This window comes from Ranitomeya variabilis, chromosome 4 (genome assembly GCF_051348905.1).
Source record: "Ranitomeya variabilis isolate aRanVar5 chromosome 4, aRanVar5.hap1, whole genome shotgun sequence".
Taxonomy (NCBI): domain Eukaryota; kingdom Metazoa; phylum Chordata; class Amphibia; order Anura; family Dendrobatidae; genus Ranitomeya; species Ranitomeya variabilis.
In genome coordinates, this window is record NC_135235.1 from 701,251,223 (window position 1) to 701,362,354 (window position 111,132).

General features: G+C 46.5%; 1 protein-coding gene across 1 annotated transcript; it reads left to right on the top strand.

Annotated features, from left to right (window-relative positions):
• The first annotated feature begins 455 nt into the window (after nucleotides 1–455).
• On the top strand, nucleotides 456–52,768 carry LOC143768223 (uncharacterized). The gene is made up of 8 exons (XM_077256916.1): nucleotides 456–468; nucleotides 1,512–1,564; nucleotides 28,237–28,386; nucleotides 28,878–29,057; nucleotides 29,141–29,264; nucleotides 29,348–29,445; nucleotides 29,644–29,734; nucleotides 51,610–52,768. The coding sequence occupies exons 1-8, from the start codon at nucleotides 456–458 to the stop codon at nucleotides 52,713–52,715; spliced, it is 1,815 nt and encodes a 604-aa protein (XP_077113031.1). The 3' UTR covers nucleotides 52,716–52,768.
• Nucleotides 52,769–111,132: the final 58,364 nt, after the last annotated feature.

Consider the following 111,132-nt stretch of genomic DNA (forward strand, 5'->3'; position numbering starts at 1 on the left):
CAAGTTTAGTTGAGTGAGCTACTGGAAGAGATGCACACTGATTGCCATTGTTCAACAAAACACATTTCAAACTCCTTTTAGAACTATCTATGAAAAGCCTCCAGTCTTCAGGACGATATACTTGTAAACCCATTTGCAGCATCAGGCCAGGAATATCCTTACAATATACAAGTAGGTCATCTTCACAGAAAAATTGAAGAAGTGCTTCTTCTCTGGTCCTGTAAGATGTAATTTTAGTTCCAGGCGTCAGACAATTTTTTTCACTTAGCCTTGAAGCTAAAAGTTCGGATGCACTTTTTGAGAGGTTGAGGTCTCTTATTAGATCGTTGAGCTCTCCTTGGGTAAATTGCGTAGGTGTTCTGAAACTTCCTTCATATTCTAGTTCACTTCCAGAACTAATGTTTAGCTCCATACCCTGCATTTCATCATCATCAGGTGGGGGAAGGTCAGGTAACATGGTAAACACAGGTACAGGCACATCTTCACAATGAGGGACAGGCCTTCTTGCAGATTCCATGTTAGGATACTCCCATTTTCATTTCTTATGCTTATTGAATCCTTGCACTTGCACTGCACAGAAATAACAGTCATCATGATGATTTTTTTGCTCTATCCACACCATTGGAACACCAAATTTGAAGCTTTTTCTTTGTCCTTTGGTCCATTTTCGTAATAATTCGATACATGCTTTGCACACTATGTGTGGTGCCCAAAACTTGTCTTGGTCCCCAAGCATAACCCCAAAATAGGCAAAATACACTTTTTTTTACGAAGTCTGTTATGTTTCTTCTATGTTTTGGCAGTGTATATTCACCACAAATGTAACAGAATGAGTCTGGATCGTTAAGACAACTTCTTCTTGATGAGTTCATGCTTTTCACTGGAAAACAGACAACAACATAAAGTTAGTGCAAAAATCAAGCTATGAACAAACTTTTAGAACACTAATTAACACAAAACTATATTGAGAACTGCTCAGTTCAAGTACTAATCCAAAGAAATTAATGAGATGATGCGTTGCATTTACCAACAAGTGCTATAAATAAGATACCAAAAATCTCAAAAACTTGAGCCAATCTGGCAAAACTGATGACATATTCAGAATCAGCACCCAAAAAATACCCCAAATTCATTAAAATATTTTGGACACCAGAAAAAAAATTTTTTTTTGTTGACCTGTGTTATCAAAAGCACCCCTACAGCGAGATTTCGGCATTTTAGCTCCTGGTATGGAGTTGATAGCACAATCATATGCCGCCATATAGTAGACGTTCCGTAACTGGTGATAATTCCCTCATGTGTGGGGTCTATTTGTCTCCAGAGAAATCACACGTTACAGTCCACACATAACACTGTGTAGAAAAGGCGGCGCGAGGTAATTGTGCCAGTAGTGAGGGGGAATAATGGCGGGAATGTCACTGACTGAGGAGTTTCCATGTAACTGGATATCATTCCCTGAGGCCCCTGATCATGTGACCACTGACTCCTCCCCTCCTGTGACCTCATCACAGGTCCTGTGCGCACTGAGCAGCCATATATGTGGAGTGCGGCTCTGCAGGTGGAGGTAGGTGCTGGAAATTCCCCATTACTGAGCGCGGGGGACATTAACCCCTTCTGCACTAAGACTCTCTTGGGTTTTTGTTGCCACTTTATAAGAATCATAACGTTTTTGTTCTGTTTCCTGTAATACATACATACGACCCAACAATGGAGGACAGGAAGTGAGGGAACGGATTGTTCTCCTAGTACAGGGCCCCTTTCTTGGCCCCACACAGTGTAATGCCCCCATTATGCCCCTGTAAGGAGGGTTCTGCCCCACAACCAGCTGCCTCGGGCACTTTACCATGAGCTGGTACCTCAGATTCTTCCCCGCACCCCTTTCCTTTGTTTGGCGCCAAATCTGTTCTGCCTTTGGGGCTCTGGCCTTTATAATATCAGTAATCTGCGTCATCAGGGTCTCCTGACCAGGTACCATCTAGACTCTTCCATCCTGACACCCTCCCTCTTCCCATTGGTGTCACATGGTCCCGTCTGGACGGCAGATAGCAGTCTTCTTGTACAAATGCAGCACAGCCCTGAGGATTCTTTTTTATGACACTCCTTTTTACACCCCTTATGCAATATATATGATGCCGCTCACACAGTATAATGTTTCCACAGTACTGGCATGTCGTAAAAAAGGTATTTTCACACTACCGCCATACTCCCACACACAGTATAATGTTCCTACAGTACTTCCATCCCCCCACACACAGTATAATCTTCTCATAGTACCGCCATACCCCCACACACAGTATAATGCTCCTACAGTACCTCCATCCCACCACACACAGTATAATCTTCTCATAGTACCGCCATACCCCCACACAAAGTATAATCTTCTCATAGTACCGCCATACCCACACACAGTATAATGTTCCTACAGTACCGACATACCCCCACACACAGTATAATCTTCTCATAGTACCGCCATACCCCCACTCACAGTATAATCTTCTCTTAGTACCTCCATACCCCCACACACAGTATAATGTTCCTACAGTACCTCCATCCCACCACACACAGTATAATCTTCTCATAGTACCACCATACCCCCACTCACAGTATAATCTTCTCTTAGTACCGCCATACCCCCACACACAGTATAATGCTCCTACAGTACCTCCATCCCACCACACACAGTATAATCTTCTCATAGTACCACCATACCCCCACACACTGTATAATGTTCTCATAGTACCGCCATACCCCCAACAACAGTATAATGTTCTCACAGTACCGCCATACCCCCACACACTGTATAATGTTCCTACAGTACTTCCATCCCACCACACAGTGTAATCTTCTCATAGTACCGCTATACTCCCACGCTCACAGTATAATCTTCTCATAGTACCACCATACCCCCACACACAGTATAATCTTCTCATAGTACCGCCATACCCCCACTCACAGTATAATCTTCTCTTAGTACCGCCATACCCCCACACATAGTATAATGTTCCTACAGTACCTCCATCCCACCACACACAGTATAATCTTCTCATAGTATCGCCATACCCCCACACACAGTATAATCTTCTCATAGTACCGCTATACTCCCACACACACAGTATAATCTTCTCAGAGTACCACCATACCCCCACTCACAGTATAATCTTCTCTTAGTACCGCCATACCCCCACACACAGTATAATGCTCCTACAGTACCTCCATCCCACCACACACAGTATAATCTTCTCATAGTACCGCCATACCCCCAACAACAGTATAATGTTCTCACAGTACCGCCATACCTCCACACACTGTATAATGTTCCTACAGTACTTCCATCCCACCACACAGTGTAATCTTCTCATAGTACCGCTATACTCCCACACTCACAGTATAATCTTCTCATAGTACCACCATACCCCCACACACAGTATAATCTTCTCATAGTACCGCCATACTTCCACACAGAGTATAATGTTCCTACAGTACCGCCATACCCCCACACACAGTATAATGTTCCTACAGTACCTCCATCCCACCACACACAGTATAATCTTATAGTACTGCCATACCCCCCACACACAGTATAATGTTCCTACAGTGCCTCCATCCCACCACACACAGTATTGTGGAGGAAGGAAGGAAACTTCCGAAACGCGCATCGGGGAGGGCGGGAGATTGCGTGTGTCCCTGCTGCATATCACAAGATATGTTACGTCTATTATGATACTGATATATAAACTGCTGGTATTATCACCTGGAGATTTATAATTTGTACTATTGAATAGCTGTGGACATCATGCTGTCTTTCACCGCCTACAATTGTGCGGCATTGTCTGTCACTTTTTAGCCATGGTCTGTCAATTGATCTTTTTTGAACTAATAAATATATTTTTTGCAATGTATTTATAATGTATTCTGGACTTTTTTCCACTGAAATTTAGCTTGTGGTGTTCACCACACACAGTATTATATTCCTAAAGTACCCCCATACCCCCACACAGTATAATCTCATAGTACCGCCATACCCCCACACACAGTATAATGTTCCTACAGTACCTCCATCCCGCCACACACAATATTTTGTTCCCACAATAGTGGCTTCCCAAAGACACAGGATAATGTTTCCACAGGACTGGCATCCCTCTCACACACAGTATAATGTCCCCACAGTACTGCCATCCTCCCACTTTCTAATGTTCCCACAGTACAGTGCAGGACAGTGGAGCAGCAAGCTGGGTCACAGTTAGAAGGCGGGGTAGAGGGAAGAATGCCAGGGAGGCTAGTCCTGATCTGGCACACCCCAATAAGTTTGCTAAGTTGGCAGATGAGGGGGTGCCAGTACAGGTGTAGCACTGCTGCTGCCAGGCATGTCCTCTGAAAGCCGGAGGAGTGACTGCTCCAGTAAGGAGGGAAATAGGAGAGCAGGGCAGGCCAGACAGGTGCTGGTAGTGGGAGATTCAATTATTAGGGGAACAGATAGGGCAATCTGTCACAAAGGCAGGGATTGTCGAACGGTGTACTGCCTACCTGACGCTCGAGTCCGACACATCGCTGATCGGGGTGACAGATTACTGGGAGAGGCTGGTGAGGACCCAGCGGTCATGGTGCACATTGGCACAAATTACAAAGTTAGAAGTAGGTGGAAGGTTCTTACAGGGAGGTCCTTGCTTTCAGCTTGCAGCCTAATTCCCTGAAATCATTTTTAAAGGGAACCTGTCTCCCCCAAAATTGAGGGTGAGCTAAGCCCACCAGCATCAGGGGCTTATCTACAGCATTCTGTAAGCCCCCGATGTATCCTAAAAGATAAGAAAAAGAGATTAGATTATACTCACCCAGGGGGGCGGTCCCTGCTGCGGTCCTGTCCAATGGGTGTCGCAGTCCTGTCCGGCACCTCCCATCTTCATCAGATGACGTCCTCTTCTTGTCTTCACGCTGCTGCTCCAGCGCAGGCGTACTTTGTCTGCCCTGTTGAGGGCAGAGCAAAGCACTGCAGTGCTCAGACGCCGGGCCTCTCTGACCTTTCCCAGCGCCTGCACATTGCTGTACTTTGCTCTGCCCTCAACAGGGCAGACAAAGTACGCCGGAGCCGCAGCGTGCAGACCAGAAGAGGACATCATCCTATGTAGATGGGAGACCCCGGACCAGACCGCAACGCCCACCGGATCGGACCGCCCGCCCAGGTGAGTATAATCTAACCTCTTTTTCTCATCTTTTAGGATACACCGGGGGCTTATCTACAGCATTACAGAATGCTGTAGATAAGCCCCTGATGCCGGGGGTCTTAGCTCACCCTCGATTTTGGGGGTGACAGGTTCCATTTAAAAATGATTTCAGGGAATTAGGCTGCAAGCTGAAAGCAAGGACCTCCAATGTGGTATTTTCCTAAATACTGCCTGTACCACGTGCCACACCAGAGAGGCAACGGGAGATTGGGGAGGTTAATAAGTGGCTCAAGAATTGGTGTAGGAAGAAGGGGTTTGGGTTCTTGGAGAACTGGTCCGACTTCTCAGTTGGGTACAGGTTCTACTCTAGGGACAGGCTGCACCTCAATGGGGAAGGTGCAGCTGTGCTGGGGGAGAAAATGGCTAGAAGGTTGGAGGAGTGTTTAAACTAGGGAATGGGGGGGAGGGTATTCAATTTATAGGAGGGGAAGATAGTGCAGATAGAGACCTGAGCACAAATAAGGAAGTTGGGGGTGGCGGTGGCATGGGGGGTGGGGTTAGAACAATTAATAATTTAAGAAAGAATAGAGGTACAGAGAGATATATAAAGTGCATCTATACTAATGCCAGAAGCCTCGCCAACAAAATGGAGGAATTAGAATTAATGTTGTTGGAGCATAATTATGACATGGTGGGGATATCTGAGACATGGCTGGACGAGAGCCCTGACTGGACTGTTAACTTGCAGGGCTATAGTCTGTTCAGGAATGACTGAACGGATAAGCGAGGCAGAGGTGTGTGTCTATATGTAAAATCATCCTTAAAGGGAGTCTGTCAGCTCAAATTGGCGGGATATTAAAATGATTTCTTACCGGTCAGATGGGCGGCGTATCCTCTTTATTTCTCCACCCCGTCCGTCCCTGTTTTCTGCATTATTTTCGGGAATAAGAGTATACATGCGCCATAGTTGGCGCGTGCGCCATGCAGTCTTCGGTGGCGCGCGCGCAGTATGCTTTGCCCTACTGCGGGCAAAGCCGAAAAGCATTACTGCGCATGCGCCCGCGCACTATGTCCCGGAAGTGTTTCGCTGTGTTCCGGGACATAGTGCGAGGGCGCATGCGTAGTAATGCTTTTCGGCTTTGCCCGCAGTAGGGCAAAGCATACTGCGCGTGCGCCACCGAAGACTGCATGGCGCACGCGCCAACTATGGCGCACGCATACTTATTCCCGAAAATAATGCGGAAAACAGGGACGGACGGGGTGGAGAAATAAAGAGGATACGCCGCCCATCTGACCGGTAAGAAATCATTTTAATATCCCGCCAAGTTGAGCTGACAGAGTCCCTTTAAAACCCATCCTGCGTCATAATATAGGTGAATCTAATGAAAATGTAGAGTCCCTGTGGGTGGAGATAAGGGGAGGGGGAAAAAATAATAAATTACTGATAGGTGTTTGTTATAAGTCTAAAAAAATGTTGGAAGCAGCAGAGAATATCCTCATAAAGCAAATAGATGAAGCTGCGACTCAAGGAGAAGTCATTATTATGGGGGACTTCAACTACCCTGAAATAGATTGGGGAACAGAAACCTGCAGTTCCAGCAAAGGTAATCGGTGCCTGACAACTATGAGAGACAATTACCTCTGACAACTGGTTCAGGACCCAACAAGAAGGGGGGCTCTGCTAGACCGAATATTAACCAACAGGCCAGACCGCATATCAAATATAAGGGTTGGGGGTCACTTGGGGAATAGTGATCACAAAATAATAAGTTTTCGTGTATCCTTTAATAAGATGTGTAGTAGAGGGGTGACAAGGACACTAAACTTCAGGAGGGCAAATTTCCAACGGATGAGAGATGATCTTGGTGCAATTAACTGGGACGATATCCTGAGACATAAAAATACACAAAGAAATTGGGAAATGTTTATTAGCAACCTGGATAGGACCTGTGCACAGTATATACCGTATGGGAATAAACATACTAGAAATAGGAGGAAACCAATATAGCTAAATAGAGCTGTAAGGGGCGCAGTAAGTGACAAAAAGAAAGCATTTAGAGAATTAAAGGAAGTAGGTAGTGATGAGGCATTAAATCAGAAAATTAAATAAATTCTGTAAAAAGCCAATCAAGGCAGCAAAGATTGAGACTCATTGCCAGAGAGAGTAAAAATAATCCCAAAATATTCTTTAACTACGTAAATGGTAAGAAACTAAAACATGAGTGTTGGCCCCATTAAAAATAGTCTGTGTGAAAAGGTGGATGAGGATGAGGAAAAAGCCAATATGCTAAATGACTTTTTTTCATCAGTATTTACACAAGAAAATTCCATGGCAGACAATATGATCAGTGATAACAAAAATTCCCTATTAAATGTCACCTGCTTAACCCAGCAGGAAGTACGGTGGCTTCTAAAAATCACTGAAATTGACAAATCTCCGGGCCCGGTTTGGGAAACACCCCCGAGTACTGCAGAAATTAAAGGGGTTGTCCACTACTTTCAATTAACCCCCCCAATGTATCCCCCCGTGGCCCCTGATGAATTGTGCAAATACCTTCAGTTGCCGTTTTCGCCTGTGAGCGGCGCAATAGCGGCGGCTGAGTCCGGGTCACGTGATCCCCAGGCTGCAGCCGCCGCTTATTTCCGCCGACGTCACGTCAATTTCCACACTCTGGAAATTGACGTGACTTCAGCAGCAGGCGTGACCCAGCCGCACAGTCAGCAGTCACTCATCAAGAGTGACTGGGCTGGGGGCTGCCTGCGGGGCTGTGCTGGGGGCTGGCGGGGCTGTGCTGGGGGCGGGCGGGGCTAGGCAGGGATGATTGTGCCGGTGTCTGTGAGCCGGGGCTCTGCGTGCGGCGCCGGTGTGTGCGTGCCGGTGTGGGGGCTCTGTGTGCGTGCCGGCGCCGGTATGTGCGTGCCGGTGCCGGGGCTCTGCGTGCGGCGCCGGTGTCTGCGTGCCGGTGCTCTGTGCGCTGGTGTCTGCATGCCGGGGCTCTGTGTTCCGGCATGTGGGGTCCGGCGTGGGTATGCTGGGGGGGGGTGGTCTTTGGGGTATGTGTGTGTGTCTCTCTCTCTGTGTGCAGGCATTGTCCGATGGGACTACAAGTCCCATTGGGCTCTGCCTGCTACAGTGACAGTGAGTGACACATTAGCCAATGATGGGACAGTAGTGGTCCCATCATCCGGCTAATGTGTTGAATGTAAAAAAAAAAAAAAAAAGAAATGCACATATACAGTACATACATACAACACACACCATGTGACATGTAACAACATGCGACGTGACAACATGCAACATACGACCAGGGCCGCCATCAGGGCATGACAGGCATTACACCTGTATGGGGCCCGGTGATGAGGAGCAAAAAGGGGGGCCCGAGCACGCTGGCAGCCCGGTCCGTGCTCCGCTCAGGCCCCCCTGACATTTTATTCAGGCTGCGCCGGCGTCACCGTTAGCCTGTTTGCAGCGGCGCAGCACAGCAGCCTAAATGAGCGCTGCAGCTTTAAGGCCCGGTGCATCATGGGCCAGTGACGTCACACGCTGCCCTGCTCCACTTCCTCTTTCCGGAGCAGAGCAGCGTGCGGTGTGCCATGTGGGTGGCTGCGGACGGCGGAGGACCGGGAGGAGCAGATGGCGGAGGACCGGGAGGAGCAGCAGACAGCGGAGGACCGGGAGGAGCAGAGAAAGTCGGCAGTGGGGGACCACCGGACGACGAGGGACCGGACGAGGTGGGGGAGTGGGGACACTGGCAGGACGTGCAGGCTGCTGCAGCAGCTCTGCAGACCGGAGGAGCAGGTGGAGGCGGTGGGCCTGTCCAGATTCAAACAGGGCCCAGGGCTAGGGGGCTTTGTTGGCTGGCTGCACGCACCTGCACGGATTCAAACAGGGCCCAGTGGGGGAATTTGTTTGCTGCCTGCAGGGATTTCAACAGGGCCCAGGGCTGGGGGGCTTTGTTTGCTGCCTCTGCCTGCACGGATTCAAACAGGGCCCGGTGGGGGGGGTTGTTTGCTGCCTCTGCCTGCACGGATTTCAACAGGGCCCAGGGCTGGGGGGCTTTGTTTGCTGGCTGCACGCACCAGCACGGATTCAAACCGGGCCCGGGGCCCAGTGGGGGGATTTGTTTGCTGCCTGCACGGATTTCAACAGGGGCTGGGGGGCTTTGTTTGCTGGCTTCACGCACCTGCATGGATTCAAACAGGGCCCTGGGCCCGGTGGGGGGGGTTTGTTTGCTGCCTGCACGGATTTCAACAGGGCCCAGGGCTGGGGGGCTTTGTTTGCTGGCTGCACGCACCTGCACGGATTCAAACAGGGAGAGTTTTGGAATTAGTACTGCTATAAAAGTCAGTAAAATAAATAAATGGGGGGTGATCACTCCTTTACTCTTGACTCCTTTTTAATTTCTTTTCTTTTTTTTTTTTTATATATGTATATATATCTATCTATCTATATACATAATTGTCTAAGGGGTACTTCCGTCTGTCTGTCTGTCCTTCTGTCACGGTTATTCGTTCGCTGATTGATTTCGGCAGCTGCCTGTCATGGCTGCCGCGACCAATCAGCGACGGCCACAGTCCGATTAGTCCCTCCCCTACTCCCCTGCACTCACTGCCCGGCGCCCGCTCCGTAATCCCCTCCACTCACCGCTCACACAGGGTTAATGCCAGCGGTAACGGCCCGCGGTGTAACGCACTCCGTTACCGCTGCTATTAACCCTGTGTGTCCCCAACTATTTACTATTGATGCTGCCTAGGCAGCATCAATAGTAAAAAATATGTCATGTTAAAAATAATAAAAAAAACAAAAAACCTGCTTTACTCACCCTCCGCCACCTTTCCCGCTCCTCGCCACGCTCCCTGGATCGCTCCATTGCAAGCGGCAGCTTCCGGTCCCGTCCCAGGTCTGGTGTGCGACAAGGACCTGCCGTGACGTCACGGTCATGTGACCGCGACGTCATCATAGGTCCTGCTCACACCAGCCCTGGGACCGCAAGCTGCCGATTGCAATGGAGCGATCCAGGGAGCGTGGCGAGGAGCGGGAAAGGCGGCGGATGGTAAGTATAGCACGACTTCAACGGGCTATAGGTGAGTATATGTTTATTTTTTTTTTAAAGTCTCTATACTACGTGGCTCTGCTGGGCAATATACTACGTGGCTCTGCTATATACTATGTGGTTGGGCAATATACTACGTGGTTGGGCAATATACCGTACTACATGGCTCTGCTATATATTATGTGGCTGGGCAATATACTACATGACTGGGCAATATACTACGTGGCTGGGCAATATACTACGCGGCTGGGCAATATACTACGTCACTGGGCAATATACTACATGACTGGGCAATATACTACGTGGCTGGCAATATACTACATGACTGGGCAATATACTACGTGGCTGGGCAATACACTACGTGGACATGCATATTCTAGAATACCCGATGCGTTAGAATCGGGCCACCATCTAGTATATTATAATCAGTTAAGTTTAGAGGTATATTTTATTTCTATAATTTCTAGTAAATTTTTGTTAGTGTATAACCAGTGATTATATATGCAATAATATACACCTTCCATTTATTTATTTATTTGGTTTGCAGGCTGAGGCGGCAGAGGTGGGCAGTCGGAGATGACCATTATTCTTGACTGGGTAGTGGGCGCGGTGGCAACTTCAGCTGTGTGAGTAAATAACAAGTCCATGTATTCGTTTGTCCACCATATCAGTACGGGATTGTGTGGTAGTCATACCTTCCACCTTACCTTCCTCCTCCTCAACAGCAATGTGTAAGCTACTGGATGATCCTGACCTGCTGCAAAACCAAATGCCCAATTTATATCATCAGGTAGCAGCTCAGGATAATCCAGTAACTTATAAGTTTTGGTCGTGGTTTGGAAGGGGGGTGGGAAATTATTGTTGCAAGTGGGTACATATGATCAAGAAACATCTTTATTATTATTATTATGGCAGTTTAATTTTTGAAATGGGGCTATCGGTCTGTGCTCGCACAGCAGTGCATGGACGACGTGGTGCAGAAGTGGAGTGTTTCAAAGAAAGGGCGGAGGGACTGTGGAAAGTTTGCAAGGTGGAGGCGGAGCTAGGGTGGAGGCGGAACTGGGGCGGAGCCTGGGTGGAGTCTAAAGGGGGCCCCGAAAATTTTGTCAGTATGGTGCCCCGAAATTCCTAGGGGCAGCCCTGCATACGACATGCGACAACATGCACCATGCGGCGACATGCACCATGCGACGACATGCGACATGCGACGCCATGCACCATGCGACGACATGTACCATGCGACGACACGCGCCATGCACCATGCGACGCCATGCGACATGTACCATGCGACAACATGCAACATGCGATGACATGCTACATACGCCATGTGACGACATGCGCCATGCGACGCCATGCACCATGCGACGACATGCGACATGCACCATGCGACGCCATGCGAGGACATGCGCCATGCGACGCCATGCACCATGCGACAACATGCAACGTGCGACGACATGCGACATGCACCATGCGACGCCATGCGCCATGCGACGACATGCACCATGCGACGCCATGCGACATGTACCATGCGACAACATGCAACATGCGACGACATGCGCCATGCGACATGTACCATGCGACACCATGCGACGACATGTGACATGCACCATGCGACGACATGCACCATGCGACGACATGCGATAACATGCACCATGCGACGACATGCGCCATGCGACGACATGCACCATGCGACGACATGCGACATGTACCATGCGGCAACATGCGACGACCTGCACCATGCGACGACATGCACCATGCGACGACATGCACCATGCGACGACATGCACCATGCGACGACATGCAACATGCACCATGCGATGACATGCGCCATGCGACGACATGCGCCATGCGACATGTACCATGCGACAACATGCAACGACATGCGACGATATGCACCATGCGACGACATGCACCATGCGACGACATGCGCCATGCGACGAGATGCACCATGCGACGACATGCGACATGTACCGTGCGACAATATACGACATGCACCATGCGACGACATGCACCATGCGACGACATGCACCATGCGACGACATGCACCATGCGATCCCATGCGACGACATGCGCCATGCGACGACATGCGTCATGTGACGACATGTACCATGCAACAACATGCGACATGCAACATATGACATGCACCATGCGACGACATGCACCATGTGACGACATGCGACATGCACCATGCGATGACATGCAACATGTGACATGAAACATGCCACATACAGTACGTACATACATAAAACATACATACATACAGTACATATAACATGGAGTACATACTCACCATCACTTGTCACTTTGTTCCCCGAAGCCATTGTCATCTGTAAAAAATATTAAAATAATAAACAACCAGTATACTCCCTGATCCGCAGAAATCCAATTAAAACGAGTGTCCCTCAATGATCTCCCGTGGAGAGCAGGAGCATCTGCTGATGCGACTGCTCTTCAGGGGTTCCAGGAACACAATGAGGGGAGGAAGGTATCCTTCCACAATGTATTCCCCACAATGTATTCCTACGCCCCTGTGAGAAAATAGTCCCTAGTCTCACTTTATGCCATTGCTGTTGAGAAATTTTCACAGACAGCAATTGCCATAAAGTGAGATTTGTCCTAAGGTAACCTCCCTTTCCTAATGTGTGCGTGTTTTATTAACCCTTTATTAATATTGGATTAGTAATGGATAGGCGTCTTATTGACGCCTCTCCGTTATTAACCCGGCTTAATGTCACCTTACAATAGCAAGGTGACATTAACCCCTTATTACCCCATGTCCCACCGCTACACGGGAGTGGGAAGAGAGGGGCTAAGTGCCAGAATTGGCGCATCTTACAGATGTGCCATTTCCGGGGCGGCTGCGGACTGGTATTTGTAGCTGGGGGGGACCAATATCCATGGCCCCTCTCTAGGCTATGAATATCAGCCGGCAGCTGTCTGCGTAGCCTTTCTGGCTATAAAATATAGGGGGACCCTACGTCATTTTTTTTGGGGGGGTCCCCCTATTTTAATAGCCAGTAAAGGCTACGCAGACAGCTGCGGGCTGATATTCATAGCTGGCTACAAATATTGGCCCCCGGCCGTCGGCTTTCCCCCTCTGGCGCAGAAAATTTCGCGGGAGCCCACGTCGTGTTTTTTTTTTTTTTAACTGAAACCTATTGTTCATTAACCCCTTTCTGCCAGCTGACGGAATAATACGTCAGCTGGCAGTATCCCCCGCTTTGAGGTGGGCTTCGGCGGTGAGCCCACTTCAAAGCCGCAACATGTCAGCTGTTTTCAATGCAAAAAAAAATGTACATGATCGCTAAACGGCTTAGCGAGAAAAAAAATCAAAAGACAAAATTACGTTTTTTTGGTCGCCGTGACACAGCACTAAAATGCAATAATGGGCGATCAAAAGAACGTATCTGCACAAAAGTAGTGTCATTAAAAACGTCAGCTCGGCGCGCAAAAGATTAGCCCTCACCCGACCCGATATCTCAGAAAATATGGCGCAATTATTTCATTTCTTTTAAGCAAACTTTGGAATTTTTTTTCACCACTTAGATAAAAAATAACCTAGACATGTTTGGTGTCTATAAACTCGTAATGACCTGGAGAATCATAATAGCAGGTCAGTTTTAGGCTGTGTGCACATGTTCAGATTTGGGTGCAGAATTTTCTGCACAAAATCTGCATCTCCTTGCAGAAAACGCCGCTGCGTTTTGGATACATTTTTTTCACGGTTTTTTTCATGTTTTTTGGGCGGTTTTGATGCGGGTTTTTTGTGTGGTTTTGATGCAGTTCTTGGTGCGGGTTTTGTTGCGGTTTTTTTGTGCATTTTTGTATGCGTTTTTGAAAGCTAAATAAAGATGTATTATTGAACAAAAAAAAAAGATTTGTGATGTAATTCTTGTCCAACCCACACTCCATTACACACACAGCTAGACAGATAGATGATAGATGAGATGGATAGACAGATCTACATATAGATAGATCTATAGATGCATACATCTACCTATTCCTATATCTATCTATAGATATATCTGGATAGATATATCTATTGATAGATGTATGGATAGTGTAGGGTGTGTGTCTACTGTCCGGATTACATCTGAATGAGCTGCAGATTGGATGCTGCGTACTTGTAGTCCCATCGGATGATGCCTGCACACACACCCCAAAAGACCCCCTGCACAGCCCCGCACACACCCGAACAGTCCCACACACCCGAACAGTCCCGCACACACCCAAACAGTCCCACACACACCCGAACAGTCCGCAGACCCCGCACACACCTGAACAGTCCCGCACAGCACCGCTCACATCCGAACAGCCCGCAGACCCAGCACACACATACACGCACACAGTCACCGCACACACACTTCCCTCCTCCCGAACTGCAGCGTTTCTTGGACCCACATCCGCATCTAAACTGCAGATCTATTTTACATCTGCGGTTTTGCTGCGGATGTGCCCGACTCAATGAAAGTCTAAGGGTGCATAAACGCTGCAGTTCGGCACAAAAGAAATGACATGCTGCGGGAAAAAAAAGCTGCGTTTCGGTGCGGCCTTTTCTGCCGCATGTGCACAACAAGTCTGCGGCTCCCATAGGCTTACAATGGTTGTGCACTATACTGCGGATTTGATGCAATTCTGTGCGGCAAAAAATGCTGCGGATCTGCAATCAGATCCGCAATGCGTGCACACAGCCTTAGCATTTAGTGAACCTAGCAAAAAAGCCAAGCAAAGAACAAGTGTGGGATTGCACTTTTTTTGCAATTTCATCGCACTTTGACTTTTTTTTTCACATTTTCTGTTACACGACATGGTAAAACCAATGGTGTCGTTCAAAAGTAGAACTTGTCCCGCAAAAGATAAGCCCCCACATGGCCATATTGACGGAAAAATTATGGCCCTGGAAAGGGGAGCGATAAACGAAAAAAGCTCCAGGGGTGAAGGGGTTTAGAAACATGGATATGGACATATCTATGGAAATAGATATATAGATATATAGATATATCTGTATGTATCTATCCATCCCATATCTATCTATCTGTCTGTCTGTCTGTCTATCTGTCTATCCCATATCTATCTATCTATCTATCTATCTGTCTATCTATCCCATATCTATCTATCCATCCATCCATCCATCTATCTATCCATCTATCTGTGTGTAATGGAGTGTGGGTTGGACAAATGTAAAAGAGGAGGTTGCACAAGAAATCACAAATCTTTTTGAAGATCGAGGAGGGAGGGGTTTGGGTGTGTTTTGGAGTGGGTGTGCCAGGTGCAGAGTTACAGGCGAGTGCAATGCATCATGGAACTTGTAGTATTAGAGCACAATAAGTCAGGAGAAAGGAAGTTGTCGATTAACCCCATGAGAGCTGGATCCAGCACTGGAGATGTGCTGCTACAGCATGATAAAAGGTAATATTGCTAAAATAAACACAGTAAAGGTTTTCAGTGGCACATAATAGCAAGATTTATGAAAAAAAAAAAAAGTTTATTGTAGTGGACAACTTCTTTAATTTTTTGTTGAGCTTTACCGGAAGAACCGGAAAAAATAAATCCCTCGGTGGGTAGACCTTGACTTTGGCAATACCAAAATAATTTTTAATGAACCCAAATCCCTCATAGATAATATGAGGATGGCCTACAGGATATGTTTTAGTTTTGTTTACAAAGGGATACAGACTGGTGAAATCGTAGTAATGTAGGGTCTCACCAGATTTCAGGCTGTGATAGGGTTTAATGGCATTAGTACGACCTCCGTAAAGTGCATCGCGGGGGTCTAACTGCTTGGGGAATTCCATTTGGAGGAGAAATGTTTGAAGATTAGAGTCTTTTTCAACCATTTCCTTCCACTCATGTTCCCACATAACTCTCACTGTGTAACCGCACCATTGCAAGTAACGCTTTTTAGCTAAAAACATGTAATATAACTGTCCATAGGTAGTGTTTGTGACCTTATTTGCGTCATTTTCATTATAACATACAGGGCATCCGTTGTAAAAACATCCCTGAAATTCAAAGGCAATGTGTCTGTTGTTAACATAGGCATAACCATCTAAAAAATATTTCCCGACTTGTTTTTCACCACCTCTCAAAGAGTGTTGAATGACTATGTTCTCTGTGTGGGCTACATACATGAGCCACTGTATAGAGGGAGATGAGAAGCGTTTTTTTGTCTTGTGATAATTATCACCCGGTAAAATGCCGATGGTCATTTTTGGTAGAAATTTAAACCTATACATCGTCATGCAGACAGATGCCACGGTAACGAGTTGAAAAGGATCAATGCATCTGGACACTTTAATTTTTTTTCTTTTCTCGCTTACAGTATATTTTCACATTTTTCCGCGTCATCTCCATTACACGCTCCCTATAGAGTACACATGAGCGTCTCAGAATCTCAACATCTTGTTTACAATGAGCTTTTAGTTCAGACTTAGGGTACCGTCACACAGTGCAATTTTGATCGCTACGACGGTACGATTCGTGACGTTCTAGCGATATCGTTACGATCTCGCAGTGTCTGACACGCAGCAGCGATCAGGGATCCTGCTGAGAATCGTACGTCGTAGCAGATCGTTTGGAACTTTCTTTCGTCGCTTGATCACCCGCTGACATCGCTGGATCGTTGTGTGTGACAGCGATCCAGCGATGCGTTCGCTGGTAACCAGGGTAAACATCGGGTAACTAAGCGCAGGGCCGCGCTTAGTAACCCCATGTTTACCGTGGTTACCAGCGTAAAAGTAAAAAAAAACAAACCGTACATGCTCACCATCTGAAGTCCGTCCGGTCCCTTGCCGTCCGCTTCCCGCTCTGACTGTCTGCCGGCCGGAAAGTGAGAGCAGATCACAGCGGTGACGTCACCGCTGCACTCTGCTCTCACTGTACGGCCGGATCTGTCAGAGCAGGAAGCGGACGGCAAGGGACCGGACGGACATCAGATGGTGAGCATGTACGGTTTGTTTTTTTTTACTTTTACGCTGGTAACCACGGTAAACATCGGGTTACTAAGCGCAGCCCTGCGCTTAGTTACCCGATGTTTACCCTGGTTACCCGGGGACTTCGGCATCGCTCCAGCGCCGTGATTGCAACGTGTGACCGCAGTCTACGACGCTGGAGCGATAATCATACGATCGCTGCGACGTCACGGATCGTGCCATCGTAGCGATCAAAATTGCACTGTGTGACGGTACCCTTAAAGTCAAAAGTTGTATTTACCTGGGTCTCATACCATTCCATGAATTCTCCTTTCTCACTAGGCGACATGTACTCCACCCCATAATATTTTACAGCCGGTAGAGGACCCACATAGTTTTGATTTTCTTCAGTGTTAAAAAAGTGTGGAAAATGACCTTTTGAATCAGAAAAGCCCATAGCCTGCGGCAATTTACTAAGTTTCATGGGTATGAAATTAGCGAGTCTATAAATCTTATTTCCAAATCAGGCAGTGTCACACACGAGACGCCCACCTCGGGAAATCAATTTCTCGTTGAGTTTTTCAGAAATCAGTTCCTTAACAATAAAGTATGAGTCGTATCTTCCACCATTGTGGGCAATAAATGTAGGACCTGAAAATGTACCACTTGTAAAGAACTGTACAAAGTCATGTGTACATGATTCACCTTCAAATTCCCAGGAAGGTGTACCATACAACGTTGTAGCATAAATGTAATTTGGGATGTGCGTACCTGTCTCCTGCATACATTCAAAGTCGTAAAATATATATTGATCAGTTTCCTCCTTTGGTACTTACCGCCGCATGTAACAAAGATGCCCATCAAATTAATTTAGGCGTATGTGTCAAACAGGTCAACACATTCCTTTACGTTTATGTTCTGTTTCACCGTCTACGGTCACAAAATGATGACGTTTATCACAAAACATTTTATGTCTGCAGAATGATGGATTATCTGCAGCTAAATGTGTGTGGTGAACTAAGCATTCGCTCGAACGGCAATATACCCTGCAAATAGGACAGCGAGGGGTTTGCTGTACGTCCCTGCTCACCACACAACTCTCTTTGACAAGCTTTACAAAAATACTGACAGGAATGATTAAATTTGTGTTTGAACTTGGAATTGCACCTTTCACAAAAGTAATCAGCCCCGATAAATCCATTCATATTTTTGTTACCGTAGTAGTGACAATCATGATGCAAAATGAAAATGGTTTTAGAATAGGCACAATCAAATTCTGATTATCGGATCAATCCCACTTTGTTTCACTTTGGAATAATTATTGGTCCTATAAACTAATAGGCACAAGGAAACAATTCTCATTAACGTATCAATCGGCTTATAAAACAGCGCACTTTGTTATCAATTTGTAAGAATCGTGCCAGTATTCAATTTAATACACTTTCATACACTACGATTGACGTATAATATCTATTTTATTCCCTTTAATACACTACGATAGCCGTACGATACCTATATAATTCCCTATAAGATGGGACCGACGCTGCGTTAAAGTGGTCCTCTGGGGGATGTTGTTGCAGCACTGATGGTACACTTCCCATAGGTGAAGCGGGGTCCCCAGGAGTCCTAAGGTATATGGCGATGATGCCGGATGCCGGTAAATGAGTAAAGGACACAAGTTGTAAGTCTTTACCTGGTTTACTGTAGTTAGCAGGCCACAGTCCAGGGCACCGGCAACAGGTACGTAGAGGTCCAGGCAGCCCGGAAACAAGTAGAATCCCCTTGGAAAGTCAGGTTGGGAGCCTTCCACTTTGTGTTTGCTAAATTCCCTTGCTGCCTGAAGTGTTCCAACAAGCTCCTGGTCCTTATCTGTCCTGGGACAGTGCCTTTATGGTAGGCAGCTTGAGCTGTTCCTTCTGGAGTCTCCTCACAGTGACTCCAGGCTCCAGGATGCTGCTGTACCATAGGTGTGATTTGGGCAATGTCCATGTAATCCTATGCCCTCCGGTTCTGCTAAGTGTTCTACAGTTTCACTCTAGCCTCGGGCTCCTGGTACCCGGTCTCTGCGCTCTGACTCCTCGGAGGCCCACTCGCAGCCTCCTTGAGTCCTGAATCTCTCCTCTGCTCGTTTCCTGTATGTCTTCGCTCACAGACTATCTGCACCAGACTAAACTGACTCCTCCTCCAAACCAGGATCTTTATCTAGGGAAGCTGCCCTAAAACCGGGTTTTGAATTCTCCCTCCTGGCCTGGATTCAGAAGGTGTTGTGTGTGTGTGTGATTACCTGCCAAAGAGATCCCCCTTGTTTCCAGGCATAGCACTACCCTCCCCGAGAGGAAGGTAGCACTACTGTGGTACCCGAACTCCTGGGGTGCCACAATATCACTTAAAGTAAGCAAACTAACGATGTCAGACTGATACAGAGGGGTGAGGACCCTGCCATTGCGAGCTTACATTCTATAAGATGGTGGGGAAGGAGACAATAGGTTGAGGGTTGCAGGAGCTCCGGTGTTGGTGAGGCGGTAGCTCCGGTAGTGATGAGGAGGCGGCAGGGTCAGTGTAGGCTGTAGGCTTTCCTGAAGAGGTGGGTTTTCAGGTTCCTTCTGAAGGATCCGAATGTGCTTGATAGTCGAACGTGTTGGGGCAAAGAATTCCAGAGGATGTGGGATATTCGGGAGAAGTCTTGGAGGCGGTTGGGTGAGGAGCGAATAAGTGTGGAGGAGAGAAGGAGGTCTTGTGAGGACTGGAGATTACGTGTGGGAATATATCGGGAGATTGGTTCAGAGGAGGAGGAGATGGGTTATAGATGGCCTTGTAGGTCAGTATTAGCAATTTGAACTGGATACACCGAGGGAAAGGTAGCCAGTGAAGAGATCTGCAGAGGGGAGAAGTGGAGGAGTAGCGAGGAGAGAGATGAATTAGTCGGGCAGCAGAGATAAGGATGGACTGGAGAGGTGCAAGGGTTTTGGCAGGGAGGGCACAGAAAGGATGTTGAAGTAGTCGAAGCGGGAGATCATCACACATCCTGCTTCCTATAGTCCAGTGCCCATTTACCCATCATACATATCCTCCATCCCATAGCCAAGTGCCAATATACCCATCAAACATCATTCATCCCATAGTCCATTGCCCATATACCCATCACACATCCTCCATCCCATAGTCCCAAGCTGGGTGGCGCTGAGCAGGGAGTTCCTGGAGATGTGTTGTTATGTAACCTGGCAGTGCGGCTCTGTGTGCGGCCGCTGATGATGCAATTTTTTTTATGCCTGTAACAATAGAGCGCGGCAGTAATAGAGGAGGGGTGATTAATTTCTGTCATGTGCTCTCTGCTCCTTTCTGGGGGGCAGACAATGGCTGAGAACTTATGTTCCCAGGGATGCTTGATTTCTCCCACCAGGTCAGTGTTTGCTGAAGTGTTGTGGAGTGGGAAAACTGTTGCTCATAGCAACCAATCACAGCTCCGCTTTCATCTTTTAAACAGCTCTGGTGAAAAGTAACTTATTGGACGCTGCCTCTGGCCCGGCCTAATAGACCTTCATACATTGCAGCCCAGACACCATTATTAGGCAAGTAAGTATGGTAATAACTAGGCCGCCCCATACTATCAAGTACTTGGAGACGGGGGGCATTCAGCCGGACTCTGTACACCTTCTTAGATGCAATGTTTGCTTTTAACAGCAGCAAGTCGTTAAACTGCCGTGGTTTTTGTTGAAGCCTCATCTGTGCCGTCCCTGCGGTGCACATCTATGTTCTGGTGCACAAAAGATTACCGTATATACTCGAGTATAAGCCGAGATTTTCAGCCCAAATTTTTGGGCTGAAAGTGCCCCTCTCGGCTTATACTCGAGTCATGATCGGTGGTGGGGTTGGCGGGTGAGGACTGTCATATACTCACCTAGTTCCGGCGTTCCTGTCGCTCCCCCTGCCCGTCCCACGGTCTCCGGGTGCTGCAGCTCTTCCCCTGAGCGGACACGTGGGACCGCTCATTAGAGAAATGAATAGGCTGCTCCACCTCCCATAGGGGTGGAGCCGCCTATTCATTTCTCTAATGAAGCGGTGCCGGTGACCGCTGATAGAGGAAGAGGCTGCGGCACCGAAGACCAGCTGTCCGGGGGAAGGAGCGGGACGCCGGGAGCAGGTAAGTATGTCATATTTACCTTCCCTCGTTCCACACGCCGGGCGCCGCTCCGTCTTCCCGGCGTCTCTCCGCACTGACTGTGCAGGTCAGAGGGCGCGATGACGCATATAGTGTGCGCGCCGCCCTCTGCCTGATCAGTCAGTGCAGAGAGACGCCGGGACCGGACGTGAGGAGCTGCGGCAAGAGAGGTGAGTATGTGTTTTTTTTTTTTTATTGCAGCAGCAGCAATGGCACAGCTTTATGTGGAGTATCTATGGGGCAATGGTGCAGAGCACTATATGGCACAGCTATGGGGCAACGGTGCAGAGCACTATATATATGGCACAGCTATGGGGCAACGGTGCAGAGCACTATATGGCACAGCTATGGGGCAACGGTGCAGAGCACTATATGGCACAGCTATGGGGCAACGGTGCAGAGCATTATATGGCACAGCTATGGGGCAACGGTGCAGAGCACTGTATATATGGCACAGGTTTGGGGCAACGGTGCAGAGCACTATATGGCACAGCTATGGGGCAATGGTGCAGAGCACTGTATATATGGCACAGCTATGGGGCAACGGTGCAGAGCACTATATGGCACAGCTATGGGGCAACGGTGCAGAGCACTATATGGCACAGCTATGGGGCAACAGTGCAGAGCACTATATGGCACAGTTATGGGGCAATAATGAACGGTGCAGAGCACTATATATATGGCACAGCTATGGGGCACCGGTGCAGAGCACTATATGGCACAGCTATGGGGCAACGGTGCAGAGCACTATATGGCACAGCTATGGGGCAACAGTGCAGAGCACTATATGGCACAGTTATGGGGCAATAATGAACGGTGCAGAGCACTATATATATGGCACAGCTATGGGGCAACGGTGCAGAGCACTATATGGCACAGCTATGGGGCAACAGTGCAGAGCACTATATGGCACAGCTATGGGGCAACGGTGCAGAGCACTATATATATATGGCACAGCTATGGGGCAACGGTGCAGAGCACTATATGGCACAGCTATGGGGCAACGGTGCAGAGCACTATATGGCACAGCTATGGGGCAATGGTGCAGAGCACTATATGGCACAGCTATGGGGCAACGGTGCAGAGCACTATATATATGGCACAGCTATGGGGCAACGGTGCAGAGCATTATATGGCACAGCTATGGGGCAACGGTGCAGAGCACTATATATATGGCACAGCTATGGGGCAACGGTGCAGAGCACTATATGGCACAGCTATGGGGCAACGGTGCAGAGCACTATATGGCACAGCTATGGGGCAACGGTGCAGAGCACTATATGGCACAGCTATGGGGCAACAGTGCAGAGCACTATATGGCACAGCTATGGGGCAACGGTGCAGAGCACTATATGGCACAGCTATGGGGCAACAGTGCAGAGCACTATATGGCACAGCTATAGGGCAACGGTGCAGAGCACTATATATATGGCACAGCTATGGGGTAATGGTGCAGAGCACTATATGGCACAGCTATGGGGCAACGGTGCAGAGCACTATATGGCACAGCTATGGGGCAATGGTGCAGAGCACTATATATATGGCACAGCTATGGGGCAACGGTGCAGAGCACTATATGGCACAGCTATGGGGCAACGGTGCAGAGCACTATATGGCACAGCTATGGGGCAACGGTGCAGAGCACTATATATATGGCACAGCTATGGGGCAACGGTGCAGAGCACTATATGGCACAGCTATGGGGCAATGGTGCAGAGCACTATATATATATGGCACAGCTATGGGGCAACGGTGCAGAGCACTATATGGCACAGCTATGGGGCAACGGTGCAGAGCATTATATATATGGCACAGCTATGGGGCAACGGTGCAGAGCACTATATGGCACAGCTATGGGGCAACGGTGCAGAGCACTGTATGGCACAGCTATGGGGCAATGGTGCAGAGCACTTTATATATATGGCACAGCTATGGGGCAACAGTGCAGAGCACTATATGGCACAGCTATGGGGCAACGGTGCAGAGCATTATATATATGGCATAGCTATGGGGCAACGGTGCAGAGCACTATATATATATATGGCACAGCTATGGGGCAATGGTGCAGAGCACTATATATATGGCACAGCTATGGGGCAACGGTGCAGAGCACTATATGGCACAGCTATGGGGCAATGGTGCAGAGCATAATATATATGGCACAGCTATGGGGCAACGGTGCAGAGCACTATATACCGTATATACTCGAGTATAAGCCGACCCGAGTATAAGCCAACCCCCCTAATTTTGCCACAAAAAACTGGGAAAACTTATTGACTCGAGTATAAGCCTAGGGTGGAAAATGCAGCAGGTACCGGTGAATTTCAAAATTAGAAATAGATACTCCATACCGTTCATTATGGCCCCATAGATGCTCCACATAAAGCTGTGCCATATATAATGCTCTGCACCGTTCATTATGGCCCCATAGATGCTCCACATAAAGCTGTGCCATATATACAATGCTCTGCACCGTTGCCCCATAGATAGCTGTGCCATATATATAATGCTCTGCACCATTGCCCCATAGCTGTGCCATATAGTGCTCTGCACCATTGCCCCATAGCTGTGCCATATAGTGCTCTGCACCGTTGCCCCATAGCTGTGCCATATAGTGCTCTGCACCGCTGCCCCATAGCTGTGCCATATAGTGCTCTGCACAGTTGCCCCATAGCTGTGCCATATAGTGCTCTGCACCGTTGCCCCATAGCTGTGCCATATAGTGCTCTGCACCGTTGCCCCATAGCTGTGCCATATAGTGCTCTGCACCGTTGCCCCATAGCTGTGCCATATAGTGCTCTGCACCGTTGCCCCATAGCTGTGCCATATAGTGCTCTGCACCGTCGCCCCATAGCTGTGCCATATAGTGCTCTGCACCGTTGCCCCATAGCTGTGCCATATAGTGCTCTGCACCGTTGCCCCATAGCTGTGCCATATAGTGCTCTACACCGTTGCCCCATAGCTGTGCCATATAGTGCTCTGCACCGTTGCCCCATAGCTGTGCCATATAGTGCTCTGCACCGTTGCCCCATAGCTGTGCCATATAGTGCTCTGCACCGTTGCCCCATAGCTGTGCCATATAGTGCTCTGCACCGTTGCCCCATAGCTGTGCCATATAGTGCTCTGCACCGTTGCCCCATAGCTGTGCCATATAGTGCTCTGCACCGTTGCCCCATAGCTGTGCCATATAGTGCTCTGCACCGTTGCCCCATAGCTGTGCCATATAGTGCTCTGCACCGCTGCCCCATAGCTGTGCCATATAGTGCTCTGCACCGCTGCCCCATAGCTGTGCCATATAGTGCTCTGCACCGTTGCCCCATAGCTGTGCCATATAGTGCTCTGCACCGTTGCCCCATAGCTGTGCCATATAGTGCTCTGCACCGTTGCCCCATAGCTGTGCCATATAGTGCTCTGCACCGCTGCCCCATAGCTGTGCCATATAGTGCTCTGCACCATTGCCCCATAGCTGTGCCATATAGTGCTCTGCACCGTTGCCCCATAGCTGTGCCATATAGTGCTCTGCACCGTTGCCCCATAGCTGTGCCATATAGTGCTCTGCACCGTTGCCCCATAGCTGTGCCATATAGTGCTCTGCACCGTTGCCCCATAGCTGTGCCATATAGTGCTCTGCACCGTTGCCCCATAGCTGTGCCATATAGTGCTCTGCACCGTCGCCCCATAGCTGTGCCATATAGTGCTCTGCACCGTTGCCCCATAGCTGTGCCACATAGTGCTCTGCACCGTTGCCCCATAGCTGTGCCATATAGTGCTCTGCACCGTTGCCCCATAGCTCTGCCATATAGTGCTCTGCACCATTGCCCCATAGATGCTCTACATAAATCTGTGCTGCTGCTGCAATAAAAAAAAAAAAACACATACTCACCTCTCTTGCTTGCAGCTCCTCGGCGCCATCTTCCCGGCGTCTCTCTGCACTGACTGATCAGGCAGAGGGCGGCGCGCACACTATATGCGTCATCGCGCCCTCTGCCTGAACAGTCAGTGCGGAGAGACGCCGGGAAGATGGCGCGACGCCCGGCGTGTGGAACGAGGACAGGTGAATATGTCATACTTACCTGCTCCCGGCGTCCCGCTCCTTCCCCCTGCCTGTCTTCGGTGCCGCAGCCTCTTTCTCTATCAGCGGTCACCGGCACCGCTTCATTGGAGAAATGAATATGCGGCTCCGCCCCTATGGGAGGTGGAGCAGCCTATTAATTTCTCTAATGAGCGGTCCCATGTGACCGCTCAGGGGAAGAGGCTGCGGCACCCGGAGACAGTGGGACGTGCAGGGGGGGCGCCAGGAGCCCCGGAAGCAGGTGAGTATATTACAGTGCTCACCCGCCGACCCCACCACCGATCATGACTCGAGTATAAGCCGAGGGGGCACTTTCAGCCCAAAAATTTGGGCTGAAAATCTCGGCTTATACTCGAGTATATACGGTATATGGCACAGCTATCTATGGGGCAACGGTGCAGAGCACTATATATATGGCACAGCTTTATGTGGAGCATCTCTGGGGCCATAATGAACGGTGCAGAGCATTATATGTGGCACAGTTTTATGTGGAGCATCTATGGGGCCATAATGAACGGTGCAGAGCATTATATGTGGCACAGCTTTATGTGGAGCATCTATGAGGCCATAATGAACGGTATGGAGCATCTATTTTTAATTTTGAAATTCACCGGTAGCTGCTGCATTTTCCACCCTAGGCTTATACTCGAGTCAATAAGTTTTCCCACTTTTTTGTGGCAAAATTAGGGGGGTCGGCTTATACTCGGGTCAGCTTATACTCGAGTATATACGGTAATTTATTTTTAATAAATGTTTAACATGTTAAAAATTATAAAATATGTCTTCTACTTTTTCCATGTTTTTTTTCTTTTTACAAGAATTGTTGGAGCCAATTTTCTTTAGAAACATTTCAATATCTGTTTTTTTTCTGGAGTTTTCTTGTAATATAGGAAAGCCTAAGGCCAGAAATAATCCCCATAAATCACTGTACATGGAGACTTTGGGATCAGATCATTTCTGTCCGCGTTGATTGTGGAAAAAAAGCTTTTCTAAAAGCCTCAAACTTCTGTGTGTGAATCAGAGCTGAGATCTAACGTGATAGAAGATTACAGTGCGGGGAAGACGGGAAACCTTCATATAGACGGCCGGTGGGGATGGAGTCAGTGATGGACTCTGGTAAATTTGTTTCTAGAGCCGTAGTAGAAGATGAAGATGTCGTCCTCATCATGAAGTAGTTATTTCTCCTGTCACGTGTAATGAATATCTCCTGAAGTATTACTAATGCCGATTCCAGAGTCGGTAAATGAGACGAGAATTAGCGTTATGGAAGATGAGTCTATGAGAAACGTATTCAGCTGCCGACTCCGAGGGAGAAACTGCTTGTTGTCTGTGGCCTAAATATATAGGTTTTATTAGTAGATGTTGTGAAGCAGTGACCCCCGGTACAGCTAGGGGGCGCTGTATGTGCTCTGCAGAATGTGCATGGAAGTGTAGTGAGGCCATGAGGGCGTACTACAGACACAGGTGTGGCTGTAATTAGAATAGTGAAGCAGTGACTGATTAAAAAGCCCTGTAGTAGTGGGGGAGGTGTGTCAGTGTGTTCTTGGAAGCAGACAGGGCAGTTGTCTGCAGAGCTCTCTCTGTGTGGAGCAGCACAGAGGCTAAAGGAACCAGAGAGACTGACACCCTGCGTCTTGGGCTGTCTTAGGCTACGTTCACATTAGCGTTGTGCGACGCAGCGTCGGGCGCCGCTGCGGTGACGCATGCGTCATGCACCCCTATATTTAACATGGGGGCGCATGGACATGCGTTGCACTTGCGTTTTGTGACGCATGCGTCACTGCGGCGCACGCGTCAGGGCGCACAGGACGCAGCAAGTTGCATTTTTTGTGCGTCCAAAATCAAGCAAAAAAAGGACGCATGCGTCACAAAACAATGCGTTTTGCATGCGTTTTGCATGCGTTTTGCATGCGTTGTGCCTTGCGTCGCCGACGCAACACACAACAACGCAAATGTGAACGTAGCCTTATGTATACCCGGCTGCACTCCAGAGGATAAAGAGTGCAGTGCGCTGAGTGAGTACAGAGACTTGTTACCGGAGTGCGGTCACCCAGGGAAACTGTAGTAAAATAAATGTTTCACCGCACACAAAAAAACGGTGGACTCAAAAGAGGGTATTATAATGAGGAAAAAATAAAATTTGTGTTTTTTTTTTTTCTCCTTAACTTAGGTTTTGCAATGCCCACCTTTTAGCGGTTAGGTAGCTTTCACACCGCCCTCTACTGTAATACCCGGATGATTTTCTACGCCGATGTTTATGGGATATGTACATTTCGCTATTATTTACTATCATGTGTTTATTTATTTTTGTGTTTTATGTTTGTTTTGTTCACAGCGATCACATGACATAGGCTCTGGTTGAGGCGAAACGTTGTAAAAAGATCGCATGAGTTGTTTATTCTGTTCCGCTCCCAGATTTTCTTGAATAAATTCACACCAAATTTTGCTTCAAAAAAGAGTGTGCAGTGAAACATTTATTTTACTACAGTTTGAGACCTTTGGTCTATTACACCGGCACCTCGTTCTTCAAGGCTGAGTGCACACCATATTCTTTCCTTACCCAGGGAAACTGGACAGAGGGTAGTTCGGCCTGTGTATTGACTGCATCATATAGCCATGCATTATAAGTGGACTGTATGAAGAAGCCGTATACTATATTGACTGTGTGAAGTAACACAATAAAAGAAAGTTTTGTTTGAACTTGTTTGGGTCACTGCCGTTTCACTGTGTATGGTCATACCGCTGCATCACAATGTAAAGAAGGAAACTAAATACTGTAAAATAATAAATCTCCTCATAAGTTTCCCTTATTATCTCCAGTAATTGTATTATTACACAGGATTCTTATGATGTTACATCGGCTCATCTTCTTCTCATTCAGGTCTCTACAATATCGGATCCTCTCAGTGAAGATCTTCTACAAAAGAAACTTTTCCTGATTTACCCATCAAAGATGGATATGGACAGAGACAAGATGGCGGAGAGGATATTACACCTCACCCTAGAGATCCTCTTCCGGCTTACTGGAGAGGTGAGAGATTCTGATGACGTCACATTACATCACTCTTAGGCTATGTTCACACGCTGCGGTTTTTGCTGCGGATCCGCAGACGTTTTCCATGCAGGGTACAGTACAATGTTACCCTATGGAAAACAAAATCCGCTGTGCCCACTTTGCTTTTTTCCGCTAGAAAATCCGCGCTGATTTTCTGCGGAAAAAAAGAAGTAGCATGTCAATTCTTTCTGCGGATTCCGCAGCGGGTTTCCACCTGCACCAATAGGAAAGTGCAGCTGGAAACCCGCAGTGGAATCTGCAGTAGAAACGGCACAAAAAACCGCAGTGAAAACCACCGCGGTTTTGCGCTGCAGTTTTTACAAATCAGGACCTGAAAAATCCGCAGGAAAAAAAGGATAGTGTGAACAAGCCCTTACCTATTGGAATAACAGATGGACAGAATTGGAGAGGTGAGGACTCTGGAAATGTCTGTAGTGAGATTTATTAATGTGTCTCTCCATAACCAGGATTACACAGTGGTGAAGAAGACCTCTAGTGAGCGCTGTCAGGACCCTGTGTCTGAGGGATGGGAAAGACCCCTGAGCCCAATCACAGGACTTCCACCTCACCCCCTGATATATGAGGACATCAATCACCAGAAGATCCTAGAACTCACCTACAAGACGATTGAGCTGCTGTCTGGAGAGGTGACACTGCTGGGAATGCTGGGACATTATATAGTAATGCTATGAAGAGATCAGAGGGATGACGGTATCATTGTATGTGTCAGGTTCCTATAAGGTGTCAGGATGTCGCTGTCTATTTCTCCAAGGAGGAGTGGGAGTATTTAGAAGGACACAAAGATCTGTACAAGGACGTCATGATGGAGGTTTCCCAGCACCTCACATCACCAGGTAATGGACAGGACTAAATACACATGGCCTATAATTATCTGTATGTAAAGAATGAATTCAGTCCCTGTATGTGTTTCCTCCAGATCTATCCAGCAAGAGGACAACACCAAAGAGATGTCCCCATCATCTTCTTCCACAAGACTGCAAGCAAGAAGATCCCAATGTTCCTCAGGATCATCAGGTAGATGGAGAGAAGGTGTCATGAGATCTCCCCTATGATGTGTAGACGGCTGTGAAGGTCTTGTGCTCAGTCTTGTTTTATCCACCAGTATTATATGTTTTATACTTGTGTAATGAGAACGGTGGAGATGACAGGATTAGAGCTGATCATAGATGGGACTTCTCCATCTGTCTGTGACTTTTACAATATTTATTTCAGGGGGAAGATCTGACCCATATTAATACTACAGAGACATATGTGAGGGGTGATGATTGGTGTAAAAAGGAGATTCCTACATATGACTACCCAGGTGAGTAGTAACCACTAAATGTAGAGAAGTCACAGATTCTTCTCAGTCACCGGCTGTGGCTGCTTTATCGGTGTTGTAGTCCGGCCATATTTCCATGATCACCATTTTGCCTCTAGACCACAACATTCTCCTCCACCCAAAACTGTTCAAATGTATTTGGGCATTGAAAGCCCTTTTCTATTGAACTTACAACCTGGTAGATCCACCCACTCCCTGGGTTTAGGAGACGCTGTAAGGCTGGTTTCACACTTGCGTTTTGATCTGCAGCGTTTTTACCCCCAAAAAAAGCATGCGTTTTTTTTCCCCTATATTTAAAATTAAAAACGCATGCGTTTTGCTGCGTTTGACAATTCATGCGTTTTTTATCTGCTTGCGTTTTTTTGCGGAAATGCAACATGTAGTAATTTCTAGAGGCAGTTTTTTGCAGCAAAAAAATGTATTGCTGTCTATGTAAACGCATGCGTTTTTAAGCACATGCGTTTGCTTGCGTTAAAAACGCATGCGTTTTTATAGAAAAAAAACAAGAATACACACTGACAAGCCACCCCCCCACCATCAAGGTGATAAAGGGATCCTAACCCTACCCCTAACCCTAAAGCCGGTAATTCAATTGCCGGCTTTTCATTTCTCCTGCCTAAACCCGACATGATATGAGACATGGTTTACATACAGTAAACCATCTCATATCCCCTTTTTATTTGCATATTCCACACTACTAATGTTAGTAGTGTGTATGTGCAAAATTTTCGGCTCTGTAGCTGTTAAATTAAAGGGTTAAATCGTGGAAAAAATTGGCGTGGGGTCCCGCGCAATTTTCTGCACCAGAGTGGTAAAGCCAGTGACTGAGGGCAGATATTAATAGCCTGGAGAGGGTCCACGGTTATTGGCCCCCCCTGGTTAAAAACATCTGCCCCCAGCCACCCCAGAAAATGCACATCTGGAAGATGCGCCAATTCTGGCACTTGGCCACTCTCTTCCCACTCCCGTGTAGCGGTGGGATATGGGGTAATGAATAGTTAATGTCACCTTGCTATCCACGTCCCTCGCCGTCAGCTTCCCGCACTGACTGTGAGCGCCGGCCGTAAAGTAAAAGCAGAGCACAGCGGTGACGTCACCGCTGTGCTCTGCTTTACGGCCGGCTCTCAGTCAGTGCGGGAAGCTGACGGCGAGGGACGTGGACAGACAGCGGAATGTAAGTATGTAGTGTTTTTTTTTTTTTTACATTTACAATGGTAACCAAGGTAAACATCGGGTTACTAAGCGCGGCCCTGCGCTTAGTAACCCGATGTTTACCCTGGTTACCCGGGGACTTCGGCATCGTTGGTCACTGGAGAGCTGTCTGTGTGACAGCTCCCCAGCGACCACACAACGACTTACCAACGATCACGGCCAGGTCGTATCGCTGGTCGTGATCGTTGGTAAATCGTTAAGTGTAACGGTACCTTTAGTTTAGCCAAGTGACATCGTACGTAGAATGTGCTGACAAGATAGAAAATCATTTGAAGAAAAATATTATGATAGGCCTGTAAGAGAAAGCAGAGGGTAATGATGCTGTTGGCTTCCTAGAACCCTGAGATCTTATCGGATGAATCTCCCTTCTCTCCCTTCTGTGCTGCTGATCATATGGTCCCTACAAGACCAGGTCCAGTCTTTCTGGCCACAGTTCACTTTTATGATCAACAACATTAAATGTGCAGTGAAGCCAAGTGTGAATTTCTGTACAATAACAGAGTTTCCCTTTATCCTGACTTTTCAATTTGTATTAAAACCAGCTAACTTCAAGCAGGATCGTGAAAATATACATAAAACACATTACACCTGTGCCATGATATACAGTGCCTTGCAAAAGTATTCGGCCCCCTGCAACGTTTCAACCCTTTCCCACATATCATGCTTCAAACATAAAGATACCAAATGTAAATTTTTGGTGAAGAATCATCAACAAGTGGAACACAATTGTGAAGTTGAACGAAATGTTATTTTAAATTTTTGTGGAAATTCAAAAACTGAAAAGTGGGGCGTGCAATATTATTCCTGCCCCTTTAACTTAATACTTTGTTGCACCACCTTTTGCTGCGATTACAGCTGCAAGTCGCTTGTGGTATGTGTCTTATCAGTTTTGTTTTTTTGGACTTTGACTTGGCCATTCTAACACTTGGATACGTTTATTTGTGAACCATTCCATCGTAGATTTTGCCTTATGTTTGGGATCATTGTCTTGTTGGAAGACAAATCTTCGTCCCAGTCTCAGGTCTTTTGCAGACTCCAACAGGTTTTCTTCAAGAATGGTCCTGTATTTGGCTCCATCCATCTTCCCATCAATTTTAACCATCTTCCCTGTGCCTACTGAAGAAAACCATGATGCTGCTACCACCATGTCTGACAGTGGGGATGGTGTGTCCAGGGTGATGAGCTGTGTTGCCTTTACGCCAAACACATCGTTTGCCATTGTTGCCAAAAAGTTCGATATTGGTTTCATCTGACCAGAGCACCTTCTTCCACATGTTTGGTGTGTCTCCCAGGTGGCTTGTTGCAAACTTTAAATGACACGTTTTATGGATATCTTTGAGAAATGGCTTTCTTCTTGCCACTCTTCCATAAAGGCCAGATTTGTGCAGTGTACGACTGATTGTTGTCCTATGGACAGACTGTCCCACCTCAGCTGTAGATCTCTGCAGTTCATCCAGAGTGATCATGGGCCTCTTGGCTGCATCTCTGATCAGTCTTCTCCTTGTTTGAGATGAAAATTTAGAGGTACGGCCGAATCTTGGTAGATTTGCAGTCGTATGATACTCCTTCCATTTCAATATGATCGCTTGCACAGTGCTCCTTGGGATGTTTAAAGTTTTGGAAATCATTTTGTATCCAAATCCGGCTTTAAACTTCTCCACAACATTATCACGGACCTGACTGTTGTGTTCCTTGGTCTTCATGATGCTCTCTGTGCTTCAAACAGAACCCTGAGACTATCACAGAGAAGGTGCATTTATACGGAGACTTGATTGCACACAGGTGGATTATATTTATCATCATTAGGCATTTAGGACAACATTGGATCATTCAGAGATCCACAATGAACTTCTGGAGTACCGTATATACTAGAGTATAAGCCGAGATTTTCAGCCCAAATTTTTGGGCTGAAAGTGCCCCCTCGGCTTATACTCGAGTCATGATCGGTGGTGGGGTCGGCGGGTGAGCACTGTCATATACTCACCTGCTTCCGGGGCTCCTGGCGCCCCCCCTGCACGTCCCACTGTCTCCGGGTGCCGCAGCCTCTCCCCCTGAGCGGTCACATGGGACCGCTCATTAGAGAAATGAATAGGCTGCTCCACCTCCCATAGGGGCGGAGCCGCATATTCATTTCTCCAATGAAGCGGTGCCGGTGACCGCTGATAGAGAAAGAGGCTGCGGCACCGAAGACAGGCAGGGGGAAGGAGCGGGACGCCGGGAGCAGGTAAGTATGACATATTCACCTGTCCTCGTTCCACACGCCGGGCGTCGCGCCATCTTCCCGGCGTCTCTCTGCACTGACTGTTCAGGCAGAGGGCGCGATGACGCATATAGTGTGCGCGCCGCCCTCTGCCTGATCAGTCAGTGCAGAGAGACGCCGGGAAGATGGCGCCGAGGAGCTGCAAGCAAGAGAGGTGAGTATGTGTTTTTGTTTTTTTTTTTATTGCAGCAGCAGCACAGATTTATGTGGAGCATCTATGGGGCAATGGTGCAGAGCACTATATGGCAGAGCTATGGGGCAACGGTGCAGAGCACTATATGGCACAGCTATGGGGCAACGGTGCAGAGCACTATATGGCACAGCTATGGGGCAACGGTGCAGAGCACTATATGGCACAGCTATGGGGCAACGGTGCAGAGCACTATATGGCACAGCTATGGGGCAACGGTGCAGAGCACTATATGGCACAGCTATGGGGCAACGGCGCAGAGCACTATATGGCACAGCTATGGGGCAACGGCGCAGAGCACTATATGGCACAGCTATGGGGCAACGGCGCAGAGCACTATATGGCACAGCTATGGGGCAACGGCGCAGAGCACTATATGGCACAGCTATGGGGCAACCGCGCAGAGCACTATATGGCACAGCTATGGGGCAACGGCGCAGAGCACTATATGGCACAGCTATGGGGCAACGGCGCAGAGCACTATATGGCACAGCTATGGGGCAGCGGCGCAGAGCACTATATGGCACAGCTATGGGGCGACGGTGCAGAGCACTATATGGCACAGCTATGGGGCGACGGCGCAGAGCACTATATGGCACAGCTATGGGGCGACGGTGCAGAGCACTATATGGCACAGCTATGGGGCGACGGTGCAGAGCACTATATGGCACAGCTATGGGGCGACGGTGCAGAGCACTATATGGCACAGCTATGGGGCAACGGTGCAGAGCACTATATGGCACAGCTATGGGGCAGCGGTGCAGAGCACTATATGGCACAGCTATGGGGCAACGGTGCAGAGCACTATATGGCACAGCTATGGGGCAACGGTGCAGAGCACTATATGGCACAGCTATGGGGCAACGGTGCAGAGCACTATATGGCACAGCTATGGGGCAACGGTGCAGAGCACTATATGGCAGAGCTATGGGGCAACGGTGCAGAGCACTATATGGCACAGCTATGGGGCAACGGTGCAGAGCACTATATGGCACAGCTATGGGGCAACGGTGCAGAGCATTATATATATGGCACAGCTATCTATGGGGCAACGGTGCAGAGCATTGTATATATGGCACAGCTTTATGTGGAGTATCTATGGGGCCATAATGAACGGTGCAGAGCATTATATATGGCACAGCTTTATGTGGAGCATCTATGGGGCCATAATGAATGGTATGGAGTATCTATTTCTAATTTTGAAATTCACCGGTACCTGCTGCATTTTCCACCCTAGGCTTATACTCGAGTCAATAAGTTTTCCCAGTTTTTTGTGGCAAAATTAGGGGGGTCGGCTTATACTCGGGTCGGCTTAGACTCGAGTATATACGGTAACTGAAAGTAAAGGGGCTGAATAATATTGCATGCCCCACTTTTCAGTTTTTGAATTTCCACAAAAATTTTAAATAACCAATAAATTTCATTCAACTTCACAATTGTGTTCCACTTGTTGTTGATTCTTCACCAAAAATTTACATTTGGTATCTTTATGTTTGAAGCATGATATGTGGGAAAAGGTTGAAAAGTTCCTGGGGGCCGAATACTTTTGCAAGGCACTGTATCTCTGAGCTGTGCGTGGCTGATGGCTGTAATATACACTGCTCAAAAAAATAAAGGGAACACTATAATACCACATCCTAGATATCACTGAATGAAATATTTCAGTTGTAAATCTTTATTCATTACATAGTGGAATGTGTTGAGAACAATAAAACATAAAAATGATCAATGTAAATCAATATGAATATCCCACGGAGGTCTGGATTTGGAATGATACTCAAAATCAAAGTGGAAAATGAAGTTACAGGCTGATCCAACTTCAGTGGGAATGCCTCAAGACAAGGAAATGATGGTCAGTTGTGTGTGTGTTGCCTCCATGTGCCTGTGTGACCTCCCTACAATGCCTGGGCATGCTCCTGATGAGGCGGCGGATGGTCTCCTGAGGGATCTCCTCCCAGACCTGAAGTAAAGCATCTGCCAACTCCTGGACAGTCTGTGGTGCAACGTGACATTGGTGGATGGTGTGAGACATGATGTCCCAGATATGTTCAATCGGAATCAGGTCTGGGGAACAGGCGGGCCAGTCCATAGCTTCAATGCCTTCATCTTGCAAGAACTGCTGACACACTCCTGCCACATGAGTTTTGGCATTGTCCTGCATTAGTAAGAACCCAGGGCCAACCGCACCAGCATATGGTCTCACAAGGGGTCTGAGTATCTCATCTCGGTACCTAATGGCAGTCAGGCTACCTCTGGCGAGCACATGGAGGGCTGTGCGACCCTCCAAAGAAATGCCACCCCACACCATTACTGACCCACTGCCAAACCGGTCATGCTGAACGATGGTGCAGGCAGCAGATCGCTCTCCACGGCGTCTCCAGACTCTGTTATGGCTGTCACATGTGCTCAGTGTGAACCTGCTTTCATCTGTGAAGAGCACAGGGCACCAGTGGCGAATTTGCCAGTTCTGGTGTTCTGTGGCAAATGCCAAATGTCCTGCACGGTGTTGGGTTGTGAGCACAACCCCCATCTGTGGACGTTGAGCACTCAGACCATCATCATGGAGTCGGTTTCTAACCTTTTGTGCAGACACATGCACATTTGTGGTCTGCTGGAGGTCATTTTTCAGGGCTCTGGCAGTGCTTCTCTTTGCACAAAGGCTGAGGTAACAGTCCTGCTGCTGGGTTGTTACCCTCCTATGGCCCCCTCCATGTCTCTTGGTGCACTGGACTGTCTCCTGGTAGCGCCTCCAGCCTCTGGACACTATGCTGACAGACACCGCAAACCTTCTTGCCACAGCTCCCATTGATGTACCATCCTGGATGAGCTGCACTACCTGAGCCACTTGTGTGGTTTGTAGAGTCTGTCTTATGCTACCACGAGTGTGAAAGCACAACCAACATTCAAAAGTGACCAAAACATTAGCCAGCAAGCATTGGTACTGAGATTTGGTCTGTGGTCTCCACCTGCAGAACTACTCCTTTATTGAGTGTCTTGATAATTGCCAATAATTTCCATTTGTCTATTCCATTTGCACAACAGCATGTGAAATTGTCAGTGTTGCTTCTTAAGTGGACAGTTTGATTTCACAGAAGTTTGGTTTACTTGGAGTTATATTCTGTTGTTTAAGTGTTCCCTTTATTTTTTTGAGCAGGAGATGTGTTGGCATGGCTCGAGCCCTGGTTTCATGGATTCACTCCATGTCATAAATTACATTGTTTTTGATCCTATGAAATTCAGATTACTGCACAATCTCTCCTGAAATGGGGAGCAATATTATTTTATCTAATCTTTTGGTCAGGATTCATAGTAGCTCCAATGGTCCACCATAAATGAATGCAACTCTGGTTTACTGTTGTTTAATCCGTATTTGTAGTTTTCAGTTAATGAGATTCTCGTGCTCTGGGGTGGGGCTGTGGGTGGAGCTTTATGTGGTGCTCTGATTACATATGCACCTTTATTTGCCTATGACAGGTCACTGATCACTCACTGACCTTTCCCCCATTTTTTCATAATGCATATAATAGTGTTGATATTATTGTGGCTATTGGGAGGCTTAGAAAAAAAAATTACATCCTGCATAATGACACCATCGGCGCCTGTCCAGTAGCATCTATCTCTTTCTTATTGATGCTACTGCCCAGGCACCGCCATTCACCTTTATGATCTGTTATAAGCCAATACAGATGCATATATAATCAGAGCACCACATAAAGCCCCGCCCTTAGCCCCGCCCCAGAGCACGAGAAATTTATTAACTGAAAGCTACAAATACAGATTAAACAACAACCACAAGACGGATTTTATCACCAGGTATCAGTGTACTCAGTATAATGGCACCGACCTGACAGTGTCTGTAGTCACTGAGCACAATCCTGCTGACAGGTTCCCTTTAAGACATCTCCGATCTGAACTATTGTACACAGTTCTCTTTAAATGTGTAATATTTCTTCTTGAAACTCATCTGACAGAAAATATTGGAGGTTACGATAGTTTAGATTGTGAAGTCACCGAGCCCCATGCTCTAATTACTCCAGAGAGGTTTCACCACTAGCTACTCATTTATTACTGATGGAGACTGTTCAGTTTGAGCATTTCAGTAGATGTTATTGTCTATAGTCACAGTTTTTCATTACAGTAGTGTTCAAAATATTCTGATTTAACCTCTTTCCGCAGCCAGTTTTGTGTTCTTAATCATGCCCCTTTTTTACAATCTGCATGTAGAGTAGCTGCGGAGACACCATCACGTGTTTCTCAACGCAAGCAATGAATAGCCAGGCCTTTCCCCGGGAAGGAACAACCTGACACAATCTGACGTGTGTCACTTTATGTGGTGATAATTTTGGAATTATTCACAAAGGATAATAGAAAACAAATACATCTTACAAATTATTTTTCAACTTCTCACACTACCCTACATACGATTGTACACTACTCTCTGGGAACATGGCAGGGTTCAGAAGGGAAGGAGCGCCATTTTGCGGTTTGAATGCAGATCTAGCTGGAATAGTTTGCAGACACAATGTATTGGGAGCACTGTTTGTGGTCAACTGGCAGCTCAAAAGATCTCCACCATGAACATGCTTGGCACTATCTTCTCTGCTTTCCATATCCCAAGGGTTGCTTTGCTCATCGCCCTTTTTCACCATTACATGGATCTGGACTTACACTGGGACCCCTAGACTTGGACCATGGTGTTATCTGCTATTCTGTGGTATTAGATGGCAAGAATAGTCAGGTAGCTGGGTCTAAACCGGAAGGACAGAATACAGAATCAGAAGACACAAGAGTAGTCAGTAAACAGGCCACGGTCAGTAAACAGGCCACGGTCACAACAGTAAACAAATACACAAGTTGCAAGCTGAGCACAGAGGACTGAACCAGAGGAGAACAACGCTGTTTCTGGCAGATTCAAGCCATGTGCTTTGAGCTTTAGTAGGGTGTGGTACTTTCCAATTAGCTGAAGTAGGGAGCAGATTACTCCAGCTGGACAGCAGGAACAGATCCCAGATGAGATTGGACACACCATATGCAGAAGCCCTAATATGACTAAATGACAGAAAACCAGAATAGTTGAAATCCCCATAAAGAGATTCCATTTTACAAATTAATTCACTGAGGGTTATATTCTATACATATGTGGTCAACATTGTTTGTACCCCTCGCTTAATGACAGAAAAATCCACAATGGTCACAGAAATAACTTGAATCTGACAAAAGTAATAATAAATAAAAAATCTATGAAAATGAACAAATGAAAGTCAGACATTGCTTTTCAACCATGCTGCCACAGAATTTAAAAAAAAAAAATAAAACTCATGAAATAGGCCTGAACAGAAATGATGGTACCCATGAAAATGTGACAAAAGGGACATGTTAAATCGCGGTGTGCCCACTAACTAGCATCACAGGTGTCTACAGTCTTGGATTCCGTGAGTGGCCTGTATATAGGGCTACAGGTACTCACTGTCCAAAAAGAGTTATTTCAGAAAAATAACAGTTTATTGAAAACATAATATTACACAAAAAAACCATGATAAAAACAGCTTATCAATGATAAGGTACATAGAGAGCTTCTGTGTGAAGGACACAAAAACAGTGGCACAGAGAAAAAGCAGGTTGGGCAAGCAAACAGAGGTAATAAATCTCCACCTCAATAAACTTCAATGCAATGGCAAAAAAGTGCATAGTGCAAATAAGTTGCAAACATTATACCAGTTATCCGAAAAAGTAGAGGGCTTAATATGGCTTAATATGGGAGAGTATACATCTCTCGAAATAAACCCATTAACCAAATATCACTACCCTAGTGATAAAAGTGACACTCAAACAAAGTCCTGCTTATCCATGTCGCCTGTCAGCGTGTGTCCAAGGGAGCCCCGACGCGCGTTTCGCGTGAGCTTCTTCGGGAGGCTGCCTCCTGAACGTGCGTCAGGGCTGCCTTGGACACACGCTGACAGGCGATATGAGTAAGCAGGACTTTGTTTGAGTGTCGCTTTTTTCCCTAGGGTAGTGATATTTGGCTAATGGGTTTATTTCGAGTGATGTATACTCTCCCACATTAAGCCATATTAAGCCCTCTACTTTTTCAGATAATTGGTATGTTTGCACCTTATTTGCTCTATGCACTTTTTTGCTTTTGCATTGAAGTTTATTAATGTGGAGATTTATTACCTCTGTTTGCTTGCCCAGCCTGCTTTTTATCAGTGCCACTGTTTTTCTGTCCTTCACACAGAAGCTCTCTAGGTGCCTTGTCATTGATAAGTTGTTTTTATCATGATTTTTTTTGTGATTTTCTTGTAATATCATGTTTTCAATAAACTTTCTTTTTTTTCTCAAATAATTATTTTTGGACACTTACTACGTGTGTTTATGCAGGAATTAACTAGTTTGGAGTGTCGTTGATCATGTTGATATAGTCCCTTGAAAAGGTATGTAATTGGACCTGTTTAATTAGTATTTTTCAGTGGTTTTTGTTCTCAGATACTCACTGTGCTGTTTGGTGACATGGTGTGTATCACATTCAACATAGACCATAGGAAGCGAAGGAAAGAGTTGTCTCAGGAGATTAGAAAGAAAATTATAGACAAACATGTTAAAGGTAAAAGTTATAAGACCATCTCCAAGCAGCTTGATGTTCCTGTGACTACAGTTGCACATATTATTCAGAAATGTAAGGTCCATGGGATTGTGGCCAACCTCCATGGATGTGGCCGCAGGAGGAAAATTGATGGCAAATGAAAGAGACGGATAATACGAATGGTAACAAAAGAGCTCAGAAAAACTTCTAAACAGATTAAACGTGAACTTCAAGCTCAAGGAACATCAGTGTCAGATTGCACCATCCGTCATACATGAGCCAAAGTGGACTTCATGGGAGACAACCTACGAGGACATCATTGTTGAAAAAAAAAAATCATAAAAAATCCAGACTGGAATTAGCCAAGCTATATGTTGACATGCCCCAAAGCTTCTGGGAGAATGTCCTATGGACAGATGAGACAAAAATTGAACTTTTTGGCAAGGCACAACAGCTCTATGTTCACAGACGGAAAAATTAGGCATATCAAGAAAAGAACACAGTCCCTACTGTGAAACATGGAGGAGGCTCTGTTCTGTTCTGGGGCTGCTTTGCTGCATCTGGCACAGGGTGTCTAGAATCTGAGCAGGGTACAATGAAATATCATGATTATCAAGGCATTCTAGAGAAATGTGCTGCCCAGTGTCAGAAAGCTTGGTCTCAGTCGCAGGTCATGGGTCTTGCAAAATGATAATGACCCAAAACACACAGGTAAAAACACCCAAGGATGGCTAAGAGGAAAACATTGGACTATTCTGAAGTGGCCTTCTATGAGCCCTTATCTAAATCCTATTGAACATCTTTGGAAAGAGCTGAAACATGCCGTCTGAAAAAGGCAACCTTCAGACATGAGACAACTGGAGTTTGCTCCTGAGGAGTGAGCCAAAATACCTGTCCAGAGGTGCAGAAGTCTCATTGACAGTTACAAGAATTGTTTGATTGCAGTGATTGCCTCAATAGGTTGTGCAGCAAAATATTAAGTTACGGGTCTTATCATTTCTGTCCAGTCCTTATTCATGAGTTTTATTTTTTTTTTTATTCTGTGGAAGCATGGTTGAAAAGCAATGTCTGACTTTCATTTGTTCATTTTCATAGATTTTTTATTATTGCTTCAAGTTATTTCTGTGACAATTGTGGGTTTTTCTGTCATTAAATGAGGGGAACCAACAATTTAGACCACGTGTGTAGGAGGAATGAATATTTTGACTCTACAGCCACTTTCAGGAAATTAACACGCAGTGGATGTTGGAGAGTGAAAATTACACATTTGCCATTTTATTACCCAGCACATTGTGCCCAGATTGTGCTCCAGTAGACACACACCGCACATTACGGTAAGTGGATTCTTCTCACTATGTAATATTGCTAAATACAGGGATCCTAAATGTTGTTTGAGCACACTTCAAGACTCAGAAGTGAGAGCAGATTTTGCTGGATTGGTTTATAGAAACTCTGTTGCTTTTCAACAGCCTTTGAGCCACTAGTAGTGTGGGAACCTCTGTTTTTCCATTGGCAGATGATGGACCTGAGTGGGGACTTGTTTTTGTGAGATGAGAATTGGTATTATTTTTGCCTACATAACATTGATTGGTTTCTTTTTATTCGATATTTGGGAGGCAGAATGAACAAACGGTTGAACACCACACACTACTGGCTCATCCAACAAGGTTTTCTATTTGACTGTGAACAGTCACTGTCTTGGTAAATAACACCATGTAACACAATTTTTGTTCCTGTCTTCCAAGTGTAATATTGAACTGCTTATGTTTAAAGACTATGGAAAAACGACTATATTCAGCGCAAACTTTGATTTTATGACCACAGCCCAGAAAAATTTCGTATTTATTTTGCCAAAAAAGGAAATTATTATATTTTCTTCTGTTCATGCGGTCTGATAGAAAAAGCAACACTTGCATGGTGAATAGACAAAGGCAGTCAAAAATCTCTCAAAACGGTTCAGAAATGAGTAGGTGTTCTAGATTTGCGAGTGTACAGCAAATTGATTTCTCGAAGAAGCCCCCAAATGTAGTCCCTCATTATGTTTTCGTTATACAGTAATAATTATAAGGGATAACTCAGGAGACTCTTTGCATGGAACAAGACAACAGGACACAGTTTATAAGTGGTAAAGTTTATATTATAACACGGTGATTCAAACAGGTGCAGAGAGAAACTCAAGTCCACAACACTTGGTGTAAATAATAAACGCAGTTTAGCAGTCAATAGGAAACTTCAGAGGAAAATGCAAACAAGCAGAAAGTCTATGAAGCACAGTTATTCTTGAGGATACTTGACACAAATAAATCCTTGTCTTTAGTCCAGACACAGATAGATATGCTTATAAGGAAGTTCAAATCATAACTTAGCTCAACCAGGGAGGCCTGATTAATAGTCTCAGGTTTTGCAGAGCAGCAAACAGCTTACATGTCCAGCAAATGCAGATGGAAGTAACACGAGCAGCAGATGAAGGAGGATTACTGAACACTGGTGTATGCAGCAGGAACTCAGAGCAGAGTGGCAGGATCTCCAACACAGGTTCACAGGAGCAGGTGCAGGTGCAAGGCCAGGGAGTAATCAGGAGCTGGATGCAAAGCAGAATACTCTAGCACAGACTGAAGGCTGGGGTGGAGTTTTATAGCAGGAAGACAAGTGCACATGAGACCAAAGACGCCATCTTGAAAAAGGGCAGTAATGCACAGAAGGTAATAAAAAATGTTCAGAGTCCTGACATTACTCCCTCCTTAGAAGCGGACTCAGGACGATCCTGGACCTGGTTTCTCAGGGAATCTCTGATGAAAACGAGAAATCTTCTGTTGGGCATTGATGTTTTCCACAGGTTTCCAAGAGTCTTCCTCAGGGGGATATCCCTGCCATCTTATCAGATATTAGAGCCGATTCCTGCGAATCCTGGATTCAATAGTTTCCTCCACCACAAATTGTTCTTGCCCATCAATCACCACAGGCTGCGGAGGTGGCACAACACGTCCCTGGAAGGTATTAGGAGATACAGGCTTTAGTAAAGATACAAGAAAGACTGGGTGTACCTTCATAGTCCTAGGGAGCTTCAGCCGGCAGGCCACAGAGCTCACAATACCGTTGATCTTGAAGGGGCCAATGAATTTCTGTCCAAGTTTTTGTGAAGGAACGTTTAACTTCAGATTGTTAATTGCTAACCACACGGAATCTCCTACCTTGTACATGGGTGCAGGTTTACGGAATCTATCAGCCTATCTCTTGTAACGTTCTTGAGCTGTGGTCAGGGATTCCTTCAGAACCTCCAGATTTTTCCTCATCGCAGTCAGCCTTTCCTCCACTGCCGAATTAATTGGAGACCTAGGTAAGATACACGGATGATAACCCAGATTGGCAAAGAAAGGTGTAAATTTAGTGGAGGCGCTCTGAGAATTGTTATATGAAAATTCGGCTAACGGCAGCAACTCCAACCAATCATCCTGGAGATGGCTGACATAGCATCTTAGATATTGTTCCAGCGTCTGGTTGGTACTCTCAGTCTGACCATTTGTCTGGGGATAGTAAGCGGAAGAGAGACAGACATTAATATTGAGTGCAGAGCAAAACCCCTTCCAGAATCTTGAAGTGAACTGTACTCCACGGTCAGAGATGATCTCATCCGGAACCCCATGCAACCGAAAGACATTCTGTATAACCAAGTTCACTGTATCTTTAGCTGAGGGGAGGCCAGTGCACGGAACAAAATGAGCAGCTTTAGTCAGGCAATCAACTACCACCATGATTGTATTCATGCCCCCTGATGTAGGCAGCTCCACAATAAAGTCCATCGATATAGACCCCAAAGGGCGGGACGGAACAGGTAATGGTTGTAGAAGACCCGTAGGTGCCACATGAGGAGTCTTGTAATGAGCACATACCTCGCAAGAGAGAACATAGTCCTTGGTGTCCTTCAGGCAAGTTGGCCACCAGAAGAATCGGCTCAGAAACTCTTGTGTCTTCTGTACTCCCCTGTGACCAGCCAACTTGGAGTCATATACCAACTTGAGGATCTGCAGACGGACGACCTCGGGGACATAGATACCTCGATCTCTGAACCACATGCCACCCTTTAAGACAAGATTAATATCCACAGGTGGGTTGGCCAGAAATACATCATCCTCATAGGCCTCACTGCACTCCTTCCACAAGTCCTGATCGTGGATAACTCCGATGAAATTGGCATCAGATAGAATGGTCTTGGACGGGGCTCCAGGTACGGAATCCGCAGCATGGATTCGGGATAAAGCATCAGCCTTCCCATTACGGGAACCTGGACAGTACGAGATAACAAAGTTAAATTGATTTAGAAATAAGTTCCAACGAGCCTGACGAGGAGAAAGACATCTAGCGGATCTAAGGAACTCTAAATTGCGATGGTCAGTTAGCACTATGATCTGCTGTGCAGCTCCTTGCAGATGATGCCTCCATTCTTTGAAAGCCGCAACAATAGCCAGCAATTCCTTGTCTCCCATGTCGTAATTCTTCTCTGCTGAGGCTAGTCTACGGAAAAAGAAAGCACAAGGATGTAGCAGACCCTTCTCTCCAGTTCTTTGGGAGAGAATAGCCCCCAAAGCGTTATCATAAGCGTCCACCTCCACAATGAAAGAAAGTGTTGGATCTGGGTGTATCAACAGCGGTGCTGATGTGAAACAGATCTTAAGCCGATCAAAAGCTTCTTGAGCCTGTGATGACCACTTAAAGGGCTTTTCCTTCTTTGTCAAGGAAGTAATGGGACGGACAATATCAGAAAAATTTCGAATGAAGCGTCTGTAGAAATTTGCAAAACCAAAAAAACGTTGGACCTCCTTAACGTTCTTGGGTACCGGCCAGTCAAGGATAGCCTGAATCTTACCAGATTCCATGTTCAGCCCCTGGGGAGAGATGATATAACCCAAGAACTGTATCTCAGAATGATGGAACTCGCATTTCTCCGGCTTGATATACAGTTGGTTCTCTTTCAGACGTCTTAAAACAGTTTTGACATGTTCTTCATGTTCCTGTAGAGAGTCAGAAAAGATTAGTATATCGTCCAAATAGATCACCACAAACTGGTCCAACAAATCTCTGATGTCATTAACAAGGTGTTGAAATGCTGCAGGGGCGTTACAAAGCCCGAAGGGCATCACAAGAGATTCAAAGTGTCCATACCGGCTTCTGAATGCTGTCTTCCACTCATCCCCTGGACGAATACGCACCAAATTATAAGCCCCACGAAGATTCAGCTTAGAGAACACCTTAGCATGGCGGACTCTTTCCAGTAATTCGGGAATCATAGGCAAAGGGTAACAGTTTCGTACTGTTACCTTATTGAGTTCCCGATAGTCAACACAGGGTCTCAGGCTCCCATCCTTCTTCTTTACAAAAAAAATGGGTGCCCCTGCTGGTGAGGAAGAAGGATGTATGAAGCCTTTGGCCAGATTTTCATCAATATACTCCTTTAAGGCTTTAGGTGCCGCCAAAGGGTATACTTTACCAAAAGGAATATCTGCCCCAGGAAGCAACTCAATGGAACAGTCATAATGCCTGTGTGGAGGAAGCTGATCTGCATTCTTCTTGTCACAGAGGTCAGAGAACTCTTTATATGCTGGAGGTAAAGAAAATACCTGTACATGTGGTTCCGTAGCCGTGGACTCAGGGACAGCTTCTGTTAACGCTGAGTTGCTCCTTGTTGGAAAGATAATCTCCTTTGTCTCCCAGTTGATTATTGGGTTCTGAGAACGTAACCAAGGAATGCCTAAAATCACAGGAAAATGAGAAGATATTAGCAAGAAAGAAAGTTGCTCCTGATGATTAGGCTCCAACAAAATTTCAAGGGGTACGGTCTCCTGATCCACAGGCCCAGAGATTAAAGGTGACCCATCCACTGTTTCCATGGTAATTGGAGAGGTTCTTTGCTGAATTTCAATACCATGTTCCTTGGCAAATACGATATCCATGAAATTTCCACCTGCACCAGAGTCAATCACAGCTGCACTGGAAATCCACTGTCCTGAACACAGGATCTTAATAGGGAGAGAACAGTCAGAGTTCTTTTCCTTCAGCTCTTTGGGGGGTGAAGTCATAGAAAATGAATGGAATACAGCGCTTAAAGGCAGGCTACATTCAAAGATGTCAGATTCATCATCACAGTTATCATACTCTCCTACTGCTGCTAGCACCTTGTTAGGCCGTCTAGGACACTTGGGACAATTGATCAAGAAGTGGTCAGACTGGCCGCAGTAGAAACATAGACTTTCACGAAGGCGATGCTCCCGGCGCTCATTGATCTCACGTCTCTGAACAAAATCAATTTGCATGGGTACCTCCTCCACCTCCCGAGATGTTTTACCTGCAGGCTCTTTAGAAGGAAGGGAAAAGTTAGAAATACGGTTATATGCAGCAAATTTCTCCTGCCTATGCTCAGTAAGGCGACTGTCAATGTGCACACAATGCTGTATAAATGGCTATAGCTCTTGTGACTCAGAGCGGGCTAGTTCATCTTTTACAATACTAGACAGACCCCTTTTAAAAATAGGCAATTGTGCATAACTGTCCCAATTGGTATCTACCGCTAATCTCCTGAATTCAGTGGCATACTCAATAACAACGTTTAGCCTGGCGTAAAGACAACAAAGCAGATTCAGCGGTTGCACGGCGATTAGGGTCATCAAACATTAATGCCATAGCGGCCAACAAATCATCCAAGTCATTTAACCGTGGATCACGAGACTCAATCATCGGATTTGCCCAGGCGAGCGCTCGTGAGGTCAGTAGCATTATTACACACAATACTTTAGATCTATCAGTGGGAAAACGGTCAGCATGCACATCAAAATATAGCATACATTGATTCACAAAGCCATGAAATTTGTCGCGATCGCCATTAAATCTGAATGGAGGCAACTTAGGTGGGCTAGCTGGTGGCGATTGCCCAGAGGGTAAAGTCACTTGTGCAGCTATATGCGTGCTTATGTCCTGAAAAGCCCGTCCACACTTGGACTCTATGCCAGCAAGTTTTTTTTCCTGGGCTGCCATGCGATTGCTTAAGTCCTGCAAAGAATGTCCAAACACTTGTTGATTGGGTTCAAAGCTTCCAAACTTCTTTTGCAGACCTTCCACATCTTTCTGCAGTGATCTAATTATGGAAAACACCTGCTCTAATCTGCTCTCTGCAGTTATTGTTCAAGCAGTCCCTTTTTTTTTATTTTTTTTTTTTTTATTTTAGGCTAGAGTATCCTGTAATAATTATAAGGGATAACTCAGGAGACTCTTTGCGTGGAACAAGACAACAGGACACAGTTTATAAGTGGTAACGTTTATATTATAACACGGGGATTCAAACAGGTGCAGAGAGAAACTCAAGTCCACAACACTTGGTGTAAATAATAAACGCAGTTTAGCAGTCAACAGGAAACTTCAGGGGAAAATGCAAACAAGCGGAAAGTCTATGAAGCACAGTTATTCTTGAGGATACGTGACATGAATAAATCCTTGTCTTTAGTCCAGACACAGATAGATATGCTTATAAGGAAGTTCAAATAATAACTTAGCTCAACCAGGGAGGCCTGATTAATAGTCTCAGGTTTTGCAGAGCAGCAAACAGCTTACATGTCCAGCAAATGCAGATGGAAGTAACACGAGCAGCAGATGAAGGAGGATTACTGAACACTGGTGTATGCAGCAGGAACTCAGAGCAGAGTGGCAGGATCTCCAACACAGATTCGCAGGTGCAGGTGCAAGGCCAGGGAGTAATCAGGAGCTGGATGCAAAGCAGAATACTCTAGCACAGACTGAAGGCTGGGGTGGAGTTTTATAGCAGGAAGACAAGTGCACATGAGACCAAAGACGCCATCTTGAAAAAGGGCAGTCATGCACAGAAGGTGATAAAAAAATGTTCAGAGTCCTGACATATACTTTCCTTGGTAACCGTTCAAAGTCCAATATATCTTGATGAAAGAGCTCGCCTTGCTCCTCTTAGTTCTCATGTTCTCCTTGAACTTGTCAAGATGAGCATCAAGGATATGGACTTTGAGAGACCTTCTGCATCCCATTATGACATAATTCTTTATGAGAGTCTGAACCAACTGCACATAGTTTTCAGCCTTGTGATTACCCAGGAAGCCATGAACCACTGCAACGAACTGTTCCAAGCCGTTTTCTCCGTCCTGTGCAGCAGCTTGACGAACTCGTCACATTCTATGATCTGTGGTCCGACTAAGATACCAGCCTTGACCTTTGCCTCGGACAGCTTTGGAATGAGACCTTGGAGGTAATTGAAAGCTGCTGACTCCTTGTCAAGAGCCATGACAAATTGCTTGATGAGGCCTAACTTGATGTGCAGTGGTGGCATCAGGACCTTCAGACGTTCTATCAGTGGCTCCCACTGTGGTCCTCTGTGGCCAGTCCTTTCTGTGATAGTGCGCCTTAGTGTCCCAGAGGCCAAAGAAATTTTGTGAAACCGCCTTGAAGGCCCATCAGAAATAACACAATTTTTAAGTCTCTGATGACCTCCCATCCATAGTCGTCATACTTCAAAGCACTCAGCAACATCTTGACACTGGTGTAGTTCTCTTTGAGATACACAGAGTGAGTTATAGGGAGAGACGAGTAGTTTTTTCCGTTGTGAACCAGCACGGCTTTGAGGCTGCGGGATGAACTGTCTATGAATAGGCTCCATTCACTCGGGTTACAGGTGATACCGATAGCCTCAAAAAGACCGGCCACATTGTTGCAGAAGCACAACCCATCTTCTCAAATAAAAAAGTTAGAAAATGTTTGGTGATGCTTTCTCTGATCTGTGGCTTGTACGATTTCATCCAACAAGTTCCACTGCTTGAGCCTGGATGTCAGTAGCTCAGCATTAGACTTGGTAAGGCGAAGGTCTCTGATTAAATTTCTTACATCTTTCTGGTTAGGAAAGTATGGCCTTCCCTCCTCAACTGCATCTGTGAAATCTTGATCTCCAATATCTTCCTCGCTGTCCGACTTGCTGCTTTTTCCTGAAGATGGCTGATCCCTCTTCGGGGGAGTTGGAACAGGCTTGAGTGGTCGGTCGGTTGCCGCCAAATTCGCGGGATAGCGAACTTCATGGCTCTTTTCTCCCCTGTACCAACCTGTAACATAGCAGATGTAATTAATTATATAAATTTAAAAGCATGACATTTTACACATTGCTTAATACATATTTTAATATAGTGCATAGACATATGTGAAAATTTTGTCAATTGCGACTCCTTAAACTGTACTAGATCTTAATCATTGAAATTCTACAAAACAATGCACTGCCATCAAATGAGCAGCAATTGTTCACCTTACCTTCAAGAGTTTTCTTGCAATATTCGCATGTGAAATGAGGTGCCCAGGACTTGTCTTGATCCCGACAGGCGTGCCGAAATATACCTTGTAGGCCTTGCACATCTTACGACATGCTTTCATGGAATATTTTCTCGCTCTTGTCTTTATAAATTGTCCACACACATAGAAAAATGCATCTGCTGGGCGCAAACAACCTCTTGATGCCATCTAAAAAAAATAATTGCTCTTTAAATATGATTCGCTATTCTCTTACTCAGCAATAACATGAACCGAAATGTTGGTTTGAGTCACTTGTGCTTTTATACAGGTCCTTCTCAAAAAATTAGCATATAGTGTTAAATTTCATTATTTACCATAATGTAATGATTACAATTAAACTTTCATATATTATAGATTCATTATCCACCAACTGAAATTTGTCAGGTCTTTTATTGTTTTAATACTGATGATTTTGGCCTACAACTCCTGATAACCCAAAAAACCTGTCTCAATAAATTAGCATATCAAGAAAAGGTTCTCTAAACGACCTATTACCCTAATCTTCTGAATCAACTAATTAACTCTAAACACATGCAAAAGATACCTGAGGCTTTTAAAAACTCCCTGCCTGGTTCATTACTCAAAACCCCCATCATGGGTAAGACTAGCGACCTGACAGATGTCAAGAAGGCCATCATTGACACCCTCAAGCAAGAGGGTAAGACCCAGAAAGAAATTTCTCAACAAATAGGCTGTTCCCAGAGTGCTGTATCAAGGCACCTCAATGGTAAGTCTGTTGGAAGGAAACAATGTGGCAGAAAACGCTGTACAACGAGAAGAGGTGACCGGACCCTGAGGAAGATTGTGGAGAAGGACCGATTCCAGACCTTGGGGAACCTGAGGAAGCAGTGGACTGAGTCTGGTGTGGAAAGGCGTGTGCAGGAAATGGGCTACAGGTGCCGCATTCCCCAGGTAAAGCCACTTTTGAACCATAAACAGCGGCAGAAGCGCCTGACCTGGGCTACAGAGAAGCAGCACTGGACTGTTGCTAAGTGGTCCCAAGTACTTTTTTCTGATGAAAGCAAATTTTGCATGTCATTTGGAAATCAAGGTGCCAGAGTGTGGAGGAAGACTGGGGAGAAGGAAATGCCAAAATGCCTGAAGGCCAGTGTCAAGTACCCACAGTCAGTGATGGTGTGGGGTGCCATGTCAGCTGCTGGTGTTGGTCCACTGTGTTTCATCAAGGGCAGGGTCAATGCAGCTAGCTATCAGGAGATTTTGGAGCACTTCATGCTTCCATCGGCTGAAATGCTTTATGGAGATGAAGATTTCATTTTTCAGCACGACCTGGCACCTGCTCACAGTGCCAAAACCACTGGTAAATGGTTTACTGACCATGGTATTACTGTGCTCAATTGGCCTGCCAACTCTCCTGACCTGAACCCCATAGAGAATCTGTGGGATATTGTGAAGAGAAAGTTGAGAGACGCAAGACCCAACACTCTGGATGAGCTTAAGGCCGCTATTGAAGCATCCTGGGCCTCCATAACATCTCAGCAGTGTCACAGGCTGATTGCCTCCATGCCACGCCGCATTGAAGCAGTCATTTCTGCAAAAGGATTCCCGACCAAGTATTGAGTGCATAACTGAACATTATTATTTGATGGTTTTTTTGTTTGTTATTAAAAAACACTTTTATTTGATTGGCCGGGTGAAATATGCTAATTTATTGAGACAGGTTTTTTGGGTTATCAGGAGTTGTATGCCAAAATCATCAGTATTAAAACAATAAAAGACCTGACAAATTTCAGTTGGTGGATAGTGAATCTATAATATATGAAAGTTTAATTGTAATCATTACATTATGGTAAATAATGAAATTTAACACTATATGCTAATTTTTTGAGAAGGACCTGTACTTGTATGACTACTATTTAACACTCCGAGAACGTTCTAGAATGTTCTAAAAGTTTCTAGAAACTTCTAGATAATTCTAGAAACTTCTGCACAATTCTAGCAGTTCAATAATATTCTAGAAGACTACTCAGTATTGAATATGAATCGAGATTTTTACCAAAAATAGACAAATTTTAAAATTTCATTGTCCTGATCACAGAAGCAAAGTTTTGATGGAACAATAACTATTTTCTATTTGTTTTAGGCATAACAGGTTAGGAAAACACACTTTCTTCCCAGGAAAAAAAAGTTACATAGTGTAATTAAAGTTTTTTTTTACATAGCTTGCTATTTTTATGGACAGTTTAAGTAGAAATGTTCAAAAATATAAAACTCAATGATATTTTATTAAAAATAATTGTTTTTTATCTTAGCAGATGACTGTACCAGGAGATCAGAGGGACAGCTGACATCTTCAATTTTTAAATCTGATGACCTTGAGACCCTACAAGATACAACTGTGAATGCCATTACTCCAGATATATCATCATCCATTCACAGCAAAGATCTATCATCTGATCCTATGAAACAGGTTCCATCTTCTGATTCATTACTGACTACTAAGGAAAATCAAAGTAACAAAAGAGGCATTAAAAAACAAACTGCACCTAAAGCAAAGAAGTCATTTTCATGTTCAGAGTGTGGGAAATGTTTTAACAAGAAATCACATTTTGTTACTCACCAGAGAATTCACACAGGAGAGAAGCCTTTTACCTGTTCAGAATGTGGGAAATGTTTTACCCACAAAGAGACTCTTGTTGCACACCAAACAACCCACACAGGGGAGAAGCCTTTTTCCTGTTCAGAATGTGCAAAATGTTTTGCACGTAAATCATATTTTGTTAGACATCAAAGAACCCACACAGGGGAGAAGCCTTTTTCATGTTCAGAATGTGGAAAATGTTTTAACCAGAAATCAGATTTAGTTAAGCACCTTAGAACTCACACGGGGGAGAAGCCTTTTTCCTGTTCAGAATGTGGAAAATGTTTTAACCAGAAATCAGATTTGGTTAATCACCATAGAACTCACACGGGGGAGAAGCCTTTTTCCTGTTCAGAATGTGGGAAATGTTTTACCCTCAAAGGGAGTCTTGTTACACACCAAATAACTCACACAGGGGAGAAGCCTTTTTCCTGTTCAGAATGTGGAAAATGTTTTAACCAGAAATGCGATTTGATTAAGCACCTTAGAACTCACACGGGGGAGAAGCCTTTTTCCTGTTCAGAATGTGGAAAATGTTTTAACCAGAAATCAGATTTGGTTAATCACCATAGAATTCACACTGGGGAGAAGCCTTTTTCCTGTTCAGAATGTGGGAAATGTTTTACCCTCAAAGGGAGTCTTGTTACACACCAAGTAACTCACACAGGGGAGAAGCCTTTTTCCTGTTCAGAATGTGGGAAATGTTTTAAAAGGAAAAGGCTTCTTGTTATACATCAGAGTAGTCACACAGAGGAGAAGCCTTTTACATTTTCTTAATGTGGGAAATATTTTACTTGGAAATCAACTGTTAATAAACATCAGAGACATCACATAGGGGAGTAGCCTTTTTTATGTTCATAATGTTGGAATAGTTTTAACCAAAATTGAATCTTCTTAAATGGGTTGTCTCTTATCATTCCTCATATTTGCTGAAAAAAAGGATAAAACTAAACTTTATTAATTCCAAATGTAAAACTATACCCATAATTCACTCCCTGAAGGTTAGTCAGTAGGTGACTAATAGAAAAAACATGTACCCCACAGTTCAGTATATAGGGTGAGGTGACGTATACACACTCACTCTCCAAGCCTCTCATTTCTATGGGTTTCATCATCCTCACAAAAGGCGACATCAGGAGACTATTTAATATTGACCTATAGTCAAGCGAGAGTAGACCAAGAAAAAACTAAAGTCATGTATCATGTTATCTGAGACAGTCAGAAAACCAGCTACATATTGGCAGATCCCAGACCTCAAACTACAGTGACAATACAGTATAATTCTTGTGTTTTTCTCCTATAGGGACTGCCCTAGTTTGGTGTTGTAACAGCTGTTAATTAGTAGTGCAGACAAATTGTCCTAGACTAAACTCTGTTTTCAGACGGCCATATATATGCCACTCAGGGAAAACTTAGGCCAGGTTCACATTGCGTTAACAGCAGCCCGTTCAACACATGCGTTAACGGGCTGCTGTTAACGCAAGTGTCGGTATGTCAGCGCGCTAGCGCAGATAGAGCTAGCAGATGCTCTATCTGCGCTAGCAGTGACGGACTCGGAAACGCTGCAGCCCGCGTCCCAGGGTCCGTCACTCAATGACGGCACATCGCTAGCGCACGCCCACAAGGGAGTTCGCATCTCTGTTTCAGGAAAATGGCCGCCGCGATCTCCATCTGTGCACGCGCGGCATCCCGCGGCCATTTTCCTGAAGCCCCGGGCAGCAGAGCGCTCGATCTGCGCACGCGCGGCCACAGGCAGATGGCCGCCCCCACCGATCACCAGGGAAATAGCGCAGATCGCGCTCTTTTCACTCCAATGTGCAGTGGATTCTCGACTTGGACATGCGCACACCACTACGCCACCAACGGAAAACTAAGCAAGATCTGGGGGAAGACACCACGCCCATCTGACCAGACCAGCCTGATTGACAGGCGAACACGGCTACTTTGGTAACGTATTAAGGCAGCATAGGTGGGGAATCGGGATCCACAAAATACACTATTGTAATGCACAGCTCAGGCCCTATTTAACAGTATTTTTATCTCATACGGAAAAAACGGGGTGACAAGTTCCCTTTAAACCCACAGGTGCTTCACAGAAGTTTATAACGTAGAGCCGTGAAAATAAAAAAATCACATTTTTTCTACAAAAATGATCTTTTTGCCCCCAAATTTTTATTTTCACAAGGGTAACAGGAGAAATTAGATGACAAACGTTGTTGTGCAATTTCTCCTGAGTACGTCAATACCCCATATGTGGGGGTAAACCACTGTTTGGGCGCACCGCAGAGCTTGGAAGAGAAGGAGTGCCGTTTTACTTTTTCAATATAGAATTGGCTGGAATTGAGATCGGACGCCATGTCGCGTTTGGAGAGCCCCTGATGAGCCTAAACAGTAGAAACCCTCCACAAGTGACCCCATTTTGGAAACTAGACCCCCCATGGAACTTATCTAGATGTGTGGTGAGAACTTTGAATTCCCAAGTGCTTCACAGAAGTTTAGAATGCAGAGTCGTGAAAATAAAAAATATTTTTTTTTTCACAAAAAAGATATTTTAGCCCCCAAGTTTTTATTTTCACAAGGGTAACAGGAGAAATTGGACCACTAAAGTTATTGTCCAATTTATGCCGAGTACACTGATGCCCCATATGTGGGGGTAAACCACTGTTTGGGCGCACGGCAGAGCTCGGAAGGGAAGGAGCGCCGTTTTGGAATGCAGACTTAGATAGAATGGTCTGTGGGCGTTATGTTGCGTTTGCAGAGCCCCTGATGTACCTAAACAGTAGTAACCCCCCACAAGTGACCCCATTTTGGAAACTAGACCCCCCAAGGAACTTATATAGATGTGTGGTGAGAACTTTGAATGCCCAAGTGCTTCACAGAAGTTTATAATGCAGAGTTGTGAAAATAAAAAATATTTTTTTTCCACAAAAAAGATTTTGTAGCCCCCCAAGTTTTTATTTTCACAAGGGTAACAGGAGAAATTGGACCGCAAAAGTTGTTGTCCAATTTATCCCGAGTACGCTGATGCCCAATATGTGGGGGTAACCCACTGTTTGGGCGCACGGCAGAGCTCAGAAGGGAGGGAGCACCATTTGACTTTTTGAGCGCAAAATTGGCTGTTGTGTTTGGAGACTCCCTGATGTACCTAAACAGTGGAACCCCCCCAATTCTAACTCCAACCGTAACCCCCAACACACCCCTAACCCCAACCGATCCATAATCCTAATCACAACCCTAACGATAATCACAACCCCTACCCCAAAACAACCCTAATTTCAACCCTAACCATAACCCTAATCAAAACCCTAAATCCAACACACCCCTAATCCTAATCTCAACCCTAACCTCAAACGTAAACCTAATCCCAATACACCCCTAATCCCAACCCTAACCTTAACCCTAATCCCAAACCTATCCCTAATCCCAAGCGTAACCCTAATGCCAACCCTAACCCTAATACCAACCCTAATCCAAACCCTAATCCCAACTCTAACCCTAACTTTAGCCGCAACCCTAGCCCTAACTTTAGCCGAAACCCTAGCCCTAACTTTAGCCCCAGCCCTAACCCTAGCCCTAACTTTAGCTCCAACCCTAACCCTAGCCCTAAGGCTACTTTCACACTTGCGTCGTTTGGCATCCGTCGCAATCCGTCGTTTTGGACAAAAAACGGATCCTGCAAATGTGCCCGCAGCATGCGTTTTTTGCCCATAGACTTGTATTGCCGACGGATCGCGACGCGCACTGGATCAGTTGTGTTTTGGCGGACCGTCGGCACAAAAAAACGTTCAATGTAACTTTTTTGTACGTCGCGTCCACCATTTCTGACCGCGCATGCGTGGCCGTAACTCCGCCCCCTCCTCCCCATGACATAGATTGGGCAGCAGATGCGTTGAAAAACTGCATCCGCTGCCCACGTTGTGCACAATTTTCACAACGTGCATCGGTATTTCGGGCCGACACATTGCGACGGCCCCGTACCGACGCAAGTGTGAAAGAAGCCTAACCCTAAATTTAGCCCCAACCCTAACCCTATATTTATCCCCAACCCTACCCCTAACCCTAAATTTAGCCCCAACCCTAACCCTATATTTAGCCTCAACCCTACCCCTAACCCTAAATTTAGCCCCAACCCTAACCCTAAATTTAGCTCCAACCCTAACCCTAAATTTAGCCCTAACCCTAAATTTAGCCCCAACCCTAACCCTAATTTTAGCCCCAACTGCTTTCTCCTGCCGGCCGGCAGATGGCGACAGATGGTGGGCGCACTGCGCATGCACCCGCCATTTTGTTTCCCAAAGAAGACGCCAGCGGCCAGGAGAAGAAGCAGGAGGACCCAGGGACATCGGTGAGTATAATAGGGTCCCCGAATCCCCCTATTTCTCTGTCCTCTGATGTGCGATCACATCAGAGGACAGAATTACCGATCGCTTTTTTTTTTTGCGACCGCCGGTAAACAGTTAATTACCGGCGATCGCAAAACAGGGGTCGGTATAACCGACCCCGATCATGTTCTTTGGGGTCTCGGCTACCACCGGCAGCTGAGACCCCGAAGATCCTCCCGGTGCCGGCCGGAGGGCGCACTGCGCATGCGCCCGCCATTTTTTTGCTGGAAAAAGATGGCAGCGCCCCCATCGGGAGCCACGAGGAGCATTGGGGGAGACAGGTGAGTATCGGGGGGCTATCGGGGACCCCTTTTCTCTGTCCTCTGATGTGCGATCACATTGGAGGACAGAGAAATTAAAAGGGAAATCGCGGGGGGTTTTTTGCAATCGCCGGTAAACGGTTAATTACCGGCGATCACAAAAGCGGGGTCGGTAAAAAACCCCCCGAATCATGTTCTCTGGGGTCTCGGCTACCCCCGGCAGCCGAGACCCTGGTGAAAATCGGACTCTGGGGGGCGCTATTTACTTTTTCCACAGCGCCGTTAATTAACGGCGCTGTGGTTTAAGTACCCTTAGCGGCCGCCGTTAAAAGGTGTATCGGCGGTCTTTAAGGGGTTAATGATACCATTTTGGTGCAGATACGATCTTTTGTTTGATCGCCCGTTATTGCATTTTAATGCAATGTTGTGGCAGCCAAAAGTTAATTATGGCGTTTTGACTTTCTCATTATGCCGTTTAGCGATCGGGTTAATTCTTTATTTTTATTGATAGATCAAGCAATTCTGAACGCGGCCATACCAAATATGTGTATATTTGATTTTTTTATTATTGTTTTGTTTTGAATGGGGCGAAAAGGGGTGATTTGAACTTTTATATTTTTTGATTTTTTAATATGTTTAGAAACATTTTTTTTTTTTACTTTTGGCATTGTGAAGTCACACAGCATTGTATCTTATTTAGTGACTATTTTTATAGCAAACAAAGAATACTAGAATGTTATCTGTATGTTGGCTTTCAAATTAAGTGTTGATATTTGGTTGGTCAAGAAAACAGACTTTTGCTTGTGTAGGCCGGTAATATTGACTTTTATTGTGCTCTTATACTTGATCACTAGTGATGTTTGCTGTTATGCTAATTATGCATTGTGTTATTGAGCCAGTTTGTTAACTTCTAAAGCAGAGAGGGAAAAACTATGCAAATAGTTTAAATAATGAAGTAATGCTACTTGATCTGGTCTCCATTCTTACCCTTTATGTAAATACTGAATGAGGGACGCTTGTTAAGTCTAAACATAGGTTACATGCCTCTGTATAAAGAGACTGAGAGAAACAGCCAGAGAGATTCTGCCAAGACATCCATACATCTAAAGGACCAGAGACAGGACAGCAGCCATTTTACATCATGGCTCCATTGCGAGAGACACGGATCTATAATTCTATAGGGGTTTTCAGCATCAGTTGGTAGAATACAGATCTGCTCCATTGACCATCGCTGAACCATGGATACGTTTGCAGAAACCAGGTTGTGATCTTCAGATCAACTGGCCTTGTACCTTGTATGGACTCAATGGACTGTCATCTTCCTAAACTTGTTACCTCCTCTCTGTATGCGTGCCACAGGTGGAGTAACCAACTCTGGAATATGAAGCCAGGTTGTGATCCTTGGATCAACTGGCCTTGTATAGACTGTCATCTTCCTATGCTAGTTGTTACCTCTTCTCTGTGTGCGTGCCACAGGTGAGGTAGCGACCCTGGAAGATCTGTAGTCACAGCTGCTATTATCCCAGCGAGTCAGCGGAAGGGTGAGACTCTGTAATGTGCCCCATCTTAGGTACTGTGCTGGGACTGGCACTAAGCATCTTTCATTTTACCACAGTTGTTTAAAAGATGAAAGCTGAGCTGTGATTGGTTGCTATGAGCAACAGTTTTCCTTGTAGACAATTGTGGTAACTGAGGCCTATTATTCTTATCATTTTTATGGTGTTATCGCCCATCTGGAAATAACACAATTTATTACCTTGCCGACACAGACCCCCCTCTGCCACAGACTGCAGGGGGCCCAGAATCAGGAACTTGTCTTTGTCTGGCATGAAGCATCTCATTAACTTAAAACTTCAAACAGATTAAAAAAAGAAACAAGATGGATTTCTCCAACCCAGGTGTCATTTTAATCGGTGAAACAGCGCCACCCTGACAATGTCTGGTTCACTTTATACCTATTTATACAGCTACAACTAATGCCACTCTAAATGAGTCCTTCTTTACAATTTCTAACTAAATGGTGTTACTGAAATGCTCTGCTGCGGGGACACTGCGCCTCCACCATGTACAGACGGGAGGGAACCTGAAGACGACACACAGGTATATACTGTATACAGCGGAGAGAACACGTATACAGCGGAGAGAACACTCAGGTATATACTATATACAGTGGAGAGAACACACGTATATACTATATACAGGGGAGATGACATAGGTATATACTATATACAGGGGAGATGACATACAGGTATATACTATATACAGGAACAGATGACATACAGGTATATACTATATACAGGGGAGATGACATACAGGTATATACTATATACAGGAAGAGATGACATACAAGTATATACTATATAAAAGAGCTATATACAATAGAGCTCCACTACTTTTCCTGATCTGAGACACAGATATATACTGTATATAGGAGGAGATACCACACAGGTATATACTATATAAAGGAGGAGATGACATACAGGTATATACTATATACAAGAGGAGATGACATACAGGTATATACTATATACAGGAGCAGATGACATACAGGTATATACTATATACAGGAAGAGATGACATACAAGAGCTATATACAAGAGAGCTGCACTACTTTTCCTGATCTGAGATGCCCCGAATGAACAACAGCCGGCAAGCCCCCCAATCGCTATGACCAAGAGAATTTCATCTGGCAACAATTCGCACAGAGAAAGAGAAGACGGCTATAAACTTCTCCATGAGTCTCGACTGTGGAATGGCGAAGAAAAAGCAGGGGAGTGTAGGGAGGAGAGCCAAGTTAGCGGTCTCTCCTGCGTGTCTGGACTGGAACCGTCGGGGCTGTCACCAGTGTTGCAGGGGGAAGAGATTGCTGACCAGAGTAGTTCAGGGCACCTGACTGATGGGGGCGGGTCCAACAAAAATAGCAGTTTGAGCGTGAAGACAGGACACTTGGTGCGGACCAAGCTTGTGAGTAGTGAGACAGTTAACTCCCTCTTCATGGATCCACGCCCGCTAGCTGTGTCTATACCCCCAGCTAGCCAGACTGCCGATGCATCATACCCTCAGCCCAGAGAGACTTCTGCACCGGATATTGACCAGGATAGAGTACATACCTTTGCTCTGCTCACCACTGCGGAGGCACTGCTTAGTCCCATTCTTGCGGTGCCAGCTGAGGACCAGCCTGTGGCTGTGTCCGCTGGACTGTGTGCTCCTACTGCGGTTTTGCTTGTCTTATAATTAGTCTCCCACTGTGGCCTTGCTCACTGAACTTTCTGCTTCTGTGCCGCCGACGATCACCTCCGCCCTACCGTGAGCACGAAGATCGCATGCCGAAGAACCCGGAGGATTAGTCATCGCAAGGAGAAACTGCATCGCTCATCTGCGGGACCGAATCGGAGACATCTCGCGCCACCAAGGGAACTTCCAGCCATCTTACTCCAGCGCACAGAGACTGATAAGTTAACCTGTTATATTCTTGTGCATTTGACTTTCCACCATCCTCCTCTCACAAACTTTACTCTCCTGCTTGTACCATTACTGTTCCTATACATAAAGAACCTGTTAACCCTTGCTCTGCCTCCTGTGTGTCACTGCATCCTACACACCTGCTAGTATCCTACAAGTGGCATAGGCTGCAGGATGCAGTCCAAAAGCATGCAGGCGGCAGACCAAGCAGTTGGGGGGCCCCAGGACTAGCCTTTCCTTGGGGACCTGTTGTGAATTCTGCTCTTGGGCTCCCTCCGGTGGTTATAAGTGGTAGCGCTGCTGTCTTTCATTCACAGCAGTCATCAGGTGTGTCCACTTCGGATTGGGCTATTTAGTCTTGCTTCACCCTTTAGTCAGTGCCAGTTGTCCATTGTTCCTGGAGGATTCACATCCTTTCCTGGTCTCTCCTGCTTGCTGTTCATTTCATCAAAGATAAGTTCTGGCTTTGCTTTTTGCAGTCCACATGCTGTGGGTTTAATAGTTCAGTTCATTTCTATGTTTTGTTTTGTCCAGCTTGGTCTGTGCAAGGATTTGTTCAGCCATGCTGGTATCTCTGGAGATGCAGATATACCCTCCATATCTTTAGTTAGATGTGGAGATTTTGTACTTTCTGTGGTGGATATTTTCTAGTGTTTTTAATACTGACCGCATAGTACTCTGTTCTATCCTTTCTATCTAGCTAGTACGCCCTCCTTTGCTAAATCCTGATTTCAGTCTGCGTATGTTATTTCCCTCTCCTCTCACAGTCAATATTTGTGGGGGTGTTGTGAAATTGGATTCTGGGCTCCCCCGGTGGCCACTTGTGGAATTGAACTTGTGTGCATCATCCCCTCTGTTCACCTGCTCCTATCAGGATGTGGGAGTCGCTATATAACCTTGCTCCTCTGTCAGTTTCATGCCGGTCAACAATGTAATCAGAAGCCTTTCTGTGCATGTTCCTGCTACCAGACAACTCCCAGCTAAGTTGGACTTTTGTCCTTGTGTGTTTTTGCATTTTGTTCCTGTTCACAGCTGCTGTTTCGTTACTGTGTCTGGAAAGCTCTTGTGATCGGAAATTGCCACTCTGGTGTTATGAGTTAATGCTAGAGTCTTAAAGTAATTTCTGGATGGTGTTTTGATAGGGTTTTCTGCTGACCATGAAAGTGCCCTTTCTGTCTTCCTGCTATCTAGTAAGCGGACCTCGATTTTGCTAAACCTATTTTCATACTACGTTTGTCATTTCATCTAAAATCACCGCCAATATATGTGGGGGCCTCTGTCTGCCTTTTGGGGAAATTTCTCTAGAGGTGAGCCAGGACTGTCTTTTCCTCTGCTAGGATTAGGTAGTTCTCCGGCTGGCGCTGGGCATCTAGGGATAAAAAACGTAGGCATGCTACCCGGCCACTTCTAGTTGTGCGGCAGGTTTAGTTCATGGTCAGTATAGTTTCCATCTTCCAAGAGCTAGTTCTCATATATGCTGGGCTATGTTCTCTCGCCATTGAGAATCATGACAGTTTGACCGGCCTAAAAAAGGGTTAAATTACTGGCTGAGAAAGGAGAGAAAAAAGAAGTCTGCTACAATTTTTTTTTTTTTTTCCTCTAGTTCTGAGTGTGCTCTTAATTGAATCACTTGCTAGTCTGCCTATACTGCAGCCTTCCTCTCTTTCTCTCCTTCTAATCCTTGAATGGCTCTGTGTTCACCTGTTTCAAATGGATCTTCAGAGTGTAGCTACAGGTTTGAATAATCTCGCCACAAAGGTACAAAATTTGCAAGATTTTGTTGTTCATGCACCTATGTCTGAGCCTAGAATTCCTTTGCCTGAATTCTTCTCGGGGAATAGATCTCACTTTCAAAATTTTAAAAATAATTGCAAATTGTTTTTGTCCCTGAAGTCTCGCTCTGCCGGAGACCCTGCACAGCAGGTCAGGATTGTAATTTCCTTGCTCCGGGGCGACCCTCAAGACTGGGCTTTTGCATTGGCACCAGGGGATCCTGCGTTGCTCAATGTGGATGCGTTTTTTCTGGCCTTGGGGTTGCTTTATGAGGAACCTCATTTAGAGCTTCAGGCGGAAAAGGCCTTGATGTCCTTGTCTCAGGGGCAAGATGAAGCTGAAATATACTGCCAAAAATTCCGCAAATGGTCTGTGCTTACTCAGTGGAATGAGTGCGCCCTGGCGGCGATTTTCAGAGAAGGTCTCTCTGATGCCATTAAGGATGTTATGGTGGGGTTCCCTGTGCCTGCGAGTCTGAATGAGTCCATGACGATGGCTATTCAGATCGATAGGCGTCTGCGGGAGCGCAAACCTATGCACCATTTGGCGGTGTCTACTGAGAAAACGCCAGAAAATATGCAATGTGATAGAATTCTGTCCAGAAGCGAGCGGCAGAATTTTAGACGAAAAAATGGGTTGTGCTTCTATTGTGGTGATTCAACTCATGTTATATCAGCATGCTTTAAGCGTACTAAGAAGCCTGACAAGTCTGTTTCAATTAGCACTTTACAGTCTAAGTTTATTCTATCTGTGACCCTGATTTGTTCTTTGTCATCTATTACCGCGGACGCCTATGTCGACTCTGGCGCTGCTTTGAGTCTTATGGATTGGTCCTTTGCCAAACGCTGTGGGTATGATTTGGAGCCATTGGAGGCTCCGATACCTCTGAAAGGGATTGACTCCACCCCATTGGCTAGTAATAAACCACAATACTGGACACAAGTGACTATGCGTGTTAATCCGGATCACCAGGAGGTTATTCGCTTTCTGGTGCTGTATAATCTACATGATGTTTTGGTGCTGGGATTGCCATGGCTGCAATCTCATAACCCAGTCCTCGACTGGAGAGCTATGTCTGTGTTAAGCTGGGGATGTAAAGGAACTCATGGGGACGTACCTTTGGTTTCCATTTCATCATCTATTCCCTCTGAGATTCCTGAATTCTTGTCTGACTTTCGTGACGTTTTTGAAGAACCCAAGGTTGGTTCACTACCTCCGCACCGGGAGTGCGATTGTGCCATAGACTTGATCCCGGGTAGTAAATACCCTAAGGGTCGTTTATTTAATCTGTCTGTGCCTTAACACGCTGCTATGCGAGAATATATAAAGGAGTCCTTGGAAAAGGGACATATTCGTCCTTCGTCATCTCCCTTAGGAGCCGGTTTTTTCTTTGTGTCTAAGAAAGACGGCTCTTTGAGGCCGTGTATTGATTATCGACTTTTGAATAAAATCACGGTTAAATATCAATATCCGTTACCACTGCTTACTGATTTGTTTGCTCGTATAAAGGGGGCCAAGTGGTTCTCTAAGATTGATCTCCGTGGGGCGTATAATTTGGTGCGAATCAAGCAGGGGGATGAGTGGAAAACCGCATTTAATACGCCCGAGGGCCATTTTGAGTATTTGGTGATGCCTTTTGGTCTTTCCAATGCCCCTTCAGTCTTTCAGTCCTTTATGCATGACATTTTCCCGCGATTATTTGGATAAATTTATGATTGTGTATCTGGATGATATTCTGATTTTTTCGGATGACTGGGACTCTCATGTCCAGCAGGTCAGGAGGGTTTTTCAGGTTTTGCGGTCTAATTCCTTGTGTGTGAAGGGTTCTAAGTGTGTTTTTGGGGTTCAAAAGATTTCCTTCTTGGGATACATTTTTTCCCCCTCTTCCATCGAGATGGATCCTGTCAAGGTTCAGGCTATTGGTGATTGGACGCAACCCTCTTCTCTTAAGAGTCTTCAGAAATTTTTGGGCTTTGCTAACTTTTATCGTCGATTTATTGCTGGTTTTTCTGATGTTGTAAAACCATTGACTGATTTGACTAAGAAGGGTGCTGATGTTGCTGATTGGTCCCCTGATGCTGTGGAGGCCTTTCGGGAGCTCAAGCGCCGCTTTTCTTCCGCCCCAGTGTTGCGTCAGCCTGATGTTGCTCTTCCTTTTCAGGTTGAGGTCGACGCTTCTGAAATCGGAGCTGGGGCGGTGTTGTCGCAGAGAAGTTCCGACTGCTCCGTGATGAGACCTTGTGCTTTTTTTTCCCGTAAATTTTCGCCCGCCGAGCGGAATTATGATATTGGGAATCGGGAGCTTTTGGCCATGAAGTGGGCTTTTGAGGAGTGGCGTCACTGGCTTGAGGGGGCCAGACATCAGGTGGTGGTATTGACTGACCACAAAAATTTAATTTACCTTGAGTCTGCCAGGCGCCTGAATCCTAGACAGGCGCGCTGGTCGTTGTTTTTCTCTCGGTTTAATTTTGTGGTGTCGTACCTACCGGGTTCTAAGAATGTTAAGGTGGATGCCCTTTCTAGGAGTTTTGAGCCTGACTCCCCTGGTAATTCTGAGCCCACAGGTATCCTTAAAGATGGAGTGATATTGTCTGCCGTTTCTCCAGACCTGCGGCGGGCCTTGCAGGAGTTTCAGGCGGATAGACCTGATCGTTGCCCACCTGGTAGACTGTTTGTTCCTGATGATTGGACCAGTAGAGTCATCTCTGAGGTTCATTCTTCTGCGTTGGCAGGTCATCCTGGAATCTTTGGTACCAGGGATTTGGTGGCAAGGTCCTTCTGGTGGCCTTCCCTGTCACGAGATGTGCGAGGCTTTGTGCAGTCTTGTGACGTTTGTGCTCGGGCCAAGCCTTGTTGTTCTCGGGCTAGTGGATTGTTGTTACCCTTGCCTATCCCGAAGAGGCCTTGGACGCACATCTCGATGGATTTTATTTCGGATCTGCCTGTTTCTCAGAAGATGTCTGTCATCTGGGTGGTGTGTGACCGTTTCTCTAAGATGGTCCATCTGGTTCCCTTGCCTAAGTTGCCTTCTTCTTCCGAGTTGGTTCCTCTGTTTTTTCAAAATGTTGTTCGTTTGCATGGTATTCCGGAGAATATCGTTTCTGACAGAGGGACCCAATTCGTGTCTAGATTTTGGCGGGCATTCTGTGCTAGGATGGGCATAGATTTGTCTTTTTCGTCTGCTTTCCATCCTCAGACTAATGGCCAGACCGAGCGGACTAATCAGACCTTGGAGACATATTTGAGGTGTTTTGTGTCTGCGGATCAGGATGATTGGGTTGCTTTTTTGCCTTTGGCGGAGTTCGCCCTCAATAATCGGGCCAGCTCTGCCACCTTGGTGTCCCCGTTTTTCTGTAATTCGGGGTTTCATCCTCGATTTTCCTCCGGTCAAGTGGAATCTTCGGATTGTCCTGGAGTGGATGCTGTGGTGGAGAGGTTGCATCAGATTTGGGGGCAGGTGGTGGACAATTTGAAGTTGTCCCAGGAGAAGACTCAGCTTTTTGCCAACCGCCGTCGTCGTGTTGGTCCTCGGCTTTGTGTTGGGGACTTGGTGTGGTTGTCTTCTCGTTTTGTCCCTATGAGGGTTTCTTCTCCTAAGTTTAAACCTCGGTTCATCGGCCCGTACAAGATATTGGAGATTCTTAACCCTGTGTCCTTCCGTTTGGACCTCCCTGCATCCTTTTCGATTCATAATGTTTTTCATCGGTCATTGTTGCGCAGGTATGAGGTACCGGTTGTGCCTTCCGTTGAGCCTCCTGCTCCGGTGTTGGTTGAGGGTGAGTTGGAGTACGTTGTGGAAAAGATCTTAGACTCTCGTGTTTCCAGACGGAAACTCCAGTATCTGGTCAAATGGAAGGGATACGGTCAGGAGGATAATTCTTGGGTCACTGCCTCTGATGTTCATGCCTCCGATCTTGTCCGTGCCTTTCATAGGGCTCATCCTGATCGCCCTGGTGGTTCTGGTGAGGGTTCGGTGCCCCCTCCTTGAGGGGGGGGGGTACTGTTGTGAAATTGGATTCTGGGCTCCCCCGGTGGCCACTTGTGGAATTGAACTTGTGTGCATCATCCCCTCTGTTCACCTGCTCCTATCAGGATGTGGGAGTCGCTATATAACCTTGCTCCTCTGTCAGTTTCATGCCGGTCAACAATGTAATCAGAAGCCTTTCTGTGCATGTTCCTGCTACCAGACAACTCCCAGCTAAGTTGGACTTTTGTCCTTGTGTGTTTTTGCATTTTGTTCCTGTTCACAGCTGCTGTTTCGTTACTGTGTCTGGAAAGCTCTTGTGATCGGAAATTGCCACTCTGGTGTTATGAGTTAATGCTAGAGTCTTAAAGTAATTTCTGGATGGTGTTTTGATAGGGTTTTCTGCTGACCATGAAAGTGCCCTTTCTGTCTTCCTGCTATCTAGTAAGCGGACCTCGATTTTGCTAAACCTATTTTCATACTACGTTTGTCATTTCATCTAAAATCACCGCCAATATATGTGGGGGCCTCTGTCTGCCTTTTGGGGAAATTTCTCTAGAGGTGAGCCAGGACTGTCTTTTCCTCTGCTAGGATTAGGTAGTTCTCCGGCTGGCGCTGGGCATCTAGGGATAAAAAACGTAGGCATGCTACCCGGCCACTTCTAGTTGTGCGGCAGGTTTAGTTCATGGTCAGTATAGTTTCCATCTTCCAAGAGCTAGTTCTCATATATGCTGGGCTATGTTCTCTCGCCATTGAGAATCATGACATGGGGGGCTGTCTATCCTTTGGGGATTTTCTCTGAGGCAAGATAGTTTTCCCTTTCTTATCTCTAGGGGTATTTAGACCTCCGGCTGTGACGAGGTGTCTAGGGAGTGTTAGGTACATCCCACGGCTGCTTCTAGTTGCGGTGTTAAGTTCAGGGTCTGCGGTCAGTACAGGTACCACCTTCTCCAGAGTGTTCCTCATGCTGCTCCTAGGCCACCAGATCATAACAGTACAAGTGGCCAACAATGAGTTAATCGCATCTCAGAAGAAGGAAAAAAAGTGCTGAGCCATTTTTTTTCTGTAGTCTGTTGTGTGTTTTTTTTCCTCTTTACCTCTGGGTGGCTCAGGAGTTTGGTGCTGGCATGGATATTCAGGGATTGGCTTCTCGTGTGGATCAACTTGCTGCTAGAGTACAGGGTATTTCCGATTATATCGTTAAGACTCCGGTTTTGGAGCCTAGAATTCCAACTCCTGATTTGTTTTTTGGGGATAGGTCCAAATTTTTGAGCTTTAAAAATAACTGTAAACTGTTTTTTGCTCTGAAACCCCGTTCCTCTGGTGATTCCACCCAGCAAGTTAAAATTGTCATCTCTCTGCTGCGTGGCGACCCTCAGGATTGGGCATTTTCCCTGGAATCTGGGAATTCGGCTTTGCTTAATGTAGACACCTTTTTTCAGGTGCTAGGGTTATTGTATGAGGAACCTAATTTAGTGGATCATGCTGAGAAGACCTTGTTGGCCCTGAGTCAGGGTCAAGAAGCGGCAGAATCGTATTGCCAGAAATTTAGTAAATGGTCTGTGCTTACTAAATGGAATGAGGATGCCTTGGTGGCAATTTTCAGAAAGGGTCTTTCTGAATCCGTTAAAGATGTTATGGTGGGGTTCCCCACGCCTGCTGGTTTGAGTGATCCTATGTCTCTGGCCATTTAGATTGATCGGCGCTTGCGCGAGCGCAGAGTTGTGCGCACTGTGGCGTTGTCTCCCGAGCGGAGTCCTGAGCCTATGCAGTGTGATAGGATTGTGTCTAGAGCTGAACGACAAGGATTCAGACGTCAGAATAGGTTGTGTTTTTACTGCGGCGATTCTGCTCATGTTATTTCTGATTGCCCTAAGCGTGCAAAGAGAATTGCTAGTTCCGTTACCATCAGTACTGTACAACCTAAATTTCTGTTATCTGTGACCCTGATCTGCTCATTATCGTCATTTTCTGTCATGGCATTTGTGGATTCAGGCGCCGCTTTGAACTTAATGGACTTAGAATTTGCCAGACGTTGTGGTTTCCCCTTGCATCCTTTGCAGAACCCTATTCCTTTGAGGGGAATTGATGCTACACCGTTGGCTAAAAATAAACCTCAGTTTTGGACACAGCTGACCCTGTGCATGGCACCAGCCCATCAGGAAGATTGTCGTTTTCTGGTGTTGCATAATTTGCATGATGCTATTGTGCTGGGTTTCCCATGGTTACGGGTGCATAATCCGGTATTAGATTGGAAATCTATGTCTGTGACTAGTTGGGGTTGTCAGGGGGTTCATGGTGACGTTCCTTTGATGTCAATTTCCTCTTCCCCCTCTTCTGAAATTCCAGAGTTTTTGTCAGATTTCCAGGATGTATTCGATGAGCCCAAGTCCAGTTCCCTTCCACCGCATAGGGACTGTGATTGTGCTATTGACTTGATTCCAGGCTGTAAGTTCCCTAAGGGTCGACTTTTCAACCTGTCTGTGCCAGAACATGCCGCTATGCGGAGTTATGTTAAGGAGTCTTTGGAGAAGGGGCATATTCGGCCATCTTCTTCACCATTGAAAGCGGGTTTTTTTTTCGTTGCCAAGAAGGATGGTTCCTTGAGACCCTGTATTGATTATCGCCTCTTGAATAAGATCACGGTCAAATTCCAATACCCTTTGCCTCTGCTCTCTGATTTGTTTGCTAGGATTAAGGGGGCTAGTTGGTTTACTAAGATTGACCTTCGAGGGGCATATAATCTTGTTCGTATTAAGCAGGGTGACGAATGGAAAACTGCGTTTAATACGCCCAAAGGCCATTTTGAATACCTTGTGATGCCATTCGGGCTTTTTAATGCTCCATCTGTGTTTCAATCATTCATGCATGATATCTTTCGGAATTATCTTGATAAATTCATGATTGTATATTTGGATGATGTTTTGATTTTTTCCGATGATTGGGAGTCTCATGTGAAACAAGTCAGGATGGTATTTCAGATCCTTTGTGATAATGCTTTGTTTGTGAAGGGGTCTAAGTGCCTCTTTGGAGTACAGAAGGTGTCTTTTTTGGGCTTTATTTTTTCTCCCTCATCTATAGAAATGGATCCGGTTAAGGTTCAGGCCATTCATGATTGGATCCAGCCCACATCCGTGAAGAGCCTTCAGAAATTTTGGGGCTTTGCTAATTTTTATCGCCGTTTCATTGCCAACTTCTCCAGTGTGGTTAAACCCCTGGCCGATTTGACGAAGAAAGGCGCTGATGTGACGAATTGGCCCCCTGTGGCCATTTCTGCCTTTCAGGAGCTTAAACGCCGATTTACTTCTGCCCCTGTGTTGCGTCAGCCGGATGTTTCCCTTCCATTTCAGGTTGAGGTTGACGCCTCTGAGATTGGGGCAGGAGCCGTTTTGTCTCAGAGGAATTCGGATGGTTCCTTGATGAAACCGTGTGCCTTTTCTCGAAAGTTTTCGCCTGCGGAACGCAATTATGATGTCGGCAATTGTGAGTTGTTGGCTATGAAGTGGGCATTTGAGGAGTGGCGACATTGGCTTGAGGGGGCCAAGCACCGTATTGTGGTCTTGACGGATCATAAGAATCTGATTTACCTCGAGTCTGCCAAACGGCTGAATCCTAGACAGGCCCGATGGTCCCTGTTTTTCTCCCGTTTTGATTTTGTGGTCTCGTATCTTCTGGGTTCTAAGAATGTTAAGGCTGATCCCCTTTCTAGGAGCTTTTTGCCCGATTCTCCTGGGGTCCTTGAGCCGGTCGGTATTCTGAAGGAAGGGGTGATTCTTTCTGCCATCTTCCCTGATTTACGACGGGTTCTTCAGGAATTTCAGGCTGATAAACCTGACCGCTGTCCAGTGGGGAAACTGTTTGTTCCTGACAGATGGACTAGTAAAGTGATTTCTGAGATTCATTGTTCGGTGTTGGCTGGCCATCCTGGGATTTTTGGTACCAGAGATTTGGTTGGTAGGTCCTTTTGGTGGCCTTCTTTGTCACGGGATGTGCGTTCCTTTGTGCAGTCCTGTGGGACTTGTGCTAAGGCCAAACCTTGCTGCTCCCACGCTAGTGGGTTGCTTTTGCCTTTGCCGGTCCCTGAGAGGCCTTGGACGCATATTTCTATGGATTTTATTACAGATCTTCCGGTTTCCCAGAGGATGTCGGTTATCTGGGTGGTTTGTGACCGGTTTTCTAAGATGGTTCATTTGGTACCTTTTCCTAAATTGCCTTCCTCTTCTGAGTTGGTTCCGTTGTTTTTTTCAGCATGTGGTTCATTTGCATGGCATTCCGGAGAATATTGTATCCGATAGAGGTTCCCAGTTTGTTTCTAGGTTTTGGCGGGCCTTTTGTGCTAGGCTGGGCATTGATTTGTCTTTTCCGTCCGCATTTCATCCTCAGACAAATGGCCAAACCGAGCGAACTAATCAGACTTTGGAAACTTATTTGAGGTGCTTTGTGTCTGCTGATCAGGATGATTGGGTGGCTTTCTTGCCATTGGCCGAGTTTGCCCTTAATAATCGGGCTAGTTCTGCCACTTTGGTTTCACCCTTCTTTTGTAATTCTGGTTTTCATCCCCGTTTTTCTTCAGGGCAGGTTGAGCCTTCTGATTGTCCCGGGGAGGACTCTGTGGTTGACAGTTTGCAGCAAATTTGGGCTCATGTGGTGGACAATTTGGTGTTGTCTCAGGAGGAGGCTCAGCGTTTTGCTAACCATCGTCGGTGTGTTGGTTCCCGGCTTCAGTTTGGAGATCTGGTCTGGTTGTCTTCCCGTCATGTTCCTATGAAGGTTTCTTCCCCTAAGTTCAAGCCTCGGTTTATTGGTCCTTATAGGATTTCTGAGATTATCAATCCTGTGTCTTTTCGTTTGGCCCTTCCAGCCTCTTTTTCCTTCCATAATGTTTTTCATAGATCTTTGTTGCGGAAATATGTGGTGCCCGTGGTTCCCTCTGTTGATCTTCCTGCCCCGGTGTTGATTGATGGAGAGTTGGAGTATGTGGTGGAGAAGATCTTGGATTCTCGGTTTTCAAGGCGGAGGCTTCAGTATCTTGTCAAGTGGAAGGGTTATGGCCAGGAGGATAATTCTTGGGTTGTTGCCTCCGATGTTCATGCTGACGATTTGGTTCGTGCCTTCCATTTGGCTCGTCCTGATCGGCCTGGGGGCTCTGGTGAGGGTTTGGTGACCCCTCCTCAAGGGGGGGGGTACTGTTGTGAATTCTGCTCTTGGGCTCCCTTCGGTGGTTATAAGTGGTAGCGCTGCTGTCTTTCATTCACAGCAGTCATCAGGTGTGTCCACTTCGGACTGGGCTATTTAGTCTTGCTTCACCCTTTAGTCAGTGCCAGTTGTCCATTGTTCCTGGAGGATTCACATCCTTTCCTGGTCTCTCCTGCTTGCTGTTCATTTCATCAAAGATAAGTTCTGGCTTTGCTTTTTGCAGTCCACATGCTGTGGGCTTAATAGTTCAGTTCATTTCTATGTTTTGTTTTGTCCAGCTTGGTCTGTGCAAGGATTTGTTCAGCCATGCTGGTATCTCTGGAGATGCAGATATACCCTCCATATCTTTATTTAGATGTGGAGATTTTGTACTTTCTGTGGTGGATATTTTCTAGTGTTTTTAATACTGACCGCATAGTACTCTGTTCTATCCTTTCTATCTAGCTAGTACGGCCTCCTTTGCTAAATCCTGATTTCAGTCTGCGTATGTTATTTCCCTCTCCTCTCACAGTCAATATTTGTGGGGGGCTGTCTATCCTTTAGGGATTTTCTCTGAGGCAAGATAGTTTTCCCTTTCTTATCTCTAGGGGTATTTAGACCTCCGGCTGTGACGAGGTGTCTAGGGAGTGTTAGGTACATCCCACGGCTCCTTCTAGTTGCGGTGTTAAGTTCAGGGTCTGTGGTCAGTACAGGTACCACCTTCTCCAGAGTGTTCCTCATGCTGCTCCTAGGCCTCTAGATCATAACAGGGACCATGCTGAGTAATTTGCCCAAGTTCACGGGGAGCAACACTATGCACTATACTTTGGAGCTGGACTTAGAGGCATGATGAGAATGCACCCCATGACCCCTGCGCTGGAGACTGAGGTTGCCATTATGGCCCTGGACGGAGAAGCCAGGGATTCAGTAATGTTCCGTACCCCACGAGACCGGGATACCTTTAATAAGGTGCTACAGATCTTGGAGAAGACTCACGGGGACCCCACAGACATAGGGGAACTGAGAACACGACTTTTTAGTAGGATGTAGAAGGAGGGGAGACCGTGACCCAATATATGAATGCCTTGCAAGAGCTGCACACTGCAATTATGAAAAATGGCAGGGGAGTAGGACCCACAGACATAATGCTACGAGACCTCCTAGTGACAGGTTTGAGAGATGTGCTGACAAAACAAGCCCTGCGAGAACGTGTATGGGTGAACCCCCAAATGACTTATGCTGAAGTAGAGAGTGAGGCACGCATGCGTGAACAGGAGCAGGGGGTGACAGTCCCAGTGGGGAAGGTCCAGAGCGTGGGGGTGTCTAAATGCTATTGCTGAATCCCAATGGGTGGAATAACTGAAGAGAGAACTTCTGAGTGTGAAAGTAGAACTGGCTGACATCAAGAGAAAAATAGAGGCTACCAGTAACCCTCCAGAGGGCAGGGAAGGTCCGGAACCCCACCATGACTCCAGAATATTTCGCCGGCCGAGGCTTATCACATGTTACAACTGCGGAGAGAGAGGACACATTGCACTGGAGTGCACTTGCTGCAGAAGAGTGACATCTCGCCGCCTGTTAAACTAGAGGGCTCTGAGCCAGGGGGATGCTGCCTAGAGTCAGAACAGGTGAGGAAGAGTAGTGGAAGTCCCGCAAATTTGGTGTCACCATGCCCCCTAATATGGGTATAAATGGACGGATGTGCAGTGCGATGCCTGTGGACACGGGCTCGCAGGTGACAACGATGCCAGAATCTTATTACCGGCAACATTTTCCCTGGGCAAACCGGCCCGAATGGGGCTCTGAGATAAAATTAATAGTGGCCAATCAACTCCCCATCCCGGTCACAGGAGTGGTATGGCTGCAGGTGTTGATCTGTGGGAAAGACCTTGGACGGAAAGGCGTGGTGCTGATACAGGGAGAGGTGAATGATGGACCCGTTTTCACCTTGGGGATTAATGTTCTGAAGAAATTTCAAGCCTTCTCCTCAGAGACTTTGAAACAGTGGGGCCCTCATACACCATAGAGAAGAATTTTACAACAGCTAGCATGAGTGGCGCGAGTACAGGAGTCTAACTGTGAGGGAGGAGTGTTAGGAAAAGTAATAGTCCTGGCCTCCACCAAAATTATTCTTCCACTAGAGAACAAACAGTGCTGTCCCTACCCTGTCGTGCTTGTGTCTCCCTGCAGGGGGTTGAGGTCCAAATCGAACCATCCTCTCCTGAACAGCTACCCACAGGACTCCTAGTGGCACATATGTTGGCCATTGTAAGGGAAGGGACCGTTCCGGTGCGGTGCATTAACTTAGGAGACCAGGACATTACTGTCACCCACAGAAGTGTGGTGGCCCAAATAATGAACCTACCTGCATAAGTAATGCCCCCTCAAACAGTGCAATTGGAGGTACAACCTGGAGACCCCTGGACTGTGTCCGTGAACTCCATTTCAGTGTCAGAACCACGTTACATCAAGGAGAGCTGACCCATATTGGAACAAATGCGGGCTGATCTGGACGAACTCGAACCCGCTCAGGTGCAACAGGTAGAAGCTCTTCTGGGAAAGTATAAGGAAGTCTTTGCCCTACACGAAGATGATTTTGGCTGCACCACGGCCATCAAGCACAAAATACCAACTGGGATAACCGCGCCCATACGGGAGCGTTACCGGCAAATTCCCCCCACAGTTGTACCAGGAAGTGAAGAGCATGGTGAATCAGATGTTGCAGGTCGGTTTGATCCGGAAGAGACAGAGTCTGTTGGCTGCCCCAATTGTGCAGGTACAAAAAAAAAAAGGCGGCACCTTACGTTTTTGTGTGGATTACTGAAAACTCAACGTCTGTATGGTGAGGGACTCATACCCACTGCCCCGTATTGAGGCGTCTCTGTCTGCTTTGGGGAAAGCCAGGTACTTCTCTACTCTGGACCTCGCCAGTGGCTACTGGCAAGTCCCCATGTCTGAACAGGATCGAACAAAGACTGCCTTCATTCTCCCCATGGGATTGTATGAATTCAACCACATGCCGTTCGACCTAGCAAATGCTCCTGGAACTTTTCAAAGTCTCATGGAGAGATGTCTAGGGGACTTGAACTTTGAGTCGACGCTCATCTACCTGGATGACATTATAGTCTTTGTGGCTTCCTTCAAAGAACATCTGCTACTCATGGAACAAGTATTGGCCCGTCTGCAGAAGCACGGACTAAAAGTAAAGCCCCAGAAGTGCCATCTGTTCCGCACACAAATTGAATACTTAGGCCATGTCGTTTTGGCCGAAAGAGTAGAGCCCTCCAGAAAGAAGATTGCCGTGATTCAAGATTGGCCTACTCCGGAGACTGAAGTATGTGCGGACGTTTCTGTGACTGACCGGTTATTACAGACAGTTTGTGAAGAATTTCGCTTGGTGGGCAAAGCTCTTACAGGAACTGTTGAAAAAGGTACCCTCGGGAGCCAAGGACTGGAAGATATGCTGGGAGGAGTCCCAAGAAGAGGCTTTTCAAGATCTCAAAAAAGCACTCACTGAAGCTCCTATCCTGGCTTACGCAGATTTCTCACAAACGTTAATTCTCCACACCGACGGGAGTCTGTTGGGACTTGCGGCTGTGTTGTCGCAGATCCACGACGGAAGGGTGATCACTTATGCAAATCGGTCCCTTCATGATTCCGAACACTATCTGGACAGTTACAGTTCTTTCAAGTTGCAGCTGCTAGAATTGGTGTGGGCTAGGACGGAGAGATTCGCGGAATATCTGTCTGGTTCCAAAGTGTTGGTGCATACTGATAACAACCCGCTAACGCACCTGGAGAATGCGAGACTGAGGGCCTTAGAACAGCGATGGGTAGCCAGAATTCTGTTATAAAATCGCCTACAGAAGGTGGCCAGAATATACCCATGTCGATGCCCTTTCCGGGAGGAAGAGTACCAGACCTGAGAGGGACAGAGACGAAGAGCTAGAGGATGAAGAGGTCCCTAGATTCTGGAGGTCCACCAGGACGGTGGTGGCAACGCAGGGACAGATACATACCTCAGTCTAAGACGACATACTGGGACGAACTCGAGATGAATTGTTTCAGCTTCAGCAGGAAGATGGCAAACTGGCTTTAAGACGATGTGTGGCTTCTCAGACTTCCAAGCTTGACAGAAAGGGGTACCTTGTCCCCGGAGTTGTTGCGGATCCTACGACAGTGGGAACAACTACGGATAAAGAGCGGCTTATTATACCAGAAAGCGCAACTTCGGACTGAGCTGCATATGACTTAGCAAGTCCTCGTTCCAACAACGTCATTATCTGAAATTGATGTCGCTGCACACGAGCAAGGAGCCCACATTGGTTCAGAAAAGACCTTCCAATGGCTACAACGGTTCATCTTCCATTCCCAGTTGAAGGCAAAAGTGGACGAGGCCTGTATGAAGTGCCGGACATGTGATCTGGCTAAGCCGCCAGAGCAGAAGTCTCCTCTCCGCTCCTCTGGAACTCTTGACAATAGACTATCTAACCATCGGCCTGACCCATCAGGGCTGCGAACAATGACTGGTAATGGTGGACCATTTTGCAAAATTTGCCGTGGTGACTCTGACACGGGATCAGACTGCAGAGTCCGTTGCGTGTGCAATATGTAAGAATTTCATTCAACCCTATGGGTATCCGAAGAGAATTCACTGCGATCAGGGAGCTTGTTTCTTGGGAAAAGTAATGGATGAATTGCACCATCTGTACCGGATTGACAAATCCCGCACCACACTGTACCGCCCTCAAGGTAATGGGGCATGTGAACGATTCAACCGTACACTTATTCAGATGTTGCAAACTCTATAGGAAGATCGGAAGGCCCGGTGGTCAGAGTACATTTGTGAACTGGTGTGGGTATATAATAATCAAATACACCGAACCACGGGATATACACCTTACTCTCTTCTGTTTGACCGAGAAGGAAAAGGAATCACTGAGTTGGCATTTCACACAGAAGAGGACTACCCACGGACGGAGGTGTCCTCCTGGGTTCGAGAACATCAACACCGTCTGCAGACCTTAAACCGGTTGGTCCAGACCAGATTACAGGAGCTAGAGCATACCGAGAGGACCTCATCCGGAACATCTAAGTTTCAAGCTGGAGACCAAGTCTTAGTGCGGGAGAAGCGCCATCAAGACAAGCTGGAAAATCGTTGGGAGAAAGACCCGTTTCGGGTGAAGAGAAAAGTTGGTCCAGAGGGACCTGTCTACGAAGTCCAACTTGAAGGAAAAGATGGTGCCCCCACTTGGATTCTTCATCAGAATATGCTTCGACCCTGCTTGTCTGAGAACCCTGTTCGAGTAGAAGAGGACCCGAGGTGCCTGAGATGTTCCATACGCCGGTAGAAGTGGAGGACGAAGAAGGGGGTGAAGGATTAAGCACCGAGAGGTTAGAACCAGAGGATGCAAGCTCCCCTATAGCTCTTCCCCCCACAACTCACAACCTCACCTCACAAGAGAGCACCACTACTTTTCCTGATCTGAGATGCCCTGAATGAACAACAGCCGGCAAGCCCCACGATCGCTATGACCAAGAGAATTTTGTCTGGCAACAACTCGCACAGGCACAGAGAAACAGAAGATGGCCATACACTTCTCGAAGAGTCTTGCCCGTGGAATGGCGAGGAAAAAGAGTGGAGGAGTGTAGGGAGGAGAACAAAGTTAGCGGTCTCTCCTGCGTGTCTGGGCCGAAATCATCGGGGCTGTCACCAGTGTTGCAGGGGGAAGAGATTGCTGACCGGTGTAGTTCAGGGCACCTGACTGATGGGGGCGGGTTCAACAAAAATAGCAGTTTGAGTGGGAAGATGGGACACTTGGCGGGACCGAGCTTGTGAGTAGTGAGATGGTTATCTCCCTCTTCATAGACCCACTCCCGCTAGCTGTGTCTATACCCCCAGCTAGCTAGACTGCCGACGCATCCTACCCTCAGCCCAAGGAGACTTCCGCACCATGTATTGACCAGGATAGAGTACGTACCTTTGCTCCGCTCACCACTGCAGAGGCACCTCTTAGTCCTATCCTTGCGGTGCCTGCTGAGGATCGGCCCGTGCCTGTGTCAGCTGGACTGTGTGCTCCTACTGCGGCCTTGCTCACTGAACTTTCTGCTTATTCTTCTGTGCCGCCCACCATCACATCTGCCCCACCACGGGCACGGATCAGGGGATCACGTGCCAAAAAACCCGGAGGATTCGTCATCGCAAGGAGAATGGGCATCGCTCATCTGTGGGACCGGATCAGAGACATCTCGCCCTGCCTGCGGCACCGCGGAGGGATCTTCCACCCACCTTCCTCCAGCACACAGACTGATAAGTTAACCTGTTATATTCTTGTGCATTTGACTTCCCCCATCCCCCTCCATCCTTTACCCCCCTGCTTTTACCATTGCTGTTCCTATACATAAAGTTAATCCTTGCTCTTCCTCCTGTGTGACACTGCATCCTACGCACCTGCTATGTTGTGTATCCGCTTTTTGGGCTCCCCTGGTGGTTGCTGGTGGTACTGGTGACTTGTTTGCACTTTGCTTCTTCTGTTCACCTGCTTCCATCAGTGTTTGGGAGTTTCCTATTTAGCCTTGCTCTCCAGTCATTTCCTTGCCGGTCATCATTGTAACCAGAGCCTTCGGTTGCATGTTCCTGCTACTAGTCTGCTGATCAGCTAAGTGGACTTTGTCCTTTTGTTTTGTACCTTTTGTCCAGTTTGCAGTTTTTATAATTCTCTGTAGCTGGAAGCTCTTGCGGGCTGAAATTGCCACTCCTGTGTCATGAGTTGACACAGGAGTCTTAAAGTAATTTCAGGATGGTTTTTGAAAGGGTTTTCAGTTGACCGTGAAGTCCTCTTTTGTATCCTTCTGCTATCTAGTAAGTGGACCTCTCTTTGCTAAATCTACTTTCATACTGTGTATGTCTTTTCCTCTTAACTCACCGTTATTACATGTGGGGGGCTGCTATCATCTTTTGGGGTATTTCCCTAGAGGTAAGCCAGGTCTGTTTCTTCCTCTACCAGGCGTAGTTAGTCCTCCGGCTGGCGCATGGCATATAGGAAGCCGTAGGTATGCTCCCTGGCTACTGTTAGTTGTGTGGTAGATTTAGCTCACGGTCAACTCGAGTTTCCATCACCCGAGAGCTCGTTCGTTACTTATGTGTTTTTTACGTTCCCTTGCCATTGGGAACCATGACAGTATGACCGGCCCTCAAAGTGTTAATTGTTTGGGCTGAAGCAGGAGAAAAAGAAGTGTTGAAGGGAAATTTTTTTTTTTTTCTCCCTCCCTGCCTAGCCATTAATTGCTGTCTAGCTGCTTCTTACCTCCTCTTAACCCTTGAATGGCTCTGACCTTAGCTGTTTAACATGGATGTCCAGAGTTTGGCTGCAGGTTTAAATAATCTTGCTACGAAGGTTCAAAATTTACAAGATTTTGTTATACATGCTCCTATTTCTGAACCTAAAATCCCTACACCAGAGGTGTTTTCCGGAGATAGATCTCGGTTTTTGAATTTCAAATATAATTGTAAATTATTCCTTTCTCTCAGACCTCACTCCTCAGGAGATCCTGTCCAGCAGGTTAAGATTGTAATCTCTTTGCTGCGAGGTGACCCTCAAAATTGGGCATTTTCATTGGCACCAGGGGATCCTGCGTTGCTCAATGTGGATGCGTTTTTCCTGGCTTTAGGGTTGCTTTATGAGGAACCTAATTTGGAGATTCAAGCTGAAAAAGCTTTGATAGCCCTATCTCAAGGGCAAGATGAAGCGGAGATATACTGCCAAAAATTTCATAGGTGGTCTGTGCTTACTCAGTGGAATGAGTGCGCCTTAGCGGCAAATTTCAGAGAGGGCCTTTCTGATGCCGTTAAAGATGTTATGGTCGGGTTCCCTGCGCCTACAGGTCTGAATGAGTCCATGACAATGGCAATTCAGATTGATCGGCGTTTGCGGGAGCGCAAACCCGTGCACCATTTGGCGGTATCTTCTGAAGAGATGCCAGAGAAAATGCAATGTGACAGAGTTATGTCCAGAAGCGAGCGGCAGAATTATAGGCGTAAAAATGGGTTATGCTTCTATTGTGGTGATTCTGCTCATGTTATATCGGCATGCTCTAAGCATACTAGGAAGGTTGACAAGTCCATTTCAATTGGCACTTTACAGTCCAAATTTATTTTGTCTGTAACCTTGATTTGTTCATTATCAGTTATTACCGTGGATGCCTATGTGGACTCGGGCGCCGCTCTGAGTCTTATGGACTGGTCCTTTGCCAGGCGCTGTGGGTTTGATTTAGAGCCTCTGGAAGTCCCTATACCTCTGAAGGGTATTGATTCTACACCTTTGGCTTGTAATAAACCACAGTTCTGGACGCAAGTGACTATGCGTATGACTCCAGACCATCAGGAGGTGATTCGCTTCCTTGTGTTGTACAATTTACATGATGTTTTGGTGCTTGGATTACCATGGTTACAGTCTCATAACCCAGTCCTTGACTGGAAGGCTATGTCTGTGTTAAGCTGGGGATGTCGGGGGGCTCATGGGGACACTCCTATGGTGTCCATTTCGTCATCTATTCCATCTGAGATTCCGGCATTTTTGTCTGATTATCGTGATATTTTTGAAGAGCCTAAGATTGGTTCACTCCCTCCTCACAGGGATTGTGATTGCGCCATAGATCTGATTCCTGGCAGTAAATTTCCAAAGGGTCGTTTGTTTAATCTATCTGTACCTGAACATGCTGCTATGCGCGAGTATATTAAGGAGTCCCTGGAAAAGGGACATATTCGTCCTTCTTCATCACCTTTAGGAGCCGTTTTTTTCTTTGTCTCTAAAAAGGATGGCTCTCTGAGGCCTTGTATTGATTATCGTCTCCTGAATAAAATTACAGTCAAATATCAGTATCCGTTGCCTTTGCTGACTGATTTGTTTGCTCGCATAAGGGGGGCTAAGTGGTTCTCTAAGATTGATCTTCGTGGGGCGTATAATTTGGTGCGAATTAAGCAGGGGGATGAGTGGAAGACCGCATTTAATACGCCTGAGGGCCATTTTGAGTATTTGGTAATGCCTTTCGGCCTTTCTAATGCACCTTCTGTTTTTCAGTCCTTAATGCATGATATTTTCCGGGAATATTTGGATAAATTTATGATTGTGTACTTGGATGATATTTTGATTTTTTCTGATGACTGGGAGTCTCATGTTCAGCAGGTCAGGAGGGTTTTTCAGGTTTTGCGGGAGAATTCTTTGTGTGTAAAGGGTTCAAAGTGTGTTTTTGGGGTTCAAAAAATTTCATTTTTGGGGTATATTTTTTCCCCTTCTTCCATTGAGATGGACCCTGTCAAGGTTCGGGCTATTTACGACTGGACGCAGCCTACTTCTCTGAAGAGTCTCCAGAAATTCTTGGGCTTTGCTAATTTTTATCGTCGATTTATAGCTGGTTTTTCTGGCGTTGCTAAACCTCTGACGGATTTGACTAAGAAGGGTGCTGATGTTGCCAATTGGTCCCCTGCTGCCGTGGAGGCCTTTCGGGAGCTTAAGCGCCGCTTTTTGTCTGCCCCTGTGTTGCGCCAGCCTGATGTTTCTCTTCCCTTTCAGGTTGAGGTCGATGCTTCCGAGATCGGAGCGGGGGCGATTTTGTTGCAGAAAAGTTCCGACTGCTCAGTGATGAGACCTTGTGCGTTCTTTTCGCGAAAATTTTCGGCCGCCGAGCGAAACTATGATGTTGGTAATCGGGAGCTTTTGGCCATGAAGTGGGCATTTGAGGAGTGGCATCATTGGCTTGAGGGTGCCAGACATCAGGTGGTAGTTTTGACTGATCACAAGAATTTAATTTATTTGGAGTCTGCCAGGCGCCTGAATCCTAGACAGGCACGTTGGTCGTTGTTCTTTTCCCGGTTTGATTTTGTGGTCTCGTACTTACCGGGTTCTAGGAATGTGAAAGCAGATGCTCTTTCTAGGAGTTTTGAGCCTGACTCTCCTGGGAATTCTGAACCTGCTGGTGTCCTTAAGGATGGAGTGGTTTTGTCTGCTGTCTCTCCAGATTTGCGACGTGCTTTGCAAGAATTTCAGGCGGATAGACCTGATCGTTGTCCGTCTGGTAGACTGTTTGTTCCTGACGAGTGGACCACTAGAGTCATCTCGGAAGTTCATTCTTCTACTCTGGCAGGTCATCCGGGAATTTTTGGCACCAGAGATTTGGTGGCTAGATCCTTCTGGTGGCCTTCCCTGTCTCGAGATGTGCGTGTTTTTGTGCAGTCTTGCGATGTGTGTGCTCGGGCCAAGCCTTGTTGTTCTAGGGCTAGTGGGTTGTTGTTGCCCTTGCCTATTCCGAAGAGGCCTTGGACGCACATCTCTATGGACTTTATCTCGGATCTCCCTGTTTCTCAGAAGATGTCTGTCATCTGGGTGGTGTGTGACCGTTTTCTAAAATGGTTCATTTGGTGCCATTGCCTAAGTTGCCTTCCTCATCTGAGTTGGTCCCTCTGTTTTTTCAAAATGTGGTTCGCTTGCATGGTATTCCGGAAAACATTGTTTCTGACAGGGGTACCCAGTTCGTGTCTAGATTTTGGTGGGCAGTCTGTGCCAGGTTGGGCATTGATTTGTCCTTTTCGTCTGCATTCCATCCTCAGACCAATGGCCAGACGGAGCGAACTAATCAAACTTTGGAGACTTATTTGAGGTGTTTTGTGTCTGCGGATCAGGATGATTGGGTTGCCTTTCTGCCGTTGGCGGAGTTTGCTCTTAATAATCGGGCTAGTTCTGCCACTTTGGTTTCTCCTTTCTTTTGCAATTCAGGGTTTCATCCGCGTTTTTCATCTGGTCAGGTTGAATCTTCGGATTGTCCTGGAGTGGATGCGGTGGTGGATCGGTTGCATCGGATTTGGGGACAAGTGGTGGATAATTTGGAATTGTCCCAGGAGAGGACTCAGCAGTTTGCTAACCGTCGTCGTCGTGTTGGTCCCCACCTTCGTGTTGGGGACTTGGTGTGGTTGTCTTCCCGTTTTGTCCCTATGAGAGTTTCTTCTCCCAAATTTAAGCCTCGGTTCATCGGTCCTTATAGGATTTTGGAGATTCTTAACCCTGTTTCCTTTCGTTTGGACCTCCCGGCATCTTTCGCTATCCATAATGTGTTCCATCGGTCGTTGTTGCGGAGATATGAGGTACCGGTGGTTCCTTCAACTGAACCTCCTGCTCCTGTGCTGGTGGAGGGTGAATTGGAGTACGTCGTGGAGAAGATCTTGGACTCCCGTATTTCCAGATGGAGACTTCAATATCTGGTTAAATGGAAAGGCTATGGTCAGGAAGATAATTCTTGGGTAACTGCCTCTGATGTTCATGCCTCGGATTTGGTTCGTGCCTTTCATAGGGCTCATCCAGATCGCCCTGGCGGTTCTTGTGAGGGTTCGGTGCCCCCTCCTTAAGGGGAGGGTACTGTTGTGTATCCGCTTTTTGGACTCCCCTGGTGGTTGCTGGTGGTACTGGTGACTTGTTTGCACTTTGCTTCTTCTGTTCACCTGCTTCCATCAGTGTTTGGGAGTTTCCTATTTAGCCTTGCTCTCCAGTCATTTCCTTGCCGGTCATCATTGTAACCAGAGCCTTCGGTTGCATGTTTGTCATGAATCCCAATGGCTAGGGATAGCACAGGACAAGCAAGGTACAAATATATAACGGACGAGCTCTAGGGTGATGGAACCTGGGCTGACCGCTGCCCTACGCCTGACAAACGCAACTAGAGATAGCCAGGGAGCGTGCCTACGTTGGTTCTAGACGCCACGCACCAGCCTAAGAGCTAACTAGCACTGCAGAGAAAATAAAGACCTCACTTGCCTCCAGAGGAATGAACCCCCAAAGGTATAGTTGCCCCCCACATGTATTGACGGTGAAATGAGAGGAAGGCACACACATAGAGATGATATATAGGTTTAGCAAATTGAGGCCCGCTGTAAACTAGAAAGCAGAACGATACAAAAGGGGTCTGAGCGGTCAGCAAAAAACCCTAATCAAAAAACCATCCTGAGATTACAAGAACCCATGTGCCAACTCATGGCACATGGGGAGAACCTCAGTCCACTAGAGCTACCAGCTAGCATAGAGACATAATAAGCAAGCTGGACAAAAAACCAAACAACTGAAAATCAGCACTTAGCTTATCCTGAAAGATCTGGGAGCAGGTAGGCAGGAACCAAACAGAGCACATCTGAATACATTGATAGCCGGCAAGGGAATGACAGAAAGGCCAGGTAAAATAGGAAACACCCAGCCTCTGATGGACAGGTGGAAACCAAAGGCCGCAACCCACCAAAGTCACCCAGTACCAGCAGTAACCACAAGAGGGAGCCTACAAACAGAATCCACAACACATGTTCCTGCTACTAGTCTGCTGATCAGCTAAGTGGACTTTGTCCTTTTGTTTTGTACCTTTTGTCCAGTTTGCAGTTTTTGTAATTCTCTGTAGCTGGAAGCTCTTGCGGGCTGAAATTGCCACTCCTGTGTCATGAGTTGACACAGGAGTCTTAAAGTAATTTCAGGATGGTTTTTGAAAGGGTTTTCAGTTGACCGTGAAGTCCTCTTTTGTATCCTTCTGCTATCTAGTAAGTGGACCTCTCTTTGCTAAATCTACTTTCATACTGTGTATGTCTTTTCCTCTTAACTCACCGTTATTACATGTGGGGGGCTGCTATCATCTTTTGGGGTATTTCCCTAGAGGTAAGCCAGGTCTGTTTCTTCCTCTACCAGGCGTAGTTAGTCCTCCGGCTGGCGCGTGGCATATAGGAAGCCGTAGGTATGCTCCCTGGCTACTGTTAGTTGTGTGGTAGATTTAGCTCACGGTCAACTCGAGTTTCCATCACCCGAGAGCTCGTTCGTTACTTATATGTTTATTACGTTCCCTTGCCATTGGGAACCATGACACTGCTATCATCCTACAATGACATACAGGTATATACTGTATACAGGGGAGATTAGTATACAGGTATATACTATATGCAGGGGAGATAACATACAGGTATATACTATATACAGGAGGCGATGACACACAGGTATATACTAAACAGGGTAGGTGACATACAGGTATATACTATAAACTGGGTATGACATACAGGTTTATACTATATACAGGGGTTGACACAGGTATATACTATAAACAGGGGAGATGACATACAGGTATATACTATATACAGGGGGATGACACACAGGTATACACTATATACAGGGGAGATGACACACAGGTATATACTATACACGGGAGATGACATACAGGTATATACTACAGTATATACAGGGGAGATGACACAGGTATATACTATATACCGGGGAGATGACTTGAGGGTATTTACTTTATACAGGAGGAGATGACTTGCAGGTATGTACACTATATACAGGAAGAGATTACATACAGGTATATACTATATACAGAAGGACATGACACAGGTATATACATTATGCACAAAGCAGATGACACACAGGTATATACTATATACAGGAAGAAATGACATACAGGTATATACTATATACAGGGGGAGATGACATACAGATATATATATAGTATATACAGGATGAGATGACATACAGGTATATACTATATACAGGGGAGATGACACACAGGTGTATACTATTTACAGGGGAGATGACACAAGTGTATACTATATACAGGGGAGATGACACAGGAATATACTATATACATGAAAAATGACATACTGGTATATACTATACACAGGATATGACATACAGGTATATACTATATACAGGGGGAGATGACATACAGGTGTATACACTATATACAGGATGAGATGACATACAGGCATTTGCTATATACAGGGGAGATGACACAGGTATATACTATATACAGGAGGAGATGACATACAGGTTTATTCTATATGCAGGGGAGATGACATACAGGTGTATACTGTATACAGGGGAGATGACACACAGGTGTATACTATATACAGGTGAGATGACACAGGTATATACTATATACAGGGAAATGAAATACAGGTATATACTATATACAGGAGATGACATACAGGTATATACTATATACAGGGGGATGACATACAGGTATATACAACATACAGGAGGAGATGACATACAGGTATACACTATATACAGGGGGAGATGACTTGCAGGTATATACTATATACAGAGGAGATGGCACACAGGTATATACTATACACAGGGGAAATGACATACAGGTATATACTATATACAGGAGATGACCAACCTATGTATACTATACACAGGGGGATGACATACAGGAATATACAACATACAGGAGGAGATGACATACAGGTACATATTATATACAGGGGGAGATGACATACTGGTATATACTATATACAGGGGGATGTGTTGTGAATTTGGTTTCTGGGCTCCCCCGGTGGTCACTGGTGGTACTGAACTTGTGTGCTTCATCGCCTCTGTTCACCTGTTTCCATCAGGATGTGGGAGTTGTCTATTTAGCCTTGCTCCTCAGTCATTTCTATGCCGGCCAACAATGTTACCAGAAGCCTTTCTGTTGCATGTTCCTGCTCCTAGACTACTATCAGCTTGAGTTCCCATCTTCCAAGAGCTAGTCCTTTTTGTATGCTTCACTACGTTCTCTTGCCATTGAGAACCATGACTGTTTGGCCGGCCAAGGGTTAAAATTATTGGCAGAAGAAAGGAGAGAAAAGAAGTCTGCAGAGAATTTTTTTTTTTTTTTTCTCCTGAGTTTGCTCATTAGTTTATTCACTAGCATCTCTGCTTACTGCAGTCTTCGTCTCTCTCCTTCTAATCCTTGAATGGTTCTGATTTCACCTGATGAAAATGGATCCTCAGAGTTTAGCTACAGGTCTGAACAATCTCGCTATGAAGGTTCAAAGTTTACAGGATTTTGTAATTCATGCTCCTATATCTGAACCTAGAGTACCTTTGCCTGAATTTTTCTCCGGGGATAGATCTCGCTTCCAGAATTTCAAACATAATTGTAAATTATTTTTGTCTCTGAGATCTTGCTCCGCTGGAGATCCTGCACAGCAGGTCAGGATTGTAATATCCTTGCTCCGGGGCGACCCTCAGGATTGGGCATTTGTTTTGGCACCAGGGGATCCTGCGTTGCTCAATGTGGATGCGTTTTTCCTGGCATTGGGGTTGCTTTATGAGGAACCTCATTTAGAGATTCAGGCTGAAAAAGCCTTGATGGCCCTGTCTCAAGGGCAAGATGAGGCTGAAATATACTGCCAAAAATTTCGTAAGTGGTCTGTGCTTACTCAGTGGAATGAGTGCGCCCTTGCGGCGAATTTCAGAGAGGGTCTCTCTGATGCCATTAAAGATGTTATGGTGGGGTTCCCTGTGCCTGCAGGTCTGAATGAGTCCATGACAATGGCTATTCAGATTGATCGGCGTTTGCGGGAGCGCAAACCTGTGCACCATTTGGCGGTGTCTACTGAGAAGGCGCCAGAGATTATGCAATGTGATAGAATTCTGTCCAGAAGCGAACGACAGAATTTTAGGCGTAAAAATGGGTTATGCTTCTATTGTGGCGATTCAACTCATGTTATATCAGCATGCTCTAAACGTACTAAGAAGGTTGATAAGTCTGTTTCAATTGGTACTTTACAGTCCAAGTTTATTCTATCTGTGACCCTGATTTGCTCTTTATCGTCTATTACCGCGGACGCCTATGTCGACTCTGGCGCCGCTTTGAGTCTTATGGATTGGTCCTTTGCCAAACGCTGTGGGTTTAATTTAGAGCCTCTGGAAGTTCCTATACCTCTGAAGGGTATTGACTCCACGCCATTGGCTAGTAATAAACCACAATACTGGACACAAGTAACTATGCGTATTAATCCGGATCACCAGGAGATTATTCGCTTCCTTGTGTTGTATAATCTACATGATGTGTTGGTGCTTGGATTGCCATGGCTGCAATCTCATAACCCAGTCCTCGACTGGAAAGTAATGTCTGTGTTAAGCTGGGGATGTCAGGGGACTCATGGGGACGTACCTTTGGTTTCCATTTCGTCATCTATTCCCTCTGAGATTCCGGAATTTTTATCTGATTATCGTGACGTTTTTGAGGAGCCTAAACTTGGTTCACTACCTCCGCACAGAGATTGCGATTGTACAATAGATCTGATTCCGGGCAGTAAGTTTCCAAAGGGTCGTTTATTTAATCTATCTGTGCCTGAACACGCTGCTATGCGGGAATATATTAAGGAGTCCTTGGAAAAGGGACATATTCGTCCTTCGTCATCTCCCTTAGGAGCCGGTTTTTTCTTTGTATCTAAAAAAGATGGCTCTTTGAGGCCGTGTATTGATTATCGGCTTTTGAATAAAATCACGGTTAAATATCAGTATCCTTTGCCACTGCTTACTGATTTGTTTGCTCGAATAAAGGGGGCCAAGTGGTTCTCTAAGATTGATCTTCGTGGGGCGTATAATTTAGTGCGAATTAAGCAGGGGGATGAGTGGAAAACCGCATTTAATAGGCCGAGGGCCATTTTGAGTATTTAGTAATGCCTTTTGGTCTTTCAAATGCCCCTTCAGTCTTTCAGTCTTTTATGCATGACATTTTCCGTGAATATTTGGATAAATTTATGATTGTGTATCTGGATGATATTTTGATTTTTTCGGACGACTGGGACTCTCATGTCCAACAGGTCAGGAGGGTTTTTCAGGTTTTGCGCTCTAATTCCTTGTGTGTAAAGGGTTCTAAGTGCGTCTTTGGGGTTCAAAAGATTTCGTTTTTGGGGTACATTTTTTCCCCCTCTTCCATTGAGATGGACCCTGTCAAGGTTCAGGCTATTTGTGATTGGACGCAACCCTCTTCTCTTAAGAGCCTTCAGAAGTTTTTGGGCTTTGCTAATTTTTATCGTCGATTTATAACTGGTTTTTCTGATGTTGCTAAACCGTTGACTGATTTGACTAAGAAGGGTGCTGATGTTGCTGATTGGTCCCCTGCTGCTGTGGAGGCCTTTCGGGAGCTTAAGCGCCGCTTTTCTTCCGCCCCTGTATTGCGTCAGCCTGATGTTAGTCTTCCTTTTCAGGTTGAGGTCGACGCTTCAGAAATCGGAGCTGGGGCGGTTTTGTCGCAGAAAAGTTCCGACTGCTCCGTGATGAGACCTTGCGCGTTCTTTTCTCGTAAATTTTCGCCCGCTGAGCGAAATTATGATATTGGTAATCGGGAGCTCTTGGCTATGAAGTGGGCTTTTGAGGAGTGGCGTCATTGGCTTGAGGGGGCTAGACATCAGGTGGTGGTATTGACTGACCACAAGAATTTGATTTATCTTGAGTCTGCCAGGCGCCTGAATCCTAGACAGGCGTGCTGGTCGTTATTTTTCTCTCGGTTTAATTTTGTGGTTTCTTACCTACCGGGTTCTAAAAATGTGAAGGCGGATGCCCTTTCTAGGAGTTTTGAGCCTGATTCCCCTGGTAATTCTGAACCTACAGGTATCCTTAAGGATGGAGTGATATTATCTGCTGTTTCCCCAGACTTGCGACGGGTCTTGCAGGAGTTTCAGGCGGATAGACCTGATCGTTGCCCGCCTGGTAGAATGTTTGTTCCTGATGATTGGACCAGTAGAGTCATCTCGGAGGTCCATTCTTCTGTGTTAGCTGGTCATCCTGGAATCTTTGGTACCAGGGATTTGGTGGCTAGGTCCTTCTGGTGGCCTTCCCTGTCGCGAGATGTGCGAGGTTTTGTGCAGTCTTGTGATGTTTGTGCTCGGGCCAAGCCTTGTTGTTCTCGGGCTAGTGGATTGTTGTTATCTTTGCCTATTCCGAAGAGGCCTTGGACTCACATCTCCATGGATTTTATTTCTGATCTCCCTGTTTCTCAGAAGATGTCTGTCATCTGGGTGGTGTGTGACCGTTTCTCTAAGATGGTCCATTTGGTCCCCTTGCCTAAATTGCCTTCCTCATCCGAGCTGGTTCCTCTGTTTTTTCAAAATGTGGTTCGCTTGCATGGTATTCCGGAGAATATCGTGTCTGACAGGGGAACCCAATTCGTGTCTAGATTTTGGCGAGCGTTCTGTGCTAGGATGGGCATTGATTTGTCTTTTTCGTCTGCTTTCCATCCTCAGACTAATGGCCAGACCGAGCGAACTAATCAGACCTTGGAGACTTATTTGAGGTGTTTTGTGTCTGCGGATCAGGATGATTGGGTTGCCTTTTTGCCCTTGGCGGAGTTTGCCCTCAATAATCGGGCTAGTTCTGCCACCTTGGTTTCTCCTTTCTTCTGTAATTCGGGGTTTCATCCTCGTTTCTCTTCCGGTCAGGTGGAGTCTTCGGATTGTCCTGGAGTGGATGCTGTGGTGGAGAGGTTGCATCAGATTTGGGGGCATGTGGTGGACAATTTGAAGTTGTCCCAGGAGAAGACTCAGCATTTTGCCAACCGCCGTCGTCGTGTTGGTCCTCGTCTTTGTGTTGGGGACTTGGTGTGGTTGTCTTCTCGTTTTGTCCCTGTGAAGGTTTCTTCTCCTAAGTTTAAGCCTCGGTTCATCGGCCCGTACAAGATATTGGAGATTCTTAACCCTGTGTCCTTTCGTTTGGACCTCCCTGCATCTTTTTCTATTCATAATGTCTTCCATCGGTCATTGTTGCGCAGGTATGAGGTACCGGTTGTGCCTTCCGTTGAGCCTCCTGCTCCGGTGTTGGTTGAGGGTGAGTTGGAGTACGTTGTCGAGAAGATCTTGGACTCCCGTGTTTCCAGACGGAGACTTCAGTATCTGGTCAAGTGGAAAGGCTACGGTCAGGAGGATAATTCTTGGGTGACTGCCTCTGATGTTCATGCCTCCGATTTGGTCCGTGCCTTTCATAGGGCTCATCCTGATCGCCCTGGTGGTTCTGGTGAGGGTTCGGTGCCCCCTCCTTGAGGGGGGGGTATTGTTGTGAATTTGGTTTCTGGGCTCCCCCGGTGGTCACTGGTGGTACTGAACTTGTGTGCTTCATCGCCTCTGTTCACCTGTTTCCATCAGGATGTGGGAGTTGTCTATTTAGCCTTGCTCCTCAGTCATTTCTATGCCGGCCAACAATGTTACCAGAAGCCTTTCTGTTGCATGTTCCTGCTCCTAGACTACTATCAGCTCGAGTTCCCATCTTCCAAGAGCTAGTCCTTTTTGTATGCTTTACTACGTTCTCTTGCCATTGAGAACCATGACAGGGATGACATACAGGTATATACAACATATAGGAGGAGATAACATACAGGTATATACTATATACAGGTAGAGATGACATACAGGTATATACAACATACAGGAGGAGATGACAAACGGGTATACACTATATACAGGGGAGATGAAACACAGGTATATACTATAAACAGGGGAGATGACACACCGGTATATACTATATACAGGAAGAGATGACATGCAGGTATATTCTATATACAGGGGAGATGACACACAGGTATATACTATATACAGAAAGATGACATACTGGTATATACTATATACAGGGGGAGATGACATACGGGTATGTACTATATACAGGAGTAGATGACATACAGGTATATACTATATACAGGGGAGAGGACACACACAGGTATTTACAGAATACGGGGGAGGGGACACACAGGTATATACTATAAAAAGGAAGAGATGACATACAGTTATATTCTATGTACAGGGGAGATGACACAGGTATATAGAATATACCAAAAGAGATGACACACAGGTATATACTATATACAGGAGGAATTGACATACAGGTATATTCTATATACAGGGGAGATGACATACAGGTATGCACTTGGGTAGAAGTAATAAGATGTATAACTATGTGCTTAATTCTAAAACTCTGGGCAAAACCGTCAATGAAAAAGACCTGGGTATATGGGTGGATGACAAACTCATATTCAGTGGCCAGTGTCAGTCAGCTGCTACAAAGGCAAATAAAATAATGGGATGTATTAAAAGAGGCATAGATGCTCATGAGGAGAACATAATTTTACCTCTATACAAGTCACTAGTTCGACCACACTTAGAATACTGTGCACAGTTCTGGTCTCCGGTGTATAAGAAAGACATAGCTGAACTGCAGCGGGTGCAGAGAAGAGCGACCCAGGTTATTAGAGGACTGGGGGGTCTGCAATACCAAGATAGGTTATTACACTTGGGGCTATTTAGTTTGGAAAAACGAAGACTAATGGGTGATCTTATTTTAATGTATAAATATATGAGGGGACAGTACAAAGACCTTTCTGATGATCTTTTTAATCATAGACCTGAGACAGGGACAAGGGGGCATCCTCTACGTCTGGAGGAAAGAAGGTTTAAGCATAATAACAGATGCGGATTCTTTACTGTAAGAGCAGTGAGACTATGGAACTCTCTGCCGTATGATATTGTAATGAGTGATTCATTACTTAAATTTATGAGGGGACTGGATGCCTTTCTGGAAAAGTATAATGTTACAGGGTATATACACTAGACTCCTTGATAAGGCGTTGATCCAGGGAACTAGTCTGATTGCCGTATGTGGAGTCGGGAAGGAATTTTTTTCCCCATGGTGGAGTTACTCTTTGCCACATGGGTTTTTTTTTGCCTTCCTCTGGATCAACATGTTAGGGCATGTTAGGTTAGGCTATGGGTTGAACTGGATGGACTTACAGTCTTTCTTCAACCTTAATAATAATAATAATATTATATACAGGAGGAGATGACATACAGGTATATATTATATACAGGGGAGAGGACATACTGGTATATACTATATACAGGGGAGATGATGACATACAGGTATATACTATACACAGGGAGATGACAAAGGTATATACTATATACAGGGGGATGACATACAGGTATATACAACATACAGAAGGAGATGATATACAGGTATATACTATATACAGGGGGAGATGACATACAGGTATATACTATATACAGGGGAAAGGACACACAGGTATATACTATATACAGGAGGAGATGATGTACAGGTATATACTATACAGGAGGAGATGACATACAGGTATATGCTATATAAAGGAGATGACACACAGGTATATATTATATACAGGGGAGATGACATACAGGTATATACTGTGTACAGGTGAGATGACACACCTATATACTGTACACAGGAGGAGATTACACACAAAGGTATGTAATATATACAGGGGCGATGACATACAAGTATATAATATATACAGGAGGGGATGACACGTATACACTATATACAGGGGGAGATGACATACAGGTGTATACTGTGTACAGAGGAGATGACACACAGGAATATAGTATATTCAGTGGAGATGACACACAGGTATATACTATATACAGGAAGAGATGACATGCAGGTATATACTATATACAGGGGAGATGACACACAGGCATATACTATATACAGAAAGATGACATACTGGTATATACTATATACAGGGGGAGATGACATACGGGAATGTACTATATACAGGAGTAATGACATACAGGTATATACTACACTCACCGGCCACTTTATTAGGTACACCATGCTAGTAACGGGTTGGACCCCCTTTTGCCTTCAGAACTGCCTCAATTCTTCGTGGCATAGATTCAACAAGGTGCTGGAAGCATTCCTCAGAGATTTTGGTCCATATTGACATGATGGCATCACACAGTTGCCGCAGATTTGTCGGCTGCACATCCCAAAGATGCTCCATACAAGGCAGGATGGATCCATGCTTTCATGTTGTTTACGCCAAATTCTGACCCTACCATCCGAATGTCGCAGCAGAAATCGAGACTCATCAGACCAAGCAACGTTTTTCCAATCTTCTACTGTCCAATTTCGATGAGCTTGTACAAATTGTAGCCTCAGTTTCCTGTTCTTAGCTGAAAGGAGTGGTACCCGGTGTGGTCTTCTGCTGCTGTAGCCCATCTGCCTCAAAGTTCGATGCACTGTGCGTTCAGAGATGCTCTTAGGCCTACCTTGGTTGTAACGGGTGGCGATTTGAGTCACTGTTGCCTTTCTATCAGCTCGAACCAGTCTGCCCATTCTCCTCTGACCTCTGGCATCAACAAGGCATTTCCGCCCACAGAACTGCCGCTCACTGGATTTTTTTTCTTTTTCGGACCATTCTCTGTAAACCCTAGAGATGGTTGTGCGTGAAAATCCCAGTAGATCAGCAGTTTCTGAAATACTCAGACCAGCCCTTCTGGCACCAACAACCATGCCACGTTCAAAGGCACTCAAATCACCTTTCTTCCCCATACTGATGCTCGGTTTGAACTGCAGGAGATTGTCTTGACCATGTCTACATGCCTAAATGCACTGAGTTGCCGCCATGTGATTGGCTGATTAGAAATTAAGTGTTAACAAGAAGTTGGACAGGTGTACCTAATAAAGTGGCCAGTGAGTGTATATACAGGGGAGAGTACATACAGGCATATACTATATACAAGAGGATGACACACAGGTATAAACTATATACAGGGGAGAGGACACACACAGGTATTTACAGAATACGGGGGAGGGGACACACAGGTATATACTATAAAAAGGAAGAGATGACATACAGTTATATTCTATGTACAGGGGAGATGACACACAGGTATATAGAATATACCGAAAGAGATGACACACAGGTATATACTATATACAGGAGGAATTCACATACAGGTATGGTCTATATACAGGGGAGATGATACACAGGTATATACTATATACAGTGGAGATGACATACAGGTATATAGTATATACAGAAGGAGATGATATAGAGGTATATACTATACACAGGGGGAGATGACATACAGGCATATACTATATACAGGGGAGAGAACACACAGGTATATACTATATACAGGAGGAGATGATGTACAGGTATATACTATATACAGGAGGAGATGACATACAGGTATATGCTATATAAAGGAGGAGATTACACACAGGTATATACTATATACAGGAGCAGATGACACACAGTTATATATTATATACAGGGGAGATGACATACAGGTATATACTGTGTACAGGTGAGATGACACACAGGTGTATACAGGGGAGATGACACAGGTATATACTGTACACAGGAGGAGATGACACATAAAGGTATGTACTATATACAGGGGAGATGACATACAAGTATATAATATATACAGGAGGGGATGACACAGGTATATACTATATACATGAGGAGATGACATAAAGGTGTACAGTATATTATATACAGGAGTATATGACACACAGGTATATACTATATAAAGGAGGAGATGACATACAGGTATATACTATATACTGGAGGAGATGACACACAGGTATTTATTATATACAGGGGAGATGACACACAGGTATATACTATATACAGGGGATGACATACAGGTATATACAACATACAGGAGTAGATGACAAACAGGTATATACTATATACGGGGAAGATGACATACAGGTATATACTGTATACAGGAGGAGATGACATACAGGCATATACTATATACAGGGGGATGACACTCAGGTATATACTATATTCAGGGGACTTGACATACAGACATACACTATATGCAGGGGAGATGATAACCATGTATCTACTATATACAGGAAGAGATGACATACTGGTATGTCCTATATACTGTGGGAGATGACATACAGGTATATACACTATATACAGGATGAGATGACATACAGGTATATACTATATACAGGAGGAGATGACACACAGGTATATATTATATACAGGGGAGATGAAACACAGGTATATACTATATACAGGGGGAGATGACATACAGGTATATACTGTGTACAGAGGAGATGACACGCAGGTATATACTATATACAGGGGAGATGACACACAGGTATATAGGATATTCAGTGGAGATGAGACACAGGTATATACTATATACAGGGGAGACGACACACAGGTGTATACTATATACAGGGGGAAGACACAGGTATATACTATATGCAAGGGAGATGACACACAGGTATGTACTATATAAAGGGGAGGACACACATATACTATATGCAGGGGAGGGGACACAGGTATATACGATATACAGTGGAGATGACACACAGGTATGTACTATATACAGGTGAGATGACACATAGGTATATACTATATACAGGAAGAGATGACATACAGGTATATACTATATACAGGGGAGATGACACACAGGTATATACTATATACAGAAAGATGACATACTGGTATATACTATATACAGAGGGAGATGGCATACAGGTATACACACTATATCCAGGATGAGATGACATATAGCTATATACTATATACAGGAGCAGATGACATACGGGTATATACTATATACAGGGGGAGATGACATACAGGTACATACTATATACAGGGGGAGATGACATACTGGTATATACTATATACAGGGGGATGACATATAGGTATGTACTGTGTACAGGGGGGTGACAAACAGGTAATTACACTACAGGAGGAGATGACATACAGGCAAATATACTATATACAGGTGGATGACACACAGGTATATACTATATACATGGGAGAGGACACACAGGTATATACTATATACAGGGGAGATGACACACAGGTATATACTATATACAGGGGAGAAGAGACACAGGTATATACTATATACAGGAAGAGATGACATGCAGGTATATACTATATACAGGGGATTTGACACACAGGTATATACGATGTACAGAAAGATGACATACTGGTATATTGTCACGATATTGTATGAAATATCATATAAGTTTAGTTTCTCCTGTCAGCCCATGCTGTGGGCTAAACCCCCCCTTCTGTAGCTGGTTCTCCTTGTTTCTCTGTGTGCTTCGGAATGTATGTTAGAAGGTGGTTTTATGGCCCTGGTGTCATAAATTCCAGGCTCAACTAAAGTTACTCGCCCCCTCCCAACTCTACTAGCTGGAACTGGGAAAAATGGCTCCAAAATCTATGGAAGTCCTTTGTTCCATTATTGTGAGATATTGGCCTAATAACTGGGGCTAAGAGAATCTTAAATAGAGATTGCTAAAGTCCATCGGAGCATCTATCCATCACACTAAACATGAGCTTCTAACTCCATCAGGTAAAGAGTTTGGATTTCTCTCTAAATATGCATCACAAATAGGACATATTTCATCTCATTAGAAGGCCAACGTTAATACGAGATGAATGCTGGGTGTGTTATGATTGTGACATGTTCTGGAGCGGAGTTACGGGCATTAGATAAATTTAAGGTACATTTAGTTAAACTGAAGAGATAGGAGGGTCTGGTAATCCAGCCCTTTATGTGATGTCACAGGCTGCAGGTTTTAAGTTTCTGGCAGGCTTCCAGCAGCGAGAGATGAGTTTTTTTACCTGAAGAGCCCTGACTGCAAGTCCTAATGCACTGGGATGTATGGGGACTCCACTAGCCTGGTTGCCTGCAATGCTTTGAACACATGTAAGTGTTATTCTCATGTAATCCTTGTTTTCTTTTATATAATTACCTTGTACATTTTCAATTGTCTCTTTTGTAACATCCTTGTAATATTTTTGTGTAAACACTGCCTTTTTTCGGAGTAAAATATATAAATTACTAGTTCGTCCTTCATGCTCTAAAACGTAACCTAAGTCTCCTGAAGGGAATTACGCTACTGTGTGGGGTTAGCTTCGGACCCGTTTAATCGAAGCTGGTGGCAGCAAAACCGTGTGCACTGTGCCTTTGGGGGTTGTTGTAGCGATTGCGGCGTTGATAATTATTGTTCCTGCCTGAGTGGGAGTAGTTTATCGCATCGCTGCAGTGTGCCCAATAGCCAGTACATAGCAGGCAGCCTTTCTGGCGACTAATTACCCAGGGTGCAGTACCTAATCTGACCTGAGAGTAAGGGGGGCGCCAGAGAGCTGCAAGTGTTAAGTGGAACTGTAAGCGGGATATACATAAATCAATGCAGTTCGTTGTATATTGAAGAGCAGAGGGATACCTAAAATAAGCCCATGCACATGTGATAGCCGTCTGTTGGCTTAAAGTCACCCTAATCCATGACGTAGGGGTGACGGTCACGGTGTGAATCGTGACATATATACTATATATAGAGGGAAATGACATACAGGTATATACACTATATACATAATGAGATGACATACAGGTATATTATATACACCGGGAAGATGACATGCAGGTGTATACTGTATGCAGGGGAGATGACGCACAGGTGTATACTATACACAGGTGAGATGATACACGTATATACTATATACAGGGGGAGATGACATACAGGTATATACTATATACAGGGGAGATGATGACATACAGGTATATACTATATACAGATGACATACATGTATATACTATATACAGGGGGAGATGACACCGGTATGTACTATATACAGCGGGATGACATACAGGTATATACAATATACAGGAGGAGATGACAAACAGGTATATACTATATACAGGGGGAGATGACATACAGGTATATACTATATACAGGAGTAGATGACATACAGATATATACTATATACAGGGGAGAGGGCATACAGGCATATACTATATACAGGGAGATGACACACAGGTATAAACTATATACAGGGGAGAGGACACACACAGGTGTATACTGTATACAGGGGAGATGACACACAGGTATAAACAGTACTATATGCAGAAAGAGATGACACACAGGTATATACTATATACAGGATGAAATTACATACAGGTATATTCTATATACTGGGGAGATGATATACAGGAATATACTATATACAGTGGAATGACAGTTATATACTATACACAGGAGGAGATGACATACAGGTATATATCATATACAGGGGAGATGACATACAGGAATATACTATATACAGGGGAGATGATAAACAGATATATACTATATACAGGAGAGATGACACAGGTGTTTACTATATACAGGTGAGATGACATACGTTTATACTCTATACAGGGGAGAGGATATACTGGTATATACTATATACAGGGGAGATGACGACATACAGGTATATACTATGCACAGGGTGAGATGACACAGGTATATACTATATACAGGGGGATGACATACAGGTATATACAACATAGAGGGATGACATACAGGTATATACTATATACAGGGGAGATGACATACAGGTATATACTATATACAGGAGGAGATGACGTACAGGTATATACTATATACAGGAGGAGATGACGTACAGGTATATACTATATACAGGAGGAGATGACACGCAGTTATATGCTATATACAGGAGGAGATGACACACAGGTATATATTATATACAGGGGAGATGACATACAGGTATATACTGTGTACAAGTGAGATGACACACAGGTATATACTACATACAGAGGAGATGACACACAGGTATATACTAGAGTTGAGCGACTTTTACTTTTTTTGGATAGAGTCGGGTTTCGCGAAACCCGACTTTGTCAAAAGTCGGGTTGGTTAAATCGGCCGATTATTGCGAAAAGTCGGGGGCCGACTGAAACACGAAACCCAATGCAAGTCAATGGGGAATCAAAGTCGGCAGTGAGTGGAGGATAGGAAAACACCTACAGTGCCCATTTTAATGCCAAAAACATCAATTCTTATTACTGAAGCTTGTCAGTCTTAATTTACTTTATAATAATAGGCATTGAAAACTGGGGATCATTTGGCTAAAGTATTGGGGGGGTAGGGCTGGCTCAAGATTTTCGTGGGCCCAGGAAACGTGAAATATGTCACGGCGGTGGATCAGAGAGAGGTAAGTATTTCAACTTTGCAAGTGCTGTGATCCTGAGCAAGCAGGAGGGGCCTACTCGTTGGCAGTGGCGCTGGCACAGGGCCCCTCATAGTACTGCGGCGTGTTTGACGGCGGGTGGCGCCTCCCACCGGCAGAGACACTTTTGCGTACTATGAGGGGCCCTGTGCCAGTGACATCGCCAACGAGTATGCCCCCCACCTGATGAAGGAACCTGCACTTTCATCTGCACCTTCCTCTTTGTCCCTGTGTAAGGTGGTATAGTATGCAGGAAGGGGAACCTGACTTTCAGCAGGGTCAGATTCTGGCTGTGTAGAGTGCAAAAGGAATGTAGTGGTCTGGGTCAATGTACCAGCAGACTCATCTAGCAGTGGCTGGGCAATGGGCAGGATGAGGAGGAAACACAGATATAGGCCCAAATAATAAAGTGGGCTAAATGCAGTTCAAATGTGGTAACAGGACTAAACAGGCGGCATTGCTTTGTTCAGTGGAGGACAACTGTAATGAGTGTCAGACACAGTTAGTAGGCCCAAATAATAAAGTAGCCTAAATGCAGTTCAAAATTGGTAACAGGACTAAACAGGCTGCATTGCTTTGTTCAGTGGAGGACAACTGTAATGAGTGTCAGACACAGTTAGTAGGCCCAAATAATAAAATAGCCTAAATGCAGTTCAAAATTGGTAACAGGACTAAACAGGCTGCATTGCTTTGTTCAGTGGAGGACAACTGTAATGAGTGGCAGACACAGTTAGTAGGCCCAAATAATAAAGTACCCTAAATGCAGTTCAAATGAGTAATGAGTGGCAGACAAAGTTAGTAGGCCCAAATAATAAAGTAGTCTAAATGCAGCTCAAAATTGGTTACAGGACTAAACAGGCGGCATTGCTTTGTTCAGTGGAGGACAACTGTAATCAGTGGCAGACACAGTTAGTAGGCCCAAATAATAAAGTAGCCTAAATGCAGTTCAAATGAGTAATGAGTGGCAGACAAAGTTAGTAGGCCCAAATAATAAAGTAGTCTAAATGCAGCTCAAAATTGGTTACAGGACTAAACAGGCGGCATTGCTTTGTTCAGTGGAGGACAACTGTAATCAGTGGCAGACACAGTTAGTAGGCCCAAATAATAAAGTAGCCTAAATGCAGTTCAAAATTGGTAACAGGACTAAACTGGCGGCATTGCTTTGTTCAGTGGAGGACAACTGTAATGAGTGGCAGACACAGTTGGTAGGCCCAAATAATAAAGTAGCCTACATGCAGTTCAAATGTGGTAACAGGACTAAACAGGCGGCATTGCTTTGTTAGTGGAGGACAACTGTAATGAGTGGCAGACACAGTTAGTAGGCCCAAATAATAAAGTGGGCTAAATGTCTGCCCAAAAATTGTTCATAAATAAACAGGTGGCATAGCTAGGTACAGGGGTGGGCTTCTCTGCTGAGTAGCAGACAGTGGTAGTAGGCGCAAAGTATTAACTGGTCTAAATGGAGGCCAGGGCCCCTGTATATTTTAACTATCATCTATCATTTCAGCAAATTTGTATTGGCAGTGCCATTGAAGGATTTAACAGCACAGACTACACAGTGGTGGAGCAGGGAGAGGTAAGTATTGCAAGTGGTAGAGCACTGTTCGACCTGGGGGGGAACACTCTTGTGGGTGGCGGTACTGGCACGGGGCCCCTCATATTACGACGGTGTGTCTGACGTTGGTTGTGCACCACCACCGTCAGAGACCCTTCATTGTACTATAAGGGACCCTGTGCCAGTGCCGTCGCCCAAGAGTGGGCACACCCACCTGTGCAGGCAAACGGCACTCGCACGGGTGCTTGCGCCAGGTGGTTACCACGGCCCTGTGGGGGGAGTCAGCCCATTTAGGGAGGTATAAAAATGGCCTATGGTGGACATTCAGCAGCTGCAAATGGAGGAATTGGAGAAGTCAGTAAGAGGAGGCCAAAAGCAAGACATTTTTGAGGCAAGCTACGTATCAGCAGAGGAAGGTGGGGCCAAATAATTTGAAATCTATGATTGGTTCATTTTAATGAAGGTTAGATCATCAACATTTCGGGTAGCCAGACGTGTCCTTTTTTCGGTCAGTATTGAACCAGCAGCACTGAAGACTCTTTCTGATAGCACACTAGCAGCAGGGCAAGCGAGCTCCTGTAATGCATATTCTGCCAATTCAGGCCAGGTGTCTATTTTAGATGCCCAGTAATCAAAGGGGAATGACCTGTGAGGGAGAACATCAATAAGGGAGGAAAAGTAGTTCGTAACCATACTGGATAAATGCTGTCTCCTGTCACTTTGAATCGATGCCGCAGTACCTGTCGTGTCAGCGGCCATTGCGAAATCACTCCACAACCTGGTCATAAAACCCCTTTGTCCAACGCCACTTCAGATTTGTGCACCTCTAACACCTCTGCCATGTTGCCCCCTACGGCTCGTGTGAGAACCATCACCGCCGCTGCGTGCTGGGAATGCCTGAACCAAACTGTCTACAAGAGTTGCTTGTTTGGTAGCCAATATTTGCTCAAGGTTCTCATGTGGCATGATATTTTGTCATTTTCCTTTATATCGTGGATCCAGGAGGCAGGCCAACCAGTAATCGTCATCGGTAGTGTTGAGCGATACTTTCCGATATCGGAAAGTATCGGTATCGGAAAGTATCGGCCGATACCGTCAAAATATCGGATCTAATCCGATACCGATACCCGATCCCAATGCAAGTCAATGTCGGAATTAAAATAAACCCTTTATAAACTTGTAGGTTCATTCTACATGAAGGAAAACAACTAAGAATAATGTAGGATGTATTGGGGGACGTGGCGGAGACATTAAAGGCACAGAGGTTTAGCCCAATGTAATAGAATAGCAGGTTTTTTTTTTTTTTATGACGTTCGGCGGTAGAAAGATTTTGACTATGTTAATTTTTTTTTTTATTTTGTCAGATATTGATGTTTCACTACTTCCACGCCCTTCACCTTCTTTTTTACTTCTCCCACACTTTCTTCTTCATTATCCTCATCATCAGCTTCTTTGACATCAACTTCTTCACCTTATTCATCTTCTTCTTCATCTTCTACCTATTATTTTTTTTCTTACATTGTTCATCTTTTTTTTATTTTACTATTATCTTCATCATATTCTACTTCTTCATCATATTCTTATTTGTGACAGGCATTCCCGTAGTTGTTATCTATAAAAGTTTGAAGATTACACCTTCCGTTCTGCCTGTCACAAAAGAGTTACATTTGTCCGCGTTCAGTTTGGCCTGCAGCATCAGGCTTTATCCAGGGGCACCACGAGGAGGAACGGACTCACCCCCATACACTGCTTAGTCTTCTTCTGCTTATAATTTAGATAATATTTTTTGCTCTGATATTTAGTGTTATGCTTAATGTTCTTCTGCTCTTTGTTCTGCAGCCTCTTGTTCTTCTGCTTCTCGGTCTTCCAGGTCGTCGTCGTCTCCAGGGTCGTCGTCTCCGGGGTCGTCGTCATCGGGGTGGTCTTCAGGGTCGTCGTCTCCGGGGTCGTCGTCATCGGGGTGGTCTTCGGGGTCATCGTCTCCAGGGTCGTCGTCATCACGGTGGTTGTCGTCTCTGGTGTCGTCGTCATCTTAGGGGTGGTCTTCCGGGTCATCGTGTTTAGTCTCTTGAACTTGGAAATGTAGCAGAAGGTACAAGGCTGAGAAAATGCTGAGAACCAGCTGATGGAACTGGAACTCGGATGGCTACCCGAAGGTCCAAGAGCCAATGGAACTACCGAGGACCAGCTGACGTTACTGGAACCCGGTTACTAAGCAGGAGGTACCCGTGCCTGAAAGCACTACCAAGGACCACCTGACGTTGGTGGAACTCGGATACCCAGAGGGAGGCACCTAAGCCAAAGGCTCTGCCCGGAACCAGCTGACGGTACTGGAACCAGGATGGGGAGCAGAAGGTACAAGAGCAAAAGACACTGCCGAGAACCAGCTGGCGGTGCTGGAACCCGGATGGGTAGCCGAAGGTCCAAGAGCCAATGGAACTACCGAAGACCAGCTGACGTTACTGGAACCCGGTTACTAAGCAGGAGGTACCCGTGCCTGAAAGCACTACCAAGGACCACCTGACGTTGGTGGAACTCGGATACCCAGAGGGAGGCACCTAAGCCAAAGGCTCTGCCCGGAACCAGCTGACGGTACTGGAACCAGGATGGGGAGCAGAAGGTACAAGAGCAAGTGTCTGCGTGGCTTTTGCAGGACACGATGCCGGCTGCACAGCAGGGGAACAGCTGGCGGTGCTGAACCCCACTGACACATTGGCTGGTGTTTTTCTCTGTGCAGCTAGCAGTACCGGGCCCCAACTGGCGGTGTTAGAGCCCGGGGTGAGCAGGAGGAGGAGATGGAGCAGAGTGTAGGCCGAAGCCTGCACTGGCGGCAGCTTTGGGTCTGTTGTGCCTGCGTGGCTGTTGCAGGACACGTTGCCGGCTGCACAGCAGGGGAACAGCTGGCGGTGCTGAACCCCACTGACACATTGGCTGGTGTTTGGCTCTGTGCAGCTAGCAGTACCGGGCCCCAACTGGCGGTGTTGGAGCCCGGGCTCTGCAGGGGGAGCAGAGTGTAGGCCGAAGCCTACTTGAACCAATTTCAAAGGTAACCTTTAACCCCCCCTCAGGGGTTACAAAGTAGAAGAGCCACAGCTTATGCAGCAGTAGTGCTGCACAAGTCAAAGGTTGCTCTTTTAATTTTGCTCCTTGCACACGCTGAATGAAACACGTATAACATTTAGCCCTTTATACAGTCAAACTGTGTTGGAGGCGCGAGTTCCCTTTGTAATGAGACGCAGCACAGATGTCAAGAATCCCACCTTGGTGCTGGGTGCAGCCTCCTGAGCGTTGTTATTTGCTGTACAGGAGTCTGCGCTGTCGTGTTATTCCCTGGCCTAGCGCTGTTAGCGCTGCCCATCTTCTGACCTCATGTAATGTCGGCCGCTGCGGTTCGCGATGACCATGAATCCCAGCCCCGCGGTGTCTTAACATTGTTAAAACACTGCGGGGCTGTGATTCATGGCCTGGCGCAGCACATATGTTCGCCTCTCGCACTCGGGTCCTTACACCCGCTGCAGACTGTGCGGCGTCAGCTGATCCCTTATCGCATGCCACGGCCATGAAGCCGCACAGTCTGAAGAAGGCGGAAGGAGATGAGGGACAGGCGAACTGATGCACTGCTCATGCCCATCAATCACACCCTCGCAGTCCCAAAAAATAAGACACCGAGGGGCGTTGTGTGGGTCAGGGCGGCCGCAGAGGCGCAGGCAGCCAAACAATGATGCCAGAAGACGGGCAGCGCTACCAAGGGGGTTGCAGCGTGTCATTACAAAGGAAAGTCACACCCCCGGGACGGTTAAATGGTCACACAGAGGACACATTTCAGACGTGTTTTCAGTTCCGCATGTGCGAGGAGAATACGTTTATGAGCCACCTTGCACACATGCAGCATTACCGCTGTACAAGGTGGCCTTAAAAACGTACAAACGCCTGGGGGAGGGGGGACAGGTTCCCTTCAATTTCAGTTCTTGTGTCTGCGTGGCTTTTGCAGGACACGATGCCGGCTGCACAGCAGGGGAACAGCTGGCGGTGCTGAACCCCACTGACACATTGGCTGGTGTTTTTCTCTGTGCAGCTAGCAGTACCGGGCCCCAACTGGCGGTGTTAGAGCCCAGGGTGAGCAGGAGGAGGAGATGGAGCAGAGTGTAGGCCGAAGCCTGCACTGGCGGCAGCTTTGGGTCTGTTGTGCCTGCGTGGCTGTTGCAGGACACGTTGCCGGCTGCACAGCAGGGGAACAGCTGGCGGTGCTGAACCCCACTGACACATTGGCTGGTGTTTGGCTCTGTGCAGCTAGCAGTACCGGGCCCCAACTGGCGGTGTTGGAGCCCGGCCTCTGCAGGGGGAGCAGAGTGTAGGCCGAAGCCTACTTGAACCAATTTCAAAGGTAACCTTTAACCCCCCTCAGGGGTTACAAAGTAGAAGAGCCACAGCTTATGCAGCAGTAGTGCTGCACAAGTCAAAGGTTGCTCTTTTAATTTTGCTCCTTGCACATGCTGAAAGGAACACGTATAACATTTAGGCCCTTACACAATCAAACTGATTTTGAGGCGTGAGTTCCCTTCGTAAAGAGACGCAGTACAGCTGGCAAAAATGCCACCTTGGTGCTTTGCGCGGCCTCCTGAGCATCGTTATTTGTTGCACAGGAGTCTGCGCTGTCGTGTTATCCCTTGGCCTTGCGCTGTTAGTGCTGCCCGTCCTCTGACATCATTTGATGTCGGCCGGTGCGGTTCGCGATGCCCATGAATCCCAGCCCCGCAGTGTCTTGACATAGTTAAAACACTGCGGGGCTGGGATTCATGGCCTGGCGCAGTACATATGTTCGCCTCTCGCTTGGGTTCTTACACCTGCTTCAGACTATGTGGCGTCAGCTGATCCCTTATCGCATGCCACGGCCATGAAGCCGCACAGTCCGAAGAAGGCGGAAGGAGATGAGGGACAGGCGAAGAAATGCACCGTTCATGCCCGTCAATCACACCCTCGCAGTCAAAATAAATAAGACACCGAGGGGCGTTGTGTGGGGCAAGGCGGCCACAGAGGCGCACCCAGCCAAACAATGATGCCAGAAGACGGGCAGCGTTACCAAGGAGCTTGTTGCGTGTCAATACAAAGGAAAATCACACCTGAGGGACGTTTTAATGGTCACAGAGGACACATTTTAGACGTGTTCAGTTCCACGAGTGCAAGGAGAATACGTTTCTGAGCCACCTTGCACACATGCAGCATTACTGCTGTACAAGGTGGCTGTAAAACATAGAAACACCTGGGGGAGGGTGGACAGGTTCCCTTCAATTTCAGTTCTTGTGTCTGCGTGGCGGTCGCAGGACTCGTTGCCGGCTACACAGCAGGGGAAAAGCTGGCGGTGCTGAACCCCACTGACACATTGGCTGGTGTTTTTGTCTGTGCAGCTGGCAGTACCGGGCTCCAACTGGCGGTGTTAGAGCCCGGGGTCAGCAGGAGGAGGAGATGGAGCAGAGTGTTGGCCGAAGCCTGCACTGGCGGCAGCTTTGGGTCTGTTGTGCCTGCGTGGCTTTTGCAGGACACGATGCCGGCTGCACAGCAGGGGAACAGCTGGCGGTGCTGAACCCCACTGACACATTGGCTGGTGTTTGGCTCTGTGCAGCTAGCACATCTGGGCCCCAACTGGCGGTGTTAGAGCCCAGGGTCAGCAGGAGGAGGAGAGGGAGCAGAGTGTAGGCCGAAGCCTGCACTGGAGCAAGTTGAAAGGGAAACTTTAACCCCCCCCCAGGCGTTTGTAGCTGAAAGAGCCATCGTGTACAGCACTAATGCTGGAAAAGGTAAACTTAGCTCTTTTAATTATGGTCCTTGCACATGCTGAACCTAACACTTATAAAAAGTGTCCCCTCCTACCGTGATACCGTCCGGTAGGTGGAACTTTCCTTTGTGATGTGACGCAGCACATCCGTCATTCTTACCCCCTTGGCGCCGTGCGCCGCCTCCTCAGCGTTGTTTGAATCAGTCCCGGAGCCTGCGCTGTTAGGTTAGCCCTTGGCCATGCACACATTTTGCGCTGCCCGTCTTCTGACATCATTTGGTGTCAGGCTGGCTGCGCCTGTGCGGCCGCGCTGGCCGAGAGCCCGCCTCGTACTGTCTTCTGATTTAATCCCACTGGGGGCCTGAGATCCATGGACATGCGCAGTGCATATCTGAACCTCCACCTCTCACTCATCTCCCTACGGCTTCTTCTGACTGTGCGGTATCACGGCCGTGGCATGCTATTAGGGACCAGCTGACACCGCACAGTTTGAATAAGCCGTAGGGAGATGAGTGAGAGGTGGAGGTTCAGATATGCACTGCGCATGTCCATGGATCTCAGGCCCCCAGTGGGATTAAATCAGAAGACAGTACGAGGCGGGCTCTCGGCCAGCGCGGCCGCACAGGCGCAGCCAGCCTGACACCAAATGATGTCAGAAGACGGGCAGCGCAAAATGTGTGCATGGCCAAGGGCTAACCTAACAGCGCAGGCTCCGGGACTGATTCAAACAACGCTGAGGAGGCGGCGCACGGCGCCAAGGGGGTAAGAATGACGGCTGTGCTGCGTCACATCACAAAGGAAAGTTCCACCAACCGGACGGTATCACGGTAGGAGGGGACACTTTTCATAAGTGTTAGGATCAGCATGTGCAAGGAGCACCACGAAAAGAGGCACTTTTTCCCTTTGCATCATTACTGCTGCACAAGGTGGCTCCTTCAGTAACAAACGCCTGGGGGGGGGGGACAGGTTCCCTTACATTTAACTTGTTGTGCCTGCGTGGCGGTCGCAGTACACGTTGCCGGCTGCACAGCAGGGGAACAGCTGGCGGTGCTGAACCCCACTAACACATTGGCGAGGTGTTTGGCTCTGTGCGGACAGCACTTCTGGACGGCAACTGGCGGTGTTGGAGCCCAGGGACAGGTGGAGGAGGAGGAGGTGGAGGAGGTAGGAGGGATTGCCACACACACAGCAGGGGAACAGCTGACGTTACTGAACCCCAATAACAGAGGAGGGACTGTTGACTGTGCGTACAGCACTTCTGGACGGCAACTGGCGGTGTTGGAGCCCAGGGACAGGTGGAGGAGGAGGAGGTGGAGGAGGTAGGAGGGATTGCCACACACACAGCAGGGGAACAGCTGACATTACTGAACCCCAATAACAGAGGAGGGACTGTTGACTGTGCGTACAGCACTTCTGGACGGCAACTGGCGGTGTTGGAGCCCAGGGACAGGTGGAGGAGGAGGAGGTAGGAGGGATTGCCACACACACAGCAGGGGAACAGCTGACGTTACTGAACCCCAATAACAGAGGAGCGACTGTTGACTGTGCGTACAGCACTTCTGGACGGCAACTGGCGGTGTTGGAGCCCAGGGACAGGTGGAGGAGGAGGAGGTGGAGGAGGTAGGAGGGATTGCCACACACACAGCAGGGGAACAGCTGACGTTACTGAACCCCAATAACAGAGGAGGGACTGTTGACTGTGCGTACAGCACTTCTGGACAGCAACTGGCGGTGTTGGAGCCCAGGGACAGGTGGAGGAGGAGGAGGTGGAGGAGGTAGGAGGGATTGCCACACACACAGCAGGGGAACAGCTGACGTTACTGAACCCCAATAACAGAGGAGGGACTGTTGACTGTGCGTACAGCACTTCTGGACGGCAACTGGCGGTGTTGGAGCCCAGGGACAGGTGGCGGAGGAGGAGGTGGAGGAGGTAGGAGGGATTGCCACACACACAGCAGGGGAACAGCTGACGTTACTGAACCCCAATAACAGAGGAGCGACTGTTGACTGTGCGTACAGCACTTCTGGACGGCAACTGGCGGTGTTGGAGCCCAGGGACAGGTGGAGGAGGAGGAGGTAGGAGGAGGTAGGAGGGATTGCCACACACACAGCAGGGGAACAGCTGACGTTACTGAACCCCAATAACAGAGGAGCGACTGTTGACTGTGCGTACAGCACTTCTGGACGGCAACTGGCGGTGTTGGAGCCCAGGGACAGGTGGAGGAGGAGGAGGTAGGAGGAGGTAGGAGGGATTGCCACACACACAGCAGGGGAACAGCTGACGTTACTGAACCCCAATAACAGAGGAGCGACTGTTGACTGTGCGTACAGCACTTCTGGACGGCAACTGGCGGTGTTGGAGCCCAGGGACAGGTGGAGGAGGAGGAGGTGGAGGAGGTAGGAGGGATTGCCACACACACAGCAGGGGAACAGCTGACGTTACTGAACCCCAATAACAAAGGAGCGACTGTTGGGACTGTGCGGACAGCACTTCTGGATGGCAACTGGCGGTGTTGGAGCCCAGGGACAGGTGGAAAAGCAGAGGAACACAATGTAGGCCGAAGCCTGAGAAAGTCGAAAGGGAACCTTTAACCCCCCCCAAGGCGTTTGTAGCTGAAAGAGCCAGCTTGTGCAGCACAAAAGATGCAAAAGGAAAAGGTGGCTCTTTTCATCACGCTCCTTGCAAACACAGAACTAAACACTTATAAAATGTGTCCCCTGAAACCGTGAAACCGTCCCGGAGGTGGGACTTTCCTTCGTAATATGACGCAGCACAGCCGTCATTCCTACCCCCCCGGTGCCGCGCCCCGGCTCCTCAGCGTTGTTTGATTCCGTCCCGGAGCCTGCGCTGTTATGTTATCCCTTGGCCAGGCACACTTAGCGCTGCCCATCTTCTGACATCATTTGGTGTCAGGCTGGCTGCGCCTGTGCGGCCGCACTGGCAGAGAGCCCGCCTCGCAGTGTATTCTGATTTTATCCCACTGGGGGCCTGGGATCCATGGCCATGCGCAGTGCATATCCTCGCCTCTCACTCCCCTCCCTACGGCTTCTTAAGTGCGGTGTCACGACCGTGGCATGCTATTAGGGACCAGCTGACACCGAACAGTCTGAAGAAGCCATAGGGAGATGAGTGAGAGGTGGAGGTTCAGATATGCAATGCGCATGTCCATGGATCCCAGGCCCCCAGTGGGATTAAATCAGAAGACACTGCGAGGCGGGCTCTCGGCCAGCGCGGCCGCACAGGCGCAGCCATCCTGACACCAAATGATGCCAGAAGACGGGCAGCGCTAAGTGTGCCTGGCCACGGGATAACATAACAGCGCAGGCTCCGGGACGGAATCAAACAACGCTGAGGAGCCGGGGCGCGGCGCCGGGGGGGTAGGAATGACGGCTGTGCTGCGTCATATTACGAAGGAAAGTCCCACCTCCGGGACGGTTTTACGGTATCAGTGGACACATTTTATAAGTGTTAAGTTCTGCGTGTGCAAGGAGCTAAACCAAAATAGCTACCTTTTCCTTGTGCAGCATTACTGCTGCACAAGGTGGCTCTTTCAGTAACAAACGCCTTGGGGGGGGGGGACAGATTCCCTTACATTTCAGTTGTTGTGTCAGCGTGGCGGTCGCATGACACATTGCCGGCTACACAGCTGGGGATCAGCTGACGTTACTGAAACCCAATAACACTGGGTCGTATGTTTTGACTGTGCAGACGGCACTTCTGAGCCTCAACTGGCGGTGTTGGAGCCCAGGAATTTAAGTTCAGGTGGTAGAAAGATGAACACAACAGGAGACCTGGATAACGTATACAGTGACCTAATTATTTAATCAGGAGGAGGAGTGGCAAATTCCTGCGAGATCCAGGCCTTGTTCATTTTCAGGAAAGTAAGCCGGTCAACGTTATCGGAGGATAGTCGCATGCGACGGTCAGTTAGTACACCACCTGCAGCACTAAAGACACGTTCCGATAATACACTGGCCGCAGGGCAAGACAGCACCTCCAATGCATACTGGCTTAGCTCTGGCCATGTATCCAGCTTTGAGACCCAAAACTTGAAAGGGGAAGAGCCATCTGGGAGTACAGCAAGAGGGCAAGACATGTAGTCTGTCACCATCTGACGGAACCGTTGCCTCCTGCTGACTGGAGCCGTCTGTGATGACTTTTGTGGGGGGCACAGAAAACTGTGCCACAGTTGGGCCATACTGGTCTTGCCTTGGGCAGAGGCACTGCTTCTGCTCCCTCTTTGTGCAGAGCCTCCACCACTGCCTGGACGCACTGAGCTGCTTTGGAATGCACTAGCAGCACTTCTCTCACTTGGAATGGAGAAGATGATGGAATTCACCAGTGTGTCTTGGTACTCCCGCATTTTTCGCTCCCGGTTCAACGGTGTGATGAGGCTTTCTACGTTGTCCCGGTAGCGAGGATCGAGGAGGGTGAACACCCAATAATCAGACATGTTGAGAATGTGGGTGATGCGGCGGTCGTTTCTCAGGCACTGCAGCATGTAATCCACCATGTGCTGCAGACTGCCAACTGCCCAAGAAACGCTGTCCCCTGCTGGAGGCGTGGTCTCTGCCCGCTCGTCATCACCCCACCCTCGCTGTACACACTGAGTACTGGACAATTCGGTAACTCCCTCCTCTGGACGGATGTCTTCCTCCTCCATTGACTCCTCCTCATCCTCCTCACAAACTGTCCCCTGCCTACGCGTTTGTGAGGAACCACGTGGCGCTGACTGTCCAGAAGATGATGGAAATGCTGAATCCTCATCCTCCACCTCTTCCACAACATCATCCCTTAGCGCTTGCAGTGATTTTTCAAGCAGGCAGATAAGGGGGACAGTCATGCTGACTAGTGCATCATCTGCACTCGTCATCCGCGTGGAATAATCAAAGGGACGCAAAACCTGGCAGACGTCATTCATAGTGGCCCACTCTGTGGTTGTGAAGTCTGTACGGCGCTGACTGCGACTTCTTTGCGCCTGAAGCAGCTGGTACTCCATTACAGCTTGCTGCTGCTCACACAACCGCTCCAACATATGTAACGTGGAATTCCACCTGGTAGGTAGGTCACATATGATGCGATGTTCCGGCAGGCGGTGTCGGCGCTGCAGAGCCGCAATGCGCGCTTTTGCCGTGCTGGAACGCCGCAAGTGAGCACACTCTAGGCGGACCTTGTGCAGCAGTGCATCAAGATCCGGATAGTCCCTCAAAAAGCTCTGCACGACCAAATTGAGCACATGTGCCAGA

What these genes read in the sequence shown, in the direction of transcription:
- LOC143768223 (XM_077256916.1), top strand. An exon ending in TTGAGCTGCTGTCTGGAGAG is followed by an intron (nt 29,058 to 29,140) that starts GTGACACTGCTG and finishes TGTATGTGTCAG; the next exon opens with GTTCCTATAAGGTGTCAGGA. An exon ending in CCAGCACCTCACATCACCAG is followed by an intron (nt 29,265 to 29,347) that starts GTAATGGACAGG and finishes TGTTTCCTCCAG; the next exon opens with ATCTATCCAGCAAGAGGACA.